General features: G+C 44.7%; 16 non-coding genes across 16 annotated transcripts; all 16 read left to right on the plus strand.

The window, feature by feature from the left end:
- Window positions 1-43,421: 43,421 nt before the first annotated feature.
- LOC135020860 (U1 spliceosomal RNA) lies at window positions 43,422-43,585 on the plus strand. The gene has a single exon (XR_010218210.1). It is a non-coding gene; the product is annotated as a U1 spliceosomal RNA (small nuclear RNA).
- A 152-nt stretch (window positions 43,586-43,737) lies between these two features.
- Window positions 43,738-43,900, plus strand: LOC135020802 (U1 spliceosomal RNA). The gene has a single exon (XR_010218153.1). It is a non-coding gene; the product is annotated as a U1 spliceosomal RNA (small nuclear RNA).
- A 675-nt stretch (window positions 43,901-44,575) lies between these two features.
- Window positions 44,576-44,739, plus strand: LOC135020787 (U1 spliceosomal RNA). Its single transcript, XR_010218139.1, has one exon. It is a non-coding gene; the product is annotated as a U1 spliceosomal RNA (small nuclear RNA).
- A 152-nt stretch (window positions 44,740-44,891) lies between these two features.
- Window positions 44,892-45,054, plus strand: LOC135020793 (U1 spliceosomal RNA). The gene has a single exon (XR_010218144.1). It is a non-coding gene; the product is annotated as a U1 spliceosomal RNA (small nuclear RNA).
- Window positions 45,055-45,724: 670 nt separating this feature from the next.
- Window positions 45,725-45,888, plus strand: LOC135020773 (U1 spliceosomal RNA). Its single transcript, XR_010218124.1, has one exon. It is a non-coding gene; the product is annotated as a U1 spliceosomal RNA (small nuclear RNA).
- A 152-nt stretch (window positions 45,889-46,040) lies between these two features.
- LOC135020803 (U1 spliceosomal RNA) lies at window positions 46,041-46,203 on the plus strand. The gene has a single exon (XR_010218154.1). It is a non-coding gene; the product is annotated as a U1 spliceosomal RNA (small nuclear RNA).
- A 670-nt stretch (window positions 46,204-46,873) lies between these two features.
- Window positions 46,874-47,037, plus strand: LOC135020783 (U1 spliceosomal RNA). The gene has a single exon (XR_010218134.1). It is a non-coding gene; the product is annotated as a U1 spliceosomal RNA (small nuclear RNA).
- A 152-nt stretch (window positions 47,038-47,189) lies between these two features.
- LOC135020829 (U1 spliceosomal RNA) lies at window positions 47,190-47,352 on the plus strand. The gene has a single exon (XR_010218179.1). It is a non-coding gene; the product is annotated as a U1 spliceosomal RNA (small nuclear RNA).
- Window positions 47,353-48,023: 671 nt separating this feature from the next.
- LOC135020785 (U1 spliceosomal RNA) lies at window positions 48,024-48,187 on the plus strand. The gene has a single exon (XR_010218137.1). It is a non-coding gene; the product is annotated as a U1 spliceosomal RNA (small nuclear RNA).
- A 152-nt stretch (window positions 48,188-48,339) lies between these two features.
- LOC135020835 (U1 spliceosomal RNA) lies at window positions 48,340-48,502 on the plus strand. Its single transcript, XR_010218185.1, has one exon. It is a non-coding gene; the product is annotated as a U1 spliceosomal RNA (small nuclear RNA).
- Window positions 48,503-49,173: 671 nt separating this feature from the next.
- On the plus strand, window positions 49,174-49,337 carry LOC135020776 (U1 spliceosomal RNA). Its single transcript, XR_010218127.1, has one exon. It is a non-coding gene; the product is annotated as a U1 spliceosomal RNA (small nuclear RNA).
- A 152-nt stretch (window positions 49,338-49,489) lies between these two features.
- Window positions 49,490-49,652, plus strand: LOC135020831 (U1 spliceosomal RNA). The gene has a single exon (XR_010218181.1). It is a non-coding gene; the product is annotated as a U1 spliceosomal RNA (small nuclear RNA).
- A 14,973-nt stretch (window positions 49,653-64,625) lies between these two features.
- Window positions 64,626-64,789, plus strand: LOC135020848 (U1 spliceosomal RNA). Its single transcript, XR_010218198.1, has one exon. It is a non-coding gene; the product is annotated as a U1 spliceosomal RNA (small nuclear RNA).
- Window positions 64,790-64,941: 152 nt separating this feature from the next.
- Window positions 64,942-65,104, plus strand: LOC135020825 (U1 spliceosomal RNA). The gene has a single exon (XR_010218175.1). It is a non-coding gene; the product is annotated as a U1 spliceosomal RNA (small nuclear RNA).
- A 661-nt stretch (window positions 65,105-65,765) lies between these two features.
- Window positions 65,766-65,929, plus strand: LOC135020861 (U1 spliceosomal RNA). The gene has a single exon (XR_010218211.1). It is a non-coding gene; the product is annotated as a U1 spliceosomal RNA (small nuclear RNA).
- Window positions 65,930-66,074: 145 nt separating this feature from the next.
- Window positions 66,075-66,237, plus strand: LOC135020799 (U1 spliceosomal RNA). The gene has a single exon (XR_010218150.1). It is a non-coding gene; the product is annotated as a U1 spliceosomal RNA (small nuclear RNA).
- Window positions 66,238-143,775: the final 77,538 nt, after the last annotated feature.

Consider the following 143,775-nt stretch of genomic DNA (forward strand, 5'->3'; position numbering starts at 1 on the left):
GATACCCTTGTCCCCGGTGACAGGGTTATCCGCTGAAGCATCTGAAGATGCGACCCGGACCATTTGTCCAGTAGGTTCCACTGGAAAGTCTTGCGTGGAATCTGCCGAATGGGATTGCTTCGTAGGAAGCCACCATTTTTACCCAGAACCCTTGTGCATTGATGCACTGAGACTTGGTTCGGTTTTAGGAGGTTCCTGACTAGCTCGGATAACTCCCTGGCTTTCTCCTCCGGGAGAAACACCTTCTTTCTGGACTGTGTCCAGGATCATCCCTAGGAACAGAAGACAAGTCGTCGGAACCAGCTGCGATTTTGGAATATTGAGAATCCAATCGTGCTGCCGCAACACTACCTGATATAGTGTTACACCGATCTCCAACTGTTCCCTGGATCTTACCCTTATCAGGGAATCGTCCAAGTAACGGATAACTAAAATTCCCTTCCTTCGAAGGAATATCATCATTACGGTCATTACTTCAGTAAAGACCCGGGGTGCCGTGGACCATCCCTACGGCAGCGTCCGAACTGATAGTGACAGTTCTGTACCATAACCTGAAATACCCTTGGTGAGAAGGGTAAATTTTGACATGAAGGTAAGCATCCTTGATGTCCCGAGACATCATGTAGTCCCCTTCTTCCAGGTTTGCAATCACTGCTCTGAGTGACTCAATTTTGAATTTGAACCTCTGTATGCAAGTGTTCAAAGATTTTAGATTTTAGATTTTAAAATCGGTCTCCCCGAGCCGTCTGGCTTCGGTACCACAATAGTGTGGAATAATACCCCGTTCCCTGTTGCAGGAGGGGTACCTTGATTATCACCTGCTGGGAATACAGCTTGTGAATGGTTTCCAAAACTGCCTCCCTGTCAGCCGGAGACGTCGGTAAAACAGACCTTTGGAAACGGCGAGGGGGATACGTCTCGAATTCCAATTTGTACCCCTGAAATATTACCAGAAGGATCCAGGGGTCTACTTGCGAGTGAGCCCACTGCGCACTGAAATTCATTGAGAACGGGACCCCACCGTGCCTGAACTTGTAAAGCCCTAGCGTCATACTGAGGGCTTGGCAGAGGCGGAAAAGAGTTTCTGTTCCTTGGAACTGGCTGATCTCTGCAGCCATTTTCCTCTCCCTCTGTCACGAGCAGAAAAGAAGAACCCTTTTGTCCGCTTGCCAACCAGGCCTGCGCCTGATAATACGGCGTCTTATTTTGAGAGGCGACCTGGGGTACATCCCCTCTTTTAAGGCAATACTTCCAAATGCCGTTTGGAATCCGCATCACCTGACCACTTTACTGGTATAATTGGACAACGCACTTATACTTGATGCCAGTCGGCAAATATTCCGCTGTGCATCATGCATATATAGAAATGCATCTTTTAATTGCTCTATAGGCAATAATATACTGTCCTTATCTAGGATATCATATTTCCTGTCAGGGAATCCGACCACGCCAACCCAGCACTGCACATCCAGGCTGAGGCGATTGCTGGTCGCAGTATAACACCAGTATGTGTGTAAATACATTTTAGGATACCCTCCTGCTTTCTATCAGCAGGATCCTTAAGGGCGGCCATCTCAAGAGAGGGTAGAGCCCTTGTTCTTACAAGCGTGTGAGCGCCTTATCCCCCCTAGGGGGTGTTTCCCAACGCACCCTAACCTCTGGCGGGAAAAGGTATACTGCCAATAACTTTTTAGAAATTATCAATTGTTATCGGGGGGAAACCCACGCATTTTATTTCTCAGATTCAGGAAAACTACAGGAAGTTTTTCCTCACCAACATAATACCCCTTTTTTTTTGGTGGTATTCATATTATCATAAAAGTGTAAACTTTTTTCATTGCCTCAATCATGCAATGTGTGTCCCTATTTGGAAATCACGGTTGTCTCTTCACCGTCGACACAGGAATTAGTATCCGTGTCGGCGTCTGTATCTGAGGTAACGGGCGCTTTAGAGCCCCTATATGAGACGTCTGGACATGCACAAGCTGAGTAGCCGGCTGTCTCATGTCAACCACTGTCTTTTATACAAAGCTGACACTGTCACGCAATTTCCACAGTACATCCACTCAGGTGTCGACCCCCCAGGGGGTGACAACACTATTACAGACACTCTACTCCGTCTCCTCATCATTTTTCTCCTCATACATGTCGACACAAACGTACCGACACACAGCACACACACAGGGAATGCTCTGATAGAGGACAGGACCCCACTAGCCCTTTGGGGAGACAGAGGGAGAGTTTGCCAGCACACACCAGAGCGCTATATATATACAGGGATAACCTTATATGAGTGTTTTTCCCTTTATAGCTGCTGTATTGTTTATACTGCGCCTAATTTGTGCCCCCCTCTCTTTTTTAACCCCTTTCTGTAGTGTAGTGACTGCAGGGGAGAGCCAGGGAGCTTCCCTCCAACTGAGCTGTGAGGGAAAATGGCGCCAGTGTGCTGAGGAGATAGGCTCCGCCCCTTTCTTGGCGTCCTTATCATCCGTTTTCTTGTATGTTTTGGCAGGGGTTAAATGCATCCATATAGCCCAGGAGTTATATGTGATGCATTTATTTTAGCCATAAAAGGTTTTCTAACGATTTATTGCGTCTCAGGGCGCTGCCCCCCCAGCGCCCTGCACCCTCAGTGACCGGAGTGTGAAGTGTGCTGAGAGCAATGGCGCACAGCTGCGGTGCTGTGCGCCTACCTTTATCTGAAGACAGGAAAGTCTTCTGCCGCCGATTTTTCCGGACCTCTTCGCTCTTCTGGCTCTGTAAGGGGGCCGGCGGCGCGGCTCCGGTGACCCATCCAGGCTGAACCTGTGATCGTCCCTCTGGAGCTAATGTCCAGTAGCCTAAGAAGCCCAATCCACTCTGCACGCAGGTGAGTTCGCTTCTTCTCCCCTTAGTCCCTCGATGCAGTGAGCCTGTTGCCAGCAGGTCTCACTGAAAATAATAAACCTAAACTAAAACTTTCACAAAGCTCAGGAGAGCCCCTAGTGTGCACCCTTCTCGTCGGGCACAGAAATCTAACTGAGGCTTGGAGGAGGGTCATAGGGGGAGGAGCCAGTGCACACCAGGTGATCCTAAAGCTATCTTTAGATGTGCCCTGTCTCCTGCGGAGCCGCTATTCCCCATGGTCCTTACGGAGTTCCCAGCATCCACTAGGACGTCAGAGAAAGGTAGGACGACAACCAAGAGAGGGCTGTGTTACGCAGACCAATGGAGTGAAGGATTTGCAGTAGGAGAGGATGGTCCACAGTGTCAAAAGCAGCAGAGAGATCAAGTAGAATAAGTAGAGAGTAGTGTCCCTTAGATTTAGCAGCATGGAGGTCATTGCATACTTTTGTAAGGGCAGTTTCAGTGGAGTGGAGAGGACGGAAGCCAGACTGGAATGGGTCAAGCAGTGATTGTGAGGAAAGAAAGGAAGTAAGGCGGTTGTAGACAATACGCTCAAGGAGTTTGGAGGCAAAAGGGAGGAGAGAGATGGGTCGGTAGTTGGAGAGAGTGTTTGGATCAAGGGTAGGTTTTTTAAGAATAGGAGAGATGAGAGCGTGCTTGAAGGCAGAGGGGACAGTGCCTGATGAGAGGGAGAGATTAAGAAGGTGGGAAAGATGGGAAAAAGCAGAAGAAGAGAGGTGGCAAAGGAGGCGGGAGGGGATTGGGTCAAGTGGGGAGGTGGTGAGGGGACAGGAACGAATGAGGGCCATGACTTCCTCTTCAGATGCATGGGAGAAAGATGACAGAGTTGGTGCGAGGGATGGGGAGGGTTCGTAAGGGTTGGGAGAAGGCTGGTTACTGATAGTCTGGTGTGATGTGATGTCCTGACGTATGGAGTCAATTTTGGATGTGAAGTAAGTGGCAAAGTCAAGAGCAGAGAGTGAGGAAGGGAGACGAGGTGGAGGTGGGCAGAGGAGTGAGTTGAGAGTGGCAAAGAGGCGCCGGGGGTTGGAAGACTGGGAGGAGATGAGGTTCTTGAAGTATGACTGTTTAGCAAGAGAAAGGGCAGCACTGAAGGATGAGAGCATAAGTTTGAAATGGAGAAAGTCTGCCTTAGAGCGTGATTTCCTCCAGTGTCGCTCAGCCGTACGTGAGCATTTTTGCAGATATCTGGTGCATTTGGTGTGCCAGGGTTGAGGTGTTAATTTGTGAGGGTGAATAGTGGTTGGTGGAGCAACAGAGTCAAGAGCAGAAGTAAGGGAAGCATTGTATGTGGAAGTGGCTTGTTCAGGGCATGAGAGAGAGAGAATAGGAGAGAGAGGTGAGTCAAACAGGGAGGAAAGGAATGTGGTGTCAATAGCTTCAATGTTACGCTTAGTGATGGTAGCCTTAGAAGGTAGAGATGGGGAAGTCGAGAGAGATAGGTTGAAGGAGAGCAGGTGGTGGTCAGAGAGGGGAAATGGGGAGTTGGAAAAATCAGAAATATCACAGCGGTGAGTGAAGACCAGATCCAGTGAGCTCCCATTCACATGGGAGGGTGAGGAGGTCCGCTGGGAGAGACCAAGTGAAGAGGTGAGGTTAAGGAGTTTAGAGGCAGGGGATTGTGTGGGGATGTCAATAGGGATGTTGAAATCGCCTAGGATAATGGTGGGAATGTCAGAAGAGAGGAAGTGAGGAAGCAAAGTTGTCGATTAATTTGGAAGCAGTGCCAGGGGGGGCGGTAAATGACAGCTACTCTAAGATGGACTGGTTGGAAGAGGCATATGGCGTGGACCTCAAATGTAGAGAATATAAGGGATGGTTCTGGTGGTATGAGTTGGTAGGAGTAACTAGAAGGTAAAAGGACCCCAACACCACCCCCATGGCGACCCCCAGGTCGGGGTGTGTGTGTGAATGTAAGGCCCCCAGCAGAGAGAGCAGCAGCAGAAGTAGTGTCAGAGGGCGTAATCCAAGTTTCAGTAATGGCTAGTAGGTGTAGGGAGTTGGAAATGAAAAGGTCATGAGTGGGGACCAGTTTGTTATAAACAGATCTGGCATTCCAGAGGGCACAGGATAGGGGGTATGAGTTTGTGGGAGAGATGTGAATTAGATTTTCAGGGTTGCTGTAGCGATGAGGTGGGATTAAGTTTGAGGGCAGGGATGATGAGAGAGTAGTGATGGTACGGGTGCCTGAGATAGGAGGGGAAACTGCAGGAGGTGGGCAGGGAGGGAGGTCAGTGTGATGTGGATGGGGGTGTGGGGAGGTGACAGGGAAGGGAGAGAGGGAGCAGGGCTGAGTTGTGGGGTAGCAGGACCATGGGGCAGAGGTGAATGAAAGTGGGGTAACAGGAAAGGTGGGGGAAGGAAACAGAGGGATGGAGGGGAGACAGAGGAGGGGAGAGAGGAGGAGGTGGAGGAGACTAGGGGGGAAGGCTAAAGATACATTATTAGGTAGACACTGAGTGATGTGGGGAGTATAAGAAAACCTTGACATAGTGTTAAGTAGGTAAATAGGTTGAGGGAAAGTGGAAGTAGGAGAGGAGACTAAGGCAATCCGAGCAGAAGAATTGCAGAAATGCAGGTGAGAAAAGCAGTGTAGGCTCAAGGGGTGTAGATTTAGTATGAAATGAGTCAAAAGCGTAGATAAAGTGGGTGCAGAAAAGTATTTAGAGTGTAAGAAATGAAAGGATTGTGAGAGGTTTAAGAAGCAATGGTAATTATGTTAGATGTTTTAAGTGTTTGCAGGTAAAATTGCATTGATGCAGCTGTGCTTAAAAAACAAAATTACAATAATACAGATACAGGCATTTGTAGGTGAAATGGATGGTTTATGAAATGTCCAAGTAAGGTAGTTCTGTGCTATGTAATCAGATGCAACAATCAGGAGGTGAGTGATCTGAGGAGTAAGTGACTCACATTTGTTATTAGTTCTTCAGTTTTCTTTGTTTTGTTAGATTGGTGTGCTTCTGTTTTCCTTCTTTTTCACTTCGATTGAACGCTGATTGAACACTGCTGTTATGTGTCAATTTTATCACGCTTTGATAAAAATGCACGCTTAGATCAATAAATGCACAGCCAAATGGCTTTGCACAGCCTACACCATTGGACTTAAGTAGAAGACTATTACAAGTGAAACCAATAATTGAAATCTGTAACCACACCCCACCCCCTCAAATGCCAGGCAATAAATTACCTTAAAAACAACATCCAGGCATTCCACAAAGATTAAACTGGGTCTATATCATTCAAAACTTTAAAAAAGTACTTCAAAATCCCATACTATGCAATAATGTTTCAATTTGCATTACCCAGCAGAATTAGCTTTGCATATATAGATATAGTGCAGCAGAATATATTGGTGGTTGTAGTCAATTGTAATTACCTGTAGGTGACAAGAAGAGAAGAAACGTCAATTCACAATCGATATCAGCTGAAGATAAATTAATGCTGATTGAACACTGCTGTTATGTGTCAATTTTATCACGCTTTGATAAAAATGCACGCTTAGATCAATAAATGCACAGCCAAACGGCTTTGCACAGCCTACACCATTGGACTTAAGTAGAAGACTATTACAAGTGAAACCAATAATTGAAATCTGTAACCACACCCCACCCCCTCAAATGCCAGGCAATAAATTACCGTAAAAACAACAACCAGGCATTCCACAAAGATTAAACTGGGTCTATATCATTCAAAACTTTAAAAAAGTACTTCAAAATCCCATACTATGCAATAATGTTTCAATTTGCATTACCCAGCAGAATTAGCTTTGCATATATAGATATAGTGCAGCAGAATATATTGGTGGTTGTAGTCAATTGTAATTACTCAGCAGAATTAGCTTTGCATATATAGATATAGTGCAGCAGAATATATTGGTGGTTGTAGTCAATTGTAATTACCCAGCAGAATTAGCTTTGCAAATATAGATATAGTGCAGCAGAATATATTGGTGGTTGTAGTCAGTTGTAATTACCCAGCAGAATTAGCTTTGCATATATATAGTGCAGCAGAATATATTGGTGGTTGTAGTCAATTGTAATTACCCAGCAGCAGCTCTACTGCACTCATCACCAGTGCTCACAATATATATAATGCTATATACTATGCCATAGTGGTGCTTACTATATAACACCTCCTACTGCGTTCCCCCTGGCAATGAGCATGACACCCAGAGAGTGAAACCCCTGGCAATGAGCATGACACCCAGCACGTGAAACTCTTGGCATTGAGCAGTTTTTGTAAAAGTAATTAGAAGCTTTACTGTAGGGCATAGTGTATCACAGATATTGTGGTGAGTGACATAATATGTTCCAAAGGGCATTAATGTGTGGGGCTTAACATGGTGGAAATTACTGTACTTTTTTCCCTGTGGTGGCCGAGGTCTGTTGGTGCAGGGTCAAGAACTGGGGTGTAAGGTAGTCTTTGCCTGCAAGGCTACGCCCATTTTATGGAGACCATACCCATTTTTGCGAGGTCACGCCCCCCCATCCCGTCCGGAGCGCTCACGCAAATATAGTTTTTTTTATATATATATATATATATATATATGGGGGAGGGGCACAATTTTTAATGCCAATGGTGGCGGGGGGCACGCATTTGAAGCCAAATTGTTTAGAAACACCCCTGCAAGAAAATATCTGTAAATCCAATGTTACCATAAGTGTGGCATATACCTGCGCTTGCTCGCGGGGTGAGAACATCTCCCTAATTGAATTCAGCGATATGAATAGAGGTTGTGCAGCAGCCACAGAAAGGGTTAATCTCTGCAGCTTGTCACTAAATTACATTGTTGCAATTTTAGCTGGGAGCTGCAATAATTACTCTAATATATAACACAGCCAACACTTCTATATTCACACAATATACTGCATGGTGAATATAGAAGTGGTGCTTACTAAACAGCACCTCCTACTGCATTCCACATCACCGCTGGTCACACTCATATCAGGCCCATAATGCTGTATACTATGCCATAGTGGTGCTTACTATATAACACCAGGTGCTGTGCAGTGGTCAAAACACACTAACTGGTCCCATGCTGTTGTTGAACTAAAGGCCTATACACACGATGAGATTCGGTCTATGCTAATAGGTTTAAAAAGGTTACATAAAAGCTACTTTATGTATTTATTCATTAAAGTTTTTAAGTTGTATTTTACAACCATACAATGATATGATATATAATGTATCGTATAATCATTACATAATGTTGATAGCATTGAATTGTCTCTGCCTTGACTAGTGGCAGCAGCTTCAGCACTAGGTGGAAGTGGATCTTGATCTTTCCCTATTTTACCCTCCACCTTTTTGTTCTCCATTTTTTAATGTGTGGAATTATATGCCAGTAATATATCTGGAATTAGACGGTGGTAATGTCTGGAATTAGATACCACTAGATAGATACCAGATATCACTGCATACCCTCCAACATTTTACACACAAAAATTGGTACAAATTAGAAAAAGGGGCGTGGTCACGGGTAAAGGGGGCGTGGTCACGCCCCTTTTCCTATACTTTCAATGGAAGTTTGGAGAGCCAAAAATAGGTACAGACCATGAAAAAAAGGTACTGTACCTATTAAAAAGGTACAGTTGGAGGGTATGTCACTGTGACTGGAATGATGACATATGCACAGTGACAGGACACTACCACAGCACCCTACAGCAGCCATATGCGGCACAAGACACTGGAGTATTAGTAATGTACTGTAGTATACTGAGCACCACAAGACAATGAGCAGTGATACGGAGCACTGATGAGATTACTAGAACTGACACTGAGCAGCCAGATGCAGCACTGGACTATTAGTAATGTTCTGTAGTATACTGAGCACCACAATGCAGCACAAAACAATGAGCAGTGATACTGAGCACTGATGAGGATACTAGAACTGACACTGAGCAGCAAGATGCAGCACTGGACTATTAGTAATGTACTCTAGTATACTGAGCACCACAATGCAGCACAAGACAATGAGCAGTGATACTGAGCACTGATGAGGATACTACTGAGAACTGACACTGAGCAGGAGAGACACACTACAATTTCATCTTGCGCCTCTTTTTTTATTTATCTTTGCATCATGTGCTGTTTGGGGCTATTTTTTTAAGTGCCATCCTGTCTGACACTGCAGTGCCACTCCTAGATGGGCCAGGTGTTTGTGCTGCCCACTTGGGTCGCTTAGCTTAGTCATCCAGGGACCTTGGTGCAAATTTTAGGACTAAAAATAATATTGGGAGGTGTGAGGTGTTCAGAATAGACTGGAAAATAGTAGAAATTATGGTTATTGAGCTTAATACTATAGGATCAAAATTACCCCCAAATTCTATGATTTTAGCTGTTTGAGGTTTTAAAAAAAAATCACCCGAATCCAAAACCCGAAAGGGTGGTTTTGCCAAAACGCGTCCGTATCCAAAACACAACTGCGGATCCGAAACCAAAACCAAAACATGAAACACGAAAAATGCCCGCTGCACATCTCCAGTTAGGGGAGAAGCATGTAGCCTTGTAGACTATGCACAGCTATATCTAGAAAAATATACGATCTAATCTTTAACCAACCAATGCAAAAAAGTATTTAATGTGAAAATACGAAACACTAGACTAATTGGAGGTGCGCCCTAAAGCAAATTACAATGTTAGGATTAGGGGGTTCGGAAAGACCTCTAGTGTATACACTACTATATACATTTTAAGATAGGAAGGTACAAATTACATATTCACATTGCATCTATGGGCTGGATTCAAATGTCCCTTTCCTCCCTCAATCGTGCCCGTCAGCAGCTATTCTAATGTTGCTGCCAACGGGTGCGACATGTTTATTTCAGCTCGCTACCCCCAGGGGAAACAAGCTGAAATGTGTGCAAAGAGACCCATTTGGGCAACCAAACGGTGTCTTTTCACGATCGCGCCCATTACTTTATTCAGGTTTAGGTGCTTTGTGCACCTAAACCAGAGTGTAATGGGCGCAATAATTGAGGGCATTTGAATTTCCCTTATATGTGTGTGTGTGATATACACACAGACACACATACTGTATTTCTTTATATAATGGACACCTCAGTTTCTATTCATTCATGTCCTGCCCCCTACTCTGTCAGACCCCTTCCCCTCTACTTTTCTGACCCCAAACGCCACTCATTCTTGTTGAGTACTGGTGGGCCCATTCAGAATTTTGCTATGGGGCCCACAAAGGTCTAGTTACGCCACTGGGCAGGGTTATAGAGGAGGCGGTGCAAGGAATCCTGGGAACAGTCAAAGCTTTAGCCTGTTGGTGCCTTGGATCAACATCCAACTCTACACCCCGATGTTAGTGTAGTGCCTTTTGGGGTTAAGGTTTTACAGAAAGTTACAGGTTTTTTTAATTTAGTAAAATATGCCCCATTTTAAAGATAGGGCATTTAAATTTGTTGCACCTGTGCAGTACATAGCAGCCTGCAGGGCAAGTACAGTGGCTTCATTTGGGTGCACATACATTGCCGGCTCCTGGTCGCAAACTGAAATTATTGTGTGTAAGTGGAATTAGCGGTGTTTATGTCATACAGGGGGGTGGGGGAGGTTTGTGGTTGGCGGGGGGCACGCTGTGCGATTATTATCCTGCATCTATACATACATGCGCTAACACCTGGACATACACTGATGTACCCACACCTAATATCCATACATACACGCCCTGACACCTGGACATACACCAACATTCCCACACCTGCATCTATACATACACATGCTGACACCTGGACATACACCAACATACAAGCACCTGCATCTATATATACACGCGCTGACAAATGGACATACACCGACGTACCCACACTTGCATCTATACATACATGCACTGACATCTGGACATACAAGCACCTGCATCTATACATACACGCGCTGACACCTGAACCTACACTGACGTTCCCACACCTGCATCTATACATACACATTCTGACACCTGGACATACACAGACGTACCCACACCTGCATCTATACATACACGCGTTGACACCTGGACGTACACACACCTACATCTATATATGCATGGATGCAAATGGGGGTACGTCTGTATACGTCCAGTTGTTAGCATGTGTATGTATAGATGTTAGGTGTGGGTACATCAGTGTATGTCCAGGTGTCAGCACATGTATGTATAGATTCACATGTGGGTACGTTGGTGTACGTTTAGGGGTCAGCGTGTTTATGTATAGATGTTGGTGTGTGTATGTCAGTGTATGTACAGATATAGGTGTGTGTATGTATGTATGTATGTATGTATGTATGTATGTATATAGAGGAAGGTGTGATACATACATATAACACATACATGATAGATACATACATATATCACACACACGATAGATAGATAGATAGAACACATACATACAAGATAGATACATACATACATGATAGATACATATATACACACACATACGATAGATAGATAGATAGATACATATATATATATATATATATATATATATATATATTCCATAGACAAAAAACCTTACGGTATCACATGTCCCATTAAGGCTTCTTAGACTTGATCGAAATTTCAGAAACCTGTTGTAACTCTTCCACTCAAACTCCAAAAAGCAATGAAATTCCGATCATTAAGGCTGACGCCTTAATGGACGTGTTCCTTGCGCAATACAGATATGGTATGCCATCACAGCCTGTGGGTAAGTGCAGATTCAGCACTCTCACAGAGTGAGATTGCTGTCACTCACACAATGGTGGAGCTGCTAATTCACAGATTTGTGTGCTCATTGGAATACACACATGCAGTCTATGCAACTGAAGGTCTGAGCAGTTTTGTGGTGCTCCCATCCCACACAGTGCCCACAACCATCCCATTCAGTCACCACAACAATGCCACCTTGTTACAACATCCTTCTAACTCCATACATCCATCTCACTTAGTATACACATTTAGCTCCCTCAAACATCTTGGTTAATTGCTAAACTATAATACCCCATCTACGGTCTATGCATCTACACTTACTTCCCCTATACACCCCCATGCTGCCCGGTCTTCCCCAATCCCTACTGCTGTGTTCTCCCATCTGTGCTAGTCTGTACTAACTTATCTGTACCATCTCTCTCTCCCCACCTGTGCATTGTCTGTACCACCGTTTCCTTCTCTCTGTGCTGCTCAGTGTTTCCTTCTTCAACGTCACTCTGCCTCCTCCAGTACATGGCACACTGTCTTCTCTCCCATCTACACCAGTTTTCTACCCATCCATGCCAGTGTTTTCAACCCATCTGCACCATTTCCCCCATCTGCACCGCTCTGTCTCCCTTCCCATACTTGCTGCTTAATCTACCCTCTATCCACACCACTCTTAGCTACATGAATGGGGTGACATCCTGAAGGTAAATTTAGTGGATCCTGCGCTCTTGGCAGGGGGATAACCGCCACAGCCCACCCCCCAGTGGTCCGGAAACGCCTCCGTTGTGCAGACCATGCCCTGCCAATGGCATTCTAACGCTGTTTGCACGCCCCCCTCCTTCCCCGCAACCACCTCTGCCTATCAATCAGGCAGGGTGATAGCATCTCACTGGGCTCCTGGGGTACGCACGCGCAGTGCGGCCATTGCACGTGCGCACCTCACAAACTAATTCAGACTGCAATCGCTGCTGCTGCTGCGGTCTGAATTACCCCCTGTGTTTCTCTGTCCCCCCCATTAGTGCTGCTTAGTGTTCCCTCTATCCACACACTTCTGTTCCCCCATCCACACCGCTTTCCTCCCTCCAATCAATAACACTCTTACCTCATCTGAGCAGCTTTGTCTTCCGCTCAGACCTTCAGTTGCATAGACTGCATGTGTGTATTCCAATGAGCACACAAATCTGTGAATTAGCAGCTCCACCATTGTGTGAGTGACAGCAATCTCACTCTGTGAGAGTGCTGAATCTGCACTTACCCACAGGCTGTGATGGCATACCATATCTGTATTGCGCAAGGAACACGTCCATTAAGGCGTCAGCCTTAATGATCGGAATTTCATTGCTTTTTGGAGTTTGAGTGGAAGAGTTACAACAGGTTTCTGAAATTTCGATCATGTCTAAGAAGCCTTAATGGGACATGTGAAACCGTAAGGTTTTTTGTCTATAGAATTTCATCGCTTTTTTTAAATTTATTTTTTTTATTCAGAAATTTAAAATTTCACTGTAAGAATAAACATTTGATTTTTTAAATGTTTAATGAAAATGTTCGTATAACATCACTGTTCTGTGCAAAATTATTTTATTAACCAAACCGAATTGTTTAAGGTCCGTACACACTTAACGATTTAATGAGCGACGTCGCTCATTTTATCGTTAAGTGTGTTTGCAGCCAGCGACAAACGATGCGCGGCCCCGCGGGTCAGCAACAATCGTCGCTGTCGGTAGGGCATGCAGGAAGGATGTGGACTGTCGTCCACGACCTTCATGCAGGGCTGGCGGGGGCGTGACGTCACTGAGCGATATGAGCGGTCATATCGCTCAGTGTGTACAGTCGGCCGCCGGCCGGCCCGGGAGGGGAAACATTAGACGATGTCGCTCACAGAGCGACATCGTTTAATGTGTATGGGCCTTTAGACTTTGGTCAAAATATTTTGCTGCCTTTGCAGCTGATGCAGGGAGGGGGGTAGGCGGCAGCAGCCTGTAACTGAGGCTGGAGGTAGGCGTGAAATGCATTGCTTGTACGTGTGAGTGCGTGGTGTCAGGTGCTGCGCGTGTATATGTGTGTGTGTGTCAGGTGCTGCCTGTGTATGTGTGTGTCAGCTCCTGTGTGTATGTGTGTGTCAGGTGCTGCGTGTATATATGAGTGTGTCTGATGGTGCGTGTGTATGCATCAGCTGCCGCACGTGTGTGTGTGTGTCAGGTGTTGCGGGTGTATATGTGTGTGAGTATCAGGTGCTCCGCGTGTGTACAAGTGTATGTCTGGTGCTGTGCATGAATACGTATGTCTGTGTCAGGTGATGCGCGTGTACATGAGTGTGCGTCAGGTGCTGCGCGTGTACATGAGTGTGCATTAGGTGCTGCGCGTGTACATGAGTGTGCATTAGGTGCTGCGTGTGTACATGAGTGTGCGTCAGGTGCTGCGCGTGTACATGTGTGTGCCTCAGGTGCTGCACGTGTCTATGTGTGTGCCTCAGGTGCTGCACGTGTCTATGTGTGTGCCTCAGGTGCTGCACGTGTCTATGTGTGTGTGAGTAAGGCAGTGCGTGTGTATGTGTGTGTCTGATGGTGTGCGTGTATATGTATGTTTCAGGTGCTGCGTGTATATGCATGTGTCAGGTGCTGCGTGTATATGCATGTGTCAGGTGCTGCGTGTATATGCATGTGTCAGGTGCTGCGTGTATATGCATGTGTCAGGTGCTGCGTGTATATGCATGTGTCAGGTGCTGCGTGTATATGCATGTGTCAGGTGCTGCGTGTATATGCATGTGTCAGGTGCTGCATGTTTATTTTATTGTGTCTGATGCTACGTGTGTGTGTGTGTGTGTGTGTCAGGTGCCGCACGTGTATGTGTGTGTGTCAGGTGTTGCGCGTGTATGTGTGTGTGTCAGGTGTTGCGCGTGTATGTGTGTGTGTCAGGTGTTGCGCGTGTATGTGTGTGTCAGGTGCCGTTCCCCTTCTTCCCATCCCAGTTCTCTCTGTAGAATACAGCTCTGCACCCAGAGAGAGGGAAAGACTAGGGGGCTGATCACTGCACTGCTCACTTTTTGGTCATGAGTTCGGCCTCCTGTTTCTTCAAGTGCTGTGTTCCTGCAGCCTAGCCCTCCCTGTTGTGCCAGAGAATCAGCCCTTCCTTCCCCTGACAGAGAGAGAGAGCCCGAGGCAGAGACACTCTTCCCATAGCTGGCCTACCCCCAGTACTTCAGCACTGGCCATGCGGCAGTCAACAAAGGAGACCAGCAGGGGGTTCTGGCAGCATCAGCTGTGGCCGCAGCTGGATCGGGGAGGCCTGCAGTGTCTGAGGTGGGCAGCACTTCCTCCGCCGCTGTCACCTTCCCCTGCCGGAGAGAAAGCCAGAGACATACCCTTCCCGCAGCTGGGCTACCCCTAGTACCTCAGCACTGGACAGGCAGAAGTCTATGGAGGGGACCGGCAGGGGTTTCGGGCCGCAGCAGCAGCAGCGGCCGCAGTCAGATCAGGGAGGCCTGCAGGGTCAGAACTGGGCAGCACTTCCACCAACACTGTCACCTCTGTGCTGGGCATGTACACCAGTCCGTACGGACGGAGGTGTCCACAACAGGCAGCAGTATAATGAGTCAGACAAACTCATTACACGCTGCCCACTGCTGCGCCGCATGCCCTCGATGGAGGAAGCCTAGATGCGGTCCCCAGCGGCAGCGAGGGAGAAGGGTGATCACATCACCCTTCAACCCGGCACCTCACAATCAGCTGGGGATCTGCAGTAGCTTCATCTCTCTCTTCCTCTCCCTCTCTGACAGCACAGCAGCCCCTCTGGGTCCCATGTAGCTCTGCCCCCCTGCTCACAGTTCACTCGGCCTCTCCTGATTAAAAAGAAAATAAGAGCCTGACCTGCTGCTTAGATGCGAGGAGGGGACGGGCGGTAGGTCCTCTGTGAGTACACTACGCAGTCAAAATTAACTCTGACTCCTCACAACAGTGTGGACTGCGGGCGACGTCACTTGCCAATTTGGGTGTGCTTGCCGCACTACCTGCCCATCAAGCCCAACGTGGCATTTTGTATTAGGAACCCTATAACTGCATTCCGACATCCCTCCCTATGACGCTGCCATCCATACACTGCCGCTCTCATACATCCGTACACCGCCACTCTCATACATCCGCACACTGCCGCTCTCACACAACTGTACACTGTTGCTCTCATACATCCATACACTGCCGCTCTCATACATACGTACAACCCCGCACTCTTACAGCCGCACTCTTACAGCCGCACTCTTACAGCCGCACACCATCGCACTCATACAGCCGCACACCGACGCAGTTATACAGCCGTACATTGCCGCTCTCATACATCCGCACACTGCCGCTCTCATACATCAGCACACTGCCGCTCACATCTATACATACATAGCCTCCATGCATCTACACATCCAATCCCCGCGCAAGGGAACACTGAAATCACTATCACTTTTCCCCGGGGTGTGACCACAGCCAGCCACTACTCCGGCCACCTTCTTGTGACACCAAAATGCATCTTACCTATCATCAGGGTCGTGCTGCTGCTGGGGGCAGGTTGCTGCCTCAGTCTCCTAGTTGGTGCTGCGATTGGAGGGGGTACTGCTTCCCTGTGCTGCCACTGTCTCCCGGATCATCGTGCCGCTGGCTGAATTGCAGCTTGATGCTACTGCTGCCGGGAGTAACAGCTTCCTGACTGTTGTTGCTGGTGGCTGCCTACTGCTCATTGCCGCCGGAACACTGACCGGCTCGGCAGTGATGCTGGCGGAGGAGTAGTGGCGGTGGGTGGTGCCTTCTCCCTTCCCTCGAGCATGCCGCAGTGTACAAAAATAAATAATAAATAAAGAGCATACCAGGGTGAGAGTCTGTATGGATCACAGTGATTACACGGGGCACAGCATAAGGACACCTTGCTGTGAGGGGCTCTGCCCACACAGATTGCTGCACCCTCTCTGATGTCAGCCGCTGCCCTCTCGTTCTCTGGGCGGCCAGTTCCAGTGTGAGGTAGGAGAGGAAGAGAACACACAGGTGTTAGGCGCCGTGGTCCGCGATGTCCTCGCGGCCCGGCGCCTAGCAACTAGGGACGCCGAGCGTGCTAGCCGCCGGCTCCCTAGCAACGCTAGGACGCCGGGCGCGCTGAGCCGCCTGGACCCTAGCAACGGGGACGCCACGGACGGACTGCGCTCCCCTTGCAGGGTCAATCAAGTGAACTACACACACACACTTGTCTTCTGGTCGTGCAGCAAGGCAGCTGCACGGCATTGTGCTAATCAGGCTCTGAACTTCTGATTGGAGGACTCCCTGCTAAATTCCTTCTCAGTGCTTCACACAGACGCCGGTAATAGCTTCCTGCATGCTGCTTTGGTATGCTGACGTCTGTTCCAGTTCTGCTGTGTCCGGTCATTCCTGTCCTCAGAGTTCCTGAATCTTAGTGTTGTCATCTCTTCCCAAGGAGTCTTCCAGTCCTCATTTACCCGCAACAGTCGCTAGAGGATCTCGTGTGGTTTTCGTGAGTGGCGGCTCTGCCGCGTGCTGCGGCCTAGGCCGCTTTATTTTGTATTCTGTGTTGGTGCATTTGCGGAGGTTTCCGCTCCCACAGTCCTCTCCGGAACTCGCCGGTGCCGGGTAGAAGAGTGGACAAGTGGGTATTTTGGTTGTCCTTTTCCCTGGCGGTTTTCCGCACATACTCTAGTTTAAAGTTAGTTTTGAGCCCCTGGCTTTGTTGTTTAGTAGAGGGCCCCTTGTTATCACCCTGTCTCGGATTTCTCTTTGTCTCCCATTAAGACCTGAGGGGGCATCGGAGTTGGGCAGACGTAATCCGCCCTTCAAACGCGGCTGCCATGGGCCCAAGCAACCATAGTCTCGCAAGAGATTTCTGACAGCACGGGCGAGACAACGGAGATAGGGCGCCAGGGGCTATTCCCGTTCCCACTCCCTTTCCAAGCATTACGTTCCAGTACTCAGGTCCTTGCTATAAGATATCCCCAGACCAGAGTATTGGAATCATAACAACAGGAGAGCAGCCCTGATATATAACAGAGGTGGAAGTTCTATAGGCAGCAGAGACAGAGACCAGCCAGCCAGTCTCCCAGTGCCCTGATCACTACACGCCGCCAGCACAGCATTACAGGAGGGTCCTATAGTGCTGCCCTGAGCTAACAGGTGTGTGTACCAGTGTGCTGCACCCTGGTGTCTCTGAGAGGGGTGAGGTCACCGTGCCGCTTTAGTATATGGCTTTTCCTTAGTACTGTAAGTTACAGCCCTGCACTAGTAGTGGCAACTCTGCCCTATGTGAACCTGTGAGGTTATTTTCCTATTTACAGAATAACCGGGGAGAAGGCGGCCATATTGTGGCTCTCAAGAGAAGGCACTCTAGTACACCCCCTGCTGGCGGCCACTGCGCAGGCGCAACAAATTGAAATGCCCAATCTCTACAATGGGGCATATTTCTCTTAATTAAAAAAAACCTGTAACTTTCTGAAAAACCACAACCCCAAAAGGCACTTCACAGGGACATGCTCTATCTAATAAAACAAACCCCAAGTCATATATATATAAAATAAGATTTTACTCACCGGTAAATCTATTTCTCGTAGTCCGTAGTGGATGCTGGGACTCCGTAAGGACCATGGGGAATAGCAGCTCCGCAGGAGACTTGGCACAACTAAAGAGAGCTTTATGACTACCTGATGTGCACTGGCTCCTCCCCCTATGACCCTCCTCCAGACCTCAGTTAGGATACTGTGCCCGGAAGAGCTGACACTAAGGAAGGATTTTGAATCCCGGGTAAGACTCATACCAGCCACACCAATCACACCGTACAACTCGTGATATTATACCCAGTTAACTGTATGACAACAACGGAGCCTCTGCACAGATGGCTCTCAACAATAACCCTTTTGTTAACAATAACTATGTACAAGTACTTGGGATGGGCGCCCAGCATCCACTACGGACTACGAGAAATAGATTTACCGGTGAGTAAAATCTTATTTTCTCTGACGTCCTAAGTGGATGCTGGGACTCCGTAAGGACCATGGGGATTATATCAAAGCTCCCAAACGGGAGGGAGAGTGCGGATGACTCTGCAGCACCGAATGAGCGAACTCCAGGTCCTCCTCAGCCAGGGTGTCAAACTTGTAAAATCTTGCAAATGTGTTTGACCCCGACCAAGTAGCAGCTCGGCAAAGTTGTAAAGCAGAGACCCCTCGGGCAGCCGCCCAAGAAGAGCCCACCTTCCCCGTGGAATGGGCTTTTACTGATCTAGAATGCGGCATTCCCGCCGCAGAATGTGCAAGCTGAATTGTGCTACATATCCAGCGAGCAATAGTCTGCTTTGAAGCAGGAGCACCCATCTTGTTTGGTGCGTAGAGGATAAACAGCGAGTAAGTTTTCCTGACTCCAGCCATTCTGGAAACATAAATTTTCAGGGCCCTGACTACATCCAGCAACTTGGAATCCTCCAAGTTCCGAGTAGCCGCAGGCACCACAATAGGTTGGTTCAAATGAAACGCTGAAACCACCTTAGGCAGAAATTGGGGATGAGTCCTCAATTCCGCCCTATCCATATGGAAAATCACATAAGGGCTTTTACATGACAAAGCTGCCAACTCTGACACACGCCTGGCCGAAGCCAGGGCCAATAGCATGACCACTTTCGACGTGAGATATTTTAACTCCACGGTTTTAAGTGGCTCAAACCAATGTGATTTAAGGAAATCCAACACCACGTTGAGATCCCAAGGTGCCACTGGAGGCACAAAAGGAGGCTGAATATGCAGCACTCCTTTAACAAAAGTCTGAACTTCCAGCAGGGAAGCCAGTTCTTTTTGGAAGAAAATCGACAGAGCCGAAATCTGGACCTTAATGGACCCCAATTTGAGGCCCATATTCACCCCTGACTGTAGGAAGTGCAGGAATCGACCCAGTTGAAATTCCTCCGTTGGGGCCTTCCTGTCCTCACACCAAGCAACATATTTTCACCATATGTGTTGATAATGTTTTGCGGTCACGTCCTTCCTGGCTTTGATCAGCGTAGGAATGACTTCCTCCGGAATGCCCTTTTCCTTCAGGATCCGGTGTTCAACAGCCATGCCGTCAAACGCAGCCGCGGTAAGTCTTGGAACAGACAAGGCCCCTGCTGCAGCAGGTCTTGTCTGAGCGGTAGAGGCCATGGGTCCTCCGAGATCATTTCTTGAAGTTCTGGGTACCAAGCTCTTCTTGGCCAATCCGGAATAATGAGTATAGTTCTTACTCTTCTCCTTCTTATTATCCTCAGCACCCTTGGTATGAGAGGAAGAGGAGGAAACACATAAACCGACCGGTACACCCACGGTGTCACTAGAGCGTCCACCGCTATCGCCTGAGGGTCCCTTGACCTGGCGCAATAGTTTTCTAGCTTTTTGTTGAGGCGGGACGCCATCATGTCCACCTGTGGCCATTCCCATCGGTTTGTAATCAGCCGGAAGACTTCTGGATGAAGTCCCCACTCTCCCGGGTGGAGGTCGTATCTGCTGAGGAAGTCTGCTTCCCAGTTGTCCACTCCCGGAATAAACACTGCCGACAGTGCTAACACGTGATTTTCCGCCCATCGGAGAATCTTCGTGGCTTCTGCCATCGCCATCCTGCTTCTCGTGCCGCCCTGTCGGTTTACATGGGCGACCGCCGTGATGTTGTCTGACTGAATCAGTACTGGCTGACTTTGAAGCAGGGGTCTTGCCTGACTTAGGGCATTGTAAATAGCTCTTAGTTCCAGAATATTTATGTGTAGGGACATTTCCTGGCTTGACCATAGTCCCTGGAAATTTCTTCCCTGTGTGACTGCTCCCCAGCCTCGAAGGCTGGCGTCCGTGGTTACCAGGACCCAGTCCTGTATGCCGAATCTGCGGCCCTCCAGAAGATGAGCACTCTGCAGCCACCACAGTAGAGACACCCTGGTCCTTGCAGACAGGGTTATCCTCTGATGCATCTGAAGATGCGATCCGGACCACTTGTCCAACAGATCCCACTGAAAGATCCGTGCATGGAACCTTCCGAACGGAATTGCTTTGTAAGAAGCTACCATCTTTCCCAGGACTCGCGTGCAGTGGTGCACCGACACCTGTTTTGGTCTTAGGAGGTCTCTGACTAGCGATGACAACTCCTTGTCCTTCTCCTCCGGGAGAAACACCCTTTTCTGTTCTGTGTCCAGAACCATCCCCAGGAACAATAGACGTGTTGCAGGAACCAGCTGCGACTTTGGAATATTCTGGATCCAGCCGTGCTGTTGTAGCACCTGCCGAGCAAGTGCTACTCCGATCAACAACTGTTCCTTGGACCTCGCCTTTATCAGGAGATCGTCCAAGTACGGGATAATTATAACTCCCTTTTTTCGCAGGAGTATCATCATCTCGGCCATTACCTTGGTAAACACCCTCGGTGCCGTGGACAGACCAAACGGCAGCGTCTGGAATTGGTAATGACAGTCCTGTACCACAAATCTGAGGTACTCCTGGTGAGGAGAGTAAATGGGGACATGCAGGTAAGCATCCTTGATGTCCAGTGATACCATGTAATCCCCTTCCTCCAGGCTTGAGATAACCGCCCTGAGCGATTCCATCTTGAACTTGAACCGTTTTATATACGTGTTCAAAGATTTAAAATGGGTCTCACCGAACCGTCCGGTTTCGGTACCACAAACATTGTGGAATAGTAACCCCTTCCTTGTTGAAGGAGGGGTACCTTGACTATCACCTGCTGCGAATACAGCTTGTGAATTTGCCTCTATCACAGCCTCCCTGTCCAAGGGAGATGTTGGCAAGGCAGATTTTAGGAAACGGCGAGGGGGAGACGTCTCGAATTCCAGCTTGTATCCCTGAGACACTACTTGTAGAATCCAGGGATCCACCTGTGAGCAAGCCCACTGATCGCTGAAGCACTTGAGACGGGCCCCCACCGCACCTGGCTCCACCAGTGGAGCCCCAGCGTCATGCTGTGGACTTAGCGGAAGCGGGGGAGGACTTTTGTTCCTGGGAACTGGCTGTATATATATATATATATGCACACACACATGTATATACATGTATACACAAATACACGTATGTACATGTTTATGTATGTATAATACACTGATAGAGTACATTATATTTATGAATTAATTGCTTCCCGATTCTGCAGCAGCATCATCAGCACCATCAGTGTTACTCACAGTCACTTCACACTGACTGCTGCACAACATATCACTTAATTTCCGGGCCGTCCGCCACCTGGTGAAGAGACATGGGAGATGAAGGACCAGCAGTGCCACGTTGAGCGGAAGTATTGTGAATTAGTTACCCACACACTCCTTGTGACACCTGCTCCCCGTCTGCCCTCCCACCCGCCGCCTGCCATCCGGAACCCGCACTGACAAGTAAGTCTCAGCAGAATGTGTCTGCCGGCGGCTCCCAGTCCCCCCTAGAGGAACACTGCCAGTGGTGTGGCAGCCGCGGCACACTAGGACTGAGAGACCGCAGCGGGAGGAAAGCACGGGTGGGCGGGAGGAGAGCATAGGCGGACATCACCACGTCACATTGCAAGGTGACACCAGTCCCCCCAGTGAGGCCGCCGACGAATGCACTCAGCATAGTATTAGCAGCAGGCAGAGGGGGGGCGGGCGCAGCGGTGGTGGGAGGTACGGAAATGAGCTACAGGCTAGGCTCCACCGATCACACACTCAGCGATCACTGTGCTACAGCAAGCGTGGCGTGCAGCGGTGCTGGACATTAGGGAGTGCCTGTGCGCACCGGCCACCCCCTGTACGCACGCCTATGCGCTACCACCCCCCATATGCCACACTACATCACTATGCTATAGCCCTCCCATATGCTGCACTTCATAGTTACACTATACCCCCCATACAACATACTACATCACCACACTACACTACTCACAATAAAATTAAAACATCCCAGTTCCTCATTCTTAATGAGCTCACGTGAGTTCTCTCCCCAACGGAGCTCCAGACCAAGTAAGAATGAAGACACCAGCAGCGTGTAGGGGGCAGGCCTGGTCCACTTGTCAGGAGAGAGCAGTCACTGAAGGGGGCGGGGCCTAGTCCTACAGACGGGAGAGAGCACAGACAGGAGAGAGCAAGGTACAGGGGTAGAAGGGGACGGCTGATGTGAAGGGGGCGGGGCCTATTCTTGCATCCTTTCAAAATTCGACTTTTTAAAATTCGACATTTGACAAATTCGACTTTTCTGCAATGGTACAAATGCGGCAATTCAACAAAAGAATATTCAATTGAAGTTTGTCAATTCGACAACAGTGCTTTTAAACAGTAAATTCGTCATTTTCAATCCGCCACACTTTGCAGGCGGAATCTAATAAAAAAAATGTAAAACATGTTTTTTTTGGGGTAATAGCATATCTATTTATATTAGAAGGGATTAGGTACTTGGTTTGTCTTTTTTGGAGGCACAAGTATTATTTATATATTTTTTAAAAGATTATTATTATTATTATTTTTTTTAAATGGAATGTGAAAAACCCGGAAAAGAAAAATTGCGTGGGGTCCCCCCTCCAAAGCATAACCAGCCTCGGGCTCTTCGAGCCGGTCCTGGTTCTAAAAAACCGGGGGAAAAACGGACAGGGGATCCCCCGTATTTTTAAAAAACCAGCTCCGGGCTCTGCGCCTGGTGCTGGTGCAAAAAATACGGGGGACAAAGAGTAGGGTCCCCCATTATTTTTACACCAGCATCGGGCTCCACTAGCTGGACAGATAATGCCACAGCCGGGGGTCACTTTTATACAGTGCCCTGCGGCCGTGGCATTAAATATCCAACTAGTCACCCCTGGCCGGGGTACCCTGGGGGAGTGGGGACCCCTTCAATCAAGGGGTCCCCCCCCAGCCACCCAAGGGCCAGGGGTGAAGCCCGAGGCTGTCCCCCCCATCCAAGGGCTGCGGATGGGAGGCTGATAGCCTTGAGAAAATTGAAAGAATATTGTTTTTTCCAGTAGTACTACAAGTCCCAGCAAGCCTCCCCCGCAAGCTGGTACTTTGAGAACCACAAGTACCAGCATGCGGGAGAAAAACGGGCCCGCTGGTACCTGTAGTTCTACTGGGGAAAAAATACCCAAATAAAAACAGGACACAGACACCGTGAAAGTATAACTTTATTTCACACCTGCCGACACACACATACTTACCTATGTTGACACGAAGCAGTCGGTCCTCTTCTCCAAGTAGAATCCACGGGTACCTGAAAATAAAAGATAATTATACTCACCTGATCCAGGTTCCAGATTAAATCCACGTACTTGGCAAAACAACAAACCGAACACCCGGACCAGACGGACTGAAAGGGGTCCCATGTTTACACATGGGACCCCTTTCCACGAATGCAGACATCCTAATCTCGCGGGAATCCGACAGCGGGATGATGACGTTCGGGCGCGCTCGGGTTAGCCGAGCAAGGCGGGAAGGTTCGAACCTGCCTCGGACCCATGTAAAATGGGTGAAGTTCGGGGGGTCCGGATTCCGACGAACCGAACCCACTCATCACTAGTATGTACGTGTGTGTCAGGTGCCGTGCGCGTACGTACGTACGTACGTACGTACGTACGTACGTACGTACGTACGTATTTACGTGTGTGTCAGGTGTCGTGCGTGTGTCAGGTGGCGCGTACCTACATGTGTGTATGTCAGGTGCTGTGCATGTGTGTACGTACACGCGTGTATGTGTCAGGTGCCGCACGTGTACGTGTGTGTGTGTGTGTGTGTGCCAAGAGCCACGCGTGTACATGCGTGAGGGTGTCAGGAGCCGGGCATATACGTACATGCGTGTAGGTGTCAGGTGCCGCGCGTATACATACGTGTGTGTGTCAGGAGCCGAGCGTGTACGTACATGTGTGTGTGTCAGGAGCAACGCGCGTGTGTGTCAGGAGCCACACGTGTGCATACGTGTGTGTGTCAGGTGCCACACGTGTACGTACGTACGTACGTACGTACGTACGTACGTGTGTGTTTGTGTGTGTGTGTGTCAGGTGCCGCACGTGTACGTGTGTGTGTCAAGTGCCGCGTGTGTACGTACGTATGTGTGTGCCTGGAGCCGCGCGTGTACATGCATGTGTGTGTGTGTGTGTCTCAGGTGCTGTACGTGTATGTGTGTGTCTCAGGTGCTGCACGTGTATATGTGTGTATTTCAGGTGCTGCATTTGTATGCGTCAGCTGCCACGTGGGTGTCAGGTGTTGAGCGTGTTTGTGTCAGCTGTCGCATCTGTATGTGTGTGACTGTCAGGTGCTGCGCGTGTATGTGTGTGTCAGGTGCTGTTCATGTATGTGGGAGTGGCAGGTGCTGCATGTGTATATATGTGTGAGTGGCAGGTGCTGCGTGTGTATACGAGTGTGTGTGAGGTGCTGCGAGTGTATGTGTGTGTTAGGTGCTCTGAGTGTATATGATTGCTGTGCGTGTGTGCGTTAAATGCCACATGTATATATGTGTGTCAGGTGCTGCGTGTGTGTGTGTGTGTCAGGTGCTGCATGTTTGTATGTGTGTGTGTGTGTCAGGTGCTGCATGTCTGTATGTGTGTGTGTGTGTGTGTCAGGCGCTGCATGTCTGTATGTGTGTGTGTGTGTGTGTGTCAGGTGCTGCATGTCTGTGTGTGTGGGTGTGTCAGGTGATGCATGTGTGTGTGTGTGGGTGTGTGTGTGTGTGTGTGTGTGTGTCAGGCGCTGCATGTCTGTGTGTGTGTGTGGGTGTGTGTGTCTGTCAGGTGCTGCATGTGTGTGTCAGGTGCTGCATGTCTGCGTGTGTGTCAGGCGCTGTATGTCTGCGTGTGTGTGTCAGGCGCTGCATATCTGTGTCAGGTGCTGTGTGTGTGTGTGTCTGTCAGGTGCTGCGTGTCTGTCAGGTGCTGCGTGTCTGCGTGTCTGTCAGGCGCTGCGTGCCTGCGTGTGTGTCAGGCGCTGCGTGTCTGCGTGTGTGTCAGGCGCTGCGTGTCTGCGTGTGTGTCAGGCGCTGCGTGTCTGTCAGGCGCTGCGTGTCTGTCAGGCGCTGCGTGTCTGTCAGGCGCTGCGTGTCTGTCAGGCGCTGCGTGTCTGCGTGTCTGTCAGGCGCTGCGTGTCTGCGTGTCTGTCAGGCGCTGCGTGTCTGTCAGGCGCTGCGTGTCTGTCAGGCGCTGCGTGTCTGTCAGGCGCTGCGTGTCTGCGTGTCTGTCAGGCGCTGCGTGTCTGCGTGTGTCAGGCGCTGCGTGTCTGCGTGTGTGTCAGGCGCTGCGTGTGTGTGTCAGGTGCTGCGTGTGTGTGTGTCAGGTGCTGCGTGTCTGCGTGTGTGTCAGGTGCTGCGTGTGAGTATGTCAGGTGCTGCGTGTGAGTGCGTGTGTCAGGTGCATGTGAGTGTCAGGTGCGTGTGTGTGTCAGGTGCGTGTGTGTGTCAGACGCTGTGTGTGCGTGTGTCAGGCGCTGCATGTGCCAGGCGCTGCGTGTGCGTGTTTGTCAGGCGCTGCCTGTGCGTCAGGCGCTGCGTGTCTGTGTGTGTCAGGCGCTGCGTGTCTGTGTGTGTCAGGCGCTGCGTGTCTGTGTGTGTCAGGCGCTGCGTGTCTGTGTGTGTCAGGCGCTGCGTGTCTGTGTGTGTCAGGCGCTGCGTGTGCGTGTGTGTCAGGCGCTGCCTGTGCGTGTGTGTCAAGCGCTGCCTGTGCGTGTGTGTCAGGCGCCGCGTGTGCGTCAGGCGCCGCTTGTGCGTCAGGCGCCGCGTGTGCGTCAGGCGCCGCGTGTGAGTGTGTGCGTGTGTGTCAGGTCCGTGTGAGTGTCAGGTGCTGCATCTGTGTGTGCGTGTGTCAGGTGCTGCGTGTGTGTCAGGTGCTGCGTGTGAGTGTGTGCGCGTGTGTCAGGTCCGTGTGAGTGTCAGGTGCTGTGTGTGTGTGTGTGTGTGTGTGTCAGGTGCTGTGTGTGTGCGTGTGTGTCAGGTGCTGTGTGTGTGTGTGTGTGCGTGTGTGTCAGGCGCTGCATATGCGTATGCGTGTGTCAGGCGTTGCGTGTCTGCGTGTCTGTCAGGCGCTGCATGTCTGCGTGTCTGTCAGGCGCTGCGTGTCTGTCAGGCGCTGCGTGTCTGTCAGGCGCTGCGTGTCTGCGTGTCTGTCAGGCGCTGCGTGTCTGCGTGTGTCAGGCGCTGCGTGTCTGCGTGTGTCAGGCGCTGCGTGTCTGCGTGTGTGTCAGGCGCTGCGTGTGTGTGTCAGGTGCTGCGTGTGTGTGTGTCAGGTGCTGCGTGTCTGCGTGTGTGTCAGGTGCTGCGTGTGAGTATGTCAGGTGCTGCGTGTGAGTGCGTGTGTCAGGTGCATGTGAGTGTCAGGTGCGTGTGTGTGTCAGGTGCGTGTGTGTGTGTCAGACGCTGCGTGTGCGTGTGTCAGGCGCTGCGTGTGCCAGGCGCTGCGTGTGCGTGTTTGTCAGGCGCTGCCTGTGCGTCAGGCGCTGCGTTTCTGTGTGTGTCAGGCGCTGCGTGTCTGTGTGTGTCAGGCGCTGCGTGTCTGTGTGTGTCAGGCGCTGCGTGTCTGTGTGTGTCAGGCGCTGCGTGTGCGTGTGTGTCAGGCGCTGCCTGTGCGTGTGTGTCAAGCGCTGCCTGTGCGTGTGTGTCAGGCGCCGCGTGTGCGTCAGGCGCCGCGTGTGCGTCAGGCGCCGCGTGTGCGTCAGGCGCCGCGTGTGAGTGTGTGCGTGTGTGTCAGGTCCGTGTGAGTGTCAGGTGCTGCATCTGTGTGTGCGTGTGTCAGGTGCTGCGTGTGTGTCAGGTGCTGCGTGTGAGTGTGTGCGCGTGTGTCAGGTCCATGTGAGTGTCAGGTGCTGTGTGTGTGTGTGTGTGTGTGTCAGGTGCTGTGTGTGTGCGTGTGTGTCAGGTGCTGTGTGTGTGTGTGTGTGCGTGTGTGTCAGGCGCTGCATATGCGTATGCGTGTGTCAGGCGTTGCATGTCTGTGTGTGTCAGGCGCTGCGTGTCTGGGGGGGGGTGGCCGGACACACAGCAGAGAGGGGGGGGGGTGGCTGGACACACAGCAGAGAGGGGAGGGTGACCGGACACACGGCAGGGAGGGGAGGGGGTAGGGGGTGGCCGAACACAGCGGGAAGAGGGGGGAGTTGCCGAACACACAGCAGGGGAGGGGAGGGGATGGTGGCCAGACAAACAGCAGGGGGGGAGGGTAGGCCGGACACACAGCAGGTGAGGGGGGGGGTGGCTGGACACACAGCAGGGGAGGGTGGCCGGACAAACAGCAGGGGGGGGGGGTAGGCCGGACACACAGCAGGTGAGGGGGGGGCTGGACACACAGCAGGTGAGGGGGGGGGCTGGACACACAGCAGGTGAGGGGGGGGGCTGGACACACAGCAGGTGAGGGGGGGGGGCTGGACACACAGCAGGTGAGGGGGGGGGCTGGACACACAGCAGGTGAGGGGGGGGGGCTGGACACACAGCAGGTGAGGGGGGGGGCTGGACACACAGCAGGTGAGGGGGGGGGCTGGACACACAGCAGGTGAGGGGGGGGGGCTGGACACACAGCAGGTGAGGGGGGGGGGCTGGACACACAGCAGGTGAGGGGGGGGGGGCTGGACACACAGCAGGTGAGGGGGGGGGCTGGACACACAGCAGGTGAGGGGGGGGCTGGACACACAGCAGGGGGGGGGGGGTAGGCTGGACACGCAGCAGGGGAGGGGGGGGGTAGGCTGGACACGCAGCAGGGGAGTGGGGGGGTAGGCTGGACACGCAGCAGGGGAGGGGGGGGGGGTAGGCTAAACACGCAGCAGGGGAGGGGGTAGGCTGGACACGCAGCAGGGGAGGGGGTAGGCCGGACACACAGCAGGGGAGGGGAGGGTGGCCGGACACACAGCAGGGGAGGGGAGGGTGGCCGGACACACAGCAGGGGAGGGGAGGGTGGCCGGACAAACAGCAGGGAGGGGGGTGGGGGTAGGCCGGACACACAGCAGAGGAGGAGGGGGGGGCTGGACACACAGCAGGTGAGGGGGGGGGGGGCTGGACACACAGCAGGTGAGGGGGGGGGGTAGGCCGGACACACAGCAGGTGAGGGGGGGGGGGTAGGCCGGACACACAGCAGGTGAGGGGGGGGGGGTAGGCCGGACACACAGCAGGTGAGGGGGGGGGGTTGGCCGGACACACAGCAGGTGAGGGGGGGGGTGGACGGACACACAGCAGGGAGGGGGGGGGTAGGCCGGACACACAGCAGGTGAGGGGGGGGTGGCTGGACACACAGCAGGTGAGGGGGGGGGTAGGCCGGACACACAGCAGGTGAGGGGGGGGGGGTAGGCCGGACACACAGCAGGTGAGGGGGGGGTGGCTGGACACACAGCAGGGAGGGAAGGGCGTAGGGGGGTGGCCTTATTATAATAACCGTGTGGGGGAGGAGTCTGCGGCGGTGGGTGAATGAGATGTGGGGGCAGGCTGCTAAAGTTGCAGGGGGGGAGGGAGCCGGAGGGATCTGAACATGAGCCGCACGTCCCGCTGCCGGTAACTACCGCAGAGTATGTATCTATGCTCCGATGCTACTGCTACTGTTGCCAGTCCCCCCCCCCTCCCCAGGATGGAATACATGGTGGGGGCAGGCTGCTAAGGGTGCAGGGGAGGAGGGGAAGGGAGCCGGATGGATCTGAATGTGAGCCGCACGTAAGGGACCATACTGATCCTCCCCACCTCAGCCCGCTGGTGCTGCCGCTGCTGCCTGACTTCTTCCGTGCAGCACAGCTGTCTTCTCCGGCTGCCGCTCCCGCACTCGCTTCAGGTGTGGGGGTACCACACCGCTCAGTAGGCAAGCGCTGTCAGTCAGGAGTCAGCGCTGCACCGGATGTCTCTTCTGGATGTCCTCTGACTTTCTCCTGCGGCGCAGCTCCAGCTATTCCTCCCGCTGCGGCTCCCACTTCGGGTAAGGGGACCATATTGCTCAGTAGTGAGCACTTTCGGTAAGCCTGCGGCTGCTATGCCGCTACCCCTCTCCTCCACAGTCCTAATGGGTCGCTGCAGTCTGTAAGGGACCGCAGGTGCACACACCCAGGAACCGCTGGCTCTCTTCCCGCCGCCAGCAGCTACTTTTATAACCTCAGCCTGCACGAGACCCCTTCCCTCACTCACTCTCGCTCTCCTGGCGGCCACTGCGCAGCCGCAACAAATTGAAAAGCCCTATCTCTATAATGGGGCATATTTCTCTTAATTAAAAAAACCCTATAACTTTCTGAAAAACCACAACCCCAAAAGGCACTACACTGGGGCATACTCTATCTAGTAAAACAAACCCCAAGTCTTAATTCGTCCTCTATCCGGAGTTATGCCTTCCCAAAAAATATCTAATTCACTCTATAGGAAAACGGTGTCAAAAAGCCACAAAGGAAGTCACAGAAAAAAACTGACAGTTGGAACTTTAGGTTACTCCCAATTCCTCATTTTTTATTATTTTGCCCTGAAATTTGGCATGCAGCACCGGGTGACGATTCTACATGCCCATGCCAAATTTCAGCTCAGTATGTCCAATCAGTTTTGAGGTGTAGCCCCTCAAACACCATGCCCCCATCTCAGAAGAACCCTATGGGAGAATTCCGTTTGTTCGATTCAGCCTTAATATAAGGGCACGACCGTGCCCTTATAATATATCACAAACATATATGATTCATACATATATCACACACACATACATGATACATACATGAGAAAGACCTGGGATGGTGATGAGGCCCGGGCCCCCTGCTGATGTTGCATTGAGGAAGGCAGTGTTCCAGGGCGGATGCCAGTCAGGGAGAGCGCCGCGCAGCCCGGGAAAAATACTGCTGAGGAGCTACATCTGGAAGAGCCCCAGGGAGGGAGAGTGTCACATGCCCCATCCTGCGCGGCACACTCTGCAGGCCTGCACATGGGAAGGGAGGTCTCTGGCCACACATACTCACCCTGCTGCTGAAGCCCCGCTGCTGTCCTCATCAGCGCTCTCCAGCGGGGAGCGGGGCCAGGATGAACCTCAACCTGTGAGAACTATCTTCATGATCAAGAGATCTCATATGCAAGATAAGTATGTGTTGGGAAAGGGCTGGGGAGGGCGGCTGCTCGGGCACACCCTCGTCAAGTTAAGGAGATTTAACTGAGGAAGCACAAGGGAACTCTCGTCTGGGGACAACAACTGCAGGGAGACCACATCTTTTCAGATGAACATGGGAGGGCGGAAGGCTGCCTAATACTGAAGCACCCTCAGACATTAAACCATATGCAACAACTATTGCAAGCATTCCTGGGGGAAGGTCTGCAGCAGACGGATTTGCATTCGGTGATGTCATCCAAGCAGTGGGCCAAAGTTGGCTGGAACCCTCATCTGTATATGAAAAGAGAAAAGTGGCATGCGGGGCATGGCGGTCTTTTGCGGCGCTTGGATAACCCCAAGTTTGCATTAAACACCCCCACCCTCCTTCGGTGTGGGGCTCATGTTGGCCATGCCCAAGCCCCTGAAGCATTCAAGCTGATTTCTTGCAGCAGCTGGGCACTGTAACAGCTTCAGAGCTGCTCTACAAGACAAGTAAAAGGGTGTGGGCCCTGCAGCACCACCGGTAGTTTGCATACACACATATATAGGACAGCATCTCTTATATGCCCCAGGGTCATTAAAATAGTATCCTTGTCTAGGCTATCCATCCCCTCAGATAAGGCATTTGTCCATGCCGCTACAGCACTACACACCCAGGTCGACGCAATTGCCGGTCTGAGTAAGGTACCTGAATGTGTATAAATGGACTTCAGGGTAATCTCCTGTTTGCGGTCAGCACACTCTTTGAGGGTAGCCGTATCCTGGGACGGGAGGGCTACCTTCTTGGATAAGCGTGTTAATGCTTTGTCCACCCTAGGGGAGGATTCCCATCGTAACCTATCCGTTGATGGGAAAGGATACGCCATAAGAATCCTTTTGGAAATCTGCAGTCTTTTATCTGGAGATTTCCAAGCTTTTTCACATAACTCGTTCAGCTCGCGTGAGGGGGGAAAGGTTACCTCAGGCTTCTTTCCCTTGTACATATGTACCCTCTTGTCAGCGACAGGGGGTTACTCTGTGATGTGCAAAACATCTTTTATTGCCATAATCATAAATCGAATGGATTTTGCCAATTTTGGCTGTAACTTTGCATCATCGTAATCGACACTGGAGTCAGAATCCGTGTCGGTATCTGTGTCAACAAACTGGGATAGTGGGCGCTTATGAGACCCTGACAGTCCCTGCAACATAGGATCAGGCATGGGTTGAGACCCTGACTGTCCCAAAGCTTCTGCCTTGTCTAATCTTTTGTGCAATGAGTTTACACTAGCATTTAAAACATTCCACATATCCATCCAATCAGCTGTCGGCGGAGACACCACATTCATTTGCTCCCGCTCCTCTCTAATATAGCCTTCTTCCTCAGACATGTCGACACACGTGTACCGACACACCACACACACAGGGAATGCTTTTTCTGAAGACAGTTTCCCCACAAGGCCCTTTGGAGAGACAGAGAGGGAGTATGCCAGCACACACCCCAGCGCTATATAACCCAGGAATAAAACAGTAACTTAATGTTTGCCCAGTAGTGCTGCTGTATGTAATTTGCGAATTATGTGCCCCCCCCCCCTCTTTTCAACCCTCTTGTCTAACGTGGTATAAGCAGGGTAGAGTCCGGGGAGCTTCCTCTCAGCGGTGCTGTGGAGAAAAAATGGCGCTGGTGAGTGCTGAGGGAGAAGCCCCGCCCCCTCGGAGGCGGGCTTCTGTCCCGCTTAAACTGTAAAATTGGTGGGGGCTCATACATATATACAGTGCCCAGCTGTATATATGTTATATTTTTGCGAAAAAGGTTTATATTGCTGCCCAGGGCGCCCCCCCTGCGCCCTGCACCCTTACAGTGACCGGAGTATGTGAGGTGTATGGGAGCAAAGGCACACAGCTGCAGTGCTGTGCGTTACCTCAGTGAAGATCATGAAGTCTTCTGCCGCCTCTTAAGTCTTCTTTTCTTCTCATACTCACCCGGCTTCTATCTTCCGGCTCTGCGAGGGGGACGGAGGCGCGGCTCTGGGACGGACGGCGAGGGTGAGATCCTGCGTACCAATCCCTCTGGAGCTAATGGTGTCCAGTAGCCTAAGAAGCAGGACCTTGCAACTCAGAGAGTAGGGCTGCTTCTCTCCCCTCAGTCCCTCGATGAGGGAGTCTGTTGCCAGCAGTGCTCCCTGAAAATTAAAAACCTAACAAAATACTTTCTGTCAGAAAGCTCAGGAGAGCTCCTGAAAAGCACCCAGTCTCCACTGGGCACAGTATCAAACTGAGGTCTGGAGGAGGGGCATAGAGGGAGGAGCCAGTGCACACCCAGAACTAAAGTCTTTCTTAAAGTGCCCATGTCTCCTGCGGAGCCCGTCTATCCCCATGGTCCTTACGGAGTCCCCAGCATCCTCTAGGACTTTAGAGAAAATAGGATTTTAATACCTACTGGTAAATCCTTTTCTCTTAGTCCGTAGAGGATGCTGGGCACCCATCCCAGTGCGTACTGTGTCTGCAGTTATGAAATGGCCCTTAACTCCAGAACATTTATGTGGAGACAACTTTCCTGACTTGACCATCTTCCTTGGATGTTTTCCCCCTGTGTGACTGCTCCCCAGCCTCGGAGGGTTGCATCCGTGGTCCCTAGGATCCCGTCCTGGATCCCAAACCATCGCCCCTCTAGGTGGTGAGAACTGTGCAGCCACCAATGGAGTGAGATTCTGGTCTTGGAAGACAGGATTATCCTCCGGTGCATGTGTAGGTGGGATCCGGACCACTTGTCCAACAGGTCCCACTGGAACACTCTGGCATGGAGCCTGCCAAACTGAATGGCCTCGTAGGCCGCAACCATCTTCCCCAGCAACCGAATGCATTGATGGATTAGCACTCTTGCTGGTTTCAGAATTTGTTTGACCAGACTCTGGATCTCCAGAGCCATTCCACTAGAAGAAAACCTCTTCTGTGTCCAGTATCACTCCCAAAAACAACAACCGCGTCATTAGGACCAACTGCGATTTTGGCAAGTTTAGGAGCCAACCATGTTGTTAAAGAACTGTCAGGGAGAGTAGATGTTTTGCACCAACTGGTACCTGGATCTCGCCTTTATCAGGAGATCATCCAAGTACGGGATAATTGTGACTCCTTGCTTGCGAAGGAGAACCATCATTTCCGCCATCACCCTGGTGAAAATCCTCGGAGCCGTGGACAGACCAAACGGCAACGTCTGAAATTGGTAATGACAATCCTGAATTGCAAACCTCAGGTAGCTTGATGCAGTGGCTAAATGGGAACATGTAAGTAGGCATCCTTTATGTCTACCAAAACCATGAAATCTCCTTTATCCCCCGGACTGGAGATCACTACCCTGAGAGATTCCATCTTGAAATTGAATTTCTTTAGGTAGAAATTAAGGGATTTCAGATTTAAGATTGGTCTGACTGAGCCGTCCGGCTTCGGGACCACGAAGAGGCTTGAATAAAAACCTTCTCCCTGCTGACTAAGGCTGATTTGAACAATCGGTGAGGGGGAACTTCTTGAAACCCCAGTTTGTACCCTTGGGACACTATTTGTAAAACCCACAAGTCCAGGTCCGAATGAATCCAGAACTGACTGAAGAGTTTTAGACGTGCCCCCCAGTGGCGGAACTAGCGAGCAATGGGCCCATGTGCGACAAAATGGCTTGGGCCCCCCCCCATCCCATCCCATCCAAGTCCACCCCCTCACCCCTGGAGAGGATCTGGTGAGGGGGGCCTGCTCAGGGAAGTGGATACCTAGCAACAGTGCCGTAACTAGACATTTTAGCAGTGTGTGCAAGAAACGGCATTGGAGCCCCACCCCTGCATGCAAAACAGGGGCAGTGCGCGCCGTAGGCGCGCGCAAAAAAACATAGTGGCGTGGCTTCGTGGTTAAGGGGTGTGGCCACAAAATAATACCAATTCATAAAACGGTGCACAGTAGTCTCCATTATTCAAATTATGCCGCACAGTAGCACCACTACACCAGGTAGAGACCCTTTTACACCTTACGGCGGACAGATTCCTCTTTTTACACATTACAGCAGACAGTGTCCTCTTTTTACACATTACAGCAGACAGCGTCCCCTTTTTACACATTACGGCAGACAGCATCCCCCTTTTTTACACAACGGCAGACAACGTGCCCTTGTTACACATAGCGGCAGACAGCGTACATTTTTTTCACATAACGGCAGATAGCCTGCCCTTGTTACACATTACGGCAGACATCGTACACTTTTTACACATTACAGCAGACAGCTTGCCCTTGTTACACATTACAGCAGACAGCTTGCCCTTGTTACACATTATGGCAGACAGCGTGCCCTTGTTACACATAGCGGCAGACAGCGTACACTTTTTACACATAACGGCAGACAGCCTGCCCTTGTTAAACATAGCGGCAGACAGCGTACACTTTTTTCACATAACAGCAGTCAGCCTGCCCTTGTTACACATAATGGCAGACATCGTACACTTTTTACACATTACAGCAGACAGCTTGCCCTTGTTACACATTACAGCAGACAGCTTGCCCTTGTTACACATTATGGCAGACAGCGTGCCCTTGTTACACATTACGGCAGACAGCATCCCCCTTGTTACACATTACGGCAGGCAGATTCCCCCTTGTTACACATTGCGGCAAGCAGATTCCCCCTTTTTACACATTGCGGCAAGCAGCTTCCCCCTTTTTACACATTGCGGCAGGCAGATTCCCCCTTTTTACACATTGCGGCAGGCAGTCCCCCTTTTTACACATAGCTGCAGGCAGATTCCCCCTTTTTACACATAGCGGCAGGCAGATTCCCCCTTTTTACACATTGCGGCAGGCAGTCCCCCTTTTTACACATAGCTGCAGGCAGATTCCCCCTTTTAACACATAGCTGCAGGCAGATTCCCCCCTTTTACACATAGCTGCAGGCAGATTCCCCCTTTTTACACATAGCGGCAGGCAGATTCCCCCTTTTTACACATAGCGGCAGGCAGATTCCCCCTTTTTACACATAGCGGCAGGCAGATTCCCCCTTTTTACACATAGCGGCAGGCAGTCCCAACAAAGAAAGAAGGAAAGAAAGAAAGAAAGAAAGAAAGAAAGAAAGAAAGAAAGAAAGAAAGAAAGAAAGAAGAATTATACTTACCCTCTCCGCTGGCTCAGGCTCCTCGTGCAGCTTGACGATTCCCGGGCAGTAGAGAAGGAGGAGGAGGGAGGTGGAGGAGGGAGCCGCAGCAGCGCTGTGTTATTGGTGGAGGCGCTGCTGCTGCTGCCCCTCTGCTTCACTATAGGCTGTTCTCGGAAGACAGCCTATAGTGAAGCAGAGGGGCAGCAGCAGCGCCTCCACCAGTAACAAAGCGCTGCTGCGGCTCCTTCCTTCACCTCCCTCCTCCTCCTCCTCCCCCCCGTGCCGCTGCTCCTCTCATCTCCAAGCGACCCTCCTCCCTCTTCGTGTGTTACAGAGGCGGCAGCGTGTCTGGTGCTGCGGCTGCTGCCCGTAGTGCCCTGGCCTGATCTGTTCGTTACGACGGGCGGGCGGGCGGCGGGAGTCGCAGGACGCAGACCCGACGGGAGCGCTGGTGTGCGGCTGCGGCATGATACAATGAGTCATTGTGACTCATTGTAATGCCGGCGGCTGTGGGCCCTTGAGTGCGGCGGGGCCCCAGTGCAATGCACTGCCTGCCCTGCCAGTAGTTCCGCCCCTGGTGCCCCCCACTGGTGTGGGCTCCTGCAAGAGAGCCCCAGCGTCATGCAGTGGATTTGGCAGAAGCAGAGGACTCTGCTCCTGCGATCTTGAAGAGGCTTCTTGGAGTCAGCATCAGCATTCCCTTGGTGAATCCACAATGCCCTCCTATCCGAGACTGCCATGAAATTGGCCCGTGAGCACTTGTGCCCGGTGTAGGATTTTTAAATATGTGTAGTTTACTGTATGCAAGGGTTTAAAACCTTTTAGGAACTGAGATCTAAGGTGTATTACATGTAGTTTAAAAAAAAACAAAAAAGGTTTATTTTATGGCAGTAGTTTCCAAACTGGGGTTCTTGCACTGGTAGCATAGTTTGGTGGTCCAGGACCAATTAAAATTATTTATACTTTATTAAATTGGCAAAACCATTCCCTCACAACATAACTGAACCTGAGGATGACATGCTATAAACACAATTTACTTAATTTTATATTTTTTTCTGAATTTCTCAATAAAAAAAACTTTGGCCTAGGGGTGCCGTGAAACAAATTTTGATACTATTTATTTATATAGTGCTCTTTCTCCAACAGGACTCAAGGCGCTTGAGATATGGCTTCTGGAACTGAACACAGGATTCTAAATGTGGCTGTACCAAGGACCTATACAGTGGCATTACAGGTTGAGTATCCCTTATCCAAAATGCTTGGGACCAGAGGAATTTTGGATATCGGATTTTTCTGTATTTTGGAATAATTGCATACCATAACGAGATATTATGGTGATGGGACCTAAATCTAAGCACAGAATGCATTTATGTTTCATATATACCATATACACACAGCCTGAAGGTCATTTTAGCCAATATTTTTTATAACTTTGTGCATTAAACAAAGTGTGTGTACATTCACAGAATTCATTTATGTGTCATATACACCTTATACACACAGTCTGAAGTTCATTTAATACAATATTTTTAATAACTTTTTGAGTATTAAACAAAGTTTGTGTACACTGAGCCATCAAAAAACAAAGGTTTCACTATCTCAGTCTCACTCAAAAAAGTCCGTATTTCGGAATATTCCGTATTTCGGAATATTTGGATATGGGATACTCAACCTGTATTACTTTTTTCTGCTACTGGTTCTTTACCTATGCAAACAAGCATCTGACTTGCCTTTCCTATTGCTTTGTTACATTGCTCACCTGAAATAGTAATACTTAGATAGCTTTCCTCTTGCCATTATAATGCCCTTAATATTATAGTTAGCCTTTGTATTTTTGAGACGTGTATGATTTTGCATTTTTTGGCATTAAATGTTGCCATGTTCTTGACCATTCCTCTAGTCCAGGGGCGGAACTGCCAGAGACAACGGAGTCAGTTGCCGCCGGGCTCCAGCCCTAAAGGGGCTTCCTCCATTGCCCTCCGGCTGTTACGTGCCCTTCCTACTAAATAGACAAAGGCGCTACCAGCAGGGTCTCGCAGTTTGTACATTCCATGCCGTAACACCCTTCTTTCCACCTTTTTCAAGACCCAGCCCAGCAGCCTCGCCGCTGCCACCACCGCTAGCTGCAGCACTGCCAGCGGTGGGGTGCCCCTGCTTCTTCTCACACCACAGATAGCTGGGCAGCACTGCAACTGCCTGCCTGATTGCTCCGCCCCCTTCCGGCTCCCAAGCACCTCTGCTGCCCAGTGATCCAGGAGCCTGCTGCTAGGAAGAAGTGGCCGAGCTTCAGCAAGCGAGTCTGGACACTGGCGGAGGAAGCCATGATAACCAGATAATGGGGAGTGGAGAGCCAGTTCCAAGGTAATACTTTATACAGCTGGTTGAGATCCTGGTCGGTGGATATGGATTCCAAGAAAACCCTGGAGGTGCTTCCTTTCAAGGGAGACACTCTCTTTGGAGAAGACCTCAATAAGATTGTAGCTGATCTGGCTACTGCTAAAACAGCTTGCCTACCTAGTATGACTCCTACCACGCAGAAGGCTAAAAGTACTTTCCCTTGGCCCTTTCATCCTCAAGGTAAAGCGTACCCAAGGTCAGGCATACCCAAAGCAAGCTCATGCTTCCAGACCTGCCAAGCCCAGACTGAAGCAAGCCTGGGCTGCCCATCAGCCTGCTTCCAAAACAGACAAGCCTGCCGCATGACGGTGCAGGCCTCCCTCTGGGGGATCCCAGGGTGGGGGGCCCGACTTCTAGGTTTGGCATAATTCTAAGCTAGAGAATTCTGTTTGGAGCTCACCTTGTACTTTGTGAAGAAATAATCAGCATTGTGGCTGAGCAGATACATGTAGTGTGTGGCTGCAAACTGCATGGATCTGCTGCGTTGTAATGCTGATACTTTTTTTTTCAAAGTACCAATAGCTTTATATAATGTTCACAATTTTTACGCAGGATCAAATAGCTCAATAGGTAGGGGGTTTGATTAGAATTCAACAGGTTATAGGTTTGAATCCTGGGTATGGTAGTTTGAGATGTGTTATTTAATAAAGTATGTTGTTCTGACTGCTGGCATCCTATCACCTGGGATATCATACTAAATAAATGGAGTTGATCAATTTTTTTTTTATTTTTTTTTAAACTAGGGACAATTTCCAGATACTTTTCTTTATAACTGAGATTGCCCCCTGGAACTTCACATCAGTTGACAACTATGCATGAGTGGGCAGTGCTTGCTCTGGATCTGCCCACCCATTTATGTGCCGTCATAAAAGAAAGCACAACTGACAGTTATCCTGGGCGTACACTACACAATTATCTGTCAGGCTATCTATCCAGTCTGGATGGATGGAATGAAAATCTGGTAATGTATAGGAGCAAATGTCAATTAACCATTTGCTCCCAAACACTAGAAAAGTGGTCAAAAATGGTCATTACACAAATTGGTTAAACCCAAAATTTAACCAATTTGTTTAGGGGACCATTTTTGTCCATTTTCTAGTGTTTGAGAGTAAATCGTTGATGGTCATTTGCTCACATAGATAACCGGATTTCTATTCCAACCAGCCAGTGTTGGAGATATGGTCTGCCAGATTACATAATGCATACCAGAGCCATAACTAGACTTTTTGGTGCCCTGTGACAGATAATTATATGCCCCCCCCCCTCCCCATTTTTGCAATATGGACAAAAGGCGCATGCCTTGTGGGGAAGGGGCATAACAAGATTGGTCTCAGAGAAAGCACATGAGATATGAAGATATATCTAGTATACTTGACACTCAATGGTTTGTGGTATTGCCGGGGTGCCCTCCTTAAATGCATATACAGTCACACATGGCGTGTTTGTGCAAATGGCATATCAGCAGTCAGCACTAACTGGTGACATGCCATTTGTACAAGTAAGCCATGTGTGACTAATATATAAACATACTTTATTAAATAACACCTCAAACTATCATACCCAGGATTCAAACCTATAACCTGTTGAATTCTAATCAAATACCCTACCCATTGAGCTACTTGATCCTGCATCTATTCTAACCTCCAAAAACAGATTCAGTTGCATTTTCCAGCGTGTTTTGTTTGCGCCTTTGCAAATGTCTTACATCGACAAACTTATTTAGTACTATTTTGCAAATAGGGTTACATTGTCGCAACATTGTGTTCCCTAATTGCTTGATTTTTTTAAATGCAACAATTGATAAAGACACCTGATAATTGCTCTGTGGAGTCTTATTTTGTGTCTACTTCTTATCTACATTTAATTCCCTACCTCTAATCAAGGCATTTTTAAATGCTGGGGGCTGCCAGGACGTGAGGCCTACCTAGACTTTAGATCTGAATTTGAATGTACTTGTGAACTAACTTAATTTCCTACTTCTAAATTCATTCCTAAATTCACTACTTACATTAATCCTGTAGTTGGGCATTTTGAGCCTTCAATTGTGGGCATTGTTTTGTGTCCAGACCAGCAGCTGGTGGTGTGCATTTGCTGGAAAGGCATCGAAGACCTCCGATATGCTGCATCTCCTGATGTGTGTCTCCCTCAAGTGGCTGTCAGCAAATGCATGCTAGACACCCCATTCCAAGCTGATTGTGACATCACGGAACATGCATCATAGAACAGGCATGCTAGAATATGGGTCTTCAACCTGCGACCCTCCAGCTGCTGTGGAACTACATATACCAGCACGCCCTGCCTCAGTTTTAGCATACCTTAATAGCAAAACTGTGGCAGGGCATGCTGGGATGTGTAGTTTCACAGCAGCTGGAGGGCCACAGGATGAAGACCCATGTGCTAGAGCCAAGCCGCAGCTACATTGAATGCTAGCAAGCTGAATGTTTAAATCATTTTTGTTCCGCAGCATTCCAATGCGGAAGATTCCATGGAACCAGAGATTATTCCATTGAGAAGGACATGCTGCCTGGATGACTGCACTGTGCAAATTAAGTTACGGAGCCAGTTGGCTTGTGGGTGGCTCTGGTGACTGGGTGGTTGGGTGGGCGGTGTGTCGGAGGTGGAGCACATGCAAATGAATGTGTATCATCCAGCTAGTGAGAGTGAAAACTCATGCAGGAGTGTGCCTGCTTGTCAGTGGGTTATGCACCTTGCCAGACGTCAAATCTACATGGAGCAGCTGGAGGGGACAAGAGCAGGTTTGCAAAATATAGATAGAAGAGCATATATGCTGGCGCATTCTCCATGATTGTGTCAGCTTATGTTTTGGTGCACTGCACTTTCCTCCACTAAGTTTTAGCTGTTTTGGTTAAACGCAAGTGTAGTTGCTTCTCGCCCTTTTGGCTGTGATCTTGTATCGTGGTTGAAGAGTCTGCTGGAGGGATTGTTTTCTTCATTGGCGAGAGACTGAAGATATTCCAGGATGGAAGGCTTGGGAACACTATCCGTTTTTAAGTTGTGGAAGAGTTGAAAGACCGGATTGGACTACATTCTATAGTAAAGGATATCTTTGTATTTATTAATCCTCCCTTTATATGTGTCTGTCTTTCAATAAAGCTTCGGGCTTGTGATTCCCTCACCCTCTTACACTCCACACCCATAGCCTTATTAACTGTTGTATTATTGTATTGTTTAAATGTATAGTGCAGTTCATGATTTATAGTGTAGGCTGGCCTGTGCTGTAGTTCTTGAACTGTACTATACCGACAGCATTTGTATTGTGTTTTATCTGTGCTGCAACACGGTACTTATGTGTGTAATGTTTATGTATGTTTTTTTGCTTCTTTATGTCAATAAAGACTGCTTTTTCAATCCAATATCTGAAAACAATCAATGTTTATCTTTGATGGCAATAGAAGTGGTATGATATTTGCTGCTTTTGAAAGGCAATATCTGATATGTCCCCTATCTGGGAACCATATATTAAATGGCTTTTCAGAAAAGGGAGATGGTAGAAGAGCTTTCAGTACTTGTAGGACCGATGCACATTTCCTATTCTAGCCTCCAAAAACAGATTCAGTTGCATTTTCCAGCGTGTTTTGGATGCGCCTTTGCAAATGTCTTACATCGACAAACTTATTTAGTACTATTTTGCAAATAGGGTTACATTGTTGCAACATTGTGTTCCCTAATTGCTTGATTTTTTAAATGCAACAATTGATAAAGACACCTGATAACTGCTCTGTGGAGTCTTATTTTGTGTCTACTTTTTATCTACATTTAATTCTCTACCTCTAATCAAGGCATTTATAAGTGCTGGGGGCTGCCAGGACGTGAGGCCTACCTAGACTTTAGATCTGAATTTGAATGTACTTGTGAACTAACTTCATTTCCTACTTCTAAATTCATTCCTAAATTCACTACTTACATGAATCCTGTAGTTGGGCATTTTGGGACTTCGATTGTGGGCATTGTTTTGTGTCCAGACCAGCAGCAGGTGGTGTGCATTTGCTGGAAAGGCATCGAAGACCTCCGATATGCTGCATCTCCTGATGTGTGTCTCCCTCAAGTGGCTGTCAGCAAATGCCTGCTAGACACCCCATTCCAAGCTGATTGTGACACCACGGTACATGCATCATAGAACAGGCATGCTAGAACATGGGTCTTCAACCTGCGACCCTCCAGCTGCTGTGGAACTACACATCCCAGCATGCCCTGCCTCAGTTTTAGCATACCTTAATAGCAAAACTGTGGCAGGGCATGCTGGGATGTGTAGTTTCACAGCAGCTGGAGGGCCACAGGATGAAGACCCATGTGCTAAAGCCAAGCCGCAGGTACATTGAATGCTAGCAAGCTGAATATTTAAATCCTTTTTATTCCGCAGCATTCCAATGTGGAAGATTCCTTGGAACCAGAGATCCTTCCATTGAGAAGGACATGCTGCCTGGATGACTACACTGTGCAAATTAAATCAAGGAGCCAGTTGGCTTGTGGGTGGCTCTGGTCACTGGGTGGTTGGGTGGGTGGTGTGTCGGAGGTGGAGCACATGCAAATGATTGTGTATCATCCAGCTAGTGAGAGAGAAAACTCATGCAGGAGTGTGCCTGCTTGTCAGTGGGTTATGCACCTTTCCAGACGTCAAATCTACATGGAGCAGCTGGAGAGGACAAGAGCAGGTTTGCAAAATATAGACAGAAGAGCTCTCCAGCCTAGTTTGCTGTCTGTTTCCACTTCTCTTTTCTTGAGCCGCTCCCTTCTATGCCCTTGCGCACTATCCTGACTTCTCCCATCTGCTTACTTTGTGCCTTCCAACGCACAATGCGAACTACAGGTAGTGCTGCAGGGCCCACACCCTTTTACTTGCCATACAGAGCAGCTCTGGAGCTGTTACAGTGCCCAGCTTCTGCAAGAAATCAGCTTGAATGCTTCAGGGGCTGGGGCATAGCCAACATGAGCCCCACACCGAAGGAGGGTGGAGGTGTTTAATGCGAACTAGGGGTCATCCAAGCGCCGCAAAAGCCGCCATGCCCTGCACGCCCCTTTTCTCTTTTCATATGCAGACGAGGGTTGAAGCCAAATTTGACCCACTGCTTGGATGACATCACCATATGCAAATCCATCTGCTGCAGGCCTTCCCCCAGGAATGCTTGCACTAGTTGTTGCATTTGGTTTGTTGTTTGGGGGTGCTTCAGTATTAGGCAGCCTTCTGCCCTCCCATGTTCATCTGAAAATATGTGTTCTCCCTGCAGTTGTTGTCCCCAGATGAGAGTTCCCTTGTGCTGCCTCAGTTGAATCTTCTTTACTTGACAGAGATGTGCCAGAGCAGCGGCCCTCCCCAGCCCTATCCCAAATCATACTTATTTTGCATAGGAGATACCATGGTCATGAAGATCGTTCTCCCAGGGTGAGGTTCATTCATTGCATTCTGGGTATGCTGACCCCTGTGATTTCCCCAAATGTGGGAAACTTGACTGCATTATTTGTGGTAGTGGGGGACTGTGTTTGTGCTTTCCTCTGGTCAGCTCTGGTAAAAGTCAGATTTCTTTATCTCAGATCTTCCTCTAGCCTTGTTCTTCTTTCGAGAGTTCCCTTGTGCTGCCTCAGTTGGATCTCCTTTACTTGACAGGGGGGTGCCCAAGCAGCGACCCTCCCCAGCTCTAGCCCAACTCCTACTTACCTGCCAGGTGAGATACTATGATCATGAAGGTGCTTCTCCCAGGGCAAGGCTCACCCATTGCACTCTGGGTGTGCTGCCCCTGTGATTTCCCCAAATATGGGAAACTTGACTGCATAATTTGTGTTTCCACTGGTCGGCTTTTATATAATTCAGATCTCTTTGTCTCAGGTCTCTCTCCAGCCTAGTTTGCAGTCTGTTTCCACTTCTTCTTTTTTTGAGCCCCTCCCTTCTATACCCTTGTGCACTATCCTGACTTCTCCTCCTGTCTGCTTACTTTGTGCCTTCCAATGCACAATGCAAACTACAGGTAGTGCTGCAGGGCCCACAAACTTTTACTTGCATTACAGAACAGCTCTGGAGCTGTTACAGTGCCAAGCTGCTGCAAGAAATCAGCTTGAATGCTTCAGGGGCTGGGGCATTGCCAACATGAGCCCCACACCGAAGGAGGGTTGGGGTGTTTAATGCGAACTAAGGGTCATCCAAGCGCCGCAAAAGGCCGCCATTCCCTGCATACCCCTTTTCTCTTTTCATATGCAGATGAGGGTTCCAGCCAACTTTGGCCCACTGCTTGGATGACATCACTGTATGCAAATCCGTCTTCTGCTGACCTTCCCCCAGGAATGCTTGTACTAGTTGTTGCATTTGGTTTGTTGTTTGGGGGTGCTTCAGTATTAGGCAGCCTTCTGCCCTCCCATGTTCATCTGAAAATATGTGTTCTCCCTGCAGTTGTTGTCCCCAGATGAGAGTTCCCTTGTGCTGCCTCAGTTGAATCTCCTTTACTTGACAGAGATGTGCCTGAGCAGCGGCCCTCCCCAGCCCTATCCCAAATCATACTTATTTTGCATAGGAGATATCATGGTAATGAAGACTGTTATCCCAGGGTGAGGTTCATTCATTGCATTTTGGGTATGCTGACCCCTGTGATTTCCCCAAATGTGGGAAACTCGACTTCATTATTTGTGGTAGTGGGGGACTGTGTTTGTGCTTTCCTCTGGTCAGCTCTGGTAAAAGTCAGATTTATTTGTCTCAGATCTTCCTCTAGCCTTGTTCTTCTTTCGAGAGTTCCCTTGTGCTGACTCACTTGGATCTCCTTCACTTGACAGGGAAGTGCCCGAGCAGTGACCCTACCCAGCTCTAGCCCAACTCCTACTTACCTGCCAGGTGAGATACTATGATCATGAAGGTGCTTCTCCCAGGGCAAGGCTCACCCATTGCACTCTGGGTGTGCTGCTCTTGCGATTTCCCCAAATGTGGGAAACTTGACTGCATAATTTGTGTTTCCCCTGGTCGGCTCTCGTATAATTCAGATCTCTTTGTCTCAGGTCTCTCTCCAGCCTAGTTTGCTGTCTGTTTCCACTTCTCTTTTCTTGAGCCGCTCCCTTCTATGCCCTTGCGCACTATTATGACCTCTCCTGTCTGCTTACTTTGTGCCTTCCAACGTCAATGCAAACTACAGGTAGTGCTGCAGGGCCCTCACCCTTTTACATGCTTTACAGAGCAGCTCTGGAGCTGTTACAGTGCCCAGCTGCTGCAAGAAATAAGCTTGAATGCTTCAGGGGCTGGGGCATAGCCAACATGAGCCCCACACCGAAGGAGGGTGGAGTTGTTTAATGTGAATTAGGGGTCCTCCAAGCGCCGCAAAAGGCCGCCATGCCCTGCACATCCCTTTTTTCTTTTCATATGCAGACGAGGGTTGAAGCCAACTTTGACCCACTGCTTGGATGACATCACCATATGCAAATCCATCTGCTGCAGGCCTTCCCCCAGGAATGCTTGCACTAGTTGTTGCATTTGGTTTATTGTTTGGGGGTGCTTCAGTATTAGGCAGCCTTCTGCCCTCCCATGTTCATCTGAAAATATGTGTTCTCCCTGCAGTTGTTGTCCCCAGATGAGAGTTCCCTTGTGCTGCCTCAGTTGAATCTCCTTTACTTGACAGAGATGTGCCTGAGCAGCGGCCCTCCCCAGCTCTATCCCAATTCATACTTATTTTGCATAGGAGATACCATGCTCATGAAGATTGTTCTCCCAGGTTGAGGTTCATTCATTGCATTCTGGGTATGCTGACCCCTGTGATTTCCCCAAATGTGGGAAACTTGACTGCATTATTTGTGGTAGTGGGGGACTGTGTTTGTGCTTTCCTCTGGTCAGCTCTGGTAAAAGTCAGATTTCTTTGTCTCAGATCTTCCTCTAGCCTTGTTCTTCTTTCGAGAGTTCCCTTGTGCTGCCTCAGTTGGATCTCCTTCACTTGACAGGGGGGTGCCCGAGCTGCGACCCTCCCCAGCTCTAGCCCAACTCCTACTTACCTGCCAGGTGAGATACTATGATCATGTAGGTGCTTCTCCCAGGGCAAGGCTCACCCATTGCACTCTGGGTGTGCTGCCCCTGTGATTTCCCCAAATGTGGGAAACTTGACTGCATAATTTGTGTTTCCCCTGGTCGGCTCTCGTATAATTCAGATCTCTTTGTCTCAGGTCTCTCTCCAGCCTAGTTTGCTGTCTGTTTCCACTTCTCTTTTCTTGAGCCGCTCCCTTCTATGCCCTTGCGCACTATTCTGACCTCTCCTGTCTGTATACTTTGTGCCTTCCAACGCACAATGCAAACTACAGGTAGTGCTGCAGGGCCCACACCCTTTTACATGCTTTACAGAGCAGCTCTGGAGCAGTTACAGTGCCCAGCTGCTGCAAGAAATCAGCTTGAATGCTTCAGGGGCTGGGGCATAGCCATCATGAGCCCCACACCGAAGGAGGGTGGAGATGTTTAATGCGAATTAGGGGTCATCCAAGCGCCGCAAAAGGCCGCCATTCCCTGCACATCCCTTTTTTCTTTTCATATGCAGACGAGGGTTGAAGCCAACTTTGACCCACTGCTTGGATGACATCACCATATGCAAATCCATCTGCTGCAGGCCTTCCCCAGGAATGCTTGTACTAGTTGTTGCACTTGGTTTGTTGTTTGGGGGTGCTTCAGTATTAGGCAGCCTTCTGCCCTCCCATGTTCATCTGAAAATATGTGTTCTCCCTGCAGTTGTTGTCCCAAGATGAGAGTTCCCTTGTGCTGCCTCAGTTGAATCGCCTTTACTTGACAGAGATGTGCCTGAGCAGCGGCCCTCCCCAGCCCTATCCCAAATCATACTTATTTTGCATAGGAGATACCATGGTCATGAAGATTGTTCTCCCATGGTGAGGTTCATTCATTGCATTCTGTTTATGCTGACCCCTGTGATTTCCCCAAATGTTGGAAACTCGACTGCATTATTTGTGGTAGTGGGGGGCTGTGTTTGTGCTTTCCTCTGGTCAGCTCTGGTAAAAGTCAGATTTATTTGTCTCAGATCTTCCTCTAGCCTTGTTCTTCTTTCGAGAGTTCCCTTGTGCTGCCTCAGTTGGATCTCCTTCACTTGACAGGGGGGTGCCCGAGCAGCGACCCTCCCCAGCTCTAGCCCAACTCCTACTTACCTGCCAGGTGAGATCCTATGATCATGTAGGTGCTTCTCCCAGGGCAAGGCTCACCCATCGCACTCTGGGTGTGCTGCCCCTGTGATTTCCCCAAATGTGGGAAACTTGACTGCATAATTTGTGTTTCCCCTGGTCGGCTCTCGTATAATTCAGATGTATTTGTCTCAGGTCTCTCTCCAGCCTAGTTTGCTGTCTGTTTCCACTTCTCTTTTCTTGAGCCGCTCCCTTCTATGCCCTTGCGCACTATCCTGACTTCTCCCGTCTGCTTACTTTGTGCCTTCCAACGCACAATGCGAACTACAGGTAGTGCTGCAGGGCCCACACCCTTTTACTTGCCTTACAGAGCAGCTCTGGAGCTGTTACAGTGCCCAGCTGCTGCAAGAAATCAGCTTGAATGCTTCAGGGGCTGGGGCATAGCCAACATGAGCCCCACACCGAAGGAGGGTGGAGGTGTTTAATGCGAACTAGGGGTCATCCAAGCGCCGCAAAAGGCCGCCATGCCCTGCACGCCCCTCTTCTCTATTCATATGCAGATGAGTGTTGAAGCCAACTTTGACCCACTGCTTGGATGACATCACCATATGCAAATCCATCTGCTGCAGGCCTTCCCCCAGGAATGCTTGCACTAGTTGTTGCATTTGGTTTGTTGTTTGGGGGTGCTTCAGTATTAGGCAGCCTTCTGCCCTCCCATGTTCATCTGAAAATATGTGTTCTCCCTGCAGTTGTTGTCCCCCGATGAGAGTTCCCTTGTGCTGCCTCAGTTGAATCTCCTTTACTTGACAGAGATGTGCCTGAGCAGCGGCCCTCCCCAGCTCTATCCCAAATCATACTTATTTTGCATAGTAGATACCATGGTCATGAAGATTGTTTTCCCAGGGTGAGGTTCATTCATTGCATTCTGGGTATGCTGACCCCTGTGATTTCCCCAAATGTGGGAAACTGGACTGCATTATTTGTGGTAGTGAGGGACTGTGTTTGTGCTTTCCTCTGGTCAGCTCTGGTAAAAGTCAGATTTCTTTGTCTCAGATCTTCCTCTAGCCTTGTTCTTCTTTCGAGAGTTCCCTTGTGCTGCCTCAGTTGGATCTCCTTCACTTGACAGGGGGGTGCCCGAGCAGCGACCCTCCCCAGCTCTAGCCCAGCTCCTACTTACCTGCCAGGTGAGATACTATGATCATGAAGGTGCTTCTACCAGGGCAAGGCTCACCCATTGCACTCTGGGTGTGCTACTCCTGCGGTTTCCACAAATGTTGGACACTAGACTGCATAATTTGTGTTTCACCTGGTCGGCTCTCGTATAATTCAGATCTCTTTGTCTCAGGTCTCTCTCCAGCCTAATTTGCAGTCTGTTTCCACTTCTCTTTTCTTGAGTTGCTCCCTTCTATGCCCTTGCGCACTATCCTGACTTCTCCCGTCTGCTTACTTTGTGCCTTCCAACACACAATGCAAACTACAGGTAGTGCTGCAGGGCCCACACCCTTTTACTTGCCTTACAGAGCAGCTCTGGAGCTGTTACAGTGCCCAGCTGCTGCAAGAAATCAGCTTGAATGCTTCAGGGGCTGGGGCATAGCCATCATGAGCCCCACACCGAAGGAGGGTGGAGGTGTTTAATGCGAACTAGGGGTCATCCAAGCACCGCAAAAGGCCACCATGCCCTGCATGCCAATTTTATCTTTTCATATGCAGACGAGGGTTGAAGCCAACTTTGACCCACTGTTTGGATGACATCACCATATGCAAATCCATATGCTGCAGGCCTTCCCCCAGGAATTCTTGCACTAGTTGTTGCATTTGGTTTGTTGTTTGGGGGTGCTTCAGTATTAGGCAGCCTTCTGCCCTCCCATGTTCATCTGAAAATATGTGTACCTCCTGCAGTTGTTGTCCCCAGATGAGAGTTCCCTTGTGCTGCCTCAGTTGAATCTCCTTTACTTGACAGAGATGTGCCTGAGCAGCGGCCCTCTCCAGCCCTATCCCAAATCATACTTATTTTGCATAGGAGATACCATGGTCATGAAGATTGTTCTCCCAGGGTGAGGTTCATTCATTGCATTCTGGGTATGCTGACCCCTGTTATTTTCCCAAATGTGGTAAACTTGACAGCATTATTTGTGGTAGTGGGGGACTGTGTTTGTGCTTTCCTCTGGTCAGCTCTGGTAAAAGTCAGATTTCTTTGTCTCAGATCTTCCTCTAGCCTTGTTCTTCTTTCGAGAGTTCCCTTGTGCTGCCTCAGTTGGATCTCCTTCACTTGACAGGGGGGTGCCCGAGCAGCGACCCTCCCCAGCTCTAGCCCAACTCCTACTTACCTGCTAGGTGAGATACTATGATCATGAAGGTGCTTCTCCCAGGGCAAGGCTCACCAATTGCACTCTGGGTGTGCTGCTCCTGCGATATCCCCAAATGTGGGAAACTTGACTGCATAATTTGTGTTTCCCCTGGTCGGCTCTCGTATAATTCAGATCTCTTTGTCTCATGTCTTTCTCCAGCCTAGTTTGCTGTCTGTTTACACTTCTCTTTTCTTGAGCCACTCCCTTCTATGCCCTTGCGCACTATCTTGACTTCTCCCGTCTGCTTACTTTGTGCCTTCCAACGCACAATGCGAACTACAGGTAGTGCTGCAGGGCCCACACCCTTTTAGTTGCCTTACAGAGCAGCTCTGGAGCTATTACAGTGCCCAGCTGCTGCAAGTAATCAGCTTGAATGCTTCAGGGGCTGGGGCATAGCCAACATGAGCCCCACACCGAAGTAGGGTGGAGGTGTTTAATGCGAACTAGGGGTCATCCAAGCGCCGCAAAAGGCCGCCATGCCCTGCACGCCCCTTTTCTCTTTTCATATGCAGACGAGGGTTGAAGCCAACTTTGACCCACTGCTTGGATGACATCACCATATGCAAATCCATCTGCTGCAGGCCTTCCCCCAGGAATGCTTGTACTAGTTGTTGCATTTGGTTTGTTGTTTGGGGGTGCTTCAGTATTAGGCAGCCTTCTGCCCTCCCATGTTCATCTGAAAATATGTGTTCTCCCTGCAGTTGTTGTCCCCAGATGAGAGTTCCCTTGTGCTGCCTCAGTTGAATCTCCTTTACTTGACAAGGGAGGCATTTTGGATTTTTTCTTTGGGTACCCTTACACCTGATGGTCTGAATGAGAGCATCGAACTGAACAACATTGGCAGTCTCTGAAGATTTTATCTATTGATTTACCTAATATATTATTTATTGAATATCCATTTATTGTATGTTTAATAAATAAACAAAATTATTAGAAGTAGCTATTTTGGAAACAGCTTTCCTCTTAGGATGAAACTGTATAATCCTGTTGTGTGTGTTCCTTTAAAGTTCTTTAGTAAAATCCACTAGTAATGATGAACATCAGATTTCTTCCTCCATCCTCTTTTTACACTTTCTCTTGGTTCTATATATATATTTTTTTTTTCTATTTTTATTTTTTCCCCCTCCTTCTCCCAAAAGGCCCCCCTCCCTCCCCCCCCCCCTCCCTGTTTTAAATTTTAAAATCTTTAAATATTTAAATCTTCGAATCCTTAAATTGTCTGTTTAATATTTATTTTTTCTTCAATTCTTTTTGTTGTTTAAACAGCAATGTAGTTATTCCAGGGGTTAAAATAATGAAATATAGAAATAATATTAACAAAAATTAAAGGTAAAAATGAATTGATAGAATGATCCCATTAAAAGTAAATAAATAATATGGATGTTAAGCTGAGCGGGTTGGATTCGAACATGGGACTAGCTGCATAGAGTGCATTTGATGTTTCCCCTGCGCCACAAGAACTGCTTTAGTAGTGGCATGGATTTATGTTACCCTAAAAGGTTTTATATAAGTAAATGGGGATCCTTAGTGCTGAGTCTCTGAATTATGTATATGTGATTATAGATATGAGGTATTGATTGAAAGATTATAGGTTAATCTGTATATAGATTATATATTTTCTGTTATTTTTTAAACCACCTTGTTGCTTATTTTATTATTATTTTTAATCACCATGTTGCTTATTTTTATATTATGAAATGCCTTTATATGTGCAATTGCAATTAGAAAGTTGTTCCATATGTGAGTCATTACATGTATGCATCCAATTAGTACATGTATGTATCCAATCAACTAATTAGTAATGCTATTGGTCCGGTGCATTTTAAAAAGAGCCTGCTAGGCTGCTGATGTATCCTCTGACGAAACCGCTCTTGGATAACAGCGGAGAAACGCGTAAGAAAGGTGATTACCGGACACTCTGATTGCTGAGATATAAGCCCGTTCATGAACGAGCTACATCACGGCGGACGTCTGATGTAAAGACAGCGGTGAAGGGGAAAAAGCAATTTGAGACCGAGCAAAAGGAGGTCTCTACCCCACGGCAGGGAGAAATATCCCGACCGCGAGTGCCAATAAGATCCAGCCACGGTTAACGGGGGTCGTAGCATACCGCTGTGTTTCACCAACCATCACAGCGCTCTCCCCCTGTTTTCTTTCATTACTCACGTGAGTTACATATGAACTTTAACTGCAGTAAATAATAAGAATTTACTTACCGATAATTCTATTTCTCATAGTCCGTAGTGGATGCTGGGGACTCCGTAAGGACCATGGGGAATAGCAGCTCCGCAGGAGACTGGGCACATCTAAAGAAAGCTTTAGGACTATGTGGTGTGCACTGGCTCCTCCCCCTATGACCCTCCTCCAAGCCTCAGTTAGGATACTTTGCCCGGACGAGCGTACACAATAAGGAAGGATTTTGAATCCCGGGTAAGACTCATACCAGCCACACCAATCACACCGTACAACCTGTGATCTGAACCCAGTTAACAGCATGATAACAGAGGAGCCTCTGAAAAGATGGCTCCCAACAATAATAACCCGATTTTTGTAACAATAACTATGTACAAGTATTGCAGACAATCCGCACTTGGGATGGGCGCCCAGCATCCACTACGGACTATGAGAAATAGAATTATCGGTAAGTAAATTCTTATTTTCTCTGACGTCCTAAGTGGATGCTGGGGACTCCGTAAGGACCATGGGGATTATACCAAAGCTCCCAAACGGGCGGGAGAGTGCGGATGACTCTGCAGCACCGAATGAGAGAACTCCAGGTCCTCCTCAGCCAGGGTATCAAATTTGTAGAATTTAGCAAACGTGTTTGCCCCTGACCAAGTAGCTGCTCGGCAAAGTTGTAAAGCCGAGACCCCTCGGGCAGCCGCCCAAGATGAGCCCACTTTCCTTGTGGAACGGGCTTTTACAGATTTTAGCTGTGGCAGGCCTGCCACAGAATGTGCAAGCTGAATTGTACTACAAATCCAACGAGCAATAGTCTGCTTAGAAGCAGGAGCACCCAGCTTGTTGGGTGCATACAGGATAAACAGCGAGTCAGATTTCCTGACTCCAGCCGTCCTGGAAACATATTTTCAGGGCCCTGACAACATCCAGCAACTTGGATTCCTCCAAGTCCCTAGTAGCCGCAGGCACCACAATAGGTTGGTTCAGGTGAAAACGCTGGAACCACCTTAGGGAGAAACTGAGGACGAATCCTCAATTCCGCCCTGTCCGAATGGAAAATCAGATAAGGGCTTTTACAGGATAAAGCCGCCAATTCTGACACGCGCCTGGCCCAGGCCAGGGCCAACAGCATGACCACTTTCCATGTGAGATATTTTAACTCCACAGATTTAAGTGGTTCAAACCAATGTGACTTTTGGAACCCAAACTACATTGAGATCCCAAATTGCCACTGGAGGCACAAAAGGAGGCTGTATATGCAGTACCCCTTTTACAAACGTCTAAACTTCAGGGACTGAAGCTAGTTCTTTTTTGGAAGAAAATTGACAGGGCCGAAATCTGAACCTTAATGGACCCCAATTTCAGGCCCATAGACACTCCTGTTTGCAGGAAATGTAGGAATCGACCCAGTTGAATTTCCTCCATCGGGCCTTACTGGCCTCGCACTACGCAACATATTTTCGCCAATTGCGGTGATAATGTTTTTGCGGTTACATCCTTCCTGGCTTTAGATCAGGATATGGATGACTTCATCCGGAATGCCTTTTTTCCTTCAGGATCCGGTGTTCAACCGGCATGCCGTCAAACGCAGCCGCGGTAAGTCTTGGAACAGACAGGGTCCTTGCTGGAGCAGGTCCCTTCTTAGAGGTAGAGGCCACGGATCCTCCGTGAGCATCTCTTGAAGTTCCGGTTACCAAGTCCTTCTTGGCCAATCCGGAGCCACGAATATAGTGCTTTCTCCTCTCCATCTTATCAATCTCAGTACCTTGGGTATGAGAGGCAGAGGAGGGAACACATACACTGACTGGTACACCCACGGTGTTACCAGAGCGTCTACAACTATTGCCTGAGGGTCTCTTGACCTGGCGCAATACCTGTCGAGTTTTTTAATCATGTGGACGACTTCTGGGTGAAGTCCCCACTCTCCCGGGTGGAGGTCGTGCTGAGGAAGTCTGCTTCCCAGTTGTCCACTCCCGGAATGAATACTGTTGACAGTGCTATCACATGATTTTCCGCCCAGCGAAGAATCCCTGCAGCTTCTGCCATTGCCCTCCTGCTTCTTGTGCCACCCTGTCTGTTTACGTGGGTGACTGCCATGATGTTGTCCGACTGGATCAACACCGGCTGACCTTGAAGTAGAGGTCTTGCTAAGCTTAGAGCATTGTAAATGGCCCTTAGCTTCAGGATATTTATGTGAAGTGATGTATCCAGGCTTGACCCTAAGCCCTGGATATTCCTTCCCTGTGTGACTGCTCACCAGCCTCGCAGGCTGGCATCCGTGGTCACCAGGACCCAGTCCTGAATGCCGAATCTGCGGCCCTCTAGAAGATGAGCACTCTGCAACCACCACAGGATGGATACCCTTGTCCTTGGTGACAGGGTTATCCGCTGATGCATCTGAAAATGCGACCCGGACCATTTGTCCAGTAGGTTCCACTGGAAAGTTCTTGCGTGGAATCTAACGAATGGGATTGCTTCGTAGGAAGCCACCATTTTTACCCAGAACCCTTGTGCATTGATGCACTGAGACTTGGTTCGGTTTTAGGAGGTTCCTGACTAGCTCGGATAACTCCCTGGCTTTCTCTTCCGGGAGAAACACCTTTTTTCTGGACTGTGTCCAGGAACATCCCTAGGAAACAGAAGACAAGTCGTCGGAACCAGCTGCGATTTTGGAATATTGAGAATCCAATCGTGCTGCCGCAACACTACCTGAGATAGTGCTACACCGACTTCCAACTGTTCCCTGGATCTTACCCTTATCAGGGAATCGTCCAAGTAAGGGATAACTAAAATTCCCTTCCTTCGAAGGGATATCATTTCGGCCATTACCTTGGTAAAGACCCGGGGTGCCGTGGACCATCCCTACGGCAGCGTCTGAACTGATAGTGACAGTTCTGTACCATAACCTGAGGTACCCTTGGTGAGAAGGGTAAATTTTGACATGAAGGTAAGCATCCTTGATGTCCCGAGACATCATGTAGTCCCCTTCTTCCAGGTTCGCAATCACTGCTCTGAGTGACTCAATCTTGAATTTGAACCTCTGTATGTAAGTGTTCAAAGATTTTAGATTTTAGATTTAGAATCGGTCTCACCGAGCCGTCTGGCTTCGGTACCACAATAGTGTGGAATAATACCCCGTTCCCTGTTGCAGGAGGGGTACCTTGATTATCACCTGCTGGGAATACAGCTTGTGAATGGCTTCCAAAACTGCCTCCCTGTCAGAGGGAGACGTCGGTAAAGCCGACTTTTGGAAACGGCGAGGGGGAGACGTCTCGAATTCCAATATGTACCCTTGAGATATTTCCTGAAGGATCCAGGGGTCTACTTGCGAGTGAGCCCACTGCGCACTGAAATTCATTGAGAACGGGCCCCCACCGTGCCTGAGCTTGTAAGGCCCTAGCGTCATACTGAGGGCTTGGCAGAGGCGGGAAAGGGTTTCTGTTCCTGGGAACTGGCTAATCTCTTCAGCCTTTTTCCTCTCCCTCTGTCACGAGCAGAAAAGAGGAACCTTTTGTCCGCTTGCCAACAAAGGACAGCGCCTGATAATACGGCGTCTTATTTTGAGAGGCGACCTGGGGTACAAACGTGGATTTCCCAGTTGTTGCCGTGGCCACCAGGTCTAAAATACCGACCCCAAATGTCCCCTTTCAAAGGCAATACTTCCAAATGCCGTTTGGAATCCGCATCACCTGACCATTTTACTGGTAGAATTGGACAACGCACTTATACTTGATGCCAGTCGGCAAATATTCCGCTGTGCATCATGCATATATAGAAATGCATCTTTTAAATGCTCTATAGGCAATAATATACTATCCTTATCTAGGATATCAATATTTCCAGTCAGGGAATCCGACCATGCCAACCCAGCACTGCACCTCCAGGCTGAGGCGATTGCTGGTCGCAGTATAACACCAGTATGTGTGTGAATACATTTTTGGATACCCTCCTGCTTTCTATCAGCAGGATCCTTAAGGGCGGCCATCTCATGAGAGGGTAGAGCCCTTGTTCTTACAAGCGTGTGAGCGCCTTATCCCCCCTAGGGGGTGTTTCCAAACGCACCCTAACCTCTGGCCGGAAAGGGTATACAGCCAATACTTTTTAAGAAATGATCAATTGTTATCGGGGGGAAACCCACGCATCATCACACACCTCATTTTATTTCTCAGATTCAGGAAAACTACAGGTAGTTTTTCCCTCACCGAACATAATACCCCTTTTTGGTGGTACTCGTATTATCAGAAATGTATAAAACATTTTCCATTGTCTCAATCATGTAACGTGTGGCCCTACTGGAAATCACGGTTGTCTCTTCACCGTCGACACAGGAGTCAGTATCTGTGTCGGCGTCTGTATCTGCCATCTGAGGTAACGGGCGCTTTAGAGCCCCTGACGGCCTATGAGACGTCTGGACAGGCACAAGCTGAGTAGCCGGCTGTCTCATGTCAACCACTGTTTTTTTGTTTTTGTTTTTTTATACAGAGCTGACACTGTCATGTAATTTTCAACAGTACATCCACTCAGGTGTCGACCCCCTAGGTGGTGACATCACTGTTACAGACACTCTGCTCCGTCTCCACATCATTTTTCTCCTCATACATGTCGACACAAACGTACCGACACACAGCACACACACAGGGAATGCTCTGATAGAGGACAGGACCCCACTAGCCCTTTGGGGAGACAGAGGGAGAGTATGCCAGCACACACCAGAGCGCTATATATATATATACAGGGATAACCTTATATAAGTGTTTTTCCCCTTATAGCTGCTGTATGTTTTAATACTGCGCCTAATTAGTGCCCCCCTCTCTTTTTTTAACCCTTTCTGTAGTGTAGTGACTGCAGGGAAGAGCCAGGGAGCTTCCGTCCAACTGAGCTGTGAGGGAAAATGGCGCCAGTGTGCTGAGGAGATAGTCTTCGCCCCCTTTTCGGCGGCCTTATCTCCCGTTTTTCTGTATATTCTGGCAGGGGTTAAATGCATCCATATAGCCCAGGAGCTATATGTGATGTATTTTTTGCCATGTAAGGTATTTTTATCATGTTTTATTGCATCTCAGGGCGCCCCCCCCAGCGCCCTGCACCCTCAGTGACCGGAGTATGAAGTGTGCTGAGAGCAATGGCGCACAGCTGTGCGCTACCTTATTGAAGACAGGAACGTCTTCTGCCGCCGATTTTTCCGGACCTCTTCGCTCTTCTGGCTCTGTAAGGGGGCCGGCGGCGAGGCTCCGGGACCCATCCAGGCTGGGCCTGTGATCGTCCCTCTGGAGCTAATGTCCAGTAGCCAAGAAGCCCAATCCACTCTGCACGCAGGTGAGTTCGCTTCTTCTCCCCTTAGTCCCTCGATGCAGTGAGCCTGTTGCCAGCAGGTCTCACTGAAAATAACAAACCTAAACTAAAACTTTCACTAAGAAGCTCAGGAGAGCCCCTAGTGTGCACCCTTCTCGTCGGGCACAGAAATCTAACTGAGGCTTGGAGGAGGGTCATAGGGGGAGGAGCCAGTGCACACCACATAGTCCTAAAGCTTTCTTTAGATGTGCCCAGTCTCCTGCGGAGCCGCTATTCCCCATGGTCCTTACGGAGTCCCCAGCATCCACTTAGGACGTTAGAGAAAAGAGGCGTTGGTTACAACTGTTGCTGTTCATCCACAAGAAGGAATTTAATGTATCAATTACAATTGGAAAGTAACGTGTAACCCTGATTTAGGGTTTAAACAACACTTATACTGAGGTAGTTATAATATGGTGACTAAAATGGAGTATAAGCATATATATTATTCATATAAAAGTTAATGGATGTTGTAATACTGTATGCATGTTGTGAGGTAAATAATACAGTTCACATATATGTAATTGTATGTACATTGATGTAAATGTAGTGGTGAATACAATGAAGGCTTATTTTATGGTTTCACAGTGTATCTAAAGGGTTAATGTCCTTGTGCTCCTAACTGTCAATCACCTAGTGAGGTGATTGCCAGTGGGCGGGGCATCACCTCAGAGTGGGTCATGTGACTACTAGAGAGGAGTGGAGAGGTGCTGTGAGTGTAGCTGAGAGAGAGACTGCATATCCCTTGGTGAGAGGACATAGTTTTTTGCTGCTCCGGCCGTCGCCCGCATTAGAGCTGAGCGGTATACATTGCGGCGGCCGGAGGGGGCTTAGTGTGTGAAGCCAGAACAGGGCTTCCTTACTGTAAAGGTGGTGACAGCAGCATTGAGACTCAGAACTGTTCATAGAACCCAAGATCAGCGCTAGTCAACTCACCCAGCAGTATTGGAAGGGCACATCTGTGACAGGGACACAGAGAGGGTTCCTTCCTACCTATTACCGGCACAGACTCTGACAGCCACAACAAAGAAGCCAGGACCAGCAGCAGAGGCTCCATTCTGTGTGGCTGTAAGTGTAAGGGAGGAGTCGGGGGAGCATCCTGCAGCAGCATCACTAGATGGTAGAAGTGTGAGTGCATAATCCAGCCATTTATATTACCCCTACACTAAGCACAGCAAGCCATAGGTGACTATTGTACATAGTCAATTTCATATTGGGACTAAGTACTCCAGGGCTAGGCCGCAATAATGGCTATTAAGCAGGAGGATAGTAATGGGTCACAGTAGTCAGAGTGACCTATAATTACAGTTCCATGTATGGCTTAATCATAGTGCTAAGGAGAAGGTAGAAAGCACTGGGTATATATATGTAACAGGAGGAGTGGAGTGAAACTTGAACTGTTTAACGCTTCATAAATAGTTTTAAAACTCCCCCATATATCAGCATCACATCAGTCAAAGGAGAGCCAGAGACATTGTCCCGCAGCGCTAAATAGAAAGTAACACCCTAAAGCTGCCACCTAATGTGTGTATTTATGCCCCTGAATTAGCAGAATTAGAGTCAAGGACATTAAAGGTAGCCATACTACAGTGACATTGGATGGATGTTAAAGCCTCTTTGCCACAAAGGATTAGAATATCATCCCGATTCAAGGACTAGCTTGTGGCACTTTAATACAACTGTGTTATATGTATATTCGTGAACCCGTAAGAAGGACTGACACGTAAGAGACTATTAGTTATAAAGTTAAAGGATTTGAGCTCGCTGTGACTATGATAAGAGAAACCATCTCTTGCAGATATATTTAATATAGACTCATCCTAAGAGACAACAATAATTTGAGGCATACAGGAATCGAAAAGCTATATATGCTCTGAAATATAGAAAGCATCAGCTACTTCAAATGGACACAAGGACGCAGCATAACAAAGGTTTATCATACCAGCTTCTTAGGAGTTTAGTTTAATACTGGACAACTACAGTAACATTTTTACTGAGGAAAGGATACAGATTCCTTGGTAATCAACTGTTGATGTTACTATCTATGAGCTAAATAGATACTTTCTGTTATCTGCCAAGGAGGAACTATAAGTAACCTTATAGGAGAAAGTAATCGCTACCATAAGTAGACTGAGCCAAACATCTTTCTCTTTAACTGAAGGGAGAACTGATAGTTGATACTAAAACATAGTGTCAGACATTCTGTATTAACTGCTGTTATTTTTAGGAAGTTTATGGGCCCTTATAGTGCACTATCATATTAAGAGTACCCGGGTCACTCTAACACCTAAGGGTGTCTTGAAAAGAAAAAGGATTTGTTGTATTGCATGCAGGTACTGTGTATAGGCCTAATTGACAGGCTGTTAGCATGGATTAATGACTTAAAGGGGAATGTGTAATTGATGAAATGTTAATGTATACTTAATCCATTTGGTACTGGTCATTAAAGTGTTATACTTTCCATGTGTGTCTGGTCCGTCTGGAAGTTGATCTGAAGATCCTGGAAGAAAGAGACAGGTATATTAGATAATATATCTATGATATAAGGGAATCATCCCCTAAGGATAGAGATCAGGCTTACTCAAGCAAGCCTTAACGGTAGTTAAATACTACACATAGCTTGAGTGGAGGCACAGCTATTAGGTAACCATCCCTTAATAGAATACATAGACAGCTCTCGTTCAAGGTAATGAGGGTAGGGTTACATTTGGAGGCACCGCGTGAGATAGAAGTTACACTCAGGCCCTGTTACACCACAGGTGTCAGCTGCCATTAATTATTATTGATAAAGTCCTCACATCCCTAAAAATAAAATACAAATATGGGAAAGAAGCAAAGGAACAGGGAGAAGGTTGGACATAAAGCCATTGCTGTATCAGTTGGGAGAGTTGAAGCCATTAGAGAATGTAAAAGTATGGACAAACAAGAGTACCGTAAGGGACCAGGCTTAAAGGAAGAGGTGACATGCAAGTTTGTGGGAACTTTTGTAAATAACCTAGGTGTGAAAATGAAAAAATATTAGATGTCCCTGTAGAGTTGGAGAAGAGAAAGAAAAAATCAAAGGACAAGAAAGTCAAACTTGATCCCCACCTAAAGGATAGTGAGGGAGGTGTTAGTGACAACCTTGCTCATACTTTGGTCGCTAACATGGATTATGGAATGAAAGGAGATAAGAATGTTCTACCACTGAAAGAGAGAGTTCCAGGGGAAGTGAAGATAGATGTAGGTATACAGAGATTAGAAACTGTGCTAAAGCAAATAGCTGAGGATTATAAGAAACATGGACAATTAGTATTAGCTCTTCCAAAAGATCAACAGAAGGACCTGCTTTCCCGGTTTCCAACTTCCATTGAGGAACCAACAAGAAGAGATAGCCCAGTGGATCTACAGACCCCGATAGAGGTGATAAGACATATAGCACTGGACAGGTCTAAACATCAGTTGTTGGAGGTTCTAGATGAAACCCAATGGAAGCTAAAAGAAGAACAGATGTTTAACACCAAAATTGATGAGAGGAACAAAGAGCTTGAGAGAGAACTTTGGTTTATACAGAGAGAGATGGAAACCATGGCATCTGATGAAAGACAAACCAGAGTGGATCAGGAGCAACAAAAGTTGATAATGTACCAGCAGCAGGAAGACAATATTCATTCTCTGGAATCAAAAATAACTGAGTTGTCTGAATTATTGGAAGTGGGTAAAGAAACTGAAAAGGAGGATCATATTTGTCTGAATGAAATGAAAGAAAGACTGTCTCAGCTAGAATCTGAGAATAAAATACTCAAGGATGCCAACTTCCTAAACAACTGTCCTGAAGACCGTATCCATGAATTTTCTATGCGACCGGATACTAAGGACATAGCATTACAGACTGAGGTAGTGGATGGTATATTGCTGAGACAATCTTCTATGAATAAAGTTGATAGTAAAGGGACACAGTATATGTCTCTTAAAATGACTGGCACAGTAATATGGTTCCATGTGAAGAAAGGCTATGGCTTCATTAAAAGGCATGACACCGGAGAAGACATATTTGTACATTGGACATCCATAACGAAGAATAACCCCCTAAAACTGTTGTACAGTGTAGGAGATGGAGAGAAAGTAGAATTTGAAGTGTTGGAAGGGGAAAAGGGTGTACATGCAGCAAATGTGACTGGCATAGGTGGAGTACCAGTGAAAGGGAGTCGATTTGCTCCAAACCGACGAGGATCATACAGTTATTGTTATCAACCACGAGAAAAAGTGGTTGATGAAGGAAGTGCATATTCAGAACAAAGGCAAGAGAGAGATCCAGCTCCATGTCATCCTTCTACAACCTTACATTACCGACCTCTCTCGAGATTCAATGGTAGAGTAAATCAGTCCCAGGATCAAGAAACGGAAAATTCAGATGCTAAAGACTTGATAACTTTAGAAGCTTCGTCAGAGAAAGAAACTAGTCTCAGTGAAAATCGTAGTGAGGTACATGATAACTTTACCCTAGCACAATCTCTTAAATCTTCCATCCGAAGTCCAGTACTAAAAGAAGTCAATAAATCAGGTGTAGAAGAGCAAGGGAAACCAGCACGATCAGAGAACACTATCCCTGGGAGGCATGAAGGCTATGTAGTTCCATCCCTCCCTATTTGGCCAACAGTTAAAATGGTTGAGATGAGGTGGCTTGCTAATGGATGTGAATGAATATATACTATTTTAGCATAGTGAGTAAGGTAGATGGTGCATTGGCACCTAAAGATGTTAAACAGTGACAATGCACCAGGGGGAGAAATGTAACCCTGATTTAGGGTTTAAACAACACTTATACTGAGGTAGTTATAATATGGTGACTAAAATGGAGTATAAGCATATATATTATTCATATAAAAGTTAATGGATGTTGTAATACTGTATGCATGTTGTGAGGTAAATAATACAGTTCACATATATGTAATTGTATGTACATTGATGTAAATGTAGTGGTGAATACAATGAAGGCTTATTTTATGGTTTCACAGTGTATCTAAAGGGTTAATGTCCTTGTGCTCCTAACTGTCAATCACCTAGTGAGGTGATTGCCAGTGGGCGGGGCATCACCTCAGAGTGGGTCATGTGACTACTAGAGAGGAGTGGAGAGGTGCTGTGAGTGTAGCTGAGATAGAGACTGCATATCCCTTGGTGAGAGGACATAGTTTTTTGCTGCTCCGGCCGTCGCCCGCATTAGAGCTGAGCGGTATACATTGCGGCGGCCGGAGGGGGCTTAGTGTGTGAAGCCAGAACAGGGCTTCCTTACTGTAAAGGTGGTGACAGCAGCATTGAGACTCAGAACTGTTCATAGAACCCAAGATCAGCGCTAGTCAACTCACCCAGCAGTATTGGAAGGGCACATCTGTGACAGGGACACAGAGAGGGTTCCTTCCTACCTATTACCGGCACAGACTCTGACAGCCACAACAAAGAAGCCAGGACCAGCAGCAGAGGCTCAATTCTGTGTGGCTGTAAGTGTAAGGGAGGAGTCGGGGGAGCATCCGGCAGCAGCATCACTAGATGGTAGAAGTGTGAGTGCATAATCCAGCCATTTATATTATCCCTACACTAAGCACAGCAAGCCATAGGTGACTATTGTACATAGTCAATTTCATATTGGGACTAAGTACTCCAGGGCTAGGCCGCAATAATGGCTATTAAGCAGGAGGATAGTAATGGGTCACAGTAGTCAGAGTGACCTATAATTACAGTTCCATGTATGGCTTAATCATAGTGCTAAGGAGAAGGTAGAAAGCACTGGGTATATATATGTAACAGGAGGAGTGGAGTGAAACTTGAACTGTTTAACGCTTCATAAATAGTTTTAAAACTCCCCCATATATCAGCATCACATCAGTCAAAGGAGAGCAAGAGACATTGTTCCGCAGCGCTAAATAGAAAGTAACACCCTAAAGCTGCCACCTAATGTGTGTATTTATGCCCCTGAATTAGCAGAATTAGAGTCAAGGACATTAAAGGTAGCCATACTACAGTGACATTGGATGGATGTTAAAGCCTCTTAGCCACAAAGGATTAGAATATCATCCCGATTCGAAGACTAGCTTGTGGCACTTTAATACAACTGTGTTATATGTATATTCGTGAACCCGTAAGAAGGACTGACACGTAAGAGACTATTAGTTATAAAGTTAAAGGATTTGAGCTCGCTGTGACTATGATAAGAGAAACCATCTCTTGCAGATATATTTAATATAGACTCATCCTAAGAGACAACAATAATTTGAGGCATACAGGAATCGAAAAGCTATATATGCTCTGAAATATAGAAAGCATCAGCTACTTCAAATGGACACAAGGACGCAGCATAACAAAGGTTTATCATACCAGCTTCTTAGGAGTTTAGTTTAATACTGGACAACTACAGTAACATTTTTACTGAGGAAAGGATACAGATTCCTTGGTAATCAACTGTTGATGTTACTATCTATGAGCTAAATAGATACTTTCTGTTATCTGCCAAGGAGGAACTATAAGTAACCTTATAGGAGAAAGTAATCGCTACCATAAGTAGACTGAGCCAAACATCTTTCTCTTTAACTGAAGGGAGAACTGATAGTTGATACTAAAACATAGTGTCAGACATTCTGTATTAACTGCTGTTATTTTTAGGAAGTTTATGGGCCCTTATAGTGCACTATCATATTAAGAGTACCCGGGTCACTCTAACACCTAAGGGTGTCTTGAAAAGAAAAAGGATTTGTTGTATTGCATGCAGGTACTGTGTATAGGCCTAATTGACAGGGGGTTAGCATGGATTAATGACTTAAAGGGGAATGTGTAATTGATGAAATGTTAATGTATACTTAATCCATTTGGTACTGGTCATTAAAGTGTTATACTTTCCATGTGTGTCTGGTCCGTCTGGAAGTTGATCTGAAGATCCTGGAAGAAAGAGACAGGTATATTAGATAATATATCTATGATATAAGGGAATCATCCCCTAAGGATAGAGATCAGGCTTACTCAAGCAAGCCTTAACGGTAGTTAAATACTACACATAGCTTGAGTGGAGGCACAGCTATTAGGTAACCATCCCTTAATAGAATACATAGACAGCTCTCGTTCAAGGTAGGGTTACAAACGATTAAATTACAACAGCTGTATCCAGTAGGATTTTTTGGACCCTTTAATAAACATTCCGTTGTCATCAAGGGCAATATGAAATAGATCCTGATTACATTTAGATATGGATAGTGGTGCCTATATATGTTGACTCCATTGTATTTTATTGAATGTGGGTTTCTTCTGTCTATATATATTTTTTAAAAATAAGGAGCTTGTATATTTTATTTTTTGCGCTCCCTTGATAACAAGTGTGATTATCTTTAAAATTTGGTTTATTATTGGTAGAACAGTACTACCTATGGGAGCAGCATTTTATAATATATGGTGAAAATTAATAGATGTATAAAGATTAAATAAGCAACAAATTGGTGAAATAGATAAGTTTTGATAGGAGCGCTGGGTTCTATATATATATATTGACATTTGGTTATATATATGTATAGACTTTATAAATTCTTGACAGAGATGTGCCTGAGCAGCGGCCCTCCCCAGCCCTATCCCAAATCATACTTATTTTGCATAGGAGATACCATGGTCATGAAGATTGTTCTCCCAGGGTGAGGTTCATTCATTGCATTCTGGGTATGCTGACCCCTGTGATTTCCCCAAATGTGGGAAACTCGACTGCATTATTTGTGGTAGTGGGGGACTGTGTTTGTGCTTTCCTCTGGTCAGCTCTGGTAAAAGTCAGATTTATTTGTCTCAGATCTTCCTCTAGCCTTGTTCTTCTTTCGAGAGTTTCCATGTGCTGCCTCAGTTGGATCTCCTTCACTTGACAGGGGGGTGCCCGAGCAGCGACCCTCCCCAGCTCTAGCCCAACTCCTACTTACCTGCCAGGTGAGATACTATGATCATGAAGGTGCTTCTCCCAGGGCAAGGCTCACCCATTGCACTCTGGGTGTGCTGCTCCTGCGGTTTCCCCAAATGTTGGACACTTGACTGCATAATTTGTGTTTCCCCTGGTCGGCTCTCGTATAATTCAGATCTCTTTGTCTCTGGTCTCTCTCCAGCCTAGTTTGCTGTCTGTTTCCACTTCTCTTTTCTTGAGTTGCTCCCTTCTATGCCCTTGCGCACTATCCTGACTTCTCCCGTCTGCTTACTTTGTGCCTTCCAACGCACAATGCAAACTACAGGTAGTGCTGCAGGGCCCACACCCTTTTACTTGCCTTACAGAGCAGCTCTGGAGCTGTTGCAGTGCCCAGCTGCTGCAAGAAATCAGCTTGAATGCTTCAGGGGCTGGGGCATAGCCCCACACCGAAGTAGGGTGGAGGTGTTTAATGCGAACTAGGGGTCATCCAAGCGCCGCAAAAGGCCGCCATGCCCTGCACGTCCCTTTTCTCTTTTCATATGCAGACGAGGGTTGAAGCCAACTTTGACCCACTGCTTGGATGACATCACCATATGCAAATCCATCTGCTGCAGGCCTTCCCCCAGGAATGCTTGCACTAGTTGTTGCATTTGGTTTGTTGTTTGGGGGTGCTTTAGTATTAGGCAGCCTTCTGCCCTCCCATGTTCATCTGAAAATATGTGTTCTCCCTGCAGTTGTTGTCCCCAGATGAGAGTTCCCTTGTGCTGCCTCAGTTGAATCTCCTTTACTTGACAGAGATGTGCCTTAGCAGCGGCCCTCCCCAGCCCTATCCTAAGTCATACTTATTTTGCATAGGAGATACCATGGTCATGAAGATTGTTCTCCCAGGGTGAGGTTCATTCATTGCATTCTGGGTATGCTGACCCCTATGATTTCCCCAAATGTGGGAAACTCGACTGCATTATTTGTGGTAGTGGGGGACTGTGTTTGTTCTTTCCTCTGGTCAGCTCTGGTAAAAGTCAGATTTATTTGTCTCAGATCTTCCTCTAGCCTTGTTCTTCTATCGAGAGTTTCCTTGTGCTGCCTCAGTTGGATCTACTTCACTTGACAGCCCGAGCAGCGACCCTCCCCAGAACTATCCCAAATCCTACTTACCTGCCAGGTGAGATACTATGATCATGAAGGTGCTTCTCCCAGGGCAAGTCTCACCCATTGCACTCTGGGTGTGCTGCTCCTGCGATTTCCCCAAATGTGGGAAACTTGACTGCATAATTTGTGTTTCCCCTGGTCGGCTCTCGTATAATTCAGATCTCTTTGTCTCAGGTCTCTCTCCAGCCTAGTTTGCTGTCTATTTCCACTTCTTTTTTCTTGAGCCGCTCCCTTCTATGCCCTTGCGCACTATCTTGACTTCTCCCGTCTGCTTAATTTGTGCCTTCCAACGCACAATGCGAACTACAGGTAGTGCTGCAGGGCCCACGCCCTTTTACTTGCCTTACAGAGCAGCTCTGGAGCTGTTACAGTGCCTAGCTGCTGCAAGAAATCAGCTTGAATGCTTCAGGGGCTGGGGCATAGCCAACATGAGCCCCACACCGAAGGAGGGTGGATGTGTTTAATGCGAACTAGGGGTCATCCAATCGCCGCAAAAGGCCGCCATGCCCTGCACGCCCCTTTTCTCTTTTCATATGCAGACGAGGGTTGAAGCCAACTTTGACCCACTGCTTGGATGACATCACCATATGCAAATCCATCTGCTGCAGCCTTCCCCCAGGAATGCTTGCACTAGTTGTTGCATTTGGTTTGTTGTTTGGGGGTGCTTCAGTATTAGGCAGCCTTCTGCCCTCCCATGTTCATCTGAAAATATGTGTTCTCCCTGCAGTTGTTGTCCCCAGATGAGAGTTCCCTTGTGCTGCCTCAGTTGAATCTTCTTTACTTGACAGAGATGTGCCTGAGCAGCGGCCCTCCCCAGCCCTGTTAGGCCATCATCTACACGGCATAGCCCTGAATTTTCCAATGCGCAGCTCTTTGCAAAAGAGAGATATTGGCAAGGAAAAGCTGTCTTGTACCTTTGCATTTTTCTCCCAAACGAAGGACACTAGAACATTTTTTTTAAAGCCTCCTGTTAGGCCATCATCTACACGGCATAGCCCTGAATTTTCCAATGCGCAGCTCTTTGCAAAAGAGAGATATTGGCAAGGAAAAGCTGTCTTGTACCTTTGCATTTTTCTCCCAAACGAAGGACACTAGAATGAAAATTTTAAAGCCTCCTGTTAGTGCTTCATCTACACGGTATAGCCCTGAATTTTCCAATGCGTAGCTCTTTGCAAAAGAGAGATATTGGCAAGGAAAAGCTGTCTTGTACCTTTGCATTTTTCTCCCAAACGAAGGACACTAGAAAGAAAATTTTAAAGCCTCCAGTTAGGCCATCATCTACACGGCATAGCCCTGAATTTTCCAATGCGCAGCTCTTTGCAATAGAGAGATATTGGCAAGGAAAAGCTGTCTTGTACCTTTGCATTTTTCTCCCAAACGAAGGACACTAGAAATTTTTTTTAAAGCCTCCTGTTAGGCCATCATCTACACGGCATAGCCCTGAATTTTCCAATGCGCAGCTCTTTGCAAAAGAGAGATATTGGCAAGGAAAAACTGTCATGTACCTTTGCATTTTTCTCCCAAACGAAGGACACTAGAAAGAAAATTTTAAAGCCTCCTGTTAGGACATCATCTACACGGCATAGCCCTGAATTTTCCAATGCGCAGCTCTTTGCAAAAGAGAGATATTGGCAAGGAAAAGCTGTCTTGTACCTTTGCATTTTTCTCCCAAACGAAGGACACTAGAAAAAATTTTTTAAAGCCTCCTGTTAGGCCATCATCTACACGGCATAGCCCTGAATTTTCCAATGCGCAGCTCTTTGCAAAAGAGAGATATTGGCAAGGAAAAGCTGTCTTGTACCTTTGCATTTTTCTCCCAAACGAAGGACACTAGAAAGAAAATTTTAAAGCCTCCTGTTAGGCCATCATCTACACGGCATAGCCCTGAATTTTCCAATGCGCAGCTCTTTGCAAAAGAGAGATATTGGCAAGGAAAAGCTGTCTTGTACCTTTGCATTTTTCTCCCAAACTAAGGACACTAGAAAGAAAATTTTAAAGCCTCCTGTTAGGCCATCATCTACACGGCATAGCCCTGAATTTTCCAATGCGCAGCTTTGTGCAAAAGAGAGATATTGGCAAGGAAAAGCTGTCTTGTACCATTGGATTTTTCTCCCAAACGAAGGACACTAGAAAGAAAATTTTAAAGCCTCCTGTTAGGCCATCATCTACACGGCATAGCCCTGAATTTTCCAATGCGCAGCTCTTTGCAAAAGAGAGATATTGGCAAGGAAAAGCTGACTTGTACCTTTGCATTTTTCTCCCAAACGAAGGACACTAGAAAGAAAATTTTAAAGCCTCCTGTTAGGCCATCATCTACACGGCATAGCCCTGAATTTTCCAATGCGCAGCTCTTTGCAAAAGAGAGATATTGGCAAGGAAAAGCTGTCTTGTACCTTTGCATTTTTCTCCCAAACGAAGGACACTAGAATGAAAATTTTAAAGCCTCCTGTTAGTGCTTCATCTACACGGTATAGCCCTGAATTTTCCAATGCGTAGCTCTTTGCAAAAGAGAGATATTGGCAAGGAAAAGCTGTCTTGTACCTTTGCATTTTTTTCCCAAACGAAGGACACTAGAAAGAAAATTTTAAAGCCTCCTGTTAGGCCATCATCTACACGGCATAGCCCTGAATTTTCCAATGCGCAGCTCTTTGCAAAAGAGAGCTATTGGCAAGGAAAAGCTGTCTTGTACCTTTGCATTTTTCTCCCAAACGAAGGACACTAGAAAGAAAATTTTAAAGCCTCCTGTTAGGCCATCATCTACACGGCATAGCCCTGAATTTTCCAATGCGCAGTTCTTTGCAAAAGAGAGATATTGGCAAGGAAAAACTGTCTTGTACCTTTGCATTTTTCTCCCAAACGAAGGACACTAGAAAGAAAATTTTAAAGCCTCCAGTTAGGCCATCATCTACACGGCATAGCCCTGAATTTTCCAATGCGCAACTCTTTGCAAAAGAGAGATATTGGCAAGGAAAAGCTGTCTTGTACCTTTGCATTTTTCTCCCAAACGAAGGACACTACAAAGAAAATTTTAAAGCCTCCTGTTAGGCCATCATCTACACGGCATAGCCCTGAATTTTCCAATGCGCAGCTCTTTGTAAAAGAGAGATATTGGCAAGGAAAAGCTGTCTTGTACCATTGGATTTTTCTCCCAAACGAAGGACACTAGAATGAAAATTTTAAAGCCTCCTGTTAGTGCTTCATCTACACGGTATAGCCATGAATTTTCCAATGCGTAGCTCTTTGCAAAAGAGAGATATTGGCAAGGAAAAGCTGTCTTGTACCTTTGCATTTTTCTCCCAAACAAAGGACACTAGAAAGAAAATTTTAAAGCCTCCTGTTAGGCCATCATCTACACGGCATAGCCCTGAATTTTCCAAGGCGCAGCTCTTTGCAAAAGAGAGATATTGGCAAGGAAAAGCTGTCTTGTACCTTTGCATTTTTCTCCCAAACGAAGGACACTAGAAAGAAAATTTTAAAGCCTCCAGTTAGGCCATCATCTACACGGCATAGCCCTGAATTTTCCAATGCGCAGCTTTGTGCAAAAGAGAGATATTGGCAAGGAAAAGCTGTCTTGTACCAATGGATTTTTCTCCCAAATGAAGGACACTAGAATGAAAATTTTAAAGCCTCCTGTTAGTGCTTCATCTACACGGTATAGCCCTGAATTTTCCAATGCGTATCTCTTTGCAAAAGAGAGATATTGGCAAGGAAAAGCTGTCTTGTACCTTTGCATTTTTCTCCCAAACGAAGGACACTAGAAAGAAAATTTTAAAGCCTCCAGTTAGGCCATCATCTACACGGCATAGCCCTGAATTTTCCAATGCGCAGCTCTTTGCAAAAGAGAGATATTGGCAAGGAAAAGCTGTCTTGTACCTTTGCATTTTTCTCCCAAACGAAGGAAACTAGAAAGAAAATTTTAAAGCCTCCTGTTAGGCCATCATCTACACGGCATAGCCCTGAATTTTCCAATGCGCAGCTCTTTGTAAAAGAGAGATATTGGCAAGGAAAAACTGTCTTGTACCATTGGATTTTTCTCCCAAACGAAGGACACTAGAATGAAAATTTTAAAGCCTCCTGTTAGTGCTTCATCTACATGGTATAGCCCTGAATTTTCCAATGCGTAGCTCTTTGCAAAAGAGAGATATTGGCAAGGAAAAGCTGTCTTGTACCTTTGCATTTTTCTCCCAAACGAAGGACACTAGAAATAACATTTTAAAGCCTCCTGTTAGGCCATCATCTACACGGCATAGCCCTGAATTTTCCAATGCGCAGCTCTTTGCAAAAGAGAGATATTGGCAAGGAAAAGCTGTCTTGTACCTTTGCATTTTTCTCCCAAACGAAGGACACTAGAAAGAAAATTTTAAAGCCTCCTGTTAGGCCATCATCGACACGGCATAGCCCTGAATTTTCCAATGCGCAGCTCTTTGCAAAAGAGAGATATTGGCAAGGAAAAGCTGTCTTGTACCTTTGCATTTTTCTCCCAAACGAAGGACACTAGAAAGAAAATTTTAAAGCCTCCTGTTAGGCCATCATCTACACGGCATAGCCCTGAATTTTCCAATGCGCAGCTCTTTGCAAAAGAGAGATATTGGCAAGGAAAAACTGTCTTGTACCTTTGCATTTTTCTCCCAAACGAAGGACACTAGAAAGAAAATTTTAAAGCCTCCTGTTAGGCCATCATCTACACGGCATAGCCCTGAATTTTCCAATGCGCAGCTCTTTGCAAAAGAGAGATATTGGCAAGGAAAAGCTGTCATGTACCTTTGCATTTTTCTCCCAAACGAAGGACACTAGAAAGAAAATTTTAAAGCCTCCTGTTAGGACATCATCTACACGGCATAGCCCTGAATTTTCCAATGCGCAGCTCTTTGCAAAAGAGAGATATTGGCAAGGAAAAGCTGTCTTGTACCTTTGCATTTTTCTCCCAAACGAAGGACACTAGAATTTTTTTTTTAAAGCCTCCTGTTAGGCCATCATCTACACGGCATAGCCCTGAATTTTCCAATGCGCAGCTCTTTGCAAAAGAGAGATATTGGCAAGGAAAAGCTGTCTTGTACCTTTGCATTTTTCTCCCAAACGAAGGACACTAGAAAGAAAATTTTAAAGCCTCCTGTTAGGCCATCATCTACACGGCATAGCCCTGAATTTTCCAATGCGCAGCTCTTTGCAAAAGAGAGATATTGGCAAGGAAAAGCTGTCTTGTACCTTTGCATTTTTCTCCCAAACGAAGGACACTAGAAAGAAAATTTTAAAGCCTCCTGTTAGGCCATCATCTACACGGCATAGCCCTGAATTTTCCAATGCGCAGCTCTTTGCAAAAGAGAGATATTGGCAAGGAAAAGCTGTCTTGTACCTTTGCATTTTTCTCCCAAACGAAGGACACTAGAATGAAAATTTTAAAGCCTCCTGTTAGTGCTTCATCTACACGGTATAGCCCTGAATTTTCCAATGCGTAGCTCTTTGCAAAAGAGAGATATTGGCAAGGAAAAGCTGTCTTGTACCTTTGCATTTTTTTCCCAAACGAAGGACACTAGAAAGAAAATTTTAAAGCCTCCTGTTAGGCCATCATCTACACGGCATAGCCCTGAATTTTCCAATGCGCAGCTTTGTGCAAAAGAGAGATATTGGCAAGGAAAAGCTGTCTTGTACCAATGGATTTTTCTCCCAAATGAAGGACACTAGAATGAAAATTTTAAAGCCTCCTGTTAGTGCTTCATCTACACGGTATAGCCCTGAATTTTCCAATGCGTAGCTCTTTGCAAAAGAGAGATATTGGCAAGGAAAAGCTGTCTTGTACCTTTGCATTTTTCTCCCAATCGAAGGACACTAGAAAGAAAATTTTAAAGCCTCCAGTTAGGCCATCATCTACACGGCATAGCCCTGAATTTTCCAATGCGCAGCTCTTTGCAAAAGAGAGATATTGGCAAGGAAAAGCTGTCTTGTACCTTTGCATTTTTCTCCCAAACGAAGGAAACTAGAAAGAAAATTTTAAAGCCTCCTGTTAGGCCATCATCTACACGGCATAGCCCTGAATTTTCCAATGCGCAGCTCTTTGTAAAAGAGAGATATTGGCAAGGAAAAACTGTCTTGTACCATTGGATTTTTCTCCCAAACGAAGGACACTAGAATGAAAATTTTAAAGCCTCCTGTTAGTGCTTCATCTACATGGTATAGCCCTGAATTTTCCAATGCGTAGCTCTTTGCAAAAGAGAGATATTGGCAAGGAAAAGCTGTCTTGTACCTTTGCATTTTTCTCCCAAACGAAGGACACTAGAAATAACATTTTAAAGCCTCCTGTTAGGCCATCATCTACACGGCATAGCCCTGAATTTTCCAATGCGCAGCTCTTTGCAAAAGAGAGATATTGGCAAGGAAAAGCTGTCTTGTACCTTTGCATTTTTCTCCCAAACGAAGGACACTAGAAAGAAAATTTTAAAGCCTCCTGTTAGGCCATCATCGACACGGCATAGCCCTGAATTTTCCAATGCGCAGCTCTTTGCAAAAGAGAGATATTGGCAAGGAAAAGCTGTCTTGTACCTTTGCATTTTTCTCCCAAACGAAGGACACTAGAAAGAAAATTTTAAAGCCTCCTGTTAGGCCATCATCTACACGGCATAGCCCTGAATTTTCCAATGCGCAGCTCTTTGCAAAAGAGAGATATTGGCAAGGAAAAACTGTCTTGTACCTTTGCATTTTTCTCCCAAACGAAGGACACTAGAAAGAAAATTTTAAAGCCTCCTGTTAGGCCATCATCTACACGGCATAGCCCTGAATTTTCCAATGCTCAGCTCTTTGCAAAAGAGAGATATTGGCAAGGAAAAGCTGTCATGTACCTTTGCATTTTTCTCCCAAACGAAGGACACTAGAAAGAAAATTTTAAAGCCTCCTGTTAGGACATCATCTACACGGCATAGCCCTGAATTTTCCAATGCGCAGCTCTTTGCAAAAGAGAGATATTGGCAAGGAAAAGCTGTCTTGTACCTTTGCATTTTTCTCCCAAACGAAGGACACTAGAAAATTTTTTTTAAAGCCTCCTGTTAGGCCATCATCTACACGGCATAGCCCTGAATTTTCCAATGCGCAGCTCTTTGCAAAAGAGAGATATTGGCAAGGAAAAGCTGTCTTGTACCTTTGCATTTTTCTCCCAAACGAAGGACACTAGAAAGAAAATTTTAAAGCCTCCTGTTAGGCCATCATCTACACGGCATAGCCCTGAATTTTCCAATGCGCAGCTCTTTGCAAAAGAGAAATATTGGCAAGGAAAAGCTGTCTTGTACCTTTGCATTTTTCTCCCAAACTAAGGACACTAGAAAGAAAATGTTAAAGCCTCCTGTTAGGCCATCATCTACACGGCATAGCCCTGAATTTTCCAATGCGCAGCTTTGTGCAAAAGAGAGATATTGGCAAGGAAAAGCTGTCTTGTACCATTGGATTTTTCTCCCAAACGAAGGACACTAGAAAGAAAATTTTAAAGCCTCCTGTTAGGCCATCATCTACACGGCATAGCCCTGAATTTTCCAATGCGCAGCTCTTTGCAAAAGAGAGATATTGGCAAGGAAAAGCTGTCTTGTACCTTTGCATTTTTCTCCCAAACGAAGGACACTAGAAAGAAAATTTTAAAGCCTCCTGTTAGGCCATCATCTACACGGCATAGCCCTGAATTTTCCAATGCGCAGCTCTTTGCAAAAGAGAGATATTGGCAAGGAAAAGCTGTCTTGTACCTTTGCATTTTTCTCCCAAACGAAGGACACTAGAATGAAAATTTTAAAGCCTCCTGTTAGTGCTTCATCTACACGGTATAGCCCTGAATTTTCCAATGCGTAGCTCTTTGCAAAAGAGAGATATTGGCAAGGAAAAGCTGTCTTGTACCTTTGCATTTTTTTCCCAAACGAAGGACACTAGAAAGAAAATTTTAAAGCCTCCTGTTAGGCCATCATCTACACGGCATAGCCCTGAATTTTCCAATGCGCAGCTCTTTGCAAAAGAGAGATATTGGCAAGGAAAAGCTGTCTTGTACCTTTGCATTTTTCTCCCAAACGAAGGACACTAGAAAGAAAATTTTAAAGCCTCCTGTTAGGCCATCATCTACACGGCATAGCCCTGAATTTTCCAATGCGCAGTTCTTTGCAAAAGAGAGATATTGGCAAGGAAAAGCTGTCTTGTACCTTTGCATTTTTCTCCCAAACGAAGGACACTAGAAAGAAAATTTTAAAGCCTCCAGTTAGGCCATCATCTACACGGCATAGCCCTGAATTTTCCAATGCGCAACTCTTTGCAAAAGAGAGATATTGGCAAGGAAAAGCTGTCTTGTACCTTTGCATTTTTCTCCCAAACGAAGGACACTACAAAGAAAATTTTAAAGCCTCCTGTTAGGCCATCATCTACACGGCATAGCCCTGAATTTTCCAATGCGCAGCTTTGTGCAAAAGAGAGATATTGGCAAGGAAAAGCTGTCTTGTACCAATGGATTTTTCTCCCAAATGAAGGACACTAGAATGAAAATTTTAAAGCCTCCTGTTAGTGCTTCATCTACACGGTATAGCCCTGAATTTTCCAATGCGTAGCTCTTTGCAAAAGAGAGATATTGGCAAGGAAAAGCTGTCTTGTACCTTTGCATTTTTCTCCCAAACGAAGGACACTAGTAATAAAATTTTAAAGCCTCCTGTTAGGCCATCATCTACACGGCATAGCCCTGAATTTTCCAATGCGCAGCTCTTTGCAAAAGAGAGATATTGGCAAGGAAAAGCTGTCTTGTACCTTTGCATTTTTCTCCCAAACGAAGGAAACTAGAAAGAAAATTTTAAAGCCTCCTGTTAGGCCATCATCTACACGGCATAGCCCTGAATTTTCCAATGCGCAGCTCTTTGTAAAAGAGAGATATTGGCAAGGAAAAGCTGTCTTGTACCATTGGATTTTTCTCCCAAACGAAGGACACTAGAATGAAAATTTTAAAGCCTCCTGTTAGTGCTTCATCTACACGGTATAGCCATGAATTTTCCAATGCGTAGCTCTTTGCAAAAGAGAGATATTGGCAAGGAAAAGCTGTCTTGTACCTTTGCATTTTTCTCCCAAACGAAGGACACTAGAAAGAAAATTTTAAAGCCTCCTGTTAGGCCATCATCTACACGGCATAGCCCTGAATTTTCCAAGGCGCAGCTCTTTGCAAAAGAGAGATATTGGCAAGGAAAAGCTGTCTTGTACCTTTGCATTTTTCTCCCAAACGAAGGACACTACAAAGAAAAATTTAAAGCCTCCAGTTAGGCCATCATCTACACGGCATAGCCCTGAATTTTCCAATGCGCAGCTTTGTGCAAAAGAGAGATATTGGCAAGGAAAAGCTGTCTTGTACCAATGGATTTTTCTCCCAAATGAAGGACACTAGAATGAAAATTTTAAAGCCTCCTGTTAGTGCTTCATCTACACGGTATAGCCCTGAATTTTCCAATGCGTAGCTCTTTGCAAAAGAGAGATATTGGCAAGGAAAAGCTGTCTTGTACCTTTGCATTTTTCTCCCAAACGAAGGACACTAGAAAGAAAATTTTAAAGCCTCCAGTTAGGCCATCATCTACACGGCATAGCCCTGAATTTTCCAATGCGCAGCTCTTTGTAAAAGAGAGATATTGGCAAGGAAAAACTGTCTTGTACCATTGGATTTTTCTCCCAAACGAAGGACACTAGAATGAAAATTTTAAAGCCTCCTGTTAGTGCTTCATCTACATGGTATAGCCCTGAATTTTCCAATGCGTAGCTCTTTGCAAAAGAGAGATATTGGCAAGGAAAAGCTGTCTTGTACCTTTGCATTTTTCTCCCAAACGAAGGACACTAGAAATAACATTTTAAAGCCTCCTGTTAGGCCATCATCTACACGGCATAGACCTGAATTTTCCAATGCGCAGCTCTTTGCAAAAGAGAGATATTGGCAAGGAAAAGCTGTCTTGTACCTTTGCATTTTTCTCCCAAACGAAGGACACTAGAAATAAAATTGTAAAGCCTCCTGTTAGGCCATCATCTACACGGCATAGCCCTAAATTTTCCAATGCGCAGCTCTTTGCAAAAGAGAGATATTGGCAAGGAAAAGCTGTCTTGTACCTTTGCATTTTTCTCCCAAACGAAGGACACTAGAAAGAAAATTTTAAAGCCTCCTGTTAGGCCATCATCTACACGGCATAGCCCTGAATTTTCCAATGCGCAGCTCTTTGCAAAAGAGAGATATTGGCAAGGAAAAGCTGTCTTGTACCTTTGCATTTTTCTCCCAAACGAAGGACACTAGAATGAAAATTTTAAAGCCTCCTGTTAGTGCTTCATCTACACGGTATAGCCCTGAATTTTCCAATGCGTAGCTCTTTGCAAAAGAGAGATATTGGCAAGGAAAAGCTGTCTTGTACCTTTGCATTTTTCTCCCAAACGAAGGACACTAGAAAGAAAATTTTAAAGCCTCCAGTTAGGCCATCATCTACACGGCATAGCCCTGAATTTTCCAATGCGCAGCTCTTTGCAAAAGAGAGATATTGGCAAGGAAAAGCTGTCTTGTACCTTTGCATTTTTCTCCCAAACGAAGGAAACTAGAAATAAAATTTTAAAGCCTCCTGTTAGGCCATCATCTACACGGCATAGCCCTGAATTTTCCAATGCGCAGCTCTTTGCAAAAGAGAGATATTGGCAAGGAAAAGCTGTCTTGTACCTTTGCATTTTTCTCCCAAACGAAGGAAACTAGAAAGAAAATTTTAAAGCCTCCTGTTAGGCCATCATCTACACGGCATAGCCCTGAATTTTCCAATGCGCAGCTCTTTGTAAAAGAGAGATATTGGCAAGGAAAAACTGTCTTGTACCATTGGATTTTTCTCCCAAACGAAGGACACTAGAATGAAAATTTTAAAGCCTCCTGTTAGTGCTTCATCTACATGGTATAGCCCTGAATTTTCCAATGCGTAGCTCTTTGCAAAAGAGAGATATTGGCAAGGAAAAGCTGTCTTGTACCTTTGCATTTTTCTCCCAAACGAAGGACACTAGAAATAACATTTTAAAGCCTCCTGTTAGGCCATCATCTACACGGCATAGCCCTGAATTTTCCAATGCGCAGCTCTTTGCAAAAGAGAGATATTGGCAAGGAAAAGCTGTCTTGTACCTTTGCATTTTTCTCCCAAACGAAGGACACTAGAATGAAAATTTTAAAGCCTCCTGTTAGTGCTTCATCTACACGGTATAGCCCTGAATTTTCCAATGCGTAGCTCTTTGCAAAAGAGAGATATTGGCAAGGAAAAGCTGTCTTGTACCTTTGCATTTTTCTCCCAAACGAAGGACACTAGAAAGAAAATTTTAAAGCCTCCAGTTAGGCCATCATCTACACGGCATAGCCCTGAATTTTCCAATGCGCAGCTCTTTGCAAAAGAGAGATATTGGCAAGGAAAAGCTGTCTTGTACCTTTGCATTTTTCTCCCAAACGAAGGACACTAGAAAGAAAATTTTAAAGCCTCCAGTTAGGCCATCATCTACACGGCATATCCCTGAATTTTCCAATGCGCAGCTCTTTGCAAAAGAGAGATATTGGCAAGGAAAAGCTGTCTTGTACCTTTGCATTTTTCTCCCAAACGAAGGACACTACAAAGAAAATTTTAAAGCCTCCTGTTAGGCCATCATCTACACGGCATAGCCCTGAATTTTCCAATGCGCAGCTTTGTGCAAAAGAGAGATATTGGCAAGGAAAAGCTGTCTTGTACCAATGGATTTTTCTCCCAAATGAAGGACACTAGAATGAAAATTTTAAAGCCTCCTGTTAGTGCTTCATCTACACGGTATAGCCCTGAATTTTCCAATGCGTAGCTCTTTGCAAAAGAGAGATATTGGCAAGGAAAAGCTGTCTTGTACCTTTGCATTTTTCTCCCAAACGAAGGACACTAGAAAGAAAATTTTAAAGCCTCCAGTTAGGCCATCATCTACACGGCATAGCCCTGAATTTTCCCATGCGCAGCTCTTTGCAAAAGAGAGATATTGGCAAGGAAAAGCTGTCTTGTACCTTTGCATTTTTCTCCCAAACGAAGGAAACTAGAAAGAAAATTTTAAAGCCTCCTGTTAGGCCATCATCTACACGGCATAGCCCTGAATTTTCCAATGCGCAGCTCTTTGTAAAAGAGAGATATTGGCAAGGAAAAACTGTCTTGTACCATTGGATTTTTCTCCCAAACGAAGGACACTAGAATGAAAATTTTAAAGCCTCCTGTTAGTGCTTCATCTACATGGTATAGCCCTGAATTTTCCAATGCGTTGCTCTTTGCAAAAGAGAGATATTGGCAATGAAAAGCTGTCTTGTACCTTTGCATTTTTCTCCCAAACGAAGGACACTAGAAATAACATTTTAAAGCCTCCTGTTAGGCCATCATTTACACGGCATAGCCCTGAATTTTCCAATGCGCAGCTCTTTGCAAAAGAGAGATATTGGCAAGGAAAAGCTGTCTTGTACCTTTGCATTTTTCTCCCAAACGAAGGACACTAGAAATAAAATTGTAAAGCCTCCTGTTAGGCCATCATCTACACGGCATAGCCCTAAATTTTCCAATGCGCAGCTCTTTGCAAAAGAGAGATATTGGCAAGGAAAAGCTGTCTTGTACCTTTGCATTTTTCTCCCAAACAAAGGACACTAGAAAGAAAATTTTAAAGCCTCCTGTTAGGCCATCATCTACACGGCATAGCCCTGAATTTTCCAATGCGCAGCTCTTTGCAAAAGAGAGATATTGGCAAGGAAAAGCTGTCTTGTACCTTTGCATTTTTCTCCCAAACGAAGGACACTAGAATGAAAATTTTAAAGCCTCCTGTTAGTGCTTCATCTACACGGTATAGCCCTGAATTTTCCAATGCGTAGCTCTTTGCAAAAGAGAGATATTGGCAAGGAAAAGCTGTCTTGTACCTTTGCATTTTTCTCCCAAACGAAGGACACTAGAAAGAAAATTTTAAAGCCTCCAGTTAGGCCATCATCTACACGACATAGCCCTGAATTTTCCAATGCGCAGCTCTTTGCAAAAGAGAGATATTGGCAAGGAAAAGCTGTCTTGTACCTTTGCATTTTTCTCCCAAACGAAGGACACTAGAAAGAAAATTTTAAAGCCTCCAGTTAGGCCATCATCTACACGGCATAGCCCTGAATTTTCCAATGCGCAGCTCTTTGCAAAAGAGAGATATTGGCAAGGAAAAGCTGTCTTGTACCTTTGCATTTTTCTCCCAAACGAAGGACACTACAAAGAAAATTTTAAAGCCTCCTGTTAGGCCATCATCTACACGGCATAGCCCTGAATTTTCCAATGCGCAGCTTTGTGCAAAAGAGAGATATTGGCAAGGAAAAGCTGTCTTGTACCAATGGATTTTTCTCCCAAATGAAGGACACTAGAATGAAAATTTTAAAGCCTCCTGTTAGTGCTTCATCTACACGGTATAGCCCTGAATTTTCCAATGCGTAGCTCTTTGCAAAAGAGAGATATTGGCAAGGAAAAGCTGTCTTGTACCTTTGCATTTTTCTCCCAAACGAAGGACACTAGAAAGAAAATTTTAAAGCCTCCAGTTAGGCCATCATCTACACGGCATAGCCCTGAATTTTCCAATGCGCAGCTCTTTGCAAAAGAGAGATATTGGCAAGGAAAAGCTGTCTTGTACCTTTGCATTTTTCTCCCAAACGAAGGACACTAGAATGAAAATTTTAAAGCCTCCAGTTAGGCCATCATCTACACGGCATAGCCCTGAATTTTCCAATGCGCAGCTCTTTGCAAAAGAGAGATATTGGCAAGGAAAAGCTGTCTTGTACCTTTGCATTTTTCTCCCAAACGAAGGACACTACAAAGAAAATTTTAAAGCCTCCTGTTAGGCCATCATCTACACGGCATAACCCTGAATTTTCCAATGCGCAGCTTTGTGCAAAAGAGAGATATTGGCAAGGAAAAGCTGTCTTGTACCAATGGATTTTTCTCCCAAATAAAGGACACTAGAATGAAAATTTTAAAGCCTCCTGTTAGTGCTTCATCTACACGGTATAGCCCTGAATTTTCCAATGCGTAGCTCTTTGCAAAAGAGAGATATTGGCAAGGAAAAGCTGTCTTGTACTTTGCATTTTTCTCCCAAACGAAGGACACTAGAAATAAAATTGTAAAGCCTCCTGTTAGGCCATCATCTACACGGCATAGCCCTGAATTTTCCAATGCGCAGCTCTTTGCAAAAGAGAGATATTGGCAAGGAAAAGCTGTCTTGTACCTTTGCGTTTTTCTCCCAAACGAAGGACACTAGAAAGAAAAATTTAAAGCCTCCTGTTAGGCCATCATCTACACGGCATAGCCCTGAATTTTCCAATGCGCAGCTCTTTGCAAAAGAGAGATATTGGCAAGGAAAAGCTGTCTTGTACCTTTGCATTTTTCTCCCAAACGAAGGACACTAGAAAGAAAATTTTAAAACCTCCTGTTAGGCCATCATCTACACGGCATAGCCCTGAATTTTCCAATGCGCAGCTCTTTGCAAAAGAGAGATATTGGCAAGGAAAAGCTGTCTTGTACCTTTGCATTTTTCTCCCAAACGAAGGACACTAGAAAGAAAATTTTAAAGCCTCCTGTTAGGCCATCATCTACACGGCATAGCCCTGAATTTTCCAATGCGCAGCTCTTTGCGAAAGAGAGATATTGGCAAGGTAAAGCTGTCTTGTACCATTGGATTTTTCTCCCAAACGAAGGACACTAGAATGAAAATTTTAAAGCCTCCTGTTAGTGTTTCATCTACACGGTATAGCCCTGAATTTTCCAATGCGTAGCTCTTTGCAAAAGAGAGATATTGGCAAGGAAAAGCTGTCTTGTACCTTTGCATTTTTCTCCCAAACGAAGGACACTAGAAAGAAAATTTTAAAGCCTCCAGTTAGGCCATCATCTACACGGCATAGCCCTGAATTTTCCAATGCGCAGCTCTTTGCAAAAGAGAGATATTGGCAAGGAAAAGCTGTCTTGTACCTTTGCATTTTTCTCCCAAACGAAGGACACTACAAAGAAAATTTTAAAGCCTCCTGTTAGGCCATCATCTACACGGCATAGCCCTGAATTTTCCAATGCGCAGCTTTGTGCAAAAGAGAGATATTGGCAAGGAAAAGCTGTCTTGTACCTTTGCATTTTTCTCCCAAACGAAGGACACTAGAAAGAAAATTTTAAAGCCTCCTGTGAGGCCATCATCTACACGGTATAGCCCTGAATTTTCCAATGCGTAGCTCTTTGCAAAAGAGAGATATTGGCAAGGAAAAGCTGTCCTGTACCTTTGCATTTTTCTCCCAAACGAAGGACACTAGAAATAAAATTTTAAAGCCTCCTGTTAGGCCATCATCTACACGGCATAGCCCTGAATTTTCCAATGCGCAGCTCTTTGCAAAAGAGAGATATTGGCAAGGAAAAGCTGTCTTGTACCTTTGCATTTTTCTCCCAAACGAAGGAAACTAGAAAGAAAATTTTAAAGCCTCCTGTTAGGCCATCATCTACACGGCATAGCCCTGAATTTTCCAAAGCGCAGCTCTTTGTAAAAGAGAGATATTGGCAAGGAAAAGCTGTCTTGTACCTTTGCGTTTTTCTCCCAAACGAAGGACACTAGAAAGAAAATTTTAAAGCCTCCTGTTAGGCCATCATCTACACGGCATAGCCCTGAATTTTCCAATGCGCAGCTCTTTGCAAAAGAGAGATATTGGCAAGGAAAAGTTGTCTTGTACCTTTGCATTTTTCTCCCAAAAGAAGGACACTAGAAAGAAATTTTAAAACCTCCTGTTAGGCCATCATCTACACGGCATAGCCCTGAATTTTCCAATGCGCAGCTCTTTGCAAAAGAGAGATATTGGCAAGGAAAAGCTGTCTTGTACCTTTGCATTTTTCTCCCAAACGAAGGACACTAGAAAGAAAATTTTAAAGCCTCCAGTTAGGCCATCATCTACACGGCATAGCCCTGAATTTTCCAATGCGCAGCTCTTTGCAAAAGAGAGATATTGGCAAGGAAAAGCTGTCTTGTACCTTTGCATTTTTCTCCCAAACGAAGGACACTAGAAAGAAAATTTTAAAGCCTCCTGTTAGGCCATCATCTACACGGCATAGCCCTGAATTTTCCAATGCGCAGCTCTTTGCAAAAGAGAGATATTGGCAAGGAAAAGCTGTCTTGTACCTTTGCATTTTTCTCCCAAACGAAGGACACTAGAAAGAAAATTTTAAAGCCTCCAGTTAGGCCATCATCTACACGGCATAGCCCTGAATTTTCCAATGCGCAGCTCTTTGCAAAAGAGAGATATTGGCAAGGAAAAGCTGTCTTGTACCTTTGCATTTTTCTCCCAAACGAAGGACACTACAAAGAAAATTTTAAAGCCTCCTGTTAGGCCATCATCTACACGGCATAGCCCTGAATTTTCCAATGCGCAGCTTTGTGCAAAAGAGAGATATTGGCAAGGAAAAGCTGTCTTGTACCAATGGATTTTTCTCCCAAACGAAGGACACTAGAATGAAAATTTTAAAGCCTCCTGTTAGTGCTTCATCTACACGGTATAGCCCTGAATTTTCCAATGCGTAGCTCTTTGCAAAAGAGAGATATTGGCAAGGAAATGCTGTCTTGTACCTTTGCATTTTTCTCGCAAACGAAGGACACTAGAAAGAAAATTTTAAAGCCTCCTGTTAGGCCATCATCTACACGGCATAGCCCTGAATTTTCCAATGCGCAGCTCTTTGCAAAAGAGAGATATTGGCAAGGAAAAGCTGTCTTGTACCTTTGCATTTTTCTCCCAAACGAAGGACACTAGAAAGAAAATTTGAAAGCCCCCTGTTAGGCCATCATCTACACGGCATAGCCCTGAATTTTCCAATGCGCAGCTCTTTGCAAAAGAGAGATATTGGCAAGGAAATGCTGTCTTGTACCTTTGCATTTTTCTCCCAAACGAAGGACACTAGAAAGAAAATTTTAAAGCCTCCTGTTAGGCCATCAACTACACGGCATAGCCCTGAATTTTCCAATGCGCAGCTCTTTGCAAAAGAGAGATATTGGCAAGGAAAAGCTGTCTTGTACCTTTGCATTTTTCTCCCAAACGAAGAACACTAGAAAGAAAATTTTAAAGCCTCCTGTTAGGCCATCATCTACACGGCATAGCCCTGAATTTTCCAATGCGCAGCTCTTTGCAAAAGAGAGATATTGGCAAGGAAAAGCTGTCTTGTACCTTTGCATTTTTCTCCCAAACGAAGGACACTAGAAAGAAAATTTTAAAGCCTCCTGTTAGGCCATCATCTACACGGCATAGCCCTGAATTTTCCAATGCGCAGCTCTTTGCAAAAGAGAGATATTGGCAAGGAAAAGCTGTCTTGTACCATTGGATTTTATCTCCCAAACGAAGGACACTAGAATGAAAATTTTAAAGCCTCCTGTTAGTGCTTCATCTACACGGTATAGCCCTGAATTTTCCAATGCGTAGCTCTTTGCAAAAGAGAGATATTGGCAAGGAAAAGCTGTCTTGTACCTTTGCATTTTTCTCCCAAACGAAGGACACTAGAAAGAAAATTTTAAAGCCTCCTGTTAGGCCATCATCTACACGGCATAGCCCTGAATTTTCCAATGCGCAGCTCTTTGCAAAAGAGAGATATTGGCAAGGAAAAGCTGTCTTGTACCTTTGCATTTTTCTCCCAAACGAAGGACACTAGAAAGAAAATTTTAAAGCCTCCAGTTAGGCCATCATCTACACGGCATAGCCCTGAATTTTCCAATGCGCAGCTCTTTGCAAAAGAGAGATATTGGCAAGGAAAAGCTGTCTTGTACCTTTGCATTTTTCTCCCAAACGAAGGACACTACAAAGAAAATTTTAAAGCCTCCTGTTAGGCCATCATCTACACGGCATAGCCCTGAATTTTCCAATGCGCAGCTTTGTGCAAAAGAGAGATATTGGCAAGGAAAAGCTGTCTTGTACCAATGGATTTTTCTCCCAAACGAAGGACACTAGAATGAAAATTTTAAAGCCTCCTGTTAGTGCTTCATCTACACGGTATAGCCCTGAATTTTCCAATGCGTAGCTCTTTGCAAAAGAGAGATATTGGCAAGGAAATGCTGTCTTGTACCTTTGCATTTTTCTCGCAAACGAAGGACACTAGAAAGAAAATTTTAAAGCCTCCTGTTAGGCCATCATCTACACGGCATAGCCCTGAATTTTCCAATGCGCAGCTCTTTGCAAAAGAGAGATATTGGCAAGGAAAAGCTGTCTTGTACCTTTGCATTTTTCTCCCAAACGAAGGACACTAGAAAGAAAATTTGAAAGCCCCCTGTTAGGCCATCATCTACACGGCATAGCCCTGAATTTTCCAATGCGCAGCTCTTTGCAAAAGAGAGATATTGGCAAGGAAATGCTGTCTTGTACCTTTGCATTTTTCTCCCAAACGAAGGACACTAGAAAGAAAATTTTAAAGCCTCCTGTTAGGCCATCAACTACACGGCATAGCCCTGAATTTTCCAATGCGCAGCTCTTTGCAAAAGAGAGATATTGGCAAGGAAAAGCTGTCTTGTACCTTTGCATTTTTCTCCCAAACGAAGAACACTAGAAAGAAAATTTTAAAGCCTCCTGTGCCTAACAGGAGGCTTTAAAATTTTCTTTCTAGTGATGGCCTACATCATCTACACGGCATAGCCCTGAATTTTCCAATGCGCAGCTCTTTGCAAAAGAGAGATATTGGCAAGGAAAAGCTGTCTTGTACCTTTGCATTTTTCTCCCAAACGAAGGACACTAGAAAGAAAATTTTAAAGCCTCCTGTTAGGCCATCATCTACACGGCATAGCCCTGAATTTTCCAATGCGCAGCTCTTTGCAAAAGAGAGATATTGGCAAGGAAAAGCTGTCTTGTACCATTGGATTTTTCTCCCAAACGAAGGACACTAGAATGAAAATTTTAAAGCCTCCTGTTAGTGCTTCATCTACACGGTATAGCCCTGAATTTTCCAATGCGCAGCTCTTTGCAAAAGAGAGATATTGGCAAGGAAAAGCTGTCTTGTACCTTTGCATTTTTCTCCCAAACGAAGGACACTAGAAAGAAAATTTTAAAGCCTCCAGTTAGGCCATCATCTACACGGCATAGCCCTGAATTTTCCAATGCGCAGCTCTTTGCAAAAGAGAGATATTGGCAAGGAAAAGCTGTCTTGTACCTTTGCATTTTTCTCCCAAACGAAGGACACTAGAAATAAAATTGTAAAGCCTCCTGTTAGTGCTTCATCTACACGGTATAGCCCTGAATTTTCCAATGCGTAGCTCTTTGCAAAAGAGAGATATTGGCAAGGAAAAGCTGTCTTGTACCTTTGCATTTTTCTCCCAAACGAAGGACACTAGAAAGAAAATTTTAAAGCCTCCAGTTAGGCCATCATCTACACGGCATAGCCCTGAATTTTCCAATGCGCAGCTCTTTGCAAAAGAGAGATATTGGCAAGGAAAAGCTGTCTTGTACCTTTGCATTTTTCTCCCAAACGAAGGACACTACAAAGAAAATTTTAAAGCCTCCTGTTAGGCCATCATCTACACGGCATAGCCCTGAATTTTCCAATGCGCAGCTTTGTGCAAAAGAGAGATATTGGCAAGGAAAAGCTGTCTTGTACCTTTGCATTTTTCTCCCAAACGAAGGACACTAGAAAGAAAATTTTAAAGCCTCCTGTGAGGCCATCATCTACACGGTATAGCCCTGAATTTTCCAATGCGTAGCTCTTTGCAAAAGAGAGATATTGGCAAGGAAAAGCTGTCCTGTACCTTTGCATTTTTCTCCCAAACGAAGGACACTAGAAATAAAATTTTAAAGCCTCCTGTTAGGCCATCATCTACACGGCATAGCCCTGAATTTTCCAATGCGCAGCTCTTTGCAAAAGAGAGATATTGGCAAGGAAAAGCTGTCTTGTACCTTTGCATTTTTCTCCCAAACGAAGGAAACTAGAAAGAAAATTTTAAAGCCTCCTGTTAGGCCATCATCTACACGGCATAGCCCTGAATTTTCCAAAGCGCAGCTCTTTGTAAAAGAGAGATATTGGCAAGGAAAAACTGTCTTGTACCATTGGATTTTTCTCCCAAACGAAGGACACTAGAATGAAAATTTTAAAGCCTCCTGTTAGTGCTTCATCTACATGGTATAGCCCTGAATTTTCCAATGCGTAGCTCTTTGCAAAAGAGAGATATTGGCAAGGAAAAGCTGTCTTGTACCTTTGCGTTTTTCTCCCAAACGAAGGACACTAGAAAGAAATTTGTTAAGCCTCCTGTTAGGCCATCATCTACACGGCATAGCCCTGAATTTTCCAATGCGCAGCTCTTTGCAAAAGAGAGATATTGGCAAGGAAAAGCTGTCTTGTACCTTTGCGTTTTTCTCCCAAACGAAGGACACTAGAAAGAAAATTTTAAAGCCTCCTGTTAGGCCATCATCTACACGGCATAGCCCTGAATTTTCCAATGCGCAGCTCTTTGCAAAAGAGAGATATTGGCAAGGAAAAGTTGTCTTGTACCTTTGCATTTTTCTCCCAAAAGAAGGACACTAGAAAGAAATTTTAAAACCTCCTGTTAGGCCATCATCTACACGGCATAGCCCTGAATTTTCCAATGCGCAGCTCTTTGCAAAAGAGAGATATTGGCAAGGAAAAGCTGTCTTGTACCTTTGCATTTTTCTCCCAAACGAAGGACACTAGAAAGAAAATTTTAAAGCCTCCTGTTAGGCCATCATCTACACGGCATAGCCCTGAATTTTCCAATGCGCAGCTCTTTGCAAAAGAGAGATATTGGCAAGGAAAAGCTGTCTTGTACCATTGGATTTTATCTCCCAAACGAAGGACACTAGAATGAAAATTTTAAAGCCTCCTGTTAGTGCTTCATCTACACGGTATAGCCCTGAATTTTCCAATGCGTAGCTCTTTGCAAAAGAGAGATATTGGCAAGGAAAAGCTGTCTTGTACCTTTGCATTTTTCTCCCAAACGAAGGACACTAGAATGAAAATTTTAAAGCCTCCTGTTAGTGCTTCATCTACACGGTATAGCCCTGAATTTTCCAATGCGCAGCTCTTTGCAAAAGAGAGATATTGGCAAGGAAAAGCTGTCTTGTACCTTTGCATTTTTCTCCCAAACGAAGAACACTAGAAAGAAAATTTTAAAGCCTCCTGTTAGGCCATCATCTACACGGCATAGCCCTGAATTTTCCAATGCGCAGCTCTTTGCAAAAGAGAGATATTGGCAAGGAAAAGCTGTCTTGTACCTTTGCATTTTTCTCCCAAACGAAGGACACTAGAAAGAAAATTTTAAAGCCTCCTGTTAGGCCATCATCTACACGGCATAGCCCTGAATTTTCCAATGCGCAGCTCTTTGCAAAAGAGAGATATTGGCAAGGAAAAGCTGTCTTGTACCATTGGATTTTTCTCCCAAACGAAGGACACTAGAATGAAAATTTTAAAGCCTCCTGTTAGTGCTTCATCTACACGGTATAGCCCTGAATTTTCCAATGCGCAGCTCTTTGCAAAAGAGAGATATTGGCAAGGAAAAGCTGTCTTGTACCTTTGCATTTTTCTCCCAAACGAAGGACACTAGAAAGAAAATTTTAAAGCCTCCAGTTAGGCCATCATCTACACGGCATAGCCCTGAATTTTCCAATGCGCAGCTCTTTGCAAAAGAGAGATATTGGCAAGGAAAAGCTGTCTTGTACCTTTGCATTTTTCTCCCAAACGAAGGACACTAGAAATAAAATTGTAAAGCCTCCTGTTAGTGCTTCATCTACACGGTATAGCCCTGAATTTTCCAATGCGTAGCTCTTTGCAAAAGAGAGATATTGGCAAGGAAAAGCTGTCTTGTACCTTTGCATTTTTCTCCCAAACGAAGGACACTAGAAAGAAAATTTTAAAGCCTCCAGTTAGGCCATCATCTACACGGCATAGCCCTGAATTTTCCAATGCGCAGCTCTTTGCAAAAGAGAGATATTGGCAAGGAAAAGCTGTCTTGTACCTTTGCATTTTTCTCCCAAACGAAGGACACTACAAAGAAAATTTTAAAGCCTCCTGTTAGGCCATCATCTACACGGCATAGCCCTGAATTTTCCAATGCGCAGCTTTGTGCAAAAGAGAGATATTGGCAAGGAAAAGCTGTCTTGTACCTTTGCATTTTTCTCCCAAACGAAGGACACTAGAAAGAAAATTTTAAAGCCTCCTGTGAGGCCATCATCTACACGGTATAGCCCTGAATTTTCCAATGCGTAGCTCTTTGCAAAAGAGAGATATTGGCAAGGAAAAGCTGTCCTGTACCTTTGCATTTTTCTCCCAAACGAAGGACACTAGAAATAAAATTTTAAAGCCTCCTGTTAGGCCATCATCTACACGGCATAGCCCTGAATTTTCCAATGCGCAGCTCTTTGCAAAAGAGAGATATTGGCAAGGAAAAGCTGTCTTGTACCTTTGCATTTTTCTCCCAAACGAAGGAAACTAGAAAGAAAATTTTAAAGCCTCCTGTTAGGCCATCATCTACACGGCATAGCCCTGAATTTTCCAAAGCGCAGCTCTTTGTAAAAGAGAGATATTGGCAAGGAAAAACTGTCTTGTACCATTGGATTTTTCTCCCAAACGAAGGACACTAGAATGAAAATTTTAAAGCCTCCTGTTAGTGCTTCATCTACATGGTATAGCCTGAATTTTCCAATGCGCAGCTCTTTGCAAAAGAGAGATATTGGCAAGGAAAAGCTGTCTTGTACCATTGCATTTTTCTCCCAAACGAAGGACACTAGAAAGAAAATTTTAAAGCCTCCTGTTAGGCCATCATCTACACGACATAGCCCTGAATTTTTCAATGCGCAGCTCTTTGCAAAAGAGAGATATTGGCAAGGAAAAGCTGTCTTGTACCTTTGCATTTTTCTCCCAAACGAAGGTCACTAGAAAGAAAATTTTAAAGCCTCCTGTTAGGCCATCATCTACACGACATAGCCCTGAATTTTCCAATGCGTAGCTCTTTGCAAAAGAGAGATATTGGCAAGGAAAAGCTGTCTTGTACCTTTGCATTTTTCTCCCAAACGAAGGACACTAGAATTAAAATTTTAAAGCCTCCTGTTAGGCCATCATCTACACGACATAGCCCTGAATTTTCCAATGCGCAGCTCTTTGCAAAAGAGAGATATTGGCAAGGAAAAGCTGTCTTGTACCATTGCATTTTTCTCCCAAACGAAGGTCACTAGAAAGAAAATTTTAAAGCCTCCTGTTAGGCCATCATCTACACGACATAGCCCTGAATTTTCCAATGCGCAGCTCTTTGCAAAAGAGAGATATTGGCAAGGAAAAGCTGTCTTGTACCTTTGCATTTTTCTCCCAAACGAAGGTCACTAGAAAGAAAATTTTAAAGCCTCCTGTTAGGCCATCATCTACACGACATAGCCCTGAATTTTCCAATGTGCAGCTCTTTGCAAAAGAAAGATATTGGCAAGGAAAAGCTGTCTTGTACCTTTGCATTTTTCTCCCAAACGAAGGTCACTAGAAAGAAAATTTTAAAGCCTCCTGTTAGGCCATCATCTACACGACATAGCCCTGAATTTTCCAATGCGTAGCTCTTTGCAAAAGAGAGATATTGGCAAGGAAAAGCTGTCTTGTACCTTTGCATTTTTCTCCCAAACGAAGGACACTAGAAAGAAAATTTTAAAGCCTCCTGTTAGGCCATCATCTACACGACATAGCCCTGAATTTTCCAATGCGCAGCTCTTTGCAAAAGAGAGATATTGGCAAGGAAAAGCTGTCTTGTACCTTTGCATTTTTCTCCCAAACGAAGGTCACTAGAAAGAAAATTTTAAAGCCTCCTGTTAGGCCATCATCTACACGACATAGCCCTAAATTTTCCAATGCGCAGCTCTTTGCAAAAGAGAGATATTGGCAAGGAAAAGCTGTCTTGTACCTTTGCATTTTTCTCCCAAACGAAGGTCACTAGAAAGAAAATTTTAAAGCCTCCTGTTAGGCCATCATCTACACGACATAGCCCTGAATTTTCCAATGCGCAGCTCTTTGCAAAAGAGAGATATTGGCAAGGAAAAGCTGTCTTGTACCTTTGCATTTTTCTCCCAAACGAAGGTCACTAGAAAGAAAATTTTAAAGCCTCCTGTTAGGCCATCATCTACACGACATAGCCCTGAATTTTCCAATGCGTAGCTCTTTGCAAAAGAGAGATATTGGCAAGGAAAAGCTGTCTTGTACCTTTGCATTTTTCTCCCAAACGAAGGACACTAGAAAGAAAATTTTAAAGCCTCCTGTTAGGCCATCATCTACACGAAATAGCCCTGAATTTTCCAATGCGCAGCTCTTTGCAAAAGAGAGATATTGGCAAGGAAAAGCTGTCTTGTACCATTGCATTTTTCTCCCAAACGAAGGACACTAGAAAGAAAATTTTAAAGCCTCCTGTTAGGCCATCATCTACACGACATAGCCCTGAATTTTCCAATGTGCAGCTCTTTGCAAAAGAGAGATATTGGCAAGGAAAAGCTGTCTTGTACCTTTGCATTTTTCTCCCAAACGAAGGACACTAGAATTAAAATTTTAAAGCCTCCTGTTAGGCCATCATCTACACGACATAGCCCTGAATTTTCCAATGCGTAGCTCTTTGCAAAAGAGAGATATTGGCAAGGAAAAGCTGTCTTGTACCATTGCATTTTTCTCCCAAACGAAGGACACTAGAAAGAAAATTTTAAAGCCTCCTGTTAGGCCATCATCTACACGAAATAGCCCTGAATTTTCCAATGCGCAGCTCTTTGCAAAAGAGAGATATTGGCAAGGAAAAGCTGTCTTGTACCATTGCATTTTTCTCCCAAACGAAGGACACTAGAAAGAAAATTTTAAAGCCTCCTGTTAGGCCATCATCTACACGACATAGCCCTTAATTTTCCAATGCGTAGCTTTTTGCAAAATAAAGATATTGGCAAGGAAAAGCTGTCTTGTACCTTTGCATTTTTCTCCCAAACGAAGGACACTAGAAAGAAAATTTTAAAGCCTCCTGTTAGGCCATCATCTACACGACATAGCCCTGAATTTTCCAATGTGCAGCTCTTTGCAAAAGAGAGATATTGGCAAGGAAAAGCTGTCTTGTACCGTTGCATTTTTCTCCCAAACGAAGGACACTAGAATTAAAATTTTAAAGCCTCCTGTTAGGCCATCATCTACACGATATAGCCCTGAATTTTCCAATGCGCTGCTCTTTGCAAAAGAGAGATATTGGCAAGGAAAAGCTGTCTTGTACCTTTGCATTTTTCTCCCAAACGAAGGACACTAGAAAGAAAATTTTAAAGCCTCCTGTTAGGCTATCATCTACACGACATAGCCCTTAATTTTCCAATGCGCAGCTCTTTGCAAACGAGAGATATTGGCAAGGAAAAGCTGTCTTGTACCTTTGCATTTTTCTCCCAAACGAAGGACACTAGAAAGAAAATTTTAAAGCCTCCTGTTAGGCCATCATCTACACGACATAGCCCTGAATTTTCCAATGCGTAGCTCTTTGCAAAAGAGAGATATTGGCAAGGAAAAGCTGTCTTGTACCATTGCATTTTTCTCCCAAACGAAGGACACTAGAAAGAAAATTTTAAAGCCTCCTGTTAGGCCATCATCTACACGACATAGCCCTGAATTTTCCAATGTGCAGCTCTTTGCAAAAGAGAGATATTGGCAAGGAAAAGCTGTCTTGTACCTTTGCATTTTTCTCCCAAACGAAGGACACTAGAATTAAAATTTTAAAGCCTCCTGTTAGGCCATCATCTACACGACATAGCCCTGAATTTTCCAATGCGTAGCTCTTTGCAAAAGAGAGATATTGGCAAGGAAAAGCTGTCTTGTACCATTGCATTTTTCTCCCAAACGAAGGACACTAGAAAGAAAATTTTAAAGCCTCCTGTTAGGCCATCATCTACACGAAATAGCCCTGAATTTTCCAATGCGCAGCTCTTTGCAAAAGAGAGATATTGGCAAGGAAAAGCTGTCTTGTACCATTGCATTTTTCTCCCAAACGAAGGACACTAGAAAGAAAATTTTAAAGCCTCCTGTTAGGCCATCATCTACACGACATAGCCCTGAATTTTTCAATGCGCAGCTCTTTGCAAAAGAGAGATATTGGCAAGGAAAAGCTGTCTTGTACCTTTGCATTTTTCTCCCAAACGAAGGTCACTAGAAAGAAAATTTTAAAGCCTCCTGTTAGGCCATCATCTACACGACATAGCCCTGAATTTTCCAATGCGTAGCTCTTTGCAAAAGAGAGATATTGGCAAGGAAAAGCTGTCTTGTACCTTTGCATTTTTCTCCCAAACGAAGGACACTAGAATTAAAATTTTAAAGCCTCCTGTTAGGCCATCATCTACACGACATAGCCCTGAATTTTCCAATGCGCAGCTCTTTGCAAAAGAGAGATATTGGCAAGGAAAAGCTGTCTTGTACCATTGCATTTTTCTCCCAAACGAAGGTCACTAGAAAGAAAATTTTAAAGCCTCCTGTTAGGCCATCATCTACACGACATAGCCCTGAATTTTCCAATGCGCAGCTCTTTGCAAAAGAGAGATATTGGCAAGGAAAAGCTGTCTTGTACCTTTGCATTTTTCTCCCAAACGAAGGTCACTAGAAAGAAAATTTTAAAGCCTCCTGTTAGGCCATCATCTACACGACATAGCCCTGAATTTTCCAATGTGCAGCTCTTTGCAAAAGAAAGATATTGGCAAGGAAAAGCTGTCTTGTACCTTTGCATTTTTCTCCCAAACGAAGGACACTAGAATTCAAATTTTAAAGCCTCCTGTTAGGCCATCATCTACACGACATAGCCCTGAATTTTCCAATGCGTAGCTCTTTGCAAAAGAGAGATATTGGCAAGGAAAAGCTGTCTTGTACCATTGCATTTTTCTACCAAACGAAGGACACTAGAAAGAAAATTTTAAAGCCTCCTGTTAGGCCATCATCTACACGACATAGCCCTAAATTTTCCAATGCGCAGCTCATTGCAAAAGAGAGATATTGGCAAGGAAAAGCTGTCTTGTACCTTTGCATTTTTCTCCCAAACGAAGGACACTAGAAAGAAAATTTTAAAGCCTCCTGTTAGGCCATCATCTACACGAAATAGCCCTGAATTTTCCAATGCGCAGCTCTTTGCAAAAGAGAGATATTGGCAAGGAAAAGCTGTCTTGTACCATTGCATTTTTCTCCCAAACGAAGGACACTAGAAAGAAAATTTTAAAGCCTCCTGTTAGGCCATCATCTACACGACATAGCCCTGAATTTTCCAATGCGCAGCTCTTTGCAAAAGAGAGATATTGGCAAGGAAAAGCTGTCTTGTACCTTTGCATTTTTCTCCCAAACGAAGGTCACTAGAAAGAAAATTTTAAAGCCTCCTGTTAGGCCATCATCTACACGATATAGCCCTGAATTTTCCAATGCGTAGCTCTTTGCAAAAGAGAGATATTGGCAAGGAAAAGCTGTCTTGTACCATTGCATTTTTCTCCCAAACGAAGGACACTAGAAAGAAAATTTTAAAGCCTCCTGTTAGGCCATCATCTACACGACATAGCCCTGAATTTTCCAATGCGCAGCTCTTTGCAAAAGAGAGATATTGGCAAGGAAAAGCTGTCTTGTACCTTTGCATTTTTCTCCCAAACGAAGGTCACTAGAAAGAAAATTTTAAAGCCTCCTGTTAGGCCATCATCTACACGACATAGCCCTGAATTTTCCAATGCGCAGCTCTTTGCAAAAGAGAGATATTGGCAAGGAAAAGCTGTCTTGTACCTTTGCATTTTTCTCCCAAACGAAGGTCACTAGAAAGAAAATTTTAAAGCCTCCTGTTAGGCCATCATCTACACGACATAGCCCTGAATTTTCCAATGCGTAGCTCTTTGCAAAAGAGAGATATTGGCAAGGAAAAGCTGTCTTGTACCTTTGCATTTTTCTCCCAAACGAAGGACACTAGAAAGAAAATTTTAAAGCCTCCTGTTAGGCCATCATCTACACGAAATAGCCCTGAATTTTCCAATGCGCAGCTCTTTGCAAAAGAGAGATATTGGCAAGGAAAAGCTGTCTTGTACCATTGCATTTTTCTCCCAAACGAAGGACACTAGAAAGAAAATTTTAAAGCCTCCTGTTAGGCCATCATCTACACGACATAGCCCTGAATTTTCCAATGCGCAGCTCTTTGCAAAAGAGAGATATTGGCAAGGAAAAGCTGTCTTGTACCTTTGCATTTTTCTCCCAAACGAAGGTCACTAGAAAGAAAATTTTAAAGCCTCCTGTTAGGCCATCATCTACACGACATAGCCCTAAATTTTCCAATGCGCAGCTCTTTGCAAAAGAGAGATATTGGCAAGGAAAAGCTGTCTTGTACCTTTGCATTTTTCTCCCAAACGAAGGTCACTAGAAAGAAAATTTTAAAGCCTCCTGTTAGGCCATCATCTACACAACATAGCCCTGAATTTTCCAATGCGCAGCTCTTTGCAAAAGAGAGATATTGGCAAGGAAAAGCTGTCTTGTACCTTTGCATTTTTCTCCCAAACGAAGGACACTAGAAAGAAAATTTTAAAGCCTCCTGTTAGGCCATCATCTACACGACATAGCCCTGAATTTTCCAATGCGCAGCTCTTTGCAAAAGAGAGATATTGGCAAGGAAAAGCTGTCTTGTACCATTGCATTTTTCTCCCAAACGAAGGACACTAGAAAGAAAATTTTAAAGCCTCCTGTTAGGCCATCATCTACACGACATAGCCCTGAATTTTCCAATGCGCAGCTCTTTGCAAAAGAGAGATATTGGCAAGGAAAAGCTGTCTTGTACCTTTGCATTTTTCTCCCAAACGAAGGTCACTAGAAAGAAAATTTTAAAGCCTCCTGTTAGGCCATCATCTACACGACATAGCCCTGAATTTTCCAATGCGCAGCTCTTTGCAAAAGAGAGATATTGGCAAGGAAAAGCTGTCTTGTACCTTTGCATTTTTCTCCCAAACGAAGGACACTAGAATTAAAATTTTAAAGCCTCCTGTTATGCCATCATCTACACGACATAGCCCTGAATTTTCCAATGCGCAGCTCTTTGCAAAAGAGAGATATTGGCAAGGAAAAGCTGTCTTGTACCTTTGCATTTTTCTCCCAAACGAAGGTCACTAGAAAGAAAATGTTAAAGCCTCCCGTTAGGCCATCATCTACACGACATAGCCCTGAATTTTCCAATGCGCAGCTCTTTGCAAAAGAGAGATATTGGCAAGGTAAAGCTGTCTTGTACCATTGCATTTTTCTCCCAAACGAAGGACACTAGAAAGAAAATTTTAAAGCCTTCTGTTAGACCATCATCTAGACGGCATAGCCATGAATTTTCCAATGCGCAGCTCTTTGCAAAAGAGAGATATTGGCAAGGAAAAGCTGTCTTGTACCTTTGCATTTTTCTCCCAAACGAAGGACACTAGAATTAAAATTTTAAAGCCTCCTGTTAGGCCATCATCTACACGACATAGCCCTGAATTTTCCAATGCGTAGCTCTTTGCAAAAGAGAGATATTGGCAAGGAAAAGCTGTCTTGTACCATTGCATTTTTCTCCCAAACGAAGGACACTAGAAAGAAAATTTTAAAGCCTCCTGTTAGGCCATCATCTACACGACATAGCCCTGAATTTTCCAATGCGCAGCTCTTTGCAAAAGAGAGATATTGGCAAGGAAAAGCTGTCTTGTACCTTTGCATTTTTCTCCCAAACGAAGGTCACTAGAAAGAAAATTTTAAAGCCTCCTGTTAGGCCATCATCTACACGACATAGCCCTGAATTTTCCAATGCGCAGCTCTTTGCAAAAGAGAGATATTGGCAAGGAAAAGCTGTCTTGTACCTTTGCATTTTTCTCCCAAACGAAGGTCACTAGAAAGAAAATTTTAAAGCCTCCTGTTAGGCCATCATCTACACGACATAGCCCTGAATTTTCCAATGCGTAGCTCTTTGCAAAAGAGAGATATTGGCAAGGAAAAGCTGTCTTGTACCTTTGCATTTTTCTCCCAAACGAAGGACACTAGAAAGAAAATTTTAAAGCCTCCTGTTAGGCCATCATCTACACGAAATAGCCCTGAATTTTCCAATGCGCAGCTCTTTGCAAAAGAGAGATATTGGCAAGGAAAAGCTGTCTTGTACCATTGCATTTTTCTCCCAAACGAAGGACACTAGAAAGAAAATTTTAAAGCCTCCTGTTAGGCCATCATCTACACGACATAGCCCTGAATTTTCCAATGCGCAGCTCTTTGCAAAAGAGAGATATTGGCAAGGAAAAGCTGTCTTGTACCTTTGCATTTTTCTCCCAAACGAAGGTCACTAGAAAGAAAATTTTAAAGCCTCCTGTTAGGCCATCATCTACACGACATAGCCCTGAATTTTCCAATGCGTAGCTCTTTGCAAAAGAGAGATATTGGCAAGGAAAAGCTGTCTTGTACCTTTGCATTTTTCTCCCAAACGAAGGACACTAGAAAGAAAATTTTAAAGCCTCCTGTTAGGCCATCATCTACACGACATAGCCCTGAATTTTCCAATGCGCAGCTCTTTGCAAAAGAGAGATATTGGCAAGGAAAAGCTGTCTTGTACCTTTGCATTTTTCTCCCAAACGAAGGTCACTAGAAAGAAAATTTTAAAGCCTCCTGTTAGGCCATCATCTACACGACATAGCCCTAAATTTTCCAATGCGCAGCTCTTTGCAAAAGAGAGATATTGGCAAGGAAAAGCTGTCTTGTACCTTTGCATTTTTCTCCCAAACGAAGGTCACTAGAAAGAAAATTTTAAAGCCTCCTGTTAGGCCATCATCTACACGACATAGCCCTGAATTTTCCAATGCGCAGCTCTTTGCAAAAGAGAGATATTGGCAAGGAAAAGCTGTCTTGTACCTTTGCATTTTTCTCCCAAACGAAGGTCACTAGAAAGAAAATTTTAAAGCCTCCTGTTAGGCCATCATCTACACGACATAGCCCTGAATTTTCCAATGCGTAGCTCTTTGCAAAAGAGAGATATTGGCAAGGAAAAGCTGTCTTGTACCTTTGCATTTTTCTCCCAAACGAAGGACACTAGAAAGAAAATTTTAAAGCCTCCTGTTAGGCCATCATCTACACGAAATAGCCCTGAATTTTCCAATGCGCAGCTCTTTGCAAAAGAGAGATATTGGCAAGGAAAAGCTGTCTTGTACCATTGCATTTTTCTCCCAAACGAAGGACACTAGAAAGAAAATTTTAAAGCCTCCTGTTAGGCCATCATCTACACGACATAGCCCTGAATTTTCCAATGTGCAGCTCTTTGCAAAAGAGAGATATTGGCAAGGAAAAGCTGTCTTGTACCTTTGCATTTTTCTCCCAAACGAAGGACACTAGAATTAAAATTTTAAAGCCTCCTGTTAGGCCATCATCTACACGACATAGCCCTGAATTTTCCAATGCGTAGCTCTTTGCAAAAGAGAGATATTGGCAAGGAAAAGCTGTCTTGTACCATTGCATTTTTCTCCCAAACGAAGGACACTAGAAAGAAAATTTTAAAGCCTCCTGTTAGGCCATCATCTACACGAAATAGCCCTGAATTTTCCAATGCGCAGCTCTTTGCAAAAGAGAGATATTGGCAAGGAAAAGCTGTCTTGTACCATTGCATTTTTCTCCCAAACGAAGGACACTAGAAAGAAAATTTTAAAGCCTCCTGTTAGGCCATCATCTACACGACATAGCCCTTAATTTTCCAATGCGTAGCTTTTTGCAAAATAAAGATATTGGCAAGGAAAAGCTGTCTTGTACCTTTGCATTTTTCTCCCAAACGAAGGACACTAGAAAGAAAATTTTAAAGCCTCCTGTTAGGCCATCATCTACACGACATAGCCCTGAATTTTCCAATGTGCAGCTCTTTGCAAAAGAGAGATATTGGCAAGGAAAAGCTGTCTTGTACCGTTGCATTTTTCTCCCAAACGAAGGACACTAGAATTAAAATTTTAAAGCCTCCTGTTAGGCCATCATCTACACGATATAGCCCTGAATTTTCCAATGCGCTGCTCTTTGCAAAAGAGAGATATTGGCAAGGAAAAGCTGTCTTGTACCTTTGCATTTTTCTCCCAAACGAAGGACACTAGAAAGAAAATTTTAAAGCCTCCTGTTAGGCTATCATCTACACGACATAGCCCTTAATTTTCCAATGCGCAGCTCTTTGCAAACGAGAGATATTGGCAAGGAAAAGCTGTCTTGTACCTTTGCATTTTTCTCCCAAACGAAGGACACTAGAAAGAAAATTTTAAAGCCTCCTGTTAGGCCATCATCTACACGACATAGCCCTGAATTTTCCAATGCGTAGCTCTTTGCAAAAGAGAGATATTGGCAAGGAAAAGCTGTCTTGTACCATTGCATTTTTCTCCCAAACGAAGGACACTAGAAAGAAAATTTTAAAGCCTCCTGTTAGGCCATCATCTACACGACATAGCCCTGAATTTTCCAATGTGCAGCTCTTTGCAAAAGAGAGATATTGGCAAGGAAAAGCTGTCTTGTACCTTTGCATTTTTCTCCCAAACGAAGGACACTAGAATTAAAATTTTAAAGCCTCCTGTTAGGCCATCATCTACACGACATAGCCCTGAATTTTCCAATGCGTAGCTCTTTGCAAAAGAGAGATATTGGCAAGGAAAAGCTGTCTTGTACCATTGCATTTTTCTCCCAAACGAAGGACACTAGAAAGAAAATTTTAAAGCCTCCTGTTAGGCCATCATCTACACGAAATAGCCCTGAATTTTCCAATGCGCAGCTCTTTGCAAAAGAGAGATATTGGCAAGGAAAAGCTGTCTTGTACCATTGCATTTTTCTCCCAAACGAAGGACACTAGAAAGAAAATTTTAAAGCCTCCTGTTAGGCCATCATCTACACGACATAGCCCTGAATTTTTCAATGCGCAGCTCTTTGCAAAAGAGAGATATTGGCAAGGAAAAGCTGTCTTGTACCTTTGCATTTTTCTCCCAAACGAAGGTCACTAGAAAGAAAATTTTAAAGCCTCCTGTTAGGCCATCATCTACACGACATAGCCCTGAATTTTCCAATGCGTAGCTCTTTGCAAAAGAGAGATATTGGCAAGGAAAAGCTGTCTTGTACCTTTGCATTTTTCTCCCAAACGAAGGACACTAGAATTAAAATTTTAAAGCCTCCTGTTAGGCCATCATCTACACGACATAGCCCTGAATTTTCCAATGCGCAGCTCTTTGCAAAAGAGAGATATTGGCAAGGAAAAGCTGTCTTGTACCATTGCATTTTTCTCCCAAACGAAGGTCACTAGAAAGAAAATTTTAAAGCCTCCTGTTAGGCCATCATCTACACGACATAGCCCTGAATTTTCCAATGCGCAGCTCTTTGCAAAAGAGAGATATTGGCAAGGAAAAGCTGTCTTGTACCTTTGCATTTTTCTCCCAAACGAAGGTCACTAGAAAGAAAATTTTAAAGCCTCCTGTTAGGCCATCATCTACACGACATAGCCCTGAATTTTCCAATGTGCAGCTCTTTGCAAAAGAAAGATATTGGCAAGGAAAAGCTGTCTTGTACCTTTGCATTTTTCTCCCAAACGAAGGACACTAGAATTCAAATTTTAAAGCCTCCTGTTAGGCCATCATCTACACGACATAGCCCTGAATTTTCCAATGCGTAGCTCTTTGCAAAAGAGAGATATTGGCAAGGAAAAGCTGTCTTGTACCATTGCATTTTTCTACCAAACGAAGGACACTAGAAAGAAAATTTTAAAGCCTCCTGTTAGGCCATCATCTACACGACATAGCCCTAAATTTTCCAATGCGCAGCTCATTGCAAAAGAGAGATATTGGCAAGGAAAAGCTGTCTTGTACCTTTGCATTTTTCTCCCAAACGAAGGACACTAGAAAGAAAATTTTAAAGCCTCCTGTTAGGCCATCATCTACACGAAATAGCCCTGAATTTTCCAATGCGCAGCTCTTTGCAAAAGAGAGATATTGGCAAGGAAAAGCTGTCTTGTACCATTGCATTTTTCTCCCAAACGAAGGACACTAGAAAGAAAATTTTAAAGCCTCCTGTTAGGCCATCATCTACACGACATAGCCCTGAATTTTCCAATGCGCAGCTCTTTGCAAAAGAGAGATATTGGCAAGGAAAAGCTGTCTTGTACCTTTGCATTTTTCTCCCAAACGAAGGTCACTAGAAAGAAAATTTTAAAGCCTCCTGTTAGGCCATCATCTACACGATATAGCCCTGAATTTTCCAATGCGTAGCTCTTTGCAAAAGAGAGATATTGGCAAGGAAAAGCTGTCTTGTACCATTGCATTTTTCTCCCAAACGAAGGACACTAGAAAGAAAATTTTAAAGCCTCCTGTTAGGCCATCATCTACACGACATAGCCCTGAATTTTCCAATGCGCAGCTCTTTGCAAAAGAGAGATATTGGCAAGGAAAAGCTGTCTTGTACCTTTGCATTTTTCTCCCAAACGAAGGTCACTAGAAAGAAAATTTTAAAGCCTCCTGTTAGGCCATCATCTACACGACATAGCCCTGAATTTTCCAATGCGCAGCTCTTTGCAAAAGAGAGATATTGGCAAGGAAAAGCTGTCTTGTACCTTTGCATTTTTCTCCCAAACGAAGGTCACTAGAAAGAAAATTTTAAAGCCTCCTGTTAGGCCATCATCTACACGACATAGCCCTGAATTTTCCAATGCGTAGCTCTTTGCAAAAGAGAGATATTGGCAAGGAAAAGCTGTCTTGTACCTTTGCATTTTTCTCCCAAACGAAGGACACTAGAAAGAAAATTTTAAAGCCTCCTGTTAGGCCATCATCTACACGAAATAGCCCTGAATTTTCCAATGCGCAGCTCTTTGCAAAAGAGAGATATTGGCAAGGAAAAGCTGTCTTGTACCATTGCATTTTTCTCCCAAACGAAGGACACTAGAAAGAAAATTTTAAAGCCTCCTGTTAGGCCATCATCTACACGACATAGCCCTGAATTTTCCAATGCGCAGCTCTTTGCAAAAGAGAGATATTGGCAAGGAAAAGCTGTCTTGTACCTTTGCATTTTTCTCCCAAACGAAGGTCACTAGAAAGAAAATTTTAAAGCCTCCTGTTAGGCCATCATCTACACGACATAGCCCTAAATTTTCCAATGCGCAGCTCTTTGCAAAAGAGAGATATTGGCAAGGAAAAGCTGTCTTGTACCTTTGCATTTTTCTCCCAAACGAAGGTCACTAGAAAGAAAATTTTAAAGCCTCCTGTTAGGCCATCATCTACACAACATAGCCCTGAATTTTCCAATGCGCAGCTCTTTGCAAAAGAGAGATATTGGCAAGGAAAAGCTGTCTTGTACCTTTGCATTTTTCTCCCAAACGAAGGACACTAGAAAGAAAATTTTAAAGCCTCCTGTTAGGCCATCATCTACACGACATAGCCCTGAATTTTCCAATGCGCAGCTCTTTGCAAAAGAGAGATATTGGCAAGGAAAAGCTGTCTTGTACCATTGCATTTTTCTCCCAAACGAAGGACACTAGAAAGAAAATTTTAAAGCCTCCTGTTAGGCCATCATCTACACGACATAGCCCTGAATTTTCCAATGCGCAGCTCTTTGCAAAAGAGAGATATTGGCAAGGAAAAGCTGTCTTGTACCTTTGCATTTTTCTCCCAAACGAAGGTCACTAGAAAGAAAATTTTAAAGCCTCCTGTTAGGCCATCATCTACACGACATAGCCCTGAATTTTCCAATGCGCAGCTCTTTGCAAAAGAGAGATATTGGCAAGGAAAAGCTGTCTTGTACCTTTGCATTTTTCTCCCAAACGAAGGACACTAGAATTAAAATTTTAAAGCCTCCTGTTATGCCATCATCTACACGACATAGCCCTGAATTTTCCAATGCGCAGCTCTTTGCAAAAGAGAGATATTGGCAAGGAAAAGCTGTCTTGTACCTTTGCATTTTTCTCCCAAACGAAGGTCACTAGAAAGAAAATGTTAAAGCCTCCCGTTAGGCCATCATCTACACGACATAGCCCTGAATTTTCCAATGCGCAGCTCTTTGCAAAAGAGAGATATTGGCAAGGTAAAGCTGTCTTGTACCATTGCATTTTTCTCCCAAACGAAGGACACTAGAAAGAAAATTTTAAAGCCTTCTGTTAGACCATCATCTAGACGGCATAGCCATGAATTTTCCAATGCGCAGCTCTTTGCAAAAGAGAGATATTGGCAAGGAAAAGCTGTCTTGTACCTTTGCATTTTTCTCCCAAACGAAGGACACTAGAATTAAAATTTTAAAGCCTCCTGTTAGGCCATCATCTACACGACATAGCCCTGAATTTTCCAATGCGTAGCTCTTTGCAAAAGAGAGATATTGGCAAGGAAAAGCTGTCTTGTACCATTGCATTTTTCTCCCAAACGAAGGACACTAGAAAGAAAATTTTAAAGCCTCCTGTTAGGCCATCATCTACACGACATAGCCCTGAATTTTCCAATGCGCAGCTCTTTGCAAAAGAGAGATATTGGCAAGGAAAAGCTGTCTTGTACCTTTGCATTTTTCTCCCAAACGAAGGTCACTAGAAAGAAAATTTTAAAGCCTCCTGTTAGGCCATCATCTACACGACATAGCCCTGAATTTTCCAATGCGCAGCTCTTTGCAAAAGAGAGATATTGGCAAGGAAAAGCTGTCTTGTACCTTTGCATTTTTCTCCCAAACGAAGGTCACTAGAAAGAAAATTTTAAAGCCTCCTGTTAGGCCATCATCTACACGACATAGCCCTGAATTTTCCAATGCGTAGCTCTTTGCAAAAGAGAGATATTGGCAAGGAAAAGCTGTCTTGTACCTTTGCATTTTTCTCCCAAACGAAGGACACTAGAAAGAAAATTTTAAAGCCTCCTGTTAGGCCATCATCTACACGAAATAGCCCTGAATTTTCCAATGCGCAGCTCTTTGCAAAAGAGAGATATTGGCAAGGAAAAGCTGTCTTGTACCATTGCATTTTTCTCCCAAACGAAGGACACTAGAAAGAAAATTTTAAAGCCTCCTGTTAGGCCATCATCTACACGACATAGCCCTGAATTTTCCAATGCGCAGCTCTTTGCAAAAGAGAGATATTGGCAAGGAAAAGCTGTCTTGTACCTTTGCATTTTTCTCCCAAACGAAGGTCACTAGAAAGAAAATTTTAAAGCCTCCTGTTAGGCCATCATCTACACGACATAGCCCTGAATTTTCCAATGCGTAGCTCTTTGCAAAAGAGAGATATTGGCAAGGAAAAGCTGTCTTGTACCTTTGCATTTTTCTCCCAAACGAAGGACACTAGAAAGAAAATTTTAAAGCCTCCTGTTAGGCCATCATCTACACGACATAGCCCTGAATTTTCCAATGCGCAGCTCTTTGCAAAAGAGAGATATTGGCAAGGAAAAGCTGTCTTGTACCTTTGCATTTTTCTCCCAAACGAAGGTCACTAGAAAGAAAATTTTAAAGCCTCCTGTTAGGCCATCATCTACACGACATAGCCCTAAATTTTCCAATGCGCAGCTCTTTGCAAAAGAGAGATATTGGCAAGGAAAAGCTGTCTTGTACCTTTGCATTTTTCTCCCAAACGAAGGTCACTAGAAAGAAAATTTTAAAGCCTCCTGTTAGGCCATCATCTACACGACATAGCCCTGAATTTTCCAATGCGCAGCTCTTTGCAAAAGAGAGATATTGGCAAGGAAAAGCTGTCTTGTACCTTTGCATTTTTCTCCCAAACGAAGGTCACTAGAAAGAAAATTTTAAAGCCTCCTGTTAGGCCATCATCTACACGACATAGCCCTGAATTTTCCAATGCGTAGCTCTTTGCAAAAGAGAGATATTGGCAAGGAAAAGCTGTCTTGTACCTTTGCATTTTTCTCCCAAACGAAGGACACTAGAAAGAAAATTTTAAAGCCTCCTGTTAGGCCATCATCTACACGAAATAGCCCTGAATTTTCCAATGCGCAGCTCTTTGCAAAAGAGAGATATTGGCAAGGAAAAGCTGTCTTGTACCATTGCATTTTTCTCCCAAACGAAGGACACTAGAAAGAAAATTTTAAAGCCTCCTGTTAGGCCATCATCTACACGACATAGCCTTGAATTTTCCAATGCGCAGCTCTTTGCAAAAGAGAGATATTGGCAAGGAAAAGCTGTCTTGTACCTTTGCATTTTTCTCCCAAACGAAGGTCACTAGAAAGAAAATTTTAAAGCCTCCTGTTAGGCCATCATCTACACGACATAGCCCTGAATTTTCCAATGCGCAGTTCTTTGCAAAAGAGAGATATTGGCAAGGAAAAGCTGTCTTGTACCTTTGCATTTTTCTCCCAAACGAAGGTCACTAGAAAGAAAATTTTAAAGCCTCCTGTTAGGCCATCATCTACACGACATAGCCCTGAATTTTCCAATGCGCAGCTTTTTGCAAAAGAGAGATATTGGCAAGGAAAAGCTGTCTTGTACCTTTGCATTTTTCTCCCAAACGAAGGTCACTAAAAAGAAAATTTTAAAGCCTCCTGTTAGGCCATCATCTACACGACATAGCCCTGAATTTTCCAATGCGTAGCTCTTTGCAAAAGAGAAATATTGGCAAGGAAAAGCTGTCTTGTACCTTTGCATTTTTCTCCCAAACGAAGGACACTAGAAAGAAAATTTTAAAGCCTCCTGTTAGGCCATCATCTACACGAAATAGCCACGAATTTTCCAATACGCAGCTCTTTGCAAAAGAGAGATATTGGCAAGGAAAAGCTGTCTTGTACCATTGCATTTTTCTCCCAAACGAAGGACACTAGAAAGAAAATTTTAAAGCCTCCTGTTAGGCCATCATCTACACGACATAGCCCTGCATTTACCAATGCGCAGCTCTTTGCAAAAGAGAGATATTGGCAAGGAAAAGCTGTCTTGTACCTTTGCATTTTTCTCCCAAACGAAGGTCACTAGAAAGAAAATTTTAAAGCCTCCTGTTAGGCCATCATCTACACGACATAACCCTGAATTTTCCAATGCGTAGCTCTTTGCAAAAGAGAGATATTGGCAAGGAAAAGCTGTCTTGTACCATTGCATTTTTCTCCCAAACGAAGGACACTAGAAAGAAAATTTTAAAGCCTCCTGTTAGGCCATCATCTACACGACATAGCCCTGAATTTTCCAATGCGCAGCTCTTTGCAAGAGAGAGATATTGGCAAGGAAAAGCTGTCTTGTACCTTTGCATTTTTCTCCCAAACGAAGGACACTAGAAAGAAAATTTTAAAGCCTCCTGTTAGGCCATCATCTACACGACATAGCCCTGAATTTTCCAATGCGTAGCTCTTTGCAAAAGAGAGATATTGGCAAGGAAAAGCTGTCTTGTACCATTCACATTTTTCTCCCAAACGAAGGACACTAGAAAGAAAATTTTAAAGCCTCCTGTTAGGCCATCATCTACACGATATAGCCCTGAATTTTCCAATGCGCAGCTCTTTGCAAAAGAGAGATATTGGCAAGGAAAAGCTGTCTTGTACCTTTGCATTTTTCTCCCAAACGAAGGACACTAGAATTAAAATTTTAAAGCCTCCTGTTAGGCCATCATCTACACGATATAGCCCTGAACTTTCCAATGCGCAGCTCTTTGCAAAAGAGAAATATTGGCAAGGAAAAGCTGTCTTGTACCATTGCATTTTTCTCCCAAACGAAGGTCACTAGAAAGAAAATTTTAAAGCCTCCTGTAAGGCCATCATCTACACGAAATAGCCCTGAATTTTCCAATGCGCAGCTCTTTGCAAAAGAGAGATATTGGCAAGGAAAAGCTGTCTTGTACCATTGCATTTTTCTTCCAAACGAAGGTCACTAGAAAGAAAATTTTAAAGCCTCCTGTTAGGCCATCATCTACACGATATAGCCCTGAATTTTCCAATGCGCAGCTCTTTGCAAAAGAGAAATATTGGCAAGGAAAAGCTGTCTTGTACCATTGCATTTTTCTCCCAAACGAAGGTCACTAGAAAGAAAATTTTAAAGCCTCCTGTAAGGCCATCATCTACACGAAATAGCCCTGAATTTTCCAATGCGCAGCTCTTTGCAAAAGAGAGATATTGGCAAGGAAAAGCTGTCTTGTACCATTGCATTTTTCTCCCAAACGAAGGACACTAGAAAGAAAATTTTAAAGCCTCCTGTTAGGCCATCATCTACACGATATAGCCCTGAATTTTCCAATGCGCAGCTCTTTGCAAAAGAGAGATATTGGCAAGGAAAAGCTGTCTTGTACCTTTGCATTTTTCTCCCAAACGAAGGACACTAGAATTAAAATTTTAAAGCCTCCTGTTAGGCCATCATCTACACGATATAGCCCTGAATTTTCCAATGCGCAGCTCTTTGCAAAAGAGAAATATTGGCAAGGAAAAGCTGTCTTGTACCATTGCATTTTTCTCCCAAACGAAGGTCACTAGAAAGAAAATTTTAAAGCCTCCTGTAAGGCCATCATCTACACGACATAGCCCTGAATTTTCCAATGCGCAGCTCTTTGCAAAAGAGAGATATTGGCAAGGAAAAGCTGTCTTGTACCTTTGCATTTTTCTCCCAAACGAAGGTCACTAGAAAGAAAATTTTAAAGCCTCCTGTTAGGCCATCATCTACACGACATAGCCCTGAATTTTCCAATGTGCAGCTCTTTGCAAAAGAAAGATATTGGCAAGGAAAAGCTGTCTTGTACCTTTGCATTTTTCTCCCAAACGAAGGACACTAGAATTCAAATTTTAAAGCCTCCTGTTAGGCCATCATCTACACGACATAGCCCTGAATTTTCCAATGCGTAGCTCTTTGCAAAAGAGAGATATTGGCAAGGAAAAGCTGTCTTGTACCATTGCATTTTTCTCCCAAACGAAGGACACTAGAAAGAAAATTTTAAAGCCTCCTGTTAGGCCATCATCTACAAGACATAGCCCTGAATTTTCCAATGCGCAGCTCATTGCAAAAGAGAGATATTGGCAAGGAAAAGCTGTCTTGTACCATTGCATTTTTCTTCCAAACGAAGGTCACTAGAAAGAAAATTTTAAAGCCTCCTGTTAGGCCATCATCTACACGACATAGCCCTGAATTTTCCAATGCGCAGCTCTTTGCAAAAGAGAGATATTGGCAAGGAAAAGCTGTCTTGTACCTTTGCATTTTTCTCCCAAACGAAGGTCACTAGAAAGAAAATTTTAAAGCCTCCTGTTAGGCCATCATCTACACGACATAACCCTGAATTTTCCAATGCGTAGCTCTTTGCAAAAGAGAGATATTGGCAAGGAAAAGCTGTCTTGTACCATTGCATTTTTCTCCCAAACGAAGGACACTAGAAAGAAAATTTTAAAGCCTCCTGTTAGGCCATCATCTACACGACATAGCCCTGAATTTTCCAATGCGCAGCTCTTTGCAAGAGAGAGATATTGGCAAGGAAAAGCTGTCTTGTACCTTTGCATTTTTCTCCCAAACGAAGGACACTAGAAAGAAAATTTTAAAGCCTCCTGTTAGGCCATCATCTACACGACATAGCCCTGAATTTTCCAATGCGTAGCTCTTTGCAAAAGAGAGATATTGGCAAGGAAAAGCTGTCTTGTACCATTGCATTTTTCTCCCAAACGAAGGACACTAGAAAGAAAATTTTAAAGCCTCCTGTTAGGCCATCATCTACACGATATAGCCCTGAATTTTCCAATGCGCAGCTCTTTGCAAAAGAGAGATATTGGCAAGGAAAAGCTGTCTTGTACCTTTGCATTTTTCTCCCAAACGAAGGACACTAGAATTAAAATTTTAAAGCCTCCTGTTAGGCCATCATCTACACGATATAGCCCTGCATTTTCCAATGCGCAGCTCTTTGCAAAAGAGAAATATTGGCAAGGAAAAGCTGTCTTGTACCATTGCATTTTTCTCCCAAACGAAGGTCACTAGAAAGAAAATTTTAAAGCCTCCTGTAAGGCCATCATCTACACGAAATAGCCCTGAATTTTCCAATGCGCAGCTCTTTGCAAAAGAGAGATATTGGCAAGGAAAAGCTGTCTTGTACCATTGCATTTTTCTTCCAAACGAAGGTCACTAGAAAGAAAATTTTAAAGCCTCCTGTTAGGCCATCATCTACACGATATAGCCCTGAATTTTCCAATGCGCAGCTCTTTGCAAAAGAGAAATATTGGCAAGGAAAAGCTGTCTTGTACCATTGCATTTTTCTCCCAAACGAAGGTCACTAGAAAGAAAATTTTAAAGCCTCCTGTAAGGCCATCATCTACACGAAATAGCCCTGAATTTTCCAATGCGCAGCTCTTTGCAAAAGAGAGATATTGGCAAGGAAAAGCTGTCTTGTACCATTGCATTTTTCTCCCAAACGAAGGACACTAGAAAGAAAATTTTAAAGCCTCCTGTTAGGCCATCATCTACACGATATAGCCCTGAATTTTCCAATGCGCAGCTCTTTGCAAAAGAGAGATATTGGCAAGGAAAAGCTGTCTTGTACCTTTGCATTTTTCTCCCAAACGAAGGACACTAGAATTAAAATTTTAAAGCCTCCTGTTAGGCCATCATCTACACGATATAGCCCTGAATTTTCCAATGCGCAGCTCTTTGCAAAAGAGAAATATTGGCAAGGAAAAGCTGTCTTGTACCATTGCATTTTTCTCCCAAACGAAGGTCACTAGAAAGAAAATTTTAAAGCCTCCTGTAAGGCCATCATCTACACGACATAGCCCTGAATTTTCCAATGCGCAGCTCTTTGCAAAAGAGAGATATTGGCAAGGAAAAGCTGTCTTGTACCTTTGCATTTTTCTCCCAAACGAAGGTCACTAGAAAGAAAATTTTAAAGCCTCCTGTTAGGCCATCATCTACACGACATAGCCCTGAATTTTCCAATGTGCAGCTCTTTGCAAAAGAAAGATATTGGCAAGGAAAAGCTGTCTTGTACCATTGCATTTTTCTCCCAAACGAAGGACACTAGAAAGAAAATTTTAAAGCCTCCTGTTAGGCCATCATCTACACGATATAGCCCTGAATTTTCCAATGCGCAGCTCTTTGCAAAAGAGAGATATTGGCAAGGAAAAGCTGTCTTGTACCTTTGCATTTTTCTCCCAAACGAAGGACACTAGAATTAAAATTTTAAAGCCTCCTGTTAGGCCATCATCTACACGATATAGCCCTGAATTTTCCAATGCGCAGCTCTTTGCAAAAGAGAAATATTGGCAAGGAAAAGCTGTCTTGTACCATTGCATTTTTCTCCCAAACGAAGGTCACTAGAAAGAAAATTTTAAAGCCTCCTGTAAGGCCATCATCTACACGAAATAGCCCTGAATTTTCCAATGCGCAGCTCTTTGCAAAAGAGAGATATTGGCAAGGAAAAGCTGTCTTGTACCATTGCATTTTTCTCCCAAACGAAGGACACTAGAAAGAAAATTTTAAAGCCTCCTGTTAGGCCATCATCTACACGATATAGCCCTGAATTTTCCAATGCGCAGCTCTTTGCAAAAGAGAGATATTGGCAAGGAAAAGCTGTCTTGTACCTTTGCATTTTTCTCCCAAACGAAGGACACTAGAATTAAAATTTTAAAGCCTCCTGTTAGGCCATCATCTACACGATATAGCCCTGAATTTTCCAATGCGCAGCTCTTTGCAAAAGAGAAATATTGGCAAGGAAAAGCTGTCTTGTACCATTGCATTTTTCTCCCAAACGAAGGTCACTAGAAAGAAAATTTTAAAGCCTCCTGTAAGGCCATCATCTACACGACATAGCCCTGAATTTTCCAATGCGCAGCTCTTTGCAAAAGAGAGATATTGGCAAGGAAAAGCTGTCTTGTACCTTTGCATTTTTCTCCCAAACGAAGGTCACTAGAAAGAAAATTTTAAAGCCTCCTGTTAGGCCATCATCTACACGACATAGCCCTGAATTTTCCAATGTGCAGCTCTTTGCAAAAGAAAGATATTGGCAAGGAAAAGCTGTCTTGTACCTTTGCATTTTTCTCCCAAACGAAGGACACTAGAATTCAAATTTTAAAGCCTCCTGTTAGGCCATCATCTACACGACATAGCCCTGAATTTTCCAATGCGTAGCTCTTTGCAAAAGAGAGATATTGGCAAGGAAAAGCTGTCTTGTACCATTGCATTTTTCTCCCAAACGAAGGACACTAGAAAGAAAATTTTAAAGCCTCCTGTTAGGCCATCATCTACACGACATAGCCCTAAATTTTCCAATGCGCAGCTCATTGCAAAAGAGAGATATTGGCAAGGAAAAGCTGTCTTGTACCATTGCATTTTTCTTCCAAACGAAGGTCACTAGAAAGAAAATTTTAAAGCCTCCTGTTAGGCCATCATCTACACGACATAGCCCTGAATTTTCCAATGCGCAGCTCTTTGCAAAAGAGAGATATTGGCAAGGAAAAGCTGTCTTGTACCTTTGCATTTTTCTCCCAAACGAAGGTCACTAGAAAGAAAATTTTAAAGCCTCCTGTTAGGCCATCATCTACACGACATAGCCCTGAATTTTCCAATGTGCAGCTCTTTGCAAAAGAAAGATATTGGCAAGGAAAAGCTGTCTTGTACCTTTACATTTTTCTCCCAAACGAAGGACACTAGAATTCAAATTTTAAAGCCTCCTGTTAGGCCATCATCTACACGACATAGCCCTGAATTTTCCAATGCGTAGCTCTTTGCAAAAGAGAGATATTGGCAAGGAAAAGCTGTCTTGTACCATTGCATTTTTCTCCCAAACGAAGGACACTAGAAAGAAAATTTTAAAGCCTCCTGTTAGGCCATCATCTACACGACATAGCCCTGAATTTTCCAATGCGCAGCTCTTTGCAAAAGAGAGATATTGGCAAGGAAAAGCTGTCTTGTACCTTTGCATTTTTCTCCCAAACGAAGGACACTAGAATTAAAATTTTAAAGCCTCCTGTTAGGCCATCATCTACACGATATAGCCCTGAATTTTCCAATGCGCAGCTCTTTGCAAAAGAGAAATATTGGCAAGGAAAAGCTGTCTTGTACCATTGCATTTTTCTCCCAAACGAAGGTCACTAGAAAGAAAATTTTAAAGCCTCCTGTAAGGCCATCATCTACACGACATAGCCCTGAATTTTCCAATGCGCAGCTCTTTGCAAAAGAGAGATATTGGCAAGGAAAAGCTGTCTTGTACCTTTGCATTTTTCTCCCAAACGAAGGTCACTAGAAAGAAAATTTTAAAGCCTCCTGTTAGGCCATCATCTACACGACATAGCCCTGAATTTTCCAATGTGCAGCTCTTTGCAAAAGAAAGATATTGGCAAGGAAAAGCTGTCTTGTACCTTTGCATTTTTCTCCCAAACGAAGGACACTAGAATTCAAATTTTAAAGCCTCCTGTTAGGCCATCATCTACACGACATAGCCCTGAATTTTCCAATGCGTAGCTCTTTGCAAAAGAGAGATATTGGCAAGGAAAAGCTGTCTTGTACCATTGCATTTTTCTCCCAAACGAAGGACACTAGAAAGAAAATTTTAAAGCCTCCTGTTAGGCCATCATCTACACGACATAGCCCTAAATTTTCCAATGCGCAGCTCATTGCAAAAGAGAGATATTGGCAAGGAAAAGCTGTCTTGTACCATTGCATTTTTCTTCCAAACGAAGGTCACTAGAAAGAAAATTTTAAAGCCTCCTGTTAGGCCATCATCTACACGACATAGCCCTGAATTTTCCAATGCGCAGTTCTTTGCAAAAGAGAGATATTGGCAAGGAAAAGCTGTCTTGTACCTTTGCATTTTTCTCCCAAACGAAGGTCACTAGAAAGAAAATTTTAAAGCCTCCTGTTAGGCCATCATCTACACGACATAGCCCTGAATTTTCCAATGCGCAGCTCTTTGCAAAAGAGAGATATTGGCAAGGAAAAGCTGTCTTGTACCTTTGCATTTTTCTCCCAAACGAAGGTCACTAAAAAGAAAATTTTAAAGCCTCCTGTTAGGCCATCATCTACACGACATAGCCCTGAATTTTCCAATGCGTAGCTCTTTGCAAAAGAGAAATATTGGCAAGGAAAAGCTGTCTTGTACCTTTGCATTTTTCTCCCAAACGAAGGACACTAGAAAGAAAATTTTAAAGCCTCCTGTTAGGCCATCATCTACACGAAATAGCCACGAATTTTCCAATACGCAGCTCTTTGCAAAAGAGAGATATTGGCAAGGAAAAGCTGTCTTGTACCATTGCATTTTTCTCCCAAACGAAGGACACTAGAAAGAAAATTTTAAAGCCTCCTGTTAGGCCATCATCTACACGACATAGCCCTGCATTTACCAATGCGCAGCTCTTTGCAAAAGAGAGATATTGGCAAGGAAAAGCTGTCTTGTACCTTTGCATTTTTCTCCCAAACGAAGGTCACTAGAAAGAAAATTTTAAAGCCTCCTGTTAGGCCATCATCTACACGACATAACCCTGAATTTTCCAATGCGTAGCTCTTTGCAAAAGAGAGATATTGGCAAGGAAAAGCTGTCTTGTACCATTGCATTTTTCTCCCAAACGAAGGACACTAGAAAGAAAATTTTAAAGCCTCCTGTTAGGCCATCATCTACACGACATAGCCCTGAATTTTCCAATGCGCAGCTCTTTGCAAGAGAGAGATATTGGCAAGGAAAAGCTGTCTTGTACCTTTGCATTTTTCTCCCAAACGAAGGACACTAGAAAGAAAATTTTAAAGCCTCCTGTTAGGCCATCATCTACACGACATAGCCCTGAATTTTCCAATGCGTAGCTCTTTGCAAAAGAGAGATATTGGCAAGGAAAAGCTGTCTTGTACCATTCACATTTTTCTCCCAAACGAAGGACACTAGAAAGAAAATTTTAAAGCCTCCTGTTAGGCCATCATCTACACGATATAGCCCTGAATTTTCCAATGCGCAGCTCTTTGCAAAAGAGAGATATTGGCAAGGAAAAGCTGTCTTGTACCTTTGCATTTTTCTCCCAAACGAAGGACACTAGAATTAAAATTTTAAAGCCTCCTGTTAGGCCATCATCTACACGATATAGCCCTGAACTTTCCAATGCGCAGCTCTTTGCAAAAGAGAAATATTGGCAAGGAAAAGCTGTCTTGTACCATTGCATTTTTCTCCCAAACGAAGGTCACTAGAAAGAAAATTTTAAAGCCTCCTGTAAGGCCATCATCTACACGAAATAGCCCTGAATTTTCCAATGCGCAGCTCTTTGCAAAAGAGAGATATTGGCAAGGAAAAGCTGTCTTGTACCATTGCATTTTTCTTCCAAACGAAGGTCACTAGAAAGAAAATTTTAAAGCCTCCTGTTAGGCCATCATCTACACGATATAGCCCTGAATTTTCCAATGCGCAGCTCTTTGCAAAAGAGAAATATTGGCAAGGAAAAGCTGTCTTGTACCATTGCATTTTTCTCCCAAACGAAGGTCACTAGAAAGAAAATTTTAAAGCCTCCTGTAAGGCCATCATCTACACGAAATAGCCCTGAATTTTCCAATGCGCAGCTCTTTGCAAAAGAGAGATATTGGCAAGGAAAAGCTGTCTTGTACCATTGCATTTTTCTCCCAAACGAAGGACACTAGAAAGAAAATTTTAAAGCCTCCTGTTAGGCCATCATCTACACGATATAGCCCTGAATTTTCCAATGCGCAGCTCTTTGCAAAAGAGAGATATTGGCAAGGAAAAGCTGTCTTGTACCTTTGCATTTTTCTCCCAAACGAAGGACACTAGAATTAAAATTTTAAAGCCTCCTGTTAGGCCATCATCTACACGATATAGCCCTGAATTTTCCAATGCGCAGCTCTTTGCAAAAGAGAAATATTGGCAAGGAAAAGCTGTCTTGTACCATTGCATTTTTCTCCCAAACGAAGGTCACTAGAAAGAAAATTTTAAAGCCTCCTGTAAGGCCATCATCTACACGACATAGCCCTGAATTTTCCAATGCGCAGCTCTTTGCAAAAGAGAGATATTGGCAAGGAAAAGCTGTCTTGTACCTTTGCATTTTTCTCCCAAACGAAGGTCACTAGAAAGAAAATTTTAAAGCCTCCTGTTAGGCCATCATCTACACGACATAGCCCTGAATTTTCCAATGTGCAGCTCTTTGCAAAAGAAAGATATTGGCAAGGAAAAGCTGTCTTGTACCTTTGCATTTTTCTCCCAAACGAAGGACACTAGAATTCAAATTTTAAAGCCTCCTGTTAGGCCATCATCTACACGACATAGCCCTGAATTTTCCAATGCGTAGCTCTTTGCAAAAGAGAGATATTGGCAAGGAAAAGCTGTCTTGTACCATTGCATTTTTCTCCCAAACGAAGGACACTAGAAAGAAAATTTTAAAGCCTCCTGTTAGGCCATCATCTACAAGACATAGCCCTGAATTTTCCAATGCGCAGCTCATTGCAAAAGAGAGATATTGGCAAGGAAAAGCTGTCTTGTACCATTGCATTTTTCTTCCAAACGAAGGTCACTAGAAAGAAAATTTTAAAGCCTCCTGTTAGGCCATCATCTACACGACATAGCCCTGAATTTTCCAATGCGCAGCTCTTTGCAAAAGAGAGATATTGGCAAGGAAAAGCTGTCTTGTACCTTTGCATTTTTCTCCCAAACGAAGGTCACTAGAAAGAAAATTTTAAAGCCTCCTGTTAGGCCATCATCTACACGACATAACCCTGAATTTTCCAATGCGTAGCTCTTTGCAAAAGAGAGATATTGGCAAGGAAAAGCTGTCTTGTACCATTGCATTTTTCTCCCAAACGAAGGACACTAGAAAGAAAATTTTAAAGCCTCCTGTTAGGCCATCATCTACACGACATAGCCCTGAATTTTCCAATGCGCAGCTCTTTGCAAGAGAGAGATATTGGCAAGGAAAAGCTGTCTTGTACCTTTGCATTTTTCTCCCAAACGAAGGACACTAGAAAGAAAATTTTAAAGCCTCCTGTTAGGCCATCATCTACACGACATAGCCCTGAATTTTCCAATGCGTAGCTCTTTGCAAAAGAGAGATATTGGCAAGGAAAAGCTGTCTTGTACCATTGCATTTTTCTCCCAAACGAAGGACACTAGAAAGAAAATTTTAAAGCCTCCTGTTAGGCCATCATCTACACGATATAGCCCTGAATTTTCCAATGCGCAGCTCTTTGCAAAAGAGAGATATTGGCAAGGAAAAGCTGTCTTGTACCTTTGCATTTTTCTCCCAAACGAAGGACACTAGAATTAAAATTTTAAAGCCTCCTGTTAGGCCATCATCTACACGATATAGCCCTGCATTTTCCAATGCGCAGCTCTTTGCAAAAGAGAAATATTGGCAAGGAAAAGCTGTCTTGTACCATTGCATTTTTCTCCCAAACGAAGGTCACTAGAAAGAAAATTTTAAAGCCTCCTGTAAGGCCATCATCTACACGAAATAGCCCTGAATTTTCCAATGCGCAGCTCTTTGCAAAAGAGAGATATTGGCAAGGAAAAGCTGTCTTGTACCATTGCATTTTTCTCCCAAACGAAGGACACTAGAAAGAAAATTTTAAAGCCTCCTGTTAGGCCATCATCTACACGATATAGCCCTGAATTTTCCAATGCGCAGCTCTTTGCAAAAGAGAGATATTGGCAAGGAAAAGCTGTCTTGTACCTTTGCATTTTTCTCCCAAACGAAGGACACTAGAATTAAAATTTTAAAGCCTCCTGTTAGGCCATCATCTACACGATATAGCCCTGAATTTTCCAATGCGCAGCTCTTTGCAAAAGAGAAATATTGGCAAGGAAAAGCTGTCTTGTACCATTGCATTTTTCTCCCAAACGAAGGTCACTAGAAAGAAAATTTTAAAGCCTCCTGTAAGGCCATCATCTACACGACATAGCCCTGAATTTTCCAATGCGCAGCTCTTTGCAAAAGAGAGATATTGGCAAGGAAAAGCTGTCTTGTACCTTTGCATTTTTCTCCCAAACGAAGGTCACTAGAAAGAAAATTTTAAAGCCTCCTGTTAGGCCATCATCTACACGACATAGCCCTGAATTTTCCAATGTGCAGCTCTTTGCAAAAGAAAGATATTGGCAAGGAAAAGCTGTCTTGTACCTTTGCATTTTTCTCCCAAACGAAGGACACTAGAATTCAAATTTTAAAGCCTCCTGTTAGGCCATCATCTACACGACATAGCCCTGAATTTTCCAATGCGTAGCTCTTTGCAAAAGAGAGATATTGGCAAGGAAAAGCTGTCTTGTACCATTGCATTTTTCTCCCAAACGAAGGACACTAGAAAGAAAATTTTAAAGCCTCCTGTTAGGCCATCATCTACAAGACATAGCCCTGAATTTTCCAATGCGCAGCTCATTGCAAAAGAGAGATATTGGCAAGGAAAAGCTGTCTTGTACCATTGCATTTTTCTTCCAAACGAAGGTCACTAGAAAGAAAATTTTAAAGCCTCCTGTTAGGCCATCATCTACACGACATAGCCCTGAATTTTCCAATGCGCAGCTCTTTGCAAAAGAGAGATATTGGCAAGGAAAAGCTGTCTTGTACCTTTGCATTTTTCTCCCAAACGAAGGTCACTAGAAAGAAAATTTTAAAGCCTCCTGTTAGGCCATCATCTACACGACATAACCCTGAATTTTCCAATGCGTAGCTCTTTGCAAAAGAGAGATATTGGCAAGGAAAAGCTGTCTTGTACCATTGCATTTTTCTCCCAAACGAAGGACACTAGAAAGAAAATTTTAAAGCCTCCTGTTAGGCCATCATCTACACGACATAGCCCTGAATTTTCCAATGCGCAGCTCTTTGCAAGAGAGAGATATTGGCAAGGAAAAGCTGTCTTGTACCTTTGCATTTTTCTCCCAAACGAAGGACACTAGAAAGAAAATTTTAAAGCCTCCTGTTAGGCCAGGCATGGCCAACCTGTGGCTCTCCAGATGTTGTGAAACTACACATCCCAGCATGCCCTGCCACATTTCTAACATTGATTAAGAGCAAAACTGTGGCAGGGCATGTTGGGACTTGTAGTTTCACAGCAGCTGGAGAGCCACAGGTTGGCCAGGCCTGTGTTAGGCCATCATCTACACGACATAGCCCTGAATTTTCCAATGCGTAGCTCTTTGCAAAAGAGAGATATTGGCAAGGAAAAGCTGTCTTGTACCATTGCATTTTTCTCCCAAACGAAGGACACTAGAAAGAAAATTTTAAAGCCTCCTGTTAGGCCATCATCTACACGATATAGCCCTGAATTTTCCAATGCGCAGCTCTTTGCAAAAGAGAGATATTGGCAAGGAAAAGCTGTCTTGTACCTTTGCATTTTTCTCCCAAACGAAGGACACTAGAATTAAAATTTTAAAGCCTCCTGTTAGGCCATCATCTACACGATATAGCCCTGCATTTTCCAATGCGCAGCTCTTTGCAAAAGAGAAATATTGGCAAGGAAAAGCTGTCTTGTACCATTGCATTTTTCTCCCAAACGAAGGTCACTAGAAAGAAAATTTTAAAGCCTCCTGTAAGGCCATCATCTACACGAAATAGCCCTGAATTTTCCAATGCGCAGCTCTTTGCAAAAGAGAGATATTGGCAAGGAAAAGCTGTCTTGTACCATTGCATTTTTCTTCCAAACGAAGGTCACTAGAAAGAAAATTTTAAAGCCTCCTGTTAGGCCATCATCTACACGATATAGCCCTGAATTTTCCAATGCGCAGCTCTTTGCAAAAGAGAAATATTGGCAAGGAAAAGCTGTCTTGTACCATTGCATTTTTCTCCCAAACGAAGGTCACTAGAAAGAAAATTTTAAAGCCTCCTGTAAGGCCATCATCTACACGAAATAGCCCTGAATTTTCCAATGCGCAGCTCTTTGCAAAAGAGAGATATTGGCAAGGAAAAGCTGTCTTGTACCATTGCATTTTTCTCCCAAACGAAGGACACTAGAAAGAAAATTTTAAAGCCTCCTGTTAGGCCATCATCTACACGATATAGCCCTGAATTTTCCAATGCGCAGCTCTTTGCAAAAGAGAGATATTGGCAAGGAAAAGCTGTCTTGTACCTTTGCATTTTTCTCCCAAACGAAGGACACTAGAATTAAAATTTTAAAGCCTCCTGTTAGGCCATCATCTACACGATATAGCCCTGAATTTTCCAATGCGCAGCTCTTTGCAAAAGAGAAATATTGGCAAGGAAAAGCTGTCTTGTACCATTGCATTTTTCTCCCAAACGAAGGTCACTAGAAAGAAAATTTTAAAGCCTCCTGTAAGGCCATCATCTACACGACATAGCCCTGAATTTTCCAATGCGCAGCTCTTTGCAAAAGAGAGATATTGGCAAGGAAAAGCTGTCTTGTACCTTTGCATTTTTCTCCCAAACGAAGGTCACTAGAAAGAAAATTTTAAAGCCTCCTGTTAGGCCATCATCTACACGACATAGCCCTGAATTTTCCAATGTGCAGCTCTTTGCAAAAGAAAGATATTGGCAAGGAAAAGCTGTCTTGTACCTTTGCATTTTTCTCCCAAACGAAGGACACTAGAATTCAAATTTTAAAGCCTCCTGTTAGGCCATCATCTACACGACATAGCCCTGAATTTTCCAATGCGTAGCTCTTTGCAAAAGAGAGATATTGGCAAGGAAAAGCTGTCTTGTACCATTGCATTTTTCTCCCAAACGAAGGACACTAGAAAGAAAATTTTAAAGCCTCCTGTTAGGCCATCATCTACACGACATAGCCCTAAATTTTCCAATGCGCAGCTCATTGCAAAAGAGAGATATTGGCAAGGAAAAGCTGTCTTGTACCATTGCATTTTTCTTCCAAACGAAGGTCACTAGAAAGAAAATTTTAAAGCCTCCTGTTAGGCCATCATCTACACGACATAGCCCTGAATTTTCCAATGCGCAGCTCTTTGCAAAAGAGAGATATTGGCAAGGAAAAGCTGTCTTGTACCTTTGCATTTTTCTCCCAAACGAAGGTCACTAGAAAGAAAATTTTAAAGCCTCCTGTTAGGCCATCATCTACACGACATAGCCCTGAATTTTCCAATGTGCAGCTCTTTGCAAAAGAAAGATATTGGCAAGGAAAAGCTGTCTTGTACCTTTACATTTTTCTCCCAAACGAAGGACACTAGAATTCAAATTTTAAAGCCTCCTGTTAGGCCATCATCTACACGACATAGCCCTGAATTTTCCAATGCGTAGCTCTTTGCAAAAGAGAGATATTGGCAAGGAAAAGCTGTCTTGTACCATTGCATTTTTCTCCCAAACGAAGGACACTAGAAAGAAAATTTTAAAGCCTCCTGTTAGGCCATCATCTACACGACATAGCCCTGAATTTTCCAATGCGCAGCTCTTTGCAAAAGAGAGATATTGGCAAGGAAAAGCTGTCTTGTACCTTTGCATTTTTCTCCCAAACGAAGGACACTAGAATTAAAATTTTAAAGCCTCCTGTTAGGCCATCATCTACACGATATAGCCCTGAATTTTCCAATGCGCAGCTCTTTGCAAAAGAGAAATATTGGCAAGGAAAAGCTGTCTTGTACCATTGCATTTTTCTCCCAAACGAAGGTCACTAGAAAGAAAATTTTAAAGCCTCCTGTAAGGCCATCATCTACACGACATAGCCCTGAATTTTCCAATGCGCAGCTCTTTGCAAAAGAGAGATATTGGCAAGGAAAAGCTGTCTTGTACCTTTGCATTTTTCTCCCAAACGAAGGTCACTAGAAAGAAAATTTTAAAGCCTCCTGTTAGGCCATCATCTACACGACATAGCCCTGAATTTTCCAATGTGCAGCTCTTTGCAAAAGAAAGATATTGGCAAGGAAAAGCTGTCTTGTACCTTTGCATTTTTCTCCCAAACGAAGGACACTAGAATTCAAATTTTAAAGCCTCCTGTTAGGCCATCATCTACACGACATAGCCCTGAATTTTCCAATGCGTAGCTCTTTGCAAAAGAGAGATATTGGCAAGGAAAAGCTGTCTTGTACCATTGCATTTTTCTCCCAAACGAAGGACACTAGAAAGAAAATTTTAAAGCCTCCTGTTAGGCCATCATCTACACGACATAGCCCTAAATTTTCCAATGCGCAGCTCATTGCAAAAGAGAGATATTGGCAAGGAAAAGCTGTCTTGTACCATTGCATTTTTCTTCCAAACGAAGGTCACTAGAAAGAAAATTTTAAAGCCTCCTGTTAGGCCATCATCTACACGACATAGCCCTGAATTTTCCAATGCGCAGCTCTTTGCAAAAGAGAGATATTGGCAAGGAAAAGCTGTCTTGTACCTTTGCATTTTTCTCCCAAACGAAGGTCACTAGAAAGAAAATTTTAAAGCCTCCTGTTAGGCCATCATCTACACGACATAGCCCTGAATTTTCCAATGTGCAGCTCTTTGCAAAAGAAAGATATTGGCAAGGAAAAGCTGTCTTGTACCTTTACATTTTTCTCCCAAACGAAGGACACTAGAATTCAAATTTTAAAGCCTCCTGTTAGGCCATCATCTACACGACATAGCCCTGAATTTTCCAATGCGTAGCTCTTTGCAAAAGAGAGATATTGGCAAGGAAAAGCTGTCTTGTACCATTGCATTTTTCTCCCAAACGAAGGACACTAGAAAGAAAATTTTAAAGCCTCCTGTTAGGCCATCATCTACACGACATAGCCCTGAATTTTCCAATGCGCAGCTCTTTGCAAAAGAGAGATATTGGCAAGGAAAAGCTGTCTTGTACCTTTGCATTTTTCTCCCAAACGAAGGTCACTAGAAAGAAAATTTTAAAGCCTCCTGTTAGGCCATCATCTACACGACATAGCCCTGAATTTTCCAATGTGCAGCTCTTTGCAAAAGAAAGATATTGGCAAGGAAAAGCTGTCTTGTACCTTTGCATTTTTCTCCCAAACGAAGGACACTAGAATTAAAATTTTAAAGCCTCCTGTTAGGCCATCATCTACACGATATAGCCCTGAATTTTCCAATGCGCAGCTCTTTGCAAAAGAGAAATATTGGCAAGGAAAAGCTGTCTTGTACCATTGCATTTTTCTCCCAAACGAAGGTCACTAGAAAGAAAATTTTAAAGCCTCCTGTAAGGCCATCATCTACACGAAATAGCCCTGAATTTTCCAATGCGCAGCTCTTTGCAAAAGAGAGATATTGGCAAGGAAAAGCTGTCTTGTACCATTGCATTTTTCTTCCAAACGAAGGTCACTAGAAAGAAAATTTTAAAGCCTCCTGTTAGGCCATCATCTACACGATATAGCCCTGAATTTTCCAATGCGCAGCTCTTTGCAAAAGAGAAATATTGGCAAGGAAAAGCTGTCTTGTACCATTGCATTTTTCTCCCAAACGAAGGTCACTAGAAAGAAAATTTTAAAGCCTCCTGTAAGGCCATCATCTACACGAAATAGCCCTGAATTTTCCAATGCGCAGCTCTTTGCAAAAGAGAGATATTGGCAAGGAAAAGCTGTCTTGTACCATTGCATTTTTCTCCCAAACGAAGGACACTAGAAAGAAAATTTTAAAGCCTCCTGTTAGGCCATCATCTACACGATATAGCCCTGAATTTTCCAATGCGCAGCTCTTTGCAAAAGAGAGATATTGGCAAGGAAAAGCTGTCTTGTACCTTTGCATTTTTCTCCCAAACGAAGGACACTAGAATTAAAATTTTAAAGCCTCCTGTTAGGCCATCATCTACACGATATAGCCCTGAATTTTCCAATGCGCAGCTCTTTGCAAAAGAGAAATATTGGCAAGGAAAAGCTGTCTTGTACCATTGCATTTTTCTCCCAAACGAAGGTCACTAGAAAGAAAATTTTAAAGCCTCCTGTAAGGCCATCATCTACACGACATAGCCCTGAATTTTCCAATGCGCAGCTCTTTGCAAAAGAGAGATATTGGCAAGGAAAAGCTGTCTTGTACCTTTGCATTTTTCTCCCAAACGAAGGTCACTAGAAAGAAAATTTTAAAGCCTCCTGTTAGGCCATCATCTACACGACATAGCCCTGAATTTTCCAATGTGCAGCTCTTTGCAAAAGAAAGATATTGGCAAGGAAAAGCTGTCTTGTACCTTTGCATTTTTCTCCCAAACGAAGGACACTAGAATTCAAATTTTAAAGCCTCCTGTTAGGCCATCATCTACACGACATAGCCCTGAATTTTCCAATGCGTAGCTCTTTGCAAAAGAGAGATATTGGCAAGGAAAAGCTGTCTTGTACCATTGCATTTTTCTCCCAAACGAAGGACACTAGAAAGAAAATTTTAAAGCCTCCTGTTAGGCCATCATCTACACGACATAGCCCTAAATTTTCCAATGCGCAGCTCATTGCAAAAGAGAGATATTGGCAAGGAAAAGCTGTCTTGTACCATTGCATTTTTCTTCCAAACGAAGGTCACTAGAAAGAAAATTTTAAAGCCTCCTGTTAGGCCATCATCTACACGACATAGCCCTGAATTTTCCAATGCGCAGCTCTTTGCAAAAGAGAGATATTGGCAAGGAAAAGCTGTCTTGTACCTTTGCATTTTTCTCCCAAACGAAGGTCACTAGAAAGAAAATTTTAAAGCCTCCTGTTAGGCCATCATCTACACGACATAACCCTGAATTTTCCAATGCGTAGCTCTTTGCAAAAGAGAGATATTGGCAAGGAAAAGCTGTCTTGTACCATTGCATTTTTCTCCCAAACGAAGGACACTAGAAAGAAAATTTTAAAGCCTCCTGTTAGGCCATCATCTACACGACATAGCCCTGAATTTTCCAATGCGCAGCTCTTTGCAAGAGAGAGATATTGGCAAGGAAAAGCTGTCTTGTACCTTTGCATTTTTCTCCCAAACGAAGGACACTAGAAAGAAAATTTTAAAGCCTCCTGTTAGGCCATCATCTACACGACATAGCCCTGAATTTTCCAATGCGTAGCTCTTTGCAAAAGAGAGATATTGGCAAGGAAAAGCTGTCTTGTACCATTGCATTTTTCTCCCAAACGAAGGACACTAGAAAGAAAATTTTAAAGCCTCCTGTTAGGCCATCATCTACACGATATAGCCCTGAATTTTCCAATGCGCAGCTCTTTGCAAAAGAGAGATATTGGCAAGGAAAAGCTGTCTTGTACCTTTGCATTTTTCTCCCAAACGAAGGACACTAGAATTAAAATTTTAAAGCCTCCTGTTAGGCCATCATCTACACGATATAGCCCTGCATTTTCCAATGCGCAGCTCTTTGCAAAAGAGAAATATTGGCAAGGAAAAGCTGTCTTGTACCATTGCATTTTTCTCCCAAACGAAGGTCACTAGAAAGAAAATTTTAAAGCCTCCTGTAAGGCCATCATCTACACGAAATAGCCCTGAATTTTCCAATGCGCAGCTCTTTGCAAAAGAGAGATATTGGCAAGGAAAAGCTGTCTTGTACCATTGCATTTTTCTTCCAAACGAAGGTCACTAGAAAGAAAATTTTAAAGCCTCCTGTTAGGCCATCATCTACACGATATAGCCCTGAATTTTCCAATGCGCAGCTCTTTGCAAAAGAGAAATATTGGCAAGGAAAAGCTGTCTTGTACCATTGCATTTTTCTCCCAAACGAAGGTCACTAGAAAGAAAATTTTAAAGCCTCCTGTAAGGCCATCATCTACACGAAATAGCCCTGAATTTTCCAATGCGCAGCTCTTTGCAAAAGAGAGATATTGGCAAGGAAAAGCTGTCTTGTACCATTGCATTTTTCTCCCAAACGAAGGACACTAGAAAGAAAATTTTAAAGCCTCCTGTTAGGCCATCATCTACACGATATAGCCCTGAATTTTCCAATGCGCAGCTCTTTGCAAAAGAGAGATATTGGCAAGGAAAAGCTGTCTTGTACCTTTGCATTTTTCTCCCAAAAGAAGGACACTAGAATTAAAATTTTAAAGCCTCCTGTTAGGCCATCATCTACACGATATAGCCCTGAATTTTCCAATGCGCAGCTCTTTGCAAAAGAGAAATATTGGCAAGGAAAAGCTGTCTTGTACCATTGCATTTTTCTCCCAAACGAAGGTCACTAGAAAGAAAATTTTAAAGCCTCCTGTAAGGCCATCATCTACACGACATAGCCCTGAATTTTCCAATGCGCAGCTCTTTGCAAAAGAGAGATATTGGCAAGGAAAAGCTGTCTTGTACCTTTGCATTTTTCTCCCAAACGAAGGTCACTAGAAAGAAAATTTTAAAGCCTCCTGTTAGGCCATCATCTACACGACATAGCCCTGAATTTTCCAATGTGCAGCTCTTTGCAAAAGAAAGATATTGGCAAGGAAAAGCTGTCTTGTACCTTTGCATTTTTCTCCCAAACGAAGGACACTAGAATTCAAATTTTAAAGCCTCCTGTTAGGCCATCATCTACACGACATAGCCCTGAATTTTCCAATGCGTAGCTCTTTGCAAAAGAGAGATATTGGCAAGGAAAAGCTGTCTTGTACCATTGCATTTTTCTCCCAAACGAAGGACACTAGAAAGAAAATTTTAAAGCCTCCTGTTAGGCCATCATCTACACGACATAGCCCTAAATTTTCCAATGCGCAGCTCATTGCAAAAGAGAGATATTGGCAAGGAAAAGCTGTCTTGTACCATTGCATTTTTCTTCCAAACGAAGGTCACTAGAAAGAAAATTTTAAAGCCTCCTGTTAGGCCATCATCTACACGACATAGCCCTGAATTTTCCAATGCGCAGCTCTTTGCAAAAGAGAGATATTGGCAAGGAAAAGCTGTCTTGTACCTTTGCATTTTTCTCCCAAACGAAGGTCACTAGAAAGAAAATTTTAAAGCCTCCTGTTAGGCCATCATCTACACGACATAGCCCTGAATTTTCCAATGTGCAGCTCTTTGCAAAAGAAAGATATTGGCAAGGAAAAGCTGTCTTGTACCTTTACATTTTTCTCCCAAACGAAGGACACTAGAATTCAAATTTTAAAGCCTCCTGTTAGGCCATCATCTACACGACATAGCCCTGAATTTTCCAATGCGTAGCTCTTTGCAAAAGAGAGATATTGGCAAGGAAAAGCTGTCTTGTACCATTGCATTTTTCTCCCAAACGAAGGACACTAGAAAGAAAATTTTAAAGCCTCCTGTTAGGCCATCATCTACACGACATAGCCCTGAATTTTCCAATGCGCAGCTCTTTGCAAAAGAGAGATATTGGCAAGGAAAAGCTGTCTTGTACCTTTGCATTTTTCTCCCAAACGAAGGTCACTAGAAAGAAAATTTTAAAGCCTCCTGTTAGGCCATCATCTACACGACATAGCCCTGAATTTTCCAATGTGCAGCTCTTTGCAAAAGAAAGATATTGGCAAGGAAAAGCTGTCTTGTACCTTTGCATTTTTCTCCCAAACGAAGGACACTAGAATTCAAATTTTAAAGCCTCCTGTTAGGCCATCATCTACACGACATAGCCCTGAATTTTCCAATGCGTAGCTCTTTGCAAAAGAGAGATATTGGCAAGGAAAAGCTGTCTTGTACCATTGCATTTTTCTCCCAAACGAAGGACACTAGAAAGAAAATTTTAAAGCCTCCTGTTAGGCCATCATCTACACGACATAGCCCTAAATTTTCCAATGCGCAGCTCATTGCAAAAGAGAGATATTGGCAAGGAAAAGCTGTCTTGTACCTTTGCATTTTTCTCCCAAACGAAGGACACTAGAAAGAAAATTTTAAAGCCTCCTGTTAGGCCATCATCTACACGAAATAGCCCTGAATTTTCCAATGCGCAGCTCTTTGCAAAAGAGAGATATTGGCAAGGAAAAGCTGTCTTGTACCATTTTTCTCCCAAACGAAGGTCACTAGAAAGAAAATTTTAAAGCCTCCTGTTAGGCCATCATCTACACGACATAGCCCTGAATTTTCCAATGCGCAACTCTTTGCAAAAGAGAGATATTGGCAAGGAAAAGCTGTCTTGTACCATTGCATTTTTCTCCCAAACGAAGGTCACTAGAAAGAAAATTTTAAAGCCTCCTGTTAGGCCATCATCTACACGACATAGCCCTGAATTTTCCAATGCGCAGCTCTTTGCAAAAGAGAGATATTGGCAAGGAAAAGCTGTCTTGTACCTTTGCATTTTTCTCCCAAACGAAGGTCACTAGAAAGAAAATTTTAAAGCCTCCTGTTAGGCCATCATCTACACGACATAGCCCTGAATTTTCCAATGTGCAGCTCTTTGCAAAAGAAAGATATTGGCAAGGAAAAGCTGTCTTGTACCTTTGCATTTTTCTCCCAAACGAAGGACACTAGAATTCAAATTTTAAAGCCTCCTGTTAGGCCATCATCTACACGACATAGCCCTGAATTTTCCAATGCGTAGCTCTTTGCAAAAGAGAGATATTGGCAAGGAAAAGCTGTCTTGTACCATTGCATTTTTCTCCCAAACGAAGGACACTAGAAAGAAAATTTTAAAGCCTCCTGTTAGGCCATCATCTACACGACATAGCCCTAAATTTTCCAATGCGCAGCTCATTGCAAAAGAGAGATATTGGCAAGGAAAAGCTGTCTTGTACCTTTGCATTTTTCTCCCAAACGAAGGACACTAGAAAGAAAATTTTAAAGCCTCCTGTTAGGCCATCATCTACACGAAAAAGCCCTGAATTTTCCAATGCGCAGCTCTTTGCAAAAGAGAGATATTGGCAAGGAAAAGCTGTCTTGTACCATTGCATTTTTCTCCCAAACGAAGGACACTAGAAAGAAAATTTTAAAGCCTCCTGTTAGGCCATCATCTACACGACATAGCCCTGAATTTTCCAATGCGCAGCTCTTTGCAAAAGAGAGATATTGGCAAGGAAAAGCTGTCTTGTACCTTTGCATTTTTCTCCCAAACGAAGGTCACTAGAAAGAAAATTTGAAAGCCTCCTGTTAGGCCATCATCTACACGACATAGCCCTGAATTTTCCAATGCGTAGCTCTTTGCAAAAGAGAGATATTGGCAAGGAAAAGCTGTCTTGTACCATTGCATTTTTCTCCCAAACGAAGGACACTAGAAAGAAAATTTTAAAGCCTCATGTTAGGCCATCATCTACACGACACAGCCCTGAATTTTCCAATGCGCAGCTCTTTGCAAAAGAGAGATATTGGCAAGGAAAAGCTGTCTTGTACCTTTGCATTTTTCTCCCAAACGAAGGTCACTAGAAAGAAAATTTTAAAGCCTCCTGTTAGGCCATCATCTACACGACATAGCCCTGAATTTTCCAATGCGCAGCTCTTTGCAAAAGAGAGATATTGGCAAGGAAAAGCTGTCTTGTACCTTTGCATTTTTCTCCCAAACGAAGGTCACTAGAAAGAAAATTTTAAAGCCTCCTGTTAGGCCATCATCTACACGACATAGCCCTGAATTTTCCAATGCGTAGCTCTTTGCAAAAGAGAGATATTGGCAAGGAAAAGCTGTCTTGTACCTTTGCATTTTTCTCCCAAACGAAGGACACTAGAAAGAAAATTTTAAAGCCTCCTGTTAGACCATCATCTACACGAAATAGCCCTGAATTTTCCAATGCGCAGCTCTTTGCAAAAGAGAGATATTGGCAAGGAAAAGCTGTCTTGTACCATTGCATTTTTCTCCCAAACGAAGGACACTAGAAAGAAAATTTTAAAGCCTCCTGTTAGGCCATCATCTACACGACATAGCCCTGAATTTTCCAATGCGCAGCTCTTTGCAAAAGAGAGATATTGGCTAGGAAAAGCTGTCTTGTACCTTTGCATTTTTCTCCCAAACGAAGGTCACTAGAAAGAAAATTTTAAAGCCTCCTGTTAGGCCATCATCTACACGACATAGCCCTGAATTTTCCAATGCGTAGCTCTTTGCAAAAGAGAGATATTGGCAAGGAAAAGCTGTCTTGTACCTTTGCATTTTTCTCCCAAACGAAGGACACTAGAAAGAAAATTTTAAAGCCTCCTGTTAGGCCATCATCTACACGACATAGCCCTGAATTTTCCAATGCGCAGCTCTTTGCAAAAGAGAGATATTGGCAAGGAAAAGCTGTCTTGTACCTTTGCATTTTTCTCCCAAACGAAGGTCACTAGAAAGAAAATTTTAAAGCCTCCTGTTAGGCCATCATCTACACGACATAGCCCTGAATTTTCCAATGCGTAGCTCTTTGCAAAAGAGAGATATTGGCAAGGAAAAGCTGTCTTGTACCTTTGCATTTTTCTCCCAAACGAAGGTCACTAGAAAGAAAATTTTAAAGCCTCCTGTTAGGCCATCATCTACACGACATAGCCCTGAATTTTCCAATGCGCAGCTCTTTGCAAAAGAGAGATATTGGCAAGGAAAAGCTGTCTTGTACCTTTGCATTTTTCTCCCAAACGAAGGTCACTAGAAAGAAAATTTTAAAGCCTCCTGTTAGGCCATCATCTACACGACATAGCCCTGAATTTTCCAATGCGCAGCTCTTTGCAAAAGAGAGATATTGGCAAGGAAAAGCTGTCTTGTACCTTTGCATTTTTCTCCCAAACGAAGGTCACTAGAAAGAAAATTTTAAAGCCTCCTGTTAGGCCATCATCTACACGACATAGCCCTGAATTTTCCAATGCGCAGCTCTTTGCAAAAGAGAGATATTGGCAAGGAAAAGCTGTCTTGTACCTTTGCATTTTTCTCCCAAACGAAGGTCACTAGAAAGAAAATTTTAAAGCCTCCTGTTAGGCCATCATCTACACGACATACAGATGTAGCCACCTTTATCTTGAGTGGCCGCGGCGGTTGTCCCGTTCGACCATACGCAGCGTACTGTGGCGTAGCGAGGAGCGCCTAGCCACAGAGAGGCTATCTAATCGCACGGAGACAGACATTTGACGTTTGGCGTTACCTTTACGTGTAATACCTGCGATCAGCCACCAGATGTCGCTTTTTACAATCACCACTGCGCATGCGTGTGGTCTCCCGTAAAATACAATACTGACATACATAATAAGGACTACTTTACTAAGGCGTCTCATTACGCTGCATACAGCAAATACTGTACTCATTACGCTGCATTATTTAATACAGTACTGTATATACAGTACGACACCGACGCAAATACAGTAGTACAGCATACAGTATATGATCCATCTACAATACTTTATGAATACTGTATGTGAGCGTCCAAGTCCCGCAGACAAAACACAGTACTGTAAAACCAGTAGTGTACACTGTCGCAAATGGATGTGTGTTACAAGTTCACTATTGCCTCTCAAGATTAGGAATTTTCTACAGTATGTTATCGTCCTAATCCCGTAGCCATTACAGCATAATCAAAACCAACGGATTTATACATTTGTCTGCGGCGAAGTGGTGAAGTGTTTCGCTTCCTATACTCAGAGTCCAGGGTTCGATTCCTTAAGTACGAATGCATGTTACTGTAGTTTTTTTCAGACACTTTATTATTTTTTTTATTCACATACTGTAAACCAGGGCATACAGTAGCTGCATGAGCGGTTCTATGCGATCGAGTCCGGTGTACCATAATGTGCAGGTTCTATGCAGGTTAAGGTACTATGCTCCGTACACAGTACACATACAATTCTGTAGCTGGGCAGACTGAATAGAAATGGCTACCACCTATGACTCCTTGCCCCACAGAGGCCCTAGGCTACGGAGCAAGTAATAGTCCAGATTGTACAGACTATGGGGCAATGCTGAAGGAGCGTCACAATCCCCTAGCTAAAATACACAGTATGCATATTATGGTACACCGGACTCGATGACATACTGTAGCACACTGGCAAAATGGCCGCCGCCCCTGAACCCTTGTGCAGGTTATGGGGCAATGCTGAAGGAGCGTCACAATCCCCTAGCCAAAATACACAGGGGAGGGATAAGCTACTGTAGGATTGCATACAGTATTACGGTACACCGGACTCAATCGCATAGCACACTGTCAAAACGACCACTACCCATGAACCCCCACTTCCTGAACCCCCACCTCGTGGCAGGCAGCAGTTGGGTATGGAATGAGAAATGGCATAAGCTGTGCAGGCTACGGGGCGATGCTGAAGGAGCGTCACAATCCCCTAGCCAAAATACACAGAGATACTGTAAGCGAGGTCTATGCACATTACAGTACTGTACGTTACACCGGGCTCGGTCGCATAGCAAACTGACAAAACACAAGTTTTACAGTACATACAGTAAAGCAGGCCAAAGCTGCAGGAGAGTTTCTACTGTAAAGGTTCTATGCACCGTACGGTAATGTACACATACCTGTACAATTCTATAGCAGGGCAGACTCAATTGAAATGGCTACCGCCTGTGACTCCTACAGTAGCTCCTAGGAGGCACTCAGCTATGGAGCAAATAACAGCACAGATTTTGCAGGCTACGGGGCAATGCTGAAGGAGCGTCACAATCCCCTAGCTACAATACACAGGGGTGATAGAGATAATCGAGTGGCTGGAGGGGGGTCCCCTTGATTTAAGGGGCCCCCACTCCTCCAGGGTACTCCGGCCAGGTGTGACTAGTTGGGTATTTAATTCCATGGCCGCAGGGACCGGTATAAAAGTCTCCCCCGGCTGTGCATTATCTGTCCAGCTAGTGGAGCCCAGTGCTGATTCAAAAAATATGGGGAACCCCTACGCTTTTTTTGTCCCCCTTATTTTTTGCACCAGGACCAGGCGCAGAGCCCGGTGCTGGTTCTAAAAAGATGGGGGATCCCGTGTCCATTTTTTCCGTATTCCTTCCGGAATTCGACTGCAATTGCATATACAGTACTGTACCCCTTAATGTCACTGCTTACAGTATACAGTATTTAGACATGAGCTTGTGTACAGTATCTGTCATGAGGTGCTTTTTTCACTGACACTATAACTTTTTTCTATTGTGATATACTGTACAGAGGCGGCAAACTAGCCAAACGGGAATAATCAGCTTCTGCAGAATAAAATGAGATGCTACAGTACATGCCTATATTCTGTGAGTGACTGCGGCTCTATGAAATTAAATCAGAAAATTTAAATATGAAATGCATTACTAATGTGTGGCATTACTGTACTGTATGTGTATAAGGTGTACTACAATATTTTCTGGTGTAACATAAGGAAAGGGCACTACTGCATGGTCTAATGCAGTGGTTCTCAAACTTGGTCCTCAGGACCCCACACAGTGCATGTTTTGCAGGTAAACCAGCAAGTGCACAGATGTATTCATTACTAACTGACACATTTTAGAAGGTCCATACAGTAGGTGGAGCTAATTTTTTCACTTGTGATTCTGTGAGACCTGCAAAACCTGCACTGTGTGGGGTCCTGAGGACTGAGTTTGAGAACCTGTGGTCTAATGTAAATAAAGATGAATGTGGTGGGGTGTAATGTGAATAAGGGGCATTACTGTTAGGAGTAATGTGGTACTATGATATGATGTCATGAGAATAAGAGACACCACTGCATGATATAATGTGAATAAAGTTGCAGTACTGTGTTGTGTCATTTCATCTTCGGGTATTATTGTGTTACCATGCCCCTTCCCAGCAAGAACATACTGTACACTGTTTTGGGCTGGCACTAAATGTGCACATTGTTCTTATTTAGATTATAGGGGGTAGGAGCGCCAAAATGGGTGATGGTGCTGGGAAAGGGGTGCAGGGTTAGAGGCGGAACTACGTAGCATCTGTGCAAGAGGGCATCAGCCAAAATCTAGCCTAGGGCATCATGTTGGTCAGGTTTGGCTCTGATAATACTGTATACTGTACTCTTACTGTACTTTGCATTCAATACAGATACTGTTTGCACACAGGTTTTACATGAATCATTGGCAATGCTGCAGGAGTGTCTCATTAGGCAATCTAAAATATACCACGACTATGGGTGGGGATACAGTAGGGAAGTTCTGTCACCATAAGCTGTCTGCTGTGTATAGCATATTTCCATCTGAGATGCATTTGTGTGTTTGTAATAAGAAAAAAACATTTTACTGTACATTTAGTGGATACAGTATTTCTCCCCCATAATGACGTATCATACTGTACAGGTACCCTCATGTACTGTACCGTACCATACTGTAAAATTGAATATTTATTGGAAAAACATCAATATTAATGTAAAAATAAAGTATTACAACATCCGATTCCATGTACTGCACTGATCAAAATGTACAGTACTCTTATTCAGGACTTATAAAACTGAAAATAACTGTTCATACAGTACACATCAATAACATTACTACTGTATAATATTCTACATTAGTTTATGCAATAATCAGACAAAGGCAATTTTATCATTTTTTTTAATAATGCACCAATTTAAAATTTTAAACAGAAAATACAGAACTACATATTTGTGGCTTGACCATTTCTTTCAACTACAACAGGTAATACTTTATACAGGTGATTTATATAATTATTACAATGTTCAGGTGTGAGTACTTCTAGACAAAATTTCTTTATCCCATCCACCAGTTGCTGTTTTGTTGTTGGCTTTGCAACACTCCTAACGTACCTCTTCAATTGAGCCCACACTAATTCGATTGGGTTCATGTCTGGTGATCTATATAAAAATAAAAAAAAAGCGTATAGAAAAAATTAATTACATTACAGTAAATAGAGAAAATTAAACATACAATATTGTACTGTTTATTAAACAAAAATTTTTTTTACAGTACTAGAGTGCTATCCAAAATTTTACTTGTACACTGTTGAAAGAATACTCACTCTGGTGGTGTGCGTTCCCAATTCATACCTTTCTCTTCCATAAATTTGGCTGAGGCGGAGTGTTTAGGATCATTGTCTTGGAATATCCTATGGTGAGTTGGGTAATATTTATTCACAAATGGCACCATACATTTCTCTACTATTGTTTCTTGGAAATATTTCTTATCCATGATTCCTACAGAAATCAAAAAATGTTGTTCATTAATAAGCAACTCCTTTTATTGTGCAGTTACACGTACTCTACAGTACAACATGTATTTTTACAGAACACAGGCACAGAATAAAGTATAGTACTGTACCTACGAAAAATAATAGGGGACCAGCTCCTAATCGTGATATGCCTCCCCATACATGGATTTTCAATGGATGCTTTGGGCGTGGTTTTAAAGAGATATGGTTACGTTTCCTGAATGACATTCTGGAGAACCGCTCAAGGGCAACAGACGATTCATCTGTGAAAATGACATCATCAAATGTTTCACCACTCTCAATCCATCGCCGTGCCTGTTCCACTCTCTTTTCTTTATTCACATCTCTTATCATTGGAGATATCCTGTGAAGAGCCAAAAATAATGAAATCAGATACAGTTATGAAATTACAGATTTACAGATTACTGTATATACAGTAGACTGTATGTGCAGTATACTGTATTATATACCTACTGTATACATTAAACTGTACATACAGTACATTAAGTTACATACAGAGTAATATATATATATACATACTGTACATACACACAAACACACACACACACACAGTATACAGTATGTAATCATCACAATAAGCCGGCAATGCTTCATTGCTGTCTCTGAGTGCCTATACAGTAGGTATCTCTTTTGGGATAGAATATATACAGTATATACACACACACATACTGTATATAGTATAAAGTACACACTCTGTATAATGATTTATGGCATTATTATATCACGTATCAAGGGATTATTAACAGTGCATTTACTGTATGGTTTATACTGCTTTCAGTATTTTACCTTGTTGCGCCAAAGGTCCATCCCATTTTCCGTCGCATCCTTCTGATGCTGGTGGCCGATATGTCCAGGTCATACTTGGAATGGAGAATTCGTTTTATTTGCAGAGCAGTACGCTCATCATCCTCACGAGTTAGTTCCTCCACAATTTGTTGCACTCTCCTACAGTACAATACAGTATGAAAAATATGAATTCATGAACAGCACAATCACAGTTACAATTGATGAAGTTTTTATTTTATTTCAAAAAAATTGTTTATGGTATAAAGCAAGTCATTTAAACATTACAGTAGTGTACAGTACGTACCATGTGCATTTTGTAGGAAATACAAATCTGGGCGTTGTTCTCTCGAATGCATGATAGCGCACCGTTTCTAAAGTGACTATAATGCCACTTTCCTTGAGCCATGCATGGATCTCTTTGATGGTTTTATTTTCTTTTTTCATGTTGGCGATTATCTTGCTCATCGTTTTGTTGATAGTTACTGGCATGTTGTCCAACTATAATTCCTGTATGGAGAGAAAACATTTGTGAATACTGTAGTCTAAAATTTACACATCTGAAAATGCATAAGAGTTTTATGATAGAAGTTAATACTGTACATGTTTACTATCCAGTACCTGATGTTCAAATTTAAGTATTGTATACTGTACAGTACTGAAAATACAACTTCAGTGTTATGGACTGTATGAAACAGATACAGTACAGTAAATAACCCTCCTTGGAAGTGCATGGGCCCTGTGAGACTTACAGTAGTGTACAGCATAAGGGTCGACTGACATGATGTACAAGCATTACATACAGTACATGTCAGTACTGTATGTAAATTCTTCAATTATTGCCTAACAACAATGCTGCTTACTGTATATTAAATACTGTAGGCCTAGAAATGTGCATCTCAATATAGTAGTTAAAAACACAGGGGCCTATGTGGATAAGCGAGTTCTATGCACACTAAAAATGGCCACCGACCGTGAACCCCCAGCACGTGGCAGCGCTCGGATATGTAGTGAGATACAGTATGGCATACATTTCACAGTTCAGGGGGCAATGCTGAAGGAGCGTCACAATCCCCTAGCTCAATTACACTGGGATAAGCGAGGTCTACTGTATGCACATTACGGTATACCGAGCTGGATCGCTTAGCAACCTGACAAAATGGCCGCCGACCGTGAACTCCCAGCACGTGGCAGCGCTCGGATATGGAGTGAGATACAGTATGGTACAGTCCAGGGGCAATGCTGAAGGAGCGTCACAATCCCCTAGCTCAATTACATTGGGATAAGCGAGGTCTATGCACATTACGGTATACCGAGCTGGATCGCTTAGCAACCTGACAAAATGGCCGCCGACCGTGAACTCCCAGCACGTGGCAGCGCTCGGATATGTAGTGAGATACAATATGGCATACATTTCACAGTTCAGGGGGCAATGCTGAAGGAGCGTCACAATCCCCTAGCTCAATTACATTGGGATAAGCGAGGTCTATGCACATTACGGTATACCGAGCTGGATCGCTTAGCAACCTGACAACATGGCCGCCGACCGTGAACTCCCAGCACGTGGCAGCGCTCGGATATGGAGTGAGAGATGGTATACATTTTAAAATACACCGGGATAAGTTGTATAGGCCATGGAGCAATGCACAGGGACATTCATCATTTACGTACAGTATATAAATAATTGTAAACCGTAAATGAAAGAATTACCGGTCAAATACTGTATGACGAAACTGTGTCAATGAGCTGGAACAGTATGGCCTGTGAAGAAGTTTTCGAAGGCAGAAACGGAGAGCAAATTATAAGGAGATTTCTGAAAGGTCGGAGAAGATCCACACAGCAAGTCTGCTTACGAGGAAACAGCTTTGCAAAGTGGGTAGCGGGGCGGTGACTGAGACGCTCTTTTATTCACATTCACACAAAAGGAATTCTTACCGCTGTGATTGGTGCCAATATAGGCGCATTCATCCTTACACCAATCACAGAGCATACTGTACTTTTGAATGTGAATAAAAGAGCGTCTCAGTCACCGCCCGCTACCCACTTTGCACATCTGTTTCCTCGTAGGCAGACTTGCTGTGTGGATCTTCTCCGACCTTTCAGAAATCTCCTGATAATTTGCTCTCCGTTTCTGCCTTCGAAAACTTCTTCACAGGCCATACTGTTCCAGCTCATTGACACAGTTTCGTCATACAGTATTTGACCGGTAATTCTTTCATTTACGGTTTACAATTATTTATATACTGTACGTAAATGATGAATGTCCCTGTGCATTGCTCCATGGCCTGTACAACTTATCCCGGTGTATTTTAAAATGTATGCCATACTGTATCTCACTACATATCCGAGCGCTGCCACGTGCTGGGAGTTCATGGTCGGTGGCCATTTTGTCAGGTTGCTAAGCGATCCAGCTCGGTATACCATAATGTGCATAGACCTCGCTTATCCCAATGTAATTGAGCTAGGGGATTGTGACGCTCCTTCAGCATTGCCCCCTGAACTGTGAAATGTATGCCATATTGTATCTCACTACATATCCGAGCGCTGCCACGTGCTGGGAGTTCACGGTCGGCGGCCATTTTGTCAGGTTGCTAAGCGATCCAGCTCGGTATACCGTAATGTGCATACAGTAGACCTCGCTTATCCCAGTGTAATTGAGCTAGGGGATTGTGACGCTCCTTCAGCATTGCCCCCTGAACTGTGAAATGTATGCCATATTGTATCTCACTCCATATCCGAGCGCTGCCACGTGCTGGGAGTTCACGGTCGGCGGCCATTTTGTCAGGTTGCTAAGCGATCCAGCTCGGTATACCGTAGTGTGCATAGACCTCGCTTATCCCAATGTAATTGAGCTAGGGGATTGTGACGCTCCTTCAGCATTGCCCCCTGAACTGTGAAATGTATGCCATACTGTATCTCACTACATATCCGAGCGCTGCCACGTGCTGGGGGTTCACGGTCGGTGGCCATTTTTAGTGTGCATAGAACTCGCTTATCCACATAGGCCCCTGTGTTTTTAACTACTATATTGAGATGCACATTTCTAGGCCTACAGTATTTAATATACAGTAAGCAGCATTGTTGTTAGGCAATAATTGAAGAATTTACATACAGTACTGACATGTACTGTATGTAATGCTTGTACATCATGTCAGTCGACCCTTATGCTGTACACTACTGTAAGTCTCACAGGGCCCATGCACTTCCAAGGAGGGTTATTTACTGTACTGTATCTGTTTCATACAGGAAACTAATTGCAGTCCATAACACTAATATTAAGCCCACTCCATTATCCACTCCTCCCCTGTGTATTAAACACCCCCTACCACCCTGGAAGTCATGTACCAGGGCCCCTTCATTCAACACAATGCCCCCTTCTACAGTTTAGTGTTCTCCTTCCTGCCCCATCTGTGCAGTAAAGGAATAATTAGCAGAAATTATTTCTCCAGGTCCTACTGTACATACTGAGCGAAAGATAGAACCCCCCCTATCCCCCGCGGAGCTCCCCCCACCCCACCCCTTCCGCTGGTGAGTGGGTAGGGGCCCCAGTGCATTGCTGTGTCCAGGGGCCCACACTGCTGTTAAGATGGCTCTAGTAATTGAGCTAGGGGATTGTGACGCTCCTTCAGCATTGCCCCTGGACTGTACCATACTGTATCTCACTCCATATCCAAGCGCTGCCACGTGCTGGGAGTTCACGGTCGGTGGCCATTTTGTCAGGTTGCTAAGCGATCCAGCTCGGTATAACGTAATGTACATAGACCTTGCTTATCCCGGTGTACTACAGGTATGTGCAGTAGTACTGAATGATTGCTATCACTTGTGGTGAAACACCTATCTTATCAAATACAGTAACTACTGTACAGTATAGTTGTTCGCACAGGTGATGGTAATCATACTGTATATTTAAACTGAAGTCCGTAACAGAGCATTCTGTCCCTCCTGCAGAGGTTCTTGTTGGGAGGCACAGGGAAAAAAGGCAAATACTGTACAGTATTTGCACTTTACTGTTGTGCACTTTATTTGAAAATGTACAGTTGTTTGCTATTTTTAGCATGCTGTGCTTTACATGTTTTCTTATTGTGGTTTTTATATTTTTAGACAAAAGACAAAGAATGCAGACTACCAGATTTTACGGGAGTGCCAAAACCCACCCATCAGTGGCACAGAAACTTGCTGCATTAGTCCCACAAAAGAAGAAGAAAACTGCCAAGGCGGCTCAGAAAGAAAATGTGGTGAAACCACGAAAAAATGCCAAGGCAAAGAATAATACGTTGGAGATGATATGTGGTGTGGCAAATGATGTAATTGTTCCATCTCCTGCAGATCACAGTGTTCAGCCAATGAATCTGGAAATACCGGTGCTAGAGGACGTGACAAACACGCTGCATCAGGAAGCTTCTTTTTTGGACCATGTAGCCACCCCTGGACAAGAAGACATGACACATTCACCACGAAGAAGGTTGCATTTCACAGATGTGAACACCAAAGTGCAGGACTGCCAGTGTACCTGTCCTGTTTTACTAAAGGAGCTACTCAGTAAGGTGACCAATATGGAGTCAGAAGTTGGTGGACAGGTCAATCAGCTGCAGACCGATGTGGCTGGCCTTAAAGAAGGCATAAAGGAACAGATGGTAGAAGCCATGAAGAAAGTCATTGAACAAACGAGGGAAGAATGGCAAGTTGGAGTTTGCCGCACCATCATTGCAACACACCACCAAGCGGTTCAAGTCAGCGGCCTGGACGACCGAGGCCTGGAGGACCGCAGAGGAGGCCTGGAGGACCGCAGAGGAGGCCTGGAGGACCGCAGAGGAGGCCTGGAGGACCGCAGCGGACTGGACGAAGTCAGCGGCATGGACGACCACAGAGAAGGCCTGGAGGACCGCAGAGGAGGCCTGGAGGACCGCAGAGGAGGCCTGGAGGACCGCAGAGGAGGCCTGGAGGACCGCAGAGGAGGCCTGGAGGACCACAGAGGAGGCCTGGACGACCGCAGAGGAGGCCTGGAGGACCGCAGAGGAGGCCTGGAGGACCGCAGCGGACTGGACGAAGTCAGCGGCATGGACGACCACAGAGGAGGCCTGGAGGACCGCAGAGGAGGCCTGGAGGACCGCAGAGGAGGCCTGGAGGACCGCAGAGGAGGCCTGGAGGACCGCAGAGGAGGCCTGGACGACCGCAGAGGAGGCCTGGACGACCGCAGAGGAGGCCTGGACGACCGTAGAGGAGGCCTGGGGGACCGCAGCAGCGGACTGGACGAAGTCAGCGACTTGGACGACCGCAGAGGAGGCCTGGAGGACCGCAGAGGAGGCCTGGAGGACCGCAGAGGAGGCCTGGAGGACCGCAGAGGAGGCCTGGAGGACCGCAGAGGAGGCCTGGACAACCGCAGAGGAGGCCTGGACGACCGTAGAGGAGGCCTGGGGGACCGCAGCAGCGGACTGGACGAAGTCAGCGACTTGGACGACCGCAGAGGAGGCCTGGAGGACCGCAGAAGAGACCTGGAGGACCGCAGAGGCCTGGACCACAGCAGCGGACTGGACGAAGTCAGCGACTTGGGCGACCGCAGAGGAGGCCTGGACGACCGCAGAGGAGGCCTGGACGACCGCAGAGGAGGCCTGGACGACCGTAGAGGAGGCCTGGGGGACCGCAGCAGCGGACTGGACGAAGTCAGCGACTTGGACGACCGCAGAAGAGACCTGGAGGACCGCAGAAGAGACCTGGAGGACCGCAGAGGCCTGGACCACAGCAGCGGACTGGACGAAGTCAGCGACTTGGGCGACCGCAGAGGAGGCCTGGACGACCGCAGAGGAGGCCTGGACGACCGCAGAGGAGGCCTGGACGACCGCAGAGGAGGCCTGGGGGACCGCAGCAGCGGACTGGACGAAGTCAGCGACTTGGACGACCGCAGAGGAGGCCTGGAGGACCGCAGAAGAGACCTGGAGGACCGCAGAAGAGACCTGGAGGACCGCAGAGGCCTGGACCACAGCAGCGGACTGGACGAAGTCAGCGACTTGGGCGACCGCAGAGGAGGCCTGGACGACCACAGAGGCCTGGAGGACCGCAGAGGAAACATGGAGGACCGCAGAGGAGGCCTGGAGGACCGCAGAGGAGGCCTGGAGGACCGCAGAAGAGACCTGGAGGACAGCAGAGGAGGCCTGGAGGACCGCAGAGGAGGCCTGGAGGACCGCAGAGGAGGCCTGGAGGACCGCAGAAGAGACCTGGAGGACAGCAGAGGAGGCCTGGAGGACCGCAGAGGAGGCCTGGAGGACCGCAGAGGAGGCCTGGAGGACCGCAGAGGAGGCCTGGAGGACCGCAGAGGAGGCCTAGAGGACCGCAGAAGAGACCTGGAGGACCGCAGAGGAGGCCTGGAGGACCGCAGAGGAGGCCTGGAGGACCGCAGAGGAGGCCTGGAGGACCGCAGAGGCCTGGACCACAGCAGCGGACTGGACGAAGTCAGCGACTTGGACGACCGCAGAGGAGGCCTGGAGGACCGCAGAAGAGACCTGGAGGACCGCAGAAGAGACCAGGAGGACCGCAGAAGAGACCTGGAGGACCGCAGAGGAGGCCTGGAGGACCGCAGAGGGCTGGACGACCGCAGAGGCCTGGATTCAAGTGTGCTGTTGCCAGGAACACCAATGATGACCAGCACACCTGCTCACAGGCCACTTCGCAATACATTCGGAGGCTCTCTGAACAATATTGCCCTGGCTGTCATCTCAACTTCCCTGGACGACCATCTGTACAGAGCTTCAAATGGACATATTCAGAAATATGCATATTCTCTGTTCCAGCACCATGTACGGTACGACAAATACTTGACGTGGGCCAATCGTGTGAACTTTGATGGTTCCAAGGGCAAACTTCTGCTGCCCAAAAATCTGATACATGACATCATGGCTAGGTGTGAACGCCGCGTGAGGATTGGTGATCCAGAAAAGAGGAAGATAAGGGATACCATAAACTCTGTGCTGAGAACGAAGAGGAAAATGACTTGGAAGCTCGACTATGATGAAACCAGATCATTACCTACCTCCTAGCTTCAGCACATCAGCTTCACACAGCTGAAGCTAAAAAATTGTGTCAATGTACCTGTATGACCTGTACATTTTCTGGGGCTGCATGCACTGTGCTGAATCCACTTGGAGCAGCTCGGTTACTCAAAGGGGAGTGCATGAACTTGGCTCACCACATTCCTGGTAATGTAAGGGCCTGTTACAAGTTGCCCCTTTTATTCCTGTTGATTTTTTGGGCGCTGCTGTATCTATCCAGTAGCAGCCGAGTCCATTGTGCTGTGTCCATCTGGGGCCTTGGGCTGCGTTTCCATCCAGGGGCTGCTGTTGTCAGTCCTCTATTCTGGTGTCCGTATGCGACAGTGTTAAAAAGCAAAAGACAAAAACGAAAAATAATTCAAAAAAGCAAAACCTAAAAATAAACCACCACCACCACAAAAAAATAAATTATAAAAATGTTAAAGTTGATATTGTTACTGTATTTGTGCTGTTACCTTTTGATTAAAGTACCGTACAGTATGTGTGATGTTGGCTTTATTACAATACAGTACAGTATGTGTGATGTTACATGTTCCAAATGATTTTGTCCGTAAATAAAGTGTTTCTTAAAATAAACATGACGTGGTTTCCAATGTTTGTATTCCCAACTTCCTGTACTGTATAAATTAGTACTACTGTATGATGGGAATTCAATTAAGAGTGGTATACTGTATGTAAAACAACTTGGTTAGGCATCTTGCATTTCATATTTTAATAAAAACCACAGGAAACTTCTATTTTTAAAAGTTTATTGAAGAAAAAAAAGGTGTTTTTTTTTAAATAAAGTTTGAAAGTTAATTAAAACAAAAAAGTAGTTTGTTCTTCGTTACATTCTTTTCTTGTGTATATAGATATCTGTGGGGGAAAAAAAAAAAAAAGTATTAAAGTAAAGACACTCATGTTCATTTGTTTTCCAAGAAAATTTGTGGAACCACACAGCCCAGCAATAAGTCATGCTGGGCTGTGTGGTTCCACAAAAGGCATGCGGTACAAAGTGAAATAGTGGTGTCAGTGGTCAGCACTTTGACACGCTAACATTTGTGGAACCACACAGCAATGGCTGACACACATAAAATGGCTGACACACACAAAATGCCTGACACACACAAAATGCCTGACACACACAAAATGCCTGACACACACAAAATGCCTGACACACACAAAATGCCTGACACACACATGCTGGAGTGAAAACACATGTTTGCCAAACAGTCGACAGCACATGTCGGCCAGATGGCCGACCAAACTTGCTCCAAATCACCCCAAACTGGCCAGAAAGCACCCCAGCACACTCAGGAGGTACTGTACACCACAGCTAAATTAGGAGAGAATTTCATTACAAACAGCCAGATCTTGCAGATTATCTGCCAGATAATTGTATGGTGTACAGTATGCCTATCTTATACAGTAGAAAAAGATACTATACAATGGAGTACAAGAACAAAAATTTTTATTAAATAAAATTAAATTAATCTTAATAAAACATTAAAAAAGTGGTCCACTAAGAGGTGGACCACCACCCGCAGGAGCTGGATGGCACGCTGCAACTGTTCTGTGGGAAAAAAAGGACAGTATTACAAAACAAATACTGAATACTTTACAGTGTAGTAATGGCAATACAGTACTTTACTCTATATTAGACAATATTGTTATTTACAATGTACAGTACTGTATTGTCAGTACAGTAAATCAAACACTACTGTATGCTGTCGAGGTAATTTAAACATTGCTTTAGTTTACCTCTTGTATAAGTGGGCTGCTGCCTGCCCGCTTCTGGGCCAGCCCACCTATCTTGCCCCTGTCTGGGGCCCCCATAAATAATTGGCACTATATTGGAGAAAAAAAAACATTTAGTCACATTCAAATAGTAAACAATTATTACTGTATACTGTAGGTACAGTATTATACTGTATTGCTGGTATTCAAAATATAAAGTACTGTACAAGAGTTTAGCTTCAATAGGTCATAAACAAATTGTCAAAGGAATTAAACACCACAGTACAAATACTGTAGACATTTACTGTATGTATTAGCAGTCATGACATTTCATGACCGCTTCAGAAAAAAGAGGGTTACAGTACTGTAGGTGGTGTTGTAGGGAGTACTATCCATAATAGTGGACTGTACTCAGAGCCAGCCATAAATAATATGATTCCCTAGTCAAGTTTTTGGATGCTGCCCCCTTGCACAGATGCTATTTCCGCCTCTGAGCCTGTACCCCTTTCCCAGCACCATCACCCCTCAACCATAGCAGTCCTCATTTTGGTGCTCCTCCAACTTACTGTACTGTATGTTTAAAATAGCAACAGTGTGCACATTCGGTGTGCATCCCAAAACGGTGCATGTTCTTGCTGGGAAGGGGCAAGGCCACACAGTAATTCCCCAATCTGAAATGACGCCACACAGTACTGCAACTTTATTCACAACATATCATGCAATAGTGTCTCTTTTTCTCGTTACATCATATGATAGTACCACATTACTCCTCAAAGTATTCCCACTTATTCACATTGCATCACATCATATTGCTCTTTGTTCACATTAGACCACACAGTAGTGCCCTTGCTACAGTATATGTTACACAACAAAGTACTGTATACACATAATGCTGCACATTAGTAATGCATTTTGTATGCACAGAATATACTGTAGGCATGCTGCATATCATATTAATCAGCAGAAGCTGCTTGTGCCCCTGGGCATTTGGCAAGTATGCCTATGCCTAGGGCAGGCTCAGACTGGAGATCAGTACGTAATCCCGCTGGACGGGATCCCGGCAGTCAAAATACAGACGCCGGAATCCCGACCACACAATCCCGACAGGGGCGGCGAGCGGAAAGCAGCCCCTTGCATGCTTGCTTCGCTCGCCACGCGGTGGGCACGGTGCCTCGCTACGCTCTACACACTATTATATCAGTAGTCAGGAAACGCAGCATGCATTTGTGGAGTGAAGAGGGTGAAAAAGGAGAGAAAGTACAGTTTGTACTGTAAGGTTATGTCAGAGGGTGTGAAGATGATCAGCTCAGTGTTATACATGTTACAGTAAGTTAGAATACAGTACAGTGCATTATGTATTTCTATTTTATTACCAGGTGTCTCCTCCACTGGTTGGCGACGGACTGTAAAAAGATAATACAGTACAGTTAGTCATATCAGTTTGACTTAAAATAATGTTGGAGAAAAAAAAATACTGTAATTACAGTACCAACTATTGCTACTGTACAGTATATTTACCAAAAA

This window comes from Pseudophryne corroboree, unplaced genomic scaffold, assembly GCF_028390025.1.
Source record: "Pseudophryne corroboree isolate aPseCor3 unplaced genomic scaffold, aPseCor3.hap2 scaffold_359, whole genome shotgun sequence".
Classification (NCBI taxonomy): domain Eukaryota; kingdom Metazoa; phylum Chordata; class Amphibia; order Anura; family Myobatrachidae; genus Pseudophryne; species Pseudophryne corroboree.